Genomic DNA, 110,589 nt, shown 5'->3' on the forward strand with positions numbered 1-110,589 from the left:
TACCTCCTGTTGTATGTGAAGTTTTGATGCTGTAGAGTTCTGGGAGGGGGGGCGAGGACTGGAATTGAGAACCACTGCTGTAGGCCAAACCACCAGCTCCCTCTGTGTTTTGAGCTCTCCTGCTCTGATTGCATCATTCCCCGCACTTTTTTCTCTCTTTTACGCTGCCTCATGCATGATTTGTTTAACTGTTTACTCCCTGACACAGCGTGACTCAGCACAGGCTGGTCTGTGATCACCACGTTGTATTTGAGTCGTAATGAATGTGTTTTTTAATAAGACTGACGGGAACACACAGACCTCAGTTTAAACATGTCAGAGAAAGGTAGAGGGACGACATTGGTCACCTGTAGTACAAACTAAATGTGCTTTCAACTCTGTCGCAATGCAGCTGCTGCATGGATGCTGTTGCTTAGCAACCAGCGATTCACCAGAAGCTGCTCATGGTTATGCAACTCTCTCTCTCTTTCCCTCTGTCTCGCTTTCTATTGATGTTCATTTGTCTCACACAGGCTCCTATCAGTGGGTTTTCTTCTTTATAAGTCCAGATCTCTCATAAAGATCCAGAAACACTTGAGATTCATGAATTTTTGATGGGTGGATAGGACGATGGGTGTGACCATTAGTATCTCCAAATGAGGATTAATCTTTATCTTCATATCGTTGTTCGTGTGTATGCAGACTTATGATTAAGCCTTTAAGCTGTTTATGTATGTGCATGTGTGTATGTACACTCACCTAAAGGATTATTAGGAACACCATACTAATACTGTGTTGGACCCCCTTTCACCTTCAGCACTGCCTTAATTCTACGTGGCATTGATTCAACAAGGTGCTGAAAGCATTCTTTAGAAATGTTGGCCCATATTGATAGGATAGCATCTGCAGTTGATAGCGATTTGTGGGATGCACATCCAGGGCACGAAGCTCCCGTTCCACCACATCCCAAAAATGCTCTATTGGGTTGAGATCTGGTGACTGTGGGGGCCATTTTAGTACAGTGAACTCATTGTCATGTTCAAGAAACCAATTTGAAATTATTCGAGCTTTGTTACATGGTGCATTATTCTGCTGGACGTAGCCATCAGAGGATGGGTACATGGTGGTCTTAAAGGGATGGACATGGTCAGAAACAATGCTCAGGTAGGCCGTGGCATTTAAACAATGCTCAATCGGCACTAAGGGGCCTAAAGTGTGCCAAGAAAACATCACCCACACCATTACACCACCAGCCTCCACAGTGGTAACAAGGCATGATGGATCCATGTTCTCATTCTGTTTACGCCAAATTCTGACTCTACCATCTGAATGGCTCAACAGAAATCAAGACTCATCAGACCAGGCAACATTTTTCCAGTCTTCAACTGTCCAATTTTGGTGAGCTCATGCAAATTGTAGCCTCTTTTTCCTATTTGTAGTGGAGATGAGTGGTACCCGGTGGAGTCTTCCTCTGTTGTAGCCCATCCGCCTTCCATCCGTGCATGTTGTAGCTTCAAAAATGCTTTGCTGCATACCTTGGTTGTAACGAGTGGTTATTTCAGTCAAAGTTGCTGTTCTATCAGCTTGAATCAGTCGGCCCATTCTCCTCTGACCTCAAGCATCAACAAGGCATTTTCGCCCACAGGACTGCCGCATACTGGATGTTTTTCCCTTTTCACACCATTCTTTGTAAACCCTAGAAATGGTTGTGCTTGAAAATCCCAGTAACTGAGCAGATTGTGGAATACTGAGACCGGCCTGTCTGGCACCAACAACCATGCCACGCTCAAAATTGCTTAAATCACCTTTCCTTCCCATTCTGACATTCAGTTTGGGGTTCAGGAGATTGTCTTGACCAGGACCACACCACTAAATGCATTGAAGCAACTGCCATGTGATTGGTTGATTAGAAAATTGCATTAATAAGAAATTGAACAGGTGTTCCTAATAATCCTTTAGGTGAGTGTATGTCTTTAAATTAATTTGATTATACTTGTTATGGCAAATCTTTACAAATGACAGTGGAATTTTGTGTGGTTTAACTTTAATCTTGTCACAGGTTTGAGGGTCCAAGGTTTTTTACATTTTACAAGATTATTACATTAAAATAATAGATTTTGGCCTCACCAGTTTACCACTACAATTTTCTCACTACAGCCATGGACTCGAAATCTGTCTGATCAGTTGGAGGATCAGACTACAGGTGTCCAGACTAATCTGATGCTTAGTTGCTGAGCAACCACTCGTGATGTAATCATGTCTGTGTGTTCATGAAACTGAACATTAGTCACAGAGAAAATAATAATAACTAGGTTATGGTAACTCAATATAGTAGCTCAATCTAAAAGACCTGGTCACCAAGTTTTGGCATTCATGGCACTGTGATATCTATAGCTGAAATTTAGCTCCTTAAATATGGCTTAGGTATATATGTAAATCTATAGGATCTTTAGTTATAGTTAAGTCATAATTATGCATTTCATGCTTTAATATCAATGTCTCACTGCAGTGATCAAACAGATTCCAGCACGTCCTGCTGATCTGTCTGCAACACGTAAGACCAAGCGTATCATCTCCCTCTTAACATTATGCTGTGAGCTCTCTCTCACCCTCCACCTCCCAATCCTCTCCACGCCCAGTGATGGTGAATCAGGCCACCCACTTGGGTGCTCTGAACTAGAACATCAGCCTACTTCTTAGTATAATTAGAGCTAAAACCACAGAGGTGTGTGTGTGTGTTGAGGAGAAGAATTATAACATTGAATGTGTCGCTTTGTCATACATTTTGCAAAGGGTAAGGAAGGGGTGAGAGCCGTGAACAGTGGCAAGTGAACGCATCTATCGTTGTGTCTTTCCAGGAGTGATTATAAAGATGGCAGTAAGAGGTAGATTATGACCCCTTGACATGGGCCTATGGGCCCTGGAGATTGTGTGCACAGTTGGTGATGGTGGGTGGAAGGAGAAGATTGATATAAAGCTCTGGATGGATGAGAATGTCCTTAGAAAGTGCTTGTCTTTACACAATTTTAGTTATCTAACGGGGGTCAGCGAGTGCAGAAGCATTGCATTAGCGCAGCATTATGGGCCAGGCGTTTGCAGCACGCATACAAATAGGACATGGTCAATTACACAATGAAGAGAAATGATTGTACGAATAGATGAACAGCAAAATGTTTTTGTATGATAAAATATAACAGGTTGCGACGGTGAGATCACTATGAGCATTTGGGCACATCCAGTTGGGTATTAGTGTCAATATTACAGTTGATGGAATGATGTAGCAAAAATAGTAACAAAGCACAGAACATGCTGAATAGATGATTGGACTTTTTTAATTTATGCTTTTTTTAAACTAATCCTGCCTTTTCATTTGATGAAATGTACAAAATGCAGGTGGTTCACATGTATGCATTTGTGTGATTTTCAGAAAATCCAGATTTAGACGGTGTCCAGCATCAGAATTTTTAAAAAGCGCTTGAAGCCAATTTTTTTCACATATAAGATTAAGGTCTGAACTTACTATAACCATTATTTTTAGAGGATTTAAAAAATATTTCCTATAGAATTATTTACATTTTTTAGATTATTATGATCAACAATTATCATTACCGCAACATGATATTACATTAAATGCATTTACACACTCATGTTTCTTTAATGAGAACTAAAAAGTTGTCTAGGCACTGTGAAAAACAAATTTTCAACTTTTATCTGGAGAGAAAAAATAAGAAATGCTTACCTGGTAGCCATATTGTGTGTCACAGTCAATTTCATGTATTTATTTATTTATTTATTTTTTGAAAAATGTTAGTTACTTGAGGGCTTAAACAATGAGGAGGATGAGAAAATTGGTCTTGTCCACATTTATTTCCCTTATTATTGTCAATGATCACCAAATACCACATGTTTCTTAACTGTATATGTTAATAGTATAACATGCACTAAAGCTTTTTATATTTTATATTTTTTAATTATACATTTTCCATGTCAAAGAACCCAAATCCAGTCATGGACACGTTGCGGTAATAAAAATTGTCCCCTTAAATGTGGAAAAAACAACAAAATTGGTTTGTATGATGTAATTTGAAATCATGTGCAAAATAGTACATGAAGAGATGTTTGTATCCGTATGCTTCTTATTTTGATACTCTTACTTTACCTTTTTTATCAAAATGTTTCATGACACATCATAAGTCTAATTTCGCGAGAATCACCCATTTGGCAGACGCCTTTATCCAAAGTGACTTACAGTGCATACATTTACTGTGTGTCACCTAGGTTTAAACTTATGACCTTTTTGTACAGCTAATGCAACTGATCTATACTGGAGCACTCACACATTTATACAAATACACAAACCCACTAATATCTGCCTGTTGCCATCCCTGCAGTTGCTGTGAGTTCTTTAATTAAATTTGCCTCCATCAAACTGTAATTTTAATCTCTTAGAACCCAGAATCTAATTCCCATTAACCCCTTCATTGGATTTAGGGAGGTCTGAGTCCAGAGGAAAGCTCACTTTGCATTGTAAATAACTTTGGATTAAAGAGTCTGCCAAATACATAAATGTATTATATGTGTGTGACCCTATCTGTGTAAACCAGGCTAATGTCTCCTAATTGAATTATGAGATTAAGTGCATCAAAGTTTGATTTCACCCATTGATTTCATTCTTTGCCATGACCTTACTCATCATATATATTCTTAACATTATGTAGAAAACCGTAAATCACAAAAATAACTTTCACAGACAGGGTTAACATATGATGATGTTTGCCTCTCAACCAGCAGAGGACACTCAAGAGCTCTGTGACAGCGAAAGACCTCCTTAGGGAACCAGCGTGAAATATCTTTGTGTGTCACTCTTATGTATTGTGTGTGTGCATGATTCCTGTCTCAGGGGTTGTGTTGATCAAAGTGCATCCTTATTAACTCGCATAGACTCCGAAAAACCTTGTCTTTCACTCTCCTCATCTTTACCCTGTGTGAGCAGTTCAGTCTGTCTATCCCACCCCCACCACCTGCTTCCCTGCCATTCACAGTCAGAGGGTGAGAAAGAGGGAATGAGATGAGAAGGAATTATGATCGGCACACAGCACATCCTGAGATGCTGAAGAGGATGAGGGCAGATACTGGAGCCAAAGAGGACAGGTTCATAGGCTAATGAATAAAAAGAGAACCGAAATAGTAAAGGATTTGGAGTCTGCCTAATATAGCACAATTATATCTATTTATTTCAGATGTGTAAACACAATATGCATAACTGTAAACAATCTGAGCATTCAGAGATGTTGCCATGAAGCTTTACTTAAGGACCCATTTGTAGCGTTACAGTACACTGGGTGTTTTTTATTGCTGTCTGTATTCAGCAAATCTCTTTTTCATCTTCTGATGCTGGATTGTCCTTCTCATCCCACTGTGCATGCATTTCGAATCACAAGACGGACGTTCCTCGCCATCTCCTTTCTTTCCCTCTGACCTATTTTTGATCTTCTGTGTTTTCCCACTCCGTGCCAGATTAACATTTCACTAAGCAAGACAAGGAGACAGCATCATCTAAGACGAAATGACAGCTCTATACGCCCACACTCTCCTCGCTTTTCAACTCTGCTCTCCAGCGCTCCCCTGCTTTCCTCCATTGCTCTCATCTCATCTGCTCTTCTTCCATAATCCAGTCTTGTTTGGTCTCTCATCTTCTGATAGCCAAAGAGACCTCATCAAACATTGAAGGACTATTTTGGCAATTGATTTGTTGATATCTTCATTAACATTTTAGCTTGAGTAAGTGCGAGAGAGAAAAGGACCACCTTAAATGGACCACCACACCAGAAAGGAGCATGGAGGAGTTCCATCACCTTGCTTTTCTGTTCTTCTCTATTGTCTGACGTGCAAAACATTTGTGCAACACATTGATTGCATTGTTTAAAAACATGCAATGTTTAATGCTCTTTACATTTTTAAATATTAATTCCAGAGCATGCCGGATTATTTTTAACATAGGTGATACAGTTAAACTAAAAATGCATCTGCCTCTGTGATTTTCCATCTCTGTAACTTCCCGTGTGCCTGCGCTAATGAATGCATGCATGCATTAAACACTTGCACAGCAGCTGTACTGTTAAGGGAGAGGAACTGCATTTTACAACCTTACGACCAAGCACCCCCCTTCCCACCCATCTGTTTCAGTGACCTCACAGTTGCCAGGGTAACGGGGATTCCTAGCTCATGGCTGGATCTGATTGGTTCTAATTGGGTCAAAAGCACAACAAACCGAATAAACAAGATGCAAGTGTGTACATGTGAACGTGTATTGACATTGTTCACATTGATTTATTGTTACTTTCTCACTATTATTCCTGCGGTGTTGTTTGATTTATGGTTCGCCTTCCGATCAGAACATTTGTGCAAAAATGGTGATGCTGCAGACTGTGAAGTCAAGGAAAAGCAAACAACAAATGACTGGGGGCCACAGCTGTTTTGTGTCAACCCTTCACAAGCCTCATTTCGAGAGCGGATTCATTCTCTTCGGACTCGCTGTTCCTTGTCGAAATCTCTTGTGGATCACTTCTAACAGCTTGGCGTTAACAAGGCCACTGCATAAAGGAGGCACACAGATGAGATAGAAAATAATATGAGATATAAAGAATCATAAGATGGTAGTTCAGTACTCTGATCTTACTGGACGAGCAGCATTCCCGTAGTGCTAATATTTAGTATAACAGCACCACAGCTGTCAGTCCCAAAGCAGTTAATCCTGCTTTGGCTTTTTTGTTAATGGAGCAAAATCAGGTACAATAACTCCAAGTCCCTCAAGTGTAGATAAGTTAACATATTGTGTAAAATTAATTTACAGTGATAGCTACAGATTTGGGCAGCCAAACCTCTCTTTATATAGCAGTAATTCATGCTCGCCATATCTCCTTGTCTTAGAAACCAAAACATTTTCATTTTCAGCAAGATATTTGTTCCAGAAATCAGTTTAGCCACTAGCCTGGGGTAGGTTTCCCAAACAACGACGTAACTCGCTGCTGAACCACCATAGTACGATGCATAGTTGGAGAAACTAACTACCTAGGGTGCGTTCCACTCCAGTTTTAGACACGCACTCACGAACTTCCCTAAACACTTTCCCTCAGGGGAATCCCTGTCGCCATTTTGAAGTCCGTTCCACTTCGTCAAGTGGACGATGGAAGTTTATATGGAAGCCCGGCGCTCCCTTGAATTTGACCGAGGGAGCAAGTCTATTTCATATGTACACTTCAGGCAGATTTATATACCACAATGCAACACCATTGTGACGTCACTTCAGCAGCTCGCGCTTTGCACAGTTCAAATGATGGAGGGGGCGGTCTCCACTTTCCATGTGATCAAGGGCTTAGGACATTTCATTTGAACCCACTTCAAGTGTTCCGCCAGTAGTGATCACTCGTACAACGTAAGCAATGACTTACATCCGAGAGACTGAGGGAAGTTAGCGAGAGAAGGTGATTAAAAAACCCGAAGTGGAACGCAGGGCTAGTCAAGACTCGCTAGTGAAAACATAGGCTGTTTCTCAATTCTAAGAATGCAAAGAATGGACTTGCGTTCTCGTGGGGACTGCTCTTGCCAGGCGACCTTGGAAGAATGACTCAGAAGGTCACGAGAACACTGAACGCACTTGTGAGAACTGAGATGTGTGCGATCTTCCTGCTGGTCACATGACCTCCCCAGATTTTAAAGCGCAAGTCTGCACTCGATGCATCCTCGATATCAAGAACTCATCCGGGTATTTTCACGCGTCCTCTGTACTTGCGTTCTTGAGAGTTGAAATTGAACTTCGACTGTTAATGATGACGTAGAGCGAGGACACAAGAATGCAAGATCGATGAAGAACGCATATTGAGAAACAGCCATAGTTACTTTGTGGCACATTGATGATGTCACGTGGGAGGTGGAGTACTAATCTGTTTAAATCGATTTAATGTCAGATTATTGCTGTAAATAACGTACAGTGCATTGGAAGATGCTATGATTTTGTTACCGTGATTTAGTTTAATTTAGTTTAGTTTAGTTTACTTTGTTTCATTTCAAGATATTTAATTCATGTGCAGGTTCCCCCTTATATCACTTCTCCCAGGGATTTCCCCAGGGTCTTTAAGCTTGTAGACCTGCGCACATGCGCAGTATTCAAATACTGCGCTTTAATTCTGTTTACAAACTTAAAGACGTAAAATAAAATTTGTATATATTTAGAATGAAGAATATAGAATCCACTACATGTTTTTTAATTCTTTTGTTGAAAAGCATGATCAACGAAAGTCTACATATTATAATAACAAGGAACTATGCTTCTAATCACTGGTCGTTTAAACCACACAAGTTTGCCATGCAGTTTGCGAATGTTCGTTTGAACTATTGTTTCGGGAAACACCAAATTGTTCAACTTCGTCAGGAATGACAAAACTTACGACAGTAGTTAGTGGTGCATCGATATATCGGCCGATGATGCCTGATATGCTTCTCAATGAATTACGGTGAAATGCCGCTACATCCAAAAACCAGAGGGAGCTCTTGTGTAGAAACTCAATATGTGCTGCAGACGAAGAACCATACACACGCAGCTATGACACGCAGCTCCAGGAAATGGCTTAAGAATATATTTATATTGCTGTTCTTCAAACCTTTTCAGGTATTTTCATGATAATAAAGAATATCTATAATGATTATGTTTGACAAGTGTTGCTTTTTCAAATGCATGTTATAAATGAGTCAAACTAACAGTGATTTCAAATCGATAAGGAGTTACTGATAAAAAGCCGTAGTACATGAAATCGCCGTGAATAATATCGGCTGTGAGATTTAGAAGAGTTATCGGCAACATATTATTAATGTATATCGGCATTTATTAGTGCACCCCTAACTAGGGCTGTGCAAAAAATCGACTGCGATTATTATGCGCGTGTCATTAGTAAAGCCGGTTACGTGATTAGAAGTAAATCGCCATCAGCTGCTTTCAGATGTAGCGGCATTTATTACACAGACCCATAGTTCACGACTCACGAGAAGCTAGGCAATAAATGCCGCTCCATCTGAAAGCAGCTGATGTCGAATTAATACTAATTGCCGAACCGGCTTTACTGATGACACATGCATGATAATCGCAGTAGATTTTTTGCACAGCCCTAACCCTAACAGTAGTCGGCTAATGATACTTTTGGTAAATGCACCCCAGATTGATAAACAAACACGGTAATTAACAATGCCTTTACTATAGAAACCATGTTTTTTGGTTTTAACTGTAGTAAAACCATGGTCAATTTTTATAAGGGAATGTTCTCTGTGTATGACACAACTGCGTGAGCCATTGTTAGGATGCCTTTAAATAACAAGACACATGATTATATAGCAACTGTACGCCTGTCTCTGAAGGCACCTTACTCCAGTTGCTCCCGGTCACTGCAGTGATAGCTGCCAATCGCTCTGGGTATGTGTGTGTGTTCACTACTCACTGGAAATACAGAGGCCAAATTTTGTATGTCACACTTTGTATTCAAAGGAGCCTAATGACCACATAGAGGCAACCTAGTCCTTTTATCACTTAAAGTAAAAGTGATAGTTACAAAGTCCTTAGGACTCCTTCTTTACACTGTCAGATAAAGAGTCAATAAAATGGTCCGGAGCTGTTACTGGGGTGGTGCCTATTCTTAAAGGACACCTTTGCACATAAAGTGTTCATATTTGTAACCCCGAAGAACATGTTGGTATTAAATGTATTCATCTGTACCTTTTTAAAGGGGTAGAATATCCATTGACGGTTAGGGACCATATTTGGACCATTTTTCTGACACTGAGAGAATATATCAACACTTGCACATAGGTTTGATACCAAACATACTAATCATAAAGAACTCAGGTTGAATAATCTGTTGAGTGTGTGTGCGTGTGCGTGTGCGCGTGCGCGTGTGCGTGTGTGTGTGTGTGTGTGTTTTGTTTTTGTTTTCTGAGAAAATGTTCATGAGGCATCGTAAATTTTGAGGTTTGTGATGTCACTAACCCAGGAAGTAGCTCCCTGTAGTCCATCCAATGGTTCATTTGTAGTTTATGTTAAAGAAATAGCTCCTTTTGTGTTGAACTTTGAGCGTTGTAACTTTTCAGATGACGTTTATGCTCAAACAGCAACATTATACATCTGAAGTTAAAGAAATTAAATCTCCTCTTTAATTATGAAATTGTTACTTCACTGTAAGGTGAATGTCTCACTCCAACTTTGCTGTGGTTCAGTCTTGTAGTATAGGAAGTAAGCTTGTCCACAGGAGCCTGTGGAATGTAAAATAGATTCTCCTGCTAGCCTGAACTCATTGAAACCCTCATCTGCAGCAACCAGTAAGGTCATACGAGGAAAGTGTACAGTTCTGGAGGGAGGAAGGAGGGTGCTGAGACAGATGGATACGTATTTAGGGCTCAGGGTTAAACCTGACCCTCTTCCTTACTTGGTTAGTAGTAGAAAGTAACTGTGTGTATGGTGTGCTTTGCTAGGCCAAAGTGCTTACTGCTTGATGTTGGTCTTTGATAAATGTTTGACTGTAGGATTGCAGGCACAGTGAGTCATATTCACACTTGTCTGTGCTTCACTTGGATTGAAGCGGATGAGTCAGCCGAATGTTCTTTAAGTAGCACATGAAGGCTCTCTCTCCCTCTCTCTCTCTCTGTGGGTATAAACTAGAGAAAACATACTGCACTCCAAAGAGTCACAGCTTAATCAGTTGTTTTTTTTCTGTTTTTTTGTTAATCGTGCTGTTTTGATTCAGAATGACAAAAGTCTCAAAGGTTCAGTAGTTCAGTAGCAAATCAGACATTTCACCTTGTGACAACTGTTTTTCTATGCTTTCATCTAGAACACCTTATTAGTCTCCTAAAACATGAACATCAACCCTCCTGAACAGTTTATATCTTGTGCTATCAAAGAACTTGTACAGGATATAAACTTCATACACTATTTAATGCATATTAAAATTGACAGGGTTTGTTCAATTATATTTTTGGCTTCTGTGCAGTAATATTCTGGCTTCTGTGCAGTAATATTCTGGCTTCTGTGCCATAATATTCCAGCTTGTCTGCCAAATATTCTGGATGTTTAATAATATTCTAACTTTTGTGCCAAAATATTCTGGCTTTTTTTGCAATAACATTCTGGTTGTGCAATAATACTGTGGCTTCTGTGCAATAATACTCTGGTTATGCAATAATATTGTGGCTTCTGTGAAATAACATTATGGCTTGTCTGCCAAATATTCTGAATGTTAAATAATATTCTGACTGTTGTGTAATAATATTCTGTCTCTTTTGCAATAACATTCTGGTTGTGCAATTATACAATGGCTTCTGGGCAATAATATTGTGGCTTCTCTTTTTTAATCTTTTTTTGTTGTTGTTGTTGCAATAATATTCTGTTTTATGTGCAATAATGTTGTGGCTTATGTGCAATAATATTCTGTTTTTTGTGCAAAAAAATCTGGGCTTTTGTGCAGTAATATTGTGTCTTATGTGCAATAATATTCAGATTTTTGTGCAATAATATTCTGGTTGTGCAATAATATTCTGACTTTTTTTCCAAAAATATTTTGGTTGTGATAATATTCTGGCTTCTGTGCAATAGTATTGTGGCATGTTTGAATAAAATTCTGGTTGTGCAATATTATTCTGCCCTCTGTGCAATAATATTCTGACTTGTCTGCCAAATATTCTGAATGTTTACTAATATTCTGACTGTTGTGTAATAATATTTTTACTTTTTTGCAATAACATTTTGTTTTTGCAATAATACAGTGACTTCTGTGTAATTATATTGTGGCTTCTCTGCAATAATCTCGTTTTGTGCAGTAATATTCTGGCTTTTGTGCAGTAATATTCTGGCTTTTGTGCAGTAATATTGTGGCTTATGTGCAGTAATATTGTGGCTTATCTGGTTGTGCAATAATATTTTGGCTTTTGTGCAATAACATTCTGGCTTCTGTGCAATAATATTCTGGCTTTTCTGCCATAATATTCTGGGTTTTCTGCAATAATATTCTGGCTTTTCTGCCATAATATTCTGACTTTTGAGCAAAAGTATTCTTATTTATGTGTGATAATATTCTGACTGTGCTGTAAAATTCTGTCTTATGTGCAATAATATTCTTACTTTTGTGCAATAATATTCTGGCTTTTGTGCAATAATGTTCTGACTTTTGTGCAATAATGTTCTGGGCTTTTGTGCAATAATGTTCTGGGCTTTTGTGCAATAATATTGTGGCTTATATGCAATAATTTTCAGGCTTTCGTGCAATAATATTAAGGCTTTTACAATTTATATTGGGAATGTTACGCTTTGCGCTGAACTATAGAACACTGCATGGACACCAATCTGTAAGTGCATTTTCAGATGGATTCTGGTACATGCTGACTCCCTCCAATGCACTACCGGCTTCCAGGAAGAATCACTAACTTCATCTAAACACAGCCTAAGGTTATTTCCATATTGTAAATCCATGTGGTAGATTTGCATTGTCCCAAATACAAAAGGAGACATCATAGACATTCTGAAAGGGGTGTTGAAATGAAGCCAGTTGATTTTGCATGAGGCACTCATTTTCTTTTAGTAAACAAGTGCATGCTGCCACAGTACATGTACATCCATGTGCCTGCTTAGTATAGCAGCAGAGTGCAGGAGCTCTGTGCTGAGTAAAATGAATATGAGGGGGTTGAATGATTCACCACAGCCTGATCCTGGGGGCTGAAGAAGAGTGGGGGGGGGGTTGTTTTTGGAGGAGTACTTACGCAATTAATTTTGTCCTGCTTATTTCTGTAATTCTTCTGGTGGAGACACCAAATTAAATTATCTTGGTTCTCTCCCCGTCATATCGGTTCTGTTTACCGCACTCGGCTGAGATATGCTGGAAGACGCATTTATTTGGCAATGGGGATTTTGAGATGGCTGCATTTAGGTGCTTTTGCATGTACATTTTCGAGCGTGTTTGTGCATGCATGTGCGTAATCTGTGGTTTGTGGGGGTTTGCAGTGTTGAGCTAAGAGCCACGTCTCATCTCATTGTGTTTGTATGTGGTTAAGGTGCGGACGGACAGGCCTCATTAATGGATGTATGTCCAAAAACCCACTAACTGGCTGAGTGTAAATCATCAGTAATGCACTACAGCATCGATCCACTGGTTTCTCACATTACCATTCTCCACCCCTCTCAGACATATTTTCTCTGCCAGGCTTTTTCCCCAATCTCTCCATCTGCTCCAGGAAATGACTGAAGTGAGTCTATGTCATGATGGGTTTAGTGAACGCATTAAAGTATGCATGTGCTTGTGACAATATGATAAATAATGAAAATGAGCGTGCTTGTGCCTTTTCATGTGATAAATGCGGTAATGAATATCCAGATTGCATATTAACTGACACATTTTTACATTTTCTGAAGAAAATGTGACATTTCCCCAGTAAAACTCAAAGTCAGGATGCTGAATGTTGTGACAGGTTGCTTGCCAGAGCTTTCCAGTTGCAGGTTTTCTGAAGGGTTTGCAGTGCATTGCTAAATCTTTGCTAGTGGGTTGTTGCTTACCTACACCAAGTCTCTCCATAGAAATTGTCATGATTTAAATTGATGCTATAATGGTCTTTAAAGTGTTTGGTTCTTTAAGTCTGATGTTATCTGGCAGATGGTAACCAATTAAACACCATTACATCCTACTGGATAAGGCCCAAGAATTTTGTTATGAAATCTTTTGGGCAATAATTATAAGATTATTTTAAAATAATAAATGTCTTTATTTTGTTTTGCAGCCGTACGTCTGTTTTGTTTTCTAGATCACGATTTGTAACTGATTAAATGGTGCCAATGTACTTTTACACTTTATATTCCCAACACTTGTACCATGGACCTCACGAGTGCTCTGGAAGCAAAAAATAATTAATTCCAGTGAGAGGGAGGGAAAGAGGTTAAGAGAGCAATATCTGTAATGGCTGAAATATCTGGCGGGGTGGAGATGTATCACAATGTAATAAAATCTCTGTCTTACTCAACACTTCACTGGGAAGGTAGTGTAAACACACAGAGCCCCGCTGACCCAAATTGTTCGATGAAATACATTTTGGCAGGAAGAGTGCTCAGTGCCCTTTCTGTGCTGCCAGGCAATTGTAGCTGGCATTTGTTGATCCAACCAAACACCCAGTGACTTCCTAAATACTGGCAGGCATGAGAGGCACCTCATGTTTTTTTTTATAGTAACCATGGTTTTTTAAATATCATTGGCAAAACCACGGTTCAACCGTGGTTTTTGTGGTACGACGATGGTAATCATGGTTTAACTATAGTAGTCATGTTTTTTTAACTGTAGTAAAACCATGGTTAATTTTCATAAGGGCCCCACCAATTAACTACGATTCTTAGTAAGTAAGCCATTTTATTTGACCGAATACTGTAGTTGTTGAAAAGACTGGTTTAGGAAATGTGGAAATATGGCCTTACTGGTGAAATTGATTTAACAAGAAACACTTGGTCAGTTCTAATTCTTATATGACCTTTGTTTAACATTGGTTTCTGTGTAATATAGTAAACACTGTAGATTGTCTCTTTGGCTCCTCCTTTTTCTCCATGATGAGGTTGTGACCCTCAGGGCTTTGACTGGTGCGAGTGTCATCTCCTGTCCAATTAAGTCAATGGTGCAGTATGATGAGATGAGGGAGAGCTGGGTGTAGATGTAGATGAGGTCAGAGCACTTCTGACCTCTCTTTAGACCTGCACATGCATGTGCCATCAGTTTCTGCTCACAAATAGAACACAAAACACATTTGTGTGATTTCATTTTAAGGTAATACAGTCTAGAGATAAACAAAATATTTCACTTTCATTCAAAAGCAAAGCATTTATGCAGTTGGCAAAGTTTCTGATTCTGTAAATGATACATTGGATGCATTCTTGAGCATTTACATAGATAGACAGACAGACAGACAGACAGACAGACAGACAGACAGACAGACAGACAGACAGACAGATAGATAAAAAGGAAAAGTAATACATATCAAACAAAGAGTTACCCATAAATTACCCCTCAAAGCAGTTGTTCTGAAGGTCCAATGTAGCAAAAAAATTTATCTTGTTCTCATTTCAGTGGGTTGCATCATCCCTCTGTATGTATCTGTGAGTTTGTGTGAAAGAGAGAGAGAGAGAGAGAGAGGGCGAGAAAGGTAGGGAATCTGAAGGGCAGCCGGAATTGTTCACAATTTTACCTAACATTTTTATTCTAAGGTTATTTGTCTGACATCTTATATGTGCTTTTCACTTCTATTTTCTGGATTTCCTTTCAAAAGGGCTAGACTGCAATGTAGTTTTAATGTTTGATTTGTGTTAACACATAGCCATCAGCTTATGAGGTCAATTCTTAATTTTCTTCTCTTGCTCCCACCCTTAACACATGAACACACAAACACATCTGATCTTAATTATCTTTTATTAAACATTAATAGGAGCAATGAGGAGGTGTGGAGCAATGACATTTATGTTAAAATTGCTTTGCACTTTGTTGAAAATATTTATTATGTAATTGATAGATGATAGAATAGGGTTTACAGCGGCTGAACAATTTAGCCACCCTTTAAACACAAAATTGTTTTTGCATTATGTATTAAATGTCAAAACAAATGGCATTTAAAAGAAAAATGCTTTTCACACAAAACAATTTAGTTTGTTTTAATTATAGCCTACCAATGTTTGTTTCAGTTATACCGAAGTGAATTTAATGTTAAAAATCTTAAATTTGAACAGTTTCTTGTTCTCAAACTGAATACTTCCATATTAAGTGACCCTTAAAGAGCACCTATTGTCCGATTCACGTTTTTAAATTTCCTTTGGTGTGTAAGTGTGTATTAGTACACTGTAAAACCTAACAGTTAACTTAACTCAAACCATTTAAGTAAACCGGTTGCATTAGACCATTTAAGTTGATTTAAATTTAAGTAGTGTGAACTTAAATATAAGTGCATAACTGCATATGACTCAATTTGTTTAAGTTCACAGTACTCAAATGTATGTGTTTTAAAACTAATGCAACAGGTTTACTTAAATGGTTTGAGTTGAGTTAACTTTAGGTTTTACAGTGTACATGTTAATGGTATGCAATAGGTGCATACTCCAAAGTAAACGATGACGCAAGTTATCGTCTCCAACGTAAATCTCTTTTCTGGACTACAACAAACACGGATTGTAGGCAACAGTTTACTTCCTTGGATTGGTGATGTAGACAAGACCGACATTATCATAATTCCTCCCACTACGGACTCAGCCTGTAAGTTAACTCCTGTTAGCAACCGAATCTTTCAAACATGGTAAGGAGCGTCTCATTTCCTGCTGATGTTAGAGGTATTCAGGCCAATCACATTGTACAGATTAGCTGGCCAATCAGGAGAACAGAGCTTTCAAATCCGTGCGTTTCAGGAAGAGAGTGAAATCTTGAGCTACAAAAATTTACGGTATGTAGAAAATAATGTGTTTTTTAACCTTAAACCACGCGAACACATTGTATTAAACCAAATACACAAAATAGCAATGAAATAGGTGCACTTTAAACTATCATATCCCAACTATCAATTTTTTTATATTTATTGATTTATTTGAAAAAGAAATCAAAATAACGCAAAATGCAGGACATGTCAATGAAAAATGTAATGAGCAGGTAGTCAAGTTGAAGTTGTTTTTGCTGTTCTGCGCATGCGTATGGTAGCCTTTTGTGGAGCACAAGCGGAGGCAGCGGCAACTCAAAATCACAGTTTCATGAAATATTCAACGTAGATGCTCATTGGAGGTATTTTCTCTGATGTTTTGATTGAATCTAAGAAATTTTGCCATCTTATATTATCTAACGGCTCATAATAAGTTTATAATTAAAGATTGCTTGCCCATAGTATAGCTGAAGAAATGCGTGTTTGGTTGACCACCATAAATAATACATTTTGGAATACAAGGTCTATTTGTTTGCCTTTACCGTGTCTAGCTAACAGTAATGGTTATGAATGATATTAGGGCTACCAATAATATAATGTTTTTATTTGTGCCATTGTGCTGGCAGTGTCATTCATAATATCCGAGTATAACCCACTCAAATAAAATGTCTAACTTTTGTCTGGCTTGTGTGCTAAATGTGGCAAACGTCTCCAAACATCTCCAAAATCATTTGTGATTACTATTGTATATAAAATAGATATATCCAAAGTATTAAAAAAGAGTAACAGAGTATCTTGCTGTTGACCAAAAAGCAATCTTATTGGACTTCAGGAAGCCAGTTTGACCCAAATGTTTACAGCATTAAAAAGAGAAAAGGTACTCCAGTCTGTCAAAGCTGTGTAAATTTGAGATCCGGTAATTGAAGTGTCTCATTTGTGCTTCAGACAGACCTTTCGTGTGCTATTTCCTCTCTGGGTCAATCAGTCACCACATAGAAAAGAACAGAAAACAAAATTGATCAATACACAGAGTTTTAATGAGGAACTCTAGACAGGAAGAGATATTAAGTCGGAAACCAAGATGAATTTGAAGCTGGGAGGTAGAGGCTGTCGGTCATCCGTTTCTACTATACAAGCAGCCTGGCATCTCCATTAGTGGGATGCAGACCTGAAGGCATAGCTACACAATTGCAGTGTGAATAATTGAATATTTATTTGACTGGAATAGCATTCTAACTGAGAATGCACATAAAGAAATGTATGGTGGAAGAAAAGGGGAGTGAGGCAGGATGGGGGAGTTGGGTAGGCGGTCAGTCAGAAAAGATCAGAACTGAGATCTTCATTGTGTGAAGATTTATGTAACCACCTTGGTATAAAAATAGATGCCACAGTTTTCCAGCACATTTATGCCAAACATTTGACAAAGCGGAATACTTTTAATTAGATGGAAAGGAAGGAAAACCACAATGTGTATGTGACAGTAACATTTAAGAGGTTAAGCCTTACGATTTATATAACCAGTCCTCAACATAATGACTGTGTCCTTAATGGCACAGATATAAACAGGCGCACAAATGTTTTTGAAGTTACAGATCTTAAATGTATCAATAAACATTTAAACTCCATTGAGTTTTTTAGCTAACTTGAACTAACAATAATACTTCTGCAGCATTTATTAATCTTAGTTCATGTTCATTTCGTCATTTACTAATACATTGATAACAACAAGTGTTGTAAGTGTTAACATAATTAATGCATCGTGAACTAAAATGATTAACTTATTTGACATTCACTGTAAAAGATTTGCTGTAGTTACACAGCTGTTTGCCAGTAACTTACTGTAGATTTAAATTTATATTATTTTCTGGCAAATACTGTCATTTCTACAGAATTGTATTTACAGTGTAACTAACATTAACAAGAATTGATTAATACATGCTGAAAACTATACAAACTAAACTATATTGTTTGTTCATGCAAGTTAATGCATTTACTAATGTTTACTAATAAAACCTTACAGTAAAGTGTTTTCCCTTATTTGTATATTTAGTTATTAACATACAGTTTATAGTATATAAGCCTGACATTTAGCGTGGAAGGAGAAATAAACAACTGTTTTCCAACCAGGTGTAACTTAAAGGAAAACTTCATCAAAATATGAAACATTTCTCATAATTTACTCCCCCAATGTCATCCCAGATGCCTTTTTGTTTTTTACAAAAACAAATATTTTTTAAATAAAATGCTATCATTTTATCTTCCAACATATGTCCTCTGCCTATGTTAATGCATAACCTAAAGTACATTTAATACATTAAATAAATACAGCCAACTCTAAAAAGCAAATAAATCCATCAATAAATTCATCCAAGTGAGTCTAATAGGCTAAAGTATGCCGTCTTAGGAAAAACAATATGTTTTGTGAGAGAAAACGGTTAATATTTTGAGCTTATTTAGCAATGGATATGTCGCATATCCATAGTGACATACAGATCACCACGATAAGTTTAAAGGCAGGGCCGTGCACAGGGGGGTGGCCCGGTGGCTAGAGCAACTGCCCCTCTGCCCTAATCAGCTGAGGTGCCCCTTTCACCAACCCGGGTCAAAGTGTTCTGTTACCGCTCGTCTAAAGATCCACCTTTTCTGGTAATCCACTTCGTGATTTCCCGCCCGCTACGCAGCATCTCTCACAATCTGTGTCCACTCTTTGAAGGGCGGAGACGACAGTTTGTTGTATTAACAGGTAGATTCATTACATTACCTCAGTTGTTGAGCTGCTCATTTAGTAATTTGGTAGTTTGAAGCCGAGAGAAGTTGTGTACTATATTAATTTTTGCTTGGTTGTTTTCTCGTGATCACGACTTAATTTTCTCCTTATCTCGAGATAACAGTTGTATTCTTGTGATGTGATTAAAGCTTACAAAAGAACATAATTTTTAGACAGCAAAAGCATATTTAGCTAAATTAGCATGAATGAACAAATGAGATTTTACTTGGATCAGGGATTCGCTCAAGATGAAACAGATTTGCCAATAATTGACCATTTGATAGCGCGGTGAATTTAGGGACCGTCTATAAAGTATCTCCATATACGTTTCTACTTAAACAGCATTAAAATGGAGTTACTTAAAGTCAACAAACAGTCACAAAACCAACTGTAAAGTGTTCATGTGCCAACTACGCACACTTTTTTAGATTTTTTATTTTTATTCAAATAAACTGTTAAATACTATTGAAGATAGAAACGTGTACATTGTTCCTTTAGAGATGGTCCCTAAATTCACGAACATCAAACTTTATTTATTAAGTCTATCGACAATGAGCTACGCGTGGTAACCCATCAGCAGTCCACTTCAAAATAAACTAATATTATGGACAGGAAATGACATTATGGCATTTGGATTATCATGTCAGGATAACATGAAAACAACTTTTGTTATCTCGAGATCATGAGAAAACAAGCAGCTAAAATAAAAATGTGGATGACCTTTCTTGAATTTCGTATGTTTTTTGTATTTCTGTGGGTAATGATTTGCTCTTGGTCTTCTAAAAGTGCTAACAACTTAGTTGTAAACATTCTTAGAATTACAGTGATTGTCTAATATAAATTACACCAAATTTGCTGTTGTTGGCACACTTTGTAGACAAAAAAATAAAAAACAATGTTTTCACAAAAAAAAAGAAGACTGCAAAGGAAGGCTGCAAAAGCTCTTCAAAATTGTAAACATGGATTCAAAGCTTCAGCACGTAAATCATATTATTAAGCAGTTTTGTCACACTTTAATTCTTGTTATTAAGTATATTTTCCATTATAATCACTTCTCTTTTTCTGATACTAATCTATAACACATCATATTGTTAAAACCATATAAATTGTGCCCTTCCCCAGTGCCCCCTTTTTGGTTTGGGCCACTGCCCCTCAAAATGTCTGTGCACGGCCCTGTTTAAAGGGGTCATATTATGAGACTTTTTTAAGATGTTAAGTCTTTGGTGTCCCCAGAGTGCCTATGTGAAGTTTTAACTCAAAATACCACACATTTAGTTTATTATAGCATGTTAATATTGCCATTTTATAGGTTCCAGCTAAAAGGTGCCACTTTTTGGGTGTGGCCTTTAAAATGCAAATAAGCTGATGAAATGCAAACAGTCATCGCAATGTTTTTCCCTCTCTTTCTCTCTATTAAGGGGCGGTATTGTTGTAATTGGACTTGCTACCTACGTCACAAAACAGGCAAAGTCTGACCACCTAATTTTTTACATGCTTGCAGAGAATGATTGATCAAAAGGAAGTTACTGGGTTGTTCTTTTTCCCATTTTCTAGGTTGATAGGAAAAGTCAGATTTTCATACTATGACCCCTTTAAATATGGCGGCACAGTCATAACGTTTAAAGTCGCAATGAAAGTAAAATAAAAAACTGTAATTTGTTTTGTAATATTGTGTTTTTTTTTATAAAGGATTTAAATGTGAGCTTCAATAATTTTTTTAAATTCATGTGCCCTCATAATCTTTAATCAAAAATGCAAATCTCCTCCCCTCCTAAAAACGATTCTCTCTTTACTTCCGGTTATAATGTATGGCAGGTGGGCGGGGTTCGGGAGAATATCGCTGCGATAAGCATTAGCAACACGACCCAACTTCAAATGATCCAATCAGATCTCGATGGACAAATTCAAATCCAGCCCTGCCTTATTTCATTTCAGAGGCCGGTTTTTCTCGGATACACGTCACCACGGGGGAAATTAGGCAATTGATACTTCCTTTTCATGGCGACTTTAATCTCATTGGTTCTTGCATGTCTTATGACTAGTTGTCATATGCATATTTTATGAACGAATTTATATATATATTTATTTATAATAAATATTTTATATCGTGTTCCTTGAAAGATTTTGGTTTGGTTTTGTTAAACCTATACAAAAAGAAATGTTGCCTTCATATAAAACACAAGGGCTTTTACTTGATTGGAATACGTAAGCCTGCATTTGTCTCTATTTCTCTGCAGTACAATATAAAGAGACATGGTGAATGTCTTTGTCAAGCATTTAAAAGCAAATAAATATATGCTTGATTTTAAGGCACAGGCTTGTTTATATGAAACCCACCTCTTATTGCGTAACAATTTCCGTTTCCTAATTTTTCAATTACCCGTCAACAGTCTTTCACTCTCTGTGAGGCTTGTAATTAAATACCATCTGTAGGGTCAATTACACAATGACAGTATTGAACTCTTGGCCGTTGCTCGACAGGACAAATAGGTTCCAGCAGAGACGCCTGCTTTCCAGGGGAACAGCGTGAAAGTAGCACGAACGGTATAAAAGTTTCTCTCACACGGGGCATATAAGGTAAGCACTCCCAGAGGCAATGTCAATGTCTAATCCACTTATCCTGTTCTGCCGTATCCCACAACATAGATCCCAGCAGAACCCTTAAGATCCCTGGGAGAGGATTGCTTAAGATGTAGAATGTGATCGTGTTCTGTTATGGTGGTAATGTGAGTAATCTATAGTATGTGATGTAAAGGCTATCTTGTTTACCTCACCTCTAAATGTTGGAGCTTCATTTATTGCATCGGTCTGTGAATTCATGTCAGACTCTTAAGTGAATATATTCACCTCCCCCATTTCTGCTTCTTTGTAATCAAACCACCTTACTTTCTCATGAGGATAAGTACGGGTGTGCAGTGGCTTGGATTGTAGTACGGTTAGTTCCGTTTTAAATCTGATTGGACGAGAGGTGTTTCAATAGTGATGATATATGACCGGAGCAGAATAGCAAAATACCTTAGCTATTATACCTAAAGCTATTTCAGCTCGCTTTTTATTACAGTGATTGGTGGTGGCAGTAATATGATCCTGATTTTGTGTCAGAGCCAGTCTAAAGTCTCATAATCACAGGCAGGGTCACAATTTTAAGAGACTTTGGTGTTTATCAAATCATATGATATAATGGGTTATTTGAAGCATCGAGCTTTTCAAGTGTGTGTCTCTTCATAAAATGCTTTGTTGTGAAGCTGTTATTGGTCCTTTGCCAGGAATTTCTGTCTGGGTTCAAGATGGGTTATCTAATATTTGGAACTTGTGTAACTGTGCTCCACCAAACATATTCTTGTTACGCAGATTCATAAACATTTATGAAGGGCTCAATATTGTACTGTAATTCATACCACTGAAACTTATATGTAAGTGGATTGACAGCCTATTAAAAATCTAAATAGCTTGTATTAATAATCATCTTTATTTTTGATACACATTTGCTTTAGCACCTACATGTTGCCCTCAAAATTTTTAGTTTAATCAACTTGAATTTACACTTCAGGAGAAGCTAGAAAGTATAAAAATAAAGTTTAATTTCAAATGTGTTTTATAATTTATCACTTAAAAAAGTTAGTTACCTGATTGCCTTAAAAATTTGAGTTAATTTAACTTAAAAACATATTAGTTGAAACCACTATTTTACACTTTTTTTAGATTACTAATGTTTTTTAAGTTAAATTAACTTAACATTTTAAGGCAATCAGGTAACTAACTTTTTTAAGTTGAACCAACAAATCTTTTTATACAGTGTAAAACTAGTCAAAAAGAAATTCATTTTAAATTTCAAATTGATTGAACTTAAAGGGACACTTTTTTTGAAAATACATTTTTTTCCAGCTCCCCTAGAGTTAAACAATTGATTTTTACCATTTTGGAATCCATTCAGCTGATCTCCGGGTCTGGCGGTACTACTTAGCTTAGCATAATCCATTGAATCTGATTAGACCATAAGCATTGCACAAAAAAATAGCCAAAGAGTTTCAATATTTTTCCTATTTAAAACATGACTCTTCTGTAGTGACATTGTGTACTAAGACCGAAGAAAATGTTTTATTTGCTGCTGTAACATGCCTGCAGCAGGGGTAGTGATATTAGGCACTGCCCAAAAATAGTCACCATGGTTACTTTCAATAGCAGGGCACTTTTTTCAGGCACTGCATAATATCATTGCACCTTTGGCACCCATGTTACGGCAGCAAATTCCTTGATTATTATGCCAGAATGAGAGTATAGTCCTAACCATATCTGCCTAGAAAATCACAACTTTTAATTTTCTGTCAGTCTTAGTACACGATGTAACTACAGTAGAGTCAAGTTTTAAATATGAAAAATGTTGAAACCCTTTGGTTATTTTTTTTAGCGCGATGCTAATGGTCTAATCAGATTCAATGAATTATGCTAAGCTATGCTAAAAATGATACCAGACCCGGAGATCAGCCGAATGGATTGCAAAACCTAAAAATCAAATGTTTAACTCTGGGGGAGCTGGAAAAAATATATTTTCAAAATAAGTGGAGTGTCCCTTTAAAAAAGGAATTTTTACACTGTATGATTCCATTTTTATTAATTTATTTAAATAATGTTGCAGCTTGATTGATTGTATTAGGTGAATTCGTGGTTGACCCTGTTTACAGGCCTAATCAATCTACTTGCATTTTGGCATAAACCACCGGTTTCCAATCAACCTCTGGTTTCATGGAGATACGAATTCTGGATTGGCTTCAAATAACAGGTTTTATCTACGTCCCATGGCTGACCCAACATCTCCTTAGTAGCACTGTTGGACAAACAACACTCCCTCTTTGTTTTTGGAGCACCGGCCCATTCGAGCTCATCAAAGTTTTAAGAGTCATTCAATCGAGCGATGCAGCCCATCCAGGAGAGACCGTGTTGGTAGAAGAAATGGATACCGGGGCACATGGGTCCGACTCCATTACTGTCAGAGCCATTTCATCTGGGGAGTCACTGGAAAAAAGGACAGGTGGGGTTTTAGGCCATCGATAATTCAAATGTGATGCCATACCCCAGTTTTATTATGCCGACACTGAATGATTGCTAAAATCTCTCTGTTTATCTCTGAATTGAATTTCTAGTGTAGCCTTGTCAAATATGCTTATTGGGTTTAAGATCAAAGAGATTGCTCAATTGTATTAGCACGCGTCTGCATGCAGTTATGGGCAGATAAATGAGATTGTCTTGGTGGCACAGTCGAACTTGTCTAACGGATGTGGTAGCCTACTTGAAAGAATATGTTAGACATCAGATAACTATCAGTGCAGACTCATTGTATAAGAAAATTAGCCAATGTATAGACACACGCACAAGAGATTGCTGATTAGGCTTTGTTGTTATCTTTACTTAGTTTCAAGTATTAAACCTATTGTTTTGTAAACAGCTCTCACTTTCGAAAGATTTCCAGATCTTTCCCAGAACTGGTCTAACACCATCCTTGGGTTATGGATGTCTGCTCTGGGATCACAAACAGAGATTATAGGGATTACTGCTTGAGCACAAGCTATTAGCACATTTACTTTTGGCTTAATGACTTAATAAAGTTGCCTTAAAATTCAACTTAAAGGGAAACACCACCATTTTTGAATATTTTACTATGTTCTTACCTCAACTTAGATAAATTAATACATTCCTATCTTTTTCAATGTGTGCACTTTTAAACTTTGTACAGCTTTCGTGAATGTGTTAGCATTTAGCCTAGCCCCATTCATTCCTATGGCTCCAAACAAAAGTTTTATTTTGTGACACCATACTTACGTAACTACTCGTGTAACAGTCTATAAATAGGGAAAACATGGAAGTGTTTGGTGGATTCTTTGGAGGCGCCGTGCAAAGATTAAAAGTGCACGCATTGAAAAAAGATAGGTATTAATTTGTCTAAGATGAGGTAAGAACATAGTAAAAGATTGAAAAACAGTGGTGTTTTCCTTTAAAACTAGTTGACACAACAACTTTTTTTGGGTCAACAAATTATTTAAAGTTGAATGAACTCAGAATGTTCAGGCAAAGTTGTTACTTACTTTTTTAAGTTGAACCAACAGATCTTTTTTACAGTGCACCCTGTTTAAAAAAAAAATACAAATATAAATTTTTGAGATGATTATTTTTTTATTGGTTGCCCCAAGATTGTTTGATGATGTTGTTGGATAATGTTTGATGTCCTAGTGGTATCACAAACAAAAGATTCCCAATTCAAGCATTTTTTCCTATCTTCACTGTACTTTATTTCACTGTTTCTGATGCGCACAGCCGCACACCAAGAAACCGAATGACATCTTTGGAATTGAGCTTTAAAAATTGAGTTATCCTTACATGATTAACATTTAAGTATAATTACAGAAGAACAATAACAGTACAGCACGTGGTTTCCTCATCGATCGGGGTGTCTCACTGCTGTTATGGATCAATTAGAGAAGTCAAGGCCATCGGAGAGAGGAGACGGAGTGGCTTCCCTGCCGAGCATTCAGAGAATGACTTTAAATGGATTACTGTGTGCATGATTGCATTAGATGACCACAGCACTGCGAAGAAACATTAAAACTCAATTTCAAACCTTTGTAGATCACTGACTAATGCTAATAAATCTCTATTGTTGTACAGTAATGAAAGCTATTCTCTTTCCTAATGATGATATTCGGATTAGTGCTGACCATGTCTTGGTCCCCATAGGTGAATGCTCTAAATGTGCAAGTGGTGGATCTTCACCTATGCCAAAATGTCAAAGAGCTGGCATTTGAATGTTTTTAATGCCAGTCTCTGCATGCATAGCCATCTAGGGATCAGTAGAAAGCACATGACAAATAAGCACACATCGTAAAACAACAGAGATTATTCTCGTGGCTCTCGTTTTGCGCTCAAGAACAATATAGAAAATATTGTTTGTAATAAATGTGATATTGCTTTGATCTAAATTTATGTCGGCCATTATGTCTGGGTGGTTTAGGGACACCCCATCGACTCTTATAAACATCTTTAATTTCTCAAGACAGAATATTGTTCTAATACTGTGTATTGTGTTGCTCTGGCTATAAGGGATATAATGATATTAGGTTTAGTTGTCATTTAACACAAACATTTTACAGTAGGTTAACCATGGCCTCTAAAGCAACCTGATAATATGTGCATAGATTAAAAGCATAATTTAAATGGTGCAGTAAGTCACTGAATAAGCGGACCGGTATTTATAACCTTGTCCTAATGGCTGACATCCAAGATTTGGCTGGAAGTGTTTATTGGACATGAATTAACAACCTTGGCATTGTGCTTATAGGAAAAAAGCCTTTTGAAGCCATGCACACGCCACCATGCACTGACCAAGTCTTAAGGTAAATAGGCGTTTAAATTAGAACCTGACATTTTGAATGGCAAATTTTTGGCCTGCACTGACTTTTAAATCACTCTTGCATTGGGTGACAAACAATGCCGTCATGCACCTGTTTTGGCAATACTGGCTCACTTGGTTTTCCATGTGCTTTAAACATTTTAGTGTAGAGGTAATGAGTTCAAATCTTAATGCAAAATGTAACATTTAACAGCTTTGACATTTTAGTGGCTCATTTTGTGTTCCAGGGCTACATCAAAAATATTTTTGCACTACTTTCTTTTTTATTTAGTATCCATTTATTTCCTTTTTGCTTTTCTGTTTTAAATTTTGAGATTTAAAACAAAGAGAAAACTCATTGCACATTTCCTTGAACTGTGTTAAAAAATCAAATACAGGTGTAACTGGGGGAGGACTGTCATGCATCTGTAACACCCAAATTTATATTTGCACCTTAGAAACAAGCCACTATTCCATTGTCACTATAGCTTGTTCATTGTTTATAAAAAGAGTGCTGTTAATATTTATTCTTTTGGTGACCATAATCCAGTTACTGGATATTAACATAACATCATTTTTATTATTATTTTAATCTTTCATTTCTCACTTTTACTTTTTGAGTGTGTGTGTGTACGCATTGATTGCAATATTAAAGCCAATATGTGATAGCAAAGCAATATCAGACTGATCTCACGGAAAGTCGCATTATAGTCACGAAAAATGTGATTAATGTATTCGTGTCCATGTCACAAAATTCAGCTTTTTTCGTGTCACTCGCACAAATTTCTATGAATCGTTTTTCATGTCCGTAGCACAACTTTCTTTTTCATGTCATTTTATGTATTGTTTTTTTCCTATTTTCTTACCATTGTCGCTTGGGGTTAGAATTACTTTCTGTTATTTTAGACATCCTAACCCAAACCCCAACCCCAGGCGAGAATAGTTTTAAAAGCGCAAGAAAAACATGTAGAAACCAATACATATTACATACAAATAATATATATTAATATAATAAATATTAAATTATTATTAAATTAATATTAAATATTAGATTATTTAAATAATTTTACATAATAAAATAATATTACATACATATAATACATCTTACATATATTACATACAAATTACATCCTAACCTAAATCTAACCCCAACCCCAAGCGACAATGATTTTAAAAAAAAAGGGAAAAAAAGAAAAAACGACATGAAATGACACGAAAAACTATTTATAGAAATTCCAAGTGAACATGGACACAAATAAATGAATAATTTTATACTATAACACGACTTTCCGTGCGATCATGTTGCGCAATATACATGACTCTTCTGGTTCCACTTCAGCAGACAGTTTAAAGTATGGTTTGGGACATTTTTATTCATTCCCCTCAGCAGTCAAAAGCACATGAGAATTAGACAAATGTAGCACAGGTTTTTAGCACAGTACTGTTGTTTTAACCCTTGTGTTGTCTCGTAAAGGTGATTACAAAGACAAACCGCAACCCAACAAAACCACAGTATATCTGAAACCTCTCTACAATTTATTTATTCAATATATTTAATGTATAATCATATATCTTGGCTATATAATAATATATCTCCAAGCTGTTTTCAGCACTCTTGGTTTCACCCATGCAATTATACAGAGTGCCTTCTGACATAATCCTGGTCTTTTACTTCCTGAAAAGAGATCTTGGTGGCATCGTGCCAGACATGAAGCACTCCTTCTACAGTAGCTTCAGAGTTACATTGCTCTAATATTGCATTCCCCTTCCCCCATTTAAACCTCTGTCTCTTTTATTTCTCTGCCTCTCCGTTTCTCGCCAGCTCCATGTGCTCATCTGAACACAGAGCTTTTGTTTAAAAAAGAAAAAACTCACCGCTTTTTCCCCCTGGGGTTGAACTATGTGATATTCTAATTGCTTTCCACTATTTTCAGCAACTTCCACTTCCCACCCTCGATCTCTCTCTTTCTCTCTCACCACCCCCTTCCTGGCCTTTGCAAGAAGGTGGGCAGAAATAGCGCATGTTGCTTCTATCCACAGTGTGCTTTTTTAGGCAGAAAAATGAGCCACCATAACTGAAAAGGGAGTTTTATGACATATCAGACCATCATCTGACAGGTTACCAGTAATCATTGTGTATGTTTTTTTTTTTAATAATAATGTGAATAAACAAAGATGCAACCAAAAAAGACATATTGAATGTGTGTTTGTACAGTTAAAATGCATTACACTGCTACTGGTAATCTGGTTAAACAGACATGTCACTGGATCTCCAGGCGGGAGTCATTCAATCCCTTTAGTGGCAAGAGGGCCGGGGAGACTCAGTAGGAGGTGTTAATTTTGGCGCATGCTGTCAAACCGTCCAGTCCAAACCTTGACTACGGAGACCTGTTGAGAATGGCTGCCAAGCACTGACCCCATTAAAATTTTTCTTTTATGAGCAGTTGCCAACCTGGCTGAGTTCTGCATTCGATTTGGCTTCCATACAAGGAGACTAATCAAACCCTTGACTTCTAGGCAACCGGATCTATCTTGTTGCTTTTTCATTAAAGCCCTTCTTTTTTCTCTAATGAAAAGGCTCAAGAACTACTCGATACGAAATAACTGTTTGTTCTCATTTGTGTCCTCCTGTGAATTTTGTTTCTTGTTTTTGGTACATGCTAGCTGGGCCCATGGGGTGTCATGCTTCGAGTCATCCCTGAACCCATGTTTGAAAAATAACCACAAGAGTGCACATGAGCCCATTAAACACCCCTTCCCATTTCTCATGGCACAACAACAGGTTCAGCTGTGCGCTCACACTAGCAGACGTATCCATCAGCAACATGTGATAATGGCCACGTCCATTGCCAAACCACGCACGGAGAGGGTGGACAGCCAGGGGCAGGGGAGAAAGATGATCTTATTAAGTGTAAATGTGGTACGGGAGGCTGTACGTGTGCAGCTGACAGATTTTGGGAATGGCTGGCATTGTGTCCTTGCTGAGTGATAGCAATAATCATAAGGATGCCAACAACACGAGCAGCAGATGAGCAGTTCACAAGAAAACAACTCGAACAGCTGATGCAGGAAAATTAAACTGAGATTAACGTTAGTAAGTGAACACCTCGCTCAGCTGATCTTATCGTGAAGCGCTTTTAATTCCTTATGACAGTGAAAAAGTTAATCAAATGAGAATTAAAGGAGGAAGAGCTCTTGTTAGTCTGAGATGCAGTTATATCATATGGTCCCATGACTTTGTATTTAAGTGGATTTCATCTGCTGTATCTAACAATCTCTAACACACATAAAATCTTCAAGAAACCCATGGCTGAATAACAAAAAACATCTTTTGTATCTTCCTATTCTCCATAATGGTGCATCAGTGAGTCTTTTCGTAATCTACTTCCACAAAGCAAATCCCGTTTGTCCGTAGTTACATGACGTGAGCACTGTTGTTCAACTCCCAATGATCCTTCAGAGCCCACTGGAAATGGGAATGAGCAGCTACCCGTGAGACTGGAATTCACGGTTGCTAGGAAACGTGACAGAACATGAATATCGTACGTCAGAAAGCTCAGCACGGCAGTAAATAGTTCCCCGAGATGAGATGCACGCATATCTCCCTCGATACAGTGGGCCGCGCACGCCTCATTGGTCTAAATCTGAGTCGTTTCGCATTTGTTTGCATTGTGAATGAGCTTTGAGCTCGTTTCTCAAACTCGATGTTACCTACACTTGATTACTTCAAAAGCTTCAGCACCACAGTCTGTTAACAATAAAACACTCAGCATGTTTGTATTTCAGCCTTGCAGCTACAAAATCTGTTGTGTGTCCAGCACGAGGAACCCTGGCAACTTTTCAACAACCCCTTTTAAGGGAACTGCAGTGGTTTTAATTTTGTCAGGGTAACGCGACCTTTGTGGATTAATCTCGAAATCTTATACTATATTGAATAGTTGTGTATCATGCTATACAGTTGGCATTTTATATCGCAATATGTATAAAGATTATACTACAGAGTTTTCCTCAATTCTGTAAATAGCAGAGCCATGGTAAGGCAAACAGATTGGTCAGATAAATTAATTGCTATCTGGGAATCAATTTTCCAAAACAGAAACATTTTCCATAACCTCTACATCAAAAATTAATTCTAGGAAAGAATTAAGTCCTAAACAGTATCCGATTAATGTTATTTACACTAAAAACATGCATACTGCCAAGTTATGTGGGTAATACGCTACGGGAGGATAAAGTCGTCACGCAAATCTGATGAGATGAATGCAAATACTAGTTATAACCCTACTGACTTATTTAAAAGAAAAAAAGCAGGGAAAGTCAACTTTTGGGTAAATTGTTAATTTTATTGGAAAACAAATATACAACTTGGAATGGATTGAGGCATGGCTGTGCCATAAGCAGTTAAAAAAGAAAAGAAAGAGTGATTCATTTAAAAGCATAAGAACAGAACAAATACAAAAAGATTAGAGTGTATGAGTACCTGGCGATAAACCCGTTAGTATTTAATTCAATGACGTTGCAATAGTGCAATGCTGAAGACTTTCCCATTTCTATTCATACTCAGTCCATTGTCCATGCAGAGTTTTGCTCCTCCACATAAAATCAAAGAGAGAAAAAAAATTCATGCCATAATTGTTAAAATGATGCCTTTCTCAGTCAGCTGGACCCTTGATGTCATGGCATGTCAGATAGGCAGGCAGACAGAGCAACAGAGAGGGGAAAAGCGGTCTGTGCACAGTAGCCAGTATCCGTGCCTTATCACCTGGTCCCAAAACTGCTCCTTCCAACAGACTGTTTACAATGAATAGGAGTTGGGGAAGGCATGAGCACTCAAATCTTATAGTATACATGCAGATCCTTTGGACAGCAGGAAAGGATGGGGAAAATTAAAAATGAAACATTTTACAGAAATTACAAACGAGAAAAGGCAAATAAATTTATACAAGAAATTCTGTACAAGGCCTTCACTTCGCTGTCATCATTTGTACAAATTCTGCAAAGAAAAAGAAAATGGGGATTTTAAGTACCATTTTACCAAACTAACGTCAGGATCACACAGACAATGAGTAGAGCTCACCTTCATAATTGACCTGACCGTCTCCATCAATGTCTGCTTCTCTAATCATTTCATCCACCTCTTCGTCTGTTAGCTTCTCCCCCAAGTTTGTCATCACGTGGCGCAGCTCGGCAGCACTGATATATCCGTTTCCATCCTGACCAAGGACAGCAAACAACAATCCAAATTAAGTCTCAACGTTACCGGCAAAGCCTTAATGGAAGGTTAACCAAATTACAAACCACACAGCTCTTATGAGATACTGTAAAGAGCATTGCAGTCCTTACCTTATCAAAAACCCGGAAAGCTTCTCTGATCTCCTCCTCACTGTCAGTGTCCTTCATCTTTCTTGCCATCATTGTCAGAAACTCAGGGAAGTCTATTGTCCCATTACCTGATTAAGGGACAAAGTACACACAGTCAGATAAGGGACGATAACTGTAACAAAAGCATTACATGAGAATGGCTTAAAGTCATGCGCAATCTGTTTTCAAGAGTCAACAGCATGCTTGTGGCTAATGTAGCATATCAAAAATGTCTCCTCACCATCTGCATCCACCTCATTGATCATATCCTGCAGCTCCGCCTCTGTAGGGTTCTGGCCAAGGGAGCGCATGACTGTGCCCAGCTCTTTGGTTGTGATGGTACCGTCACCATCTTTGTCAAATAGTGAGAAAGCCTCTTTGAACTCTGGAAAAGTTTAGAGAAGAGATAAATCAGTATGTCTGCAAAACAAACTCATCAATTTTTTCACCTAGCCCTCTCTTGTACTAATGAAGAAAGTAAAAAGGCTATGTCTGTATAATATGTGATGATGTCAACTTGCTTGTGAGCATTATTTATGATTTTACATGCAAAGATCCTGTATTACAGAAACAAAATAAACATCCCAAGAGGTGGCCTTTAAAAACAACACATATGTACTCTAATTCACTGTTAGACAAAAGTAATAATGCCTTCCCAAATAATAAACATCCGTGGCAAAGGGTGCTGTGAAACACACATAAACAACCCAGAGGCATGGCAACACTGATCAATTGTATTTGTGCTGAAGTCTTTCTGTTGGGTTAATGCTTGTTAAATCAGATCTGGTGAGTAATGGTAGTTACGTAGTCACATGCCTTTTGCAAAGCAACAGCTTTCACTTTGTGTAGATGCTCCAATGACCTTCTAAAAAAACAATTACACGGGTAGCTTTAATAAGACGGTATGGGAAGAATGATGAGGCAAGGCCTCCATTCATCACCATGTAAATTAAGACAATCGATCCTCACAGGCCGAGTTAGGACAAACCCATAGTGACAAGTGAGACTGCATTTCACCAGCGCATGCCTTTGCCCAGTGGTCTGAATAGTGAAAGACAATAGATACAGTGACACCCAAGCTCCCCTGTGTGTCAACAATGGCCATTCAGCAAAGCGGTGTTGTCATTCAGATGAATCAATATGATATTACAAAAACACAACCGGCTTTGTTACAGGAACAGCTTAGCTCTCTCATTTTACTACAAACATACAGAGCATTAAATAATCAAACTGTCCAACTAAGTGAAACGGCTGAAGTTATTAAAGTCGCCTGTCACTTATATCAATGTAGCTTCACGTGGTGATCCAGTCACCCATCCATGCACACTCAGATTTGACCCACAGCCCACCTTAAAAGGCAAAAAAACGCCATAATATCCCACCAAGATACGAGCGGGCAGTACAGACAGGCTATTGTGTAATGCCATGTGCCAATGCGGAATCTGAGGGGGTGTGTAAACGAAAGCAAAAAAAGCATCTTACCAGCGATTTGCTCCTCTGTTAGTTGATCGGCCTGGAAATGAGAAGACATTATAAGAAATTTGTATTACTAAACCAAGCCTATTGAAAGCGATGTAGAAAGTGCATATCATACGTTAACTTAAAATGATATCAATGACTAAAGCGTTTGAGATCGCGCCAAACAAAGACCTTAGATTCCCTAACGTTACCTTCAAATGTTACGAGAGCAACGCGAGAAAATAAAGTCCCTTCATAGCGACGACAGACACTCCTAACAACAGCAGGTCATCGAGTCACTGATCCACAGTAACGTTATCTGGTGAACTATCCTCTAGTGGTACTTTAGTCGTTTCAGATATTAATGAGGTTACAGTAATAAACCTGACTGTTATAACCTTGTACTGTAAAGATCGGGTAACCCAGTAAGCATGTACTGCAATAAACAAGCCTATACACAACATTTCACAATATAACGTTAGACTTCAAAATAAGCAGACATACAGTAAGTGCTAAACGGGCGCGATGCTGAACATCAACATCCTTGACGTCGACGAAGGGAAAATGAGAATAAATATATCCTTTATGCAAATACACAAGCCTTTTATGCTTTAACCGGATATTTTCCCTAACGAAGCCCGTTGTGGTAACGTAATGGCCAGCTCACGTGTTGATGTGAAACTGTTGCCTGTGTCAAACCACCCACGATAGTTGAAATCATTTTTGGTTGTTGAACTATAAACTAAACTAAAGTTTTGCACGTCCTTTTGCAGAAATACACAATAGCAAGACGTCTGTGGGTAATGCGATGCTGCGGGTAACATTAACGTTATCTTCTCTCATTCAAAATATCCATATTTTGGCGGCACATTACAGTAATAAATAAGGAAGAGTCTGATGCGTTTCTTGCTCACCGTATTCATACAAATGTATGAATACATCCGACTTACATAAATGCACGCCGATCGTTTATTATAAACGTATGAAAACATTGATTTGGACTCACCATTTTCTTCTGTTTCTCTGCCTGTCTCCCTCAGTCTCCGTGAGAGATTCACAAATGGTTGTCGGATATTGGTATAGACCCGCCTTAACGGTCGTACATAAACACCTCCCATCTGCTTGTATCCATCCGCCAACCGCACTGCATACTGACAAAATAATAGCGTCAGAAATACAGCAACATTTGTCCACCAAATCAAACCGATATGTTGTAAACATGACGCATGTCAATCACCAAAAACAGATAGTGTTTAATTTTTCCAGCAGCTTGTCGACAGGAAAAAATTCAGGCGAACTATTTGACGTCGGATGAGTAACAGTTGGAGTTTGCGTTGTGCGGAACACTCTGATTGGTTCGTTTGTACCTGCAATGCGTCACTCCCTGGTCACACACTGTAGAATTTGGCCGGTCATAAATGCAATGCAACTGAGCAGAAATAGGGAAACACCTGAGCCTATGCGAATGCCACTTTAAAGGGGGCAAGATTATTGTGACAATTTTCTGGTTAAATATTTAGGTTTACTGCTTGTGATTATTACATATTCACAGACTTCAGCCCCCCATGTTTGTTGTATAGTGTGTACCTATTCTACTTTTTTTGTAAATTGCACCAAACTCACTATACTCTAATCTCTAAATATCTTCGTGCATCTTCAGCATAGCTGTTTTCCTTTAAAGCTTTTCTAAATGGTGCTTAATATAGTTTTTTAATATACAATACAATGTATAGGCTACAGTATACAATTCAATCCACCAAAAAGACTAATATTTAACATTTTAAAAGTGTAAACCAATGATTGAAATGCAATACCGAACTATCTTAACAGTTTTTGTGCCATTCACTGCAACACCAAAGTAACTTTTGATGACCCACAGTTTTAAAACCCTTGATGTAGGCACATGTCTGCTCTTATCATATAAAAAAAAATTGATGTAGGCACATGTCTGCTCTTATCATATATATAAAAAAACAAATAATAAAACAACAGCAGAAGCTTATGTGTACTTGAAAAACTAAATCATATGATAAAGAAAAGTTGTAATGATAAGGTTTGAACAAAACATAAGTTTCAATGACACAGAAAGTAGTGATCCAGTTAACCAGATCCTGGCTTATTTATCATGGCTTACTGAAGCTTCTGCTCAGGTTCTCAATGCCTGACTGCTTCGGCTCCCCCTCGCAGGCCACCTGCCTCTGGCCATGTACCAGGTCTGTTGGATATTGAAGGGCTGTAAAAAAGACAGACTGTTGCTGTGGGTGTTTGTGGATGTTCATATCACCTAGACATTAGGAGTAACTGGGCATATCCTTAGAGTCAACCTTAGAATTGTGAATGTGATAAATATAACATCCTTTCTCGTCTTAGTTGCTGTTGGGTCATGAGGTGCATTATTTAGCCCAGATGTTTTTTCATGCCTGTATACTCCCCTCACCCCTAACCACCATACTTAAAGAAGTGATGACCGAATCAAGCTTCCGTTAAGAAATCGTTTTGTCTGGATAAGTATAGCATTAACTTGGGTGGTTCCTGCAGACTTGCCTTCCAGAGCTTGTAAAACCAGGGGAAAGAGTGAATCATACACCGGTTATTCCCACAAAACATGCAACATATGTGCTTACTCCCTCTTTCAGGTTAACTAAGATTTTCCGCACTGTCTGGAAGCAGAAAAAAAGTGTCTGGTCTATCACAGAAATCCTGTAGGATTTTATTAGATTTTATCCAACTTTCCAGTCCTACAGAGCATACAAATACACATTATTATTTGTTTTAAAGAGTTTAAATTTGTTTTAATTGATAAAAAGTGGTATTTTTGTAAAATATTAAATTTTTCAAATAATAAAATAGTTATAGTAAATAATAATACATTTGAAACAAATCTCTTTAACTATACACTCCTTATATATTTAAATTTATTGTTGTTATGTGAATTTTTATGTTTATGTGAATTACAAAGAAATTATCATGAGCTAGCCTACGACCAAGGGGCGTGGTCTAAACTAAAAATAAATTTTGTATAAGAGTTTTAATGTCTTTTTAGAGTTAAAATAAGGTCTGGCACTGAGAATGTTTTTGGTTCGAAAAACCACTGACATGACATTGTAATAACTATGCACCGATGTATCGGCCGCCGATATTTATCGGGCGATTTTTGATGAATTTGAAACCATCGGCATATCGGCAATAGCACGAGAAAGGCCGATACTGATTGTTTATTAATTAACTGCATAAAGAAATCCATTATATGTAAAACATTTGTTAATGTTGTTAATAAAATAAATGCTGAATTGCAAAAAACATTTTTGAAGGTTGTCATGCTCTCTTATTATATTTGTTTTAGCTTAATTTGTGCCTCTCTTATTATGTTGGTCAGTTGAATGTTAATTAGATCCAATCCATGTTCAGTAAAAATAATTTGATGCAGAAATAAACTAGCTAATAGACCAACTGTATAGTATTGTATACAAGTGTTTAATATCGGTATCGGCATCGGTATCGGGCAGAAGTTGTCTGTTTAAATCGGTATCGGCCCAAAAAATCCTATCTGTGCATCCCTAGTAATAACATCAAATATGATTATGGTACAGGCTCAGATATGAAAATGCTGAAGAAAATGGTCATTATCACAATCCTGGAAGTGAATTTATCTATTCTGGATTTATATGAGCGTGGCAAAACAAGATATTCAAGTATTGACTTTAACTATGACAAGAACGTAAGTAATAGGATGCCAGTGTCTGTGACCGGGTAATTGAGGACATTAAAAGCCATGTGAGACACAGATGGTTGATAATCGCTGGTATAAAGAGACCCTGACCACTCAGGTGTTTACTTAGAGAGAGCCATGAAACTAAAGACCTGTTCATTGTTAATGCACATCAAGGCTTTGTGCTACACGCTGGCAGACTTTGCAACACCAGGCTCTAATTTCCCAACATAGACCTGTTTGTGGTTGCGTGCATGTGCATGTCTGTGTATGTCTCTTCATGTTGACAAAGCAGTACATAAAGGACAAAAGCACGGCTGAGATTGTCTTTCTCTTTTTTAATCTCTATTTGTTTCCCTCTTTCTTTTGTGAATGACAGCCAGAAATCCTATATTCGAATATTGAAGGTCGTAGCTATTGCTGTTAGGCAAACAAAATGCAAATGGTACTCTGGACTAGCAAACAAACTGACATCGGCTCTGTCCTTCAGGAAAGGAGGAAGGATGCTTCAGATTAAGTTGATCAGATGGAATTATGGGTCAGATACTACTATTTTTTATACAGAAGTCACTATGACATTCACCGTGGCTTGACTAACAGACAAGCTTGGGATCTTTGGCTATTAATCCGGTTTAAAAAAGGGATTTGCATTCTCATAATCTAACAGCTCTGTTGGGTTTCTCAATAGAATAATAAATAAATCAGAATAAAAATGACTATTCTGCAGCAAATAGGCTTTTGCATTAACATCAAGAGCTTTTAGAGATCATTGATACAATCTTAATTACCAATGGTTTTGGTGCTTAGTGTTCTGAGAGATTTAACTGAATTCAATCTCCATAATTCAAATCAATATATGTAATGTATTAGATAATTTAATCTTTTCAGAGACACTAATTTAAATCAGCGCTGTTCCTCATATCTATAAAGGAAGTGAAAATAAATTGCCAAAATGCATACATGCACACTTTTACACATTTAGGTTATTTTTAACCAGCATTGTGTCCAAAACATATGAACCCAAACTACTGGGTTGTTATTTAACCTATTGGGTTGTTTTAACACAAAAATAATGGGTTTTATCACAGTGTAGTCTGTGTTAATTTAACCCAACAGCTGGGTTCATCCATTTTTAACCCAGTACTGAAACAACTTTTTTGTTGTAAACAAAATATGCATTTAAAAATATAACTATGTTTCAGCAGACGCAAATAGGTTTGATTGAGATGTAGGCCTACTGATTTTATATCTAATTGAATTTTATTACCATCGCACGATATGCAGTTAAGTATTGAGGTTAAAATAAACCATAAAGATAAAGGTTTTATTGCATCAGATAAAATGCACAAAAATGAAGGGTTAAAGTACAACCTCATTTTGCAAGAAGCAATAAAACTTTTCAAGATATTAATGTAATGTCTGCTGAGGGTTAGGTAAAAAGTAGCGACGTTATTTGATTAAGTGAAACAAATAAAAACTAATATATGAATGCAATATGACTCCTTAATTTACTCAAAACAGTCATTGTTGTGTATCTGAGACTTTGTAAAATGCTAACTGTAATTCAAGTACACCTAGGGTTTTGGTTTCATATACAGCACATCATTAATATTTAACCACACATTTAGTGAGACCAAACCCTCCAGATAGCGAACAACACCCATTAAAAAAAGAAATTGATACTTTATGTACTGTAAAGAACAAACTGTATGTTTAGTCTGCTGTCACTCATTATTAGAGATGTTTGTTTTTGTTTATTTACATAAGATATAGTCAAACATGTTATAGACATATGACATTGAACCCTCTACATGAGAAATGAATGATGTTCTCACAGACAGGATCTCTGTTCACTACTCACGGATGGCTAAGTTACTAAGATGCCATGTAACAGATAACAATGAGATGGTTAATTTTCTTTTAATTGTGCTGACTAGGCAATTACCAACAAATGACTGAATGACGTAACAACTGATAGCTGTAAGATATTTTGGGCTGGTCTAGATTTCAAGTGTTTATATCAGCCTCTTTTAAATTTGTTGTCCTTGGTGCCTTTTGCGTTGTATAATCATAAAGTATTATCAACACCATTAATGCTGCTTCACAAGTTTTTATGTTTGCATTGACAAAGTGTTTGAACTACAAGTAATTAAATGTCTCAGAATTCATAGGGGAAATTACTTTTATGTCTGTCTGAATTGTTTCTCTCCGATACCAATAATTTAATCCTCTGCAGTAGCTTAGTCCTGCCCCGTCACAGTGGTATCCGTCAGACCATTGCATCTGGCCACAGTCCAGAGCGCTGCAGCAGCCCCCCCCCCCCATAAAACAGGCCATCCCACTACGAAAGGCCACTGCGGAGAACAAACACATTAATTCGGACCATCTGCAATACATCACTGAACAATACCACCAACACAAGCAGTGACTGCAACAGATTCAAGCCTTGCCAGATATAAGGCCCGTATTTCTCTCAACTCTAGGATAGACCTGTTCGCAACTTTTTGGGAAGATTTGCTTAAAGTTCAGGCTGAGCTCTTCTCACCAGAACGTGCATACATACACTTCACACATACTTTGTGTCAGTTTCTTGGCATCCACTAGACAAATACATGTAAATATAGGCTACTTTAGGTTGAGCTAAACATAGTTTTATGCATAAGCCTGATAAAGTAATCATAAACTAATAAACAGATAAACTACGGTACACACCCTGCTGCCTATTTTCATCACCTATGAGATAAAGCTTTCTGAAGGATCATTTATATTGCAGAAGTTTGATAAGGGACAGATGTGAGGACTTCTTGGTGAACATATGTGCCTTTATATAGTGGGATTATTTTGTCTTGGCATATTTTATCTGTGCTTATATTCTCTAATTTGATAAAAACAATGAAACACCTGCTTGGTTTGTCATATGTTTGTGTGTAGACACGAAGGATGCATATATGCTCAGCACTTTCCAATATGTATGCTGATGTGCACATACAAAGTGCGCTTTGTGTGCTGATGGTGGGGTTACAATATAGTTCAAATGTTTACCACAGCCAGTTTCCAGGTCTCTTCATTCAGTGAATGAAGTGAAAGTGCTTTAAAGAGGCACACAGCTGAAGCAGCTGTTATGTAAGGAGCCTTTCATGTAGAATCCCTGCAGAGATGGATGACTTTTTATTCTAGCCTCACCAGCTCAGTTCTGACACCATGTGACGACAAGATGGTATTGCAACAACCTTTGCACTTCTGTTTGGGTTTCAAATCCCACTTTTTTTAAAAAACTGGAAGTGCTTTAAAGTTTTTAAGCAGAACCAAGACTTTATTTCAACCAAGTCATAAATGGACAAGTTCAACAGCTTATACTTGACCCACATATTTTATATTCATGTTATATGAGATTATTATTATAAAAAGAAAGTATAATAATGTTTACTTTGTGGAGGAAGGGCCCAAACAATTTTTATAAAATTGAAATTCTGATAGCAATTTAGCCATTGGGTTGTTGTATTTTTTCTGTAAATTACTTTTTCATTAAGCATACTTTTGATCAACTGCACCCCGCTATTACACCAGATGACCAGATCACTTCAAACATAAAACACCAGAACTGTAAAACCCGTTGTCAAATATTACAGCCACAATCATTAAATGCATTATTTAGGTCAATTGAAGTCTGTTATTTTAATGTAATGTAACATCTGTGTTATACACACAGCAACATACAGACACACATGTTGAAAAGCCTTGTTTAATATATAAATATATATCTGCTAAAACACTGGAATCAAGGTAAAACACCATTTTTTGTTTTGTTAGAAAGTTGCCATTGAATGAGTCCGTTTGTTTGCCTGAAACGTAGAGGCAAGGCCCTTTAATTACAGTTTCATACAGAATAGATGGTTATCTTGTACCAGGGAATGAGACAAATAACCATCATTAAATGTGATCCCACTGATCTGTGATTAACACTCAACATGCAAAACAACTATTTTCAATCAGGTTTCACTGTGATTTACACACATTTATAATTATCCCGTTGATTATGACAGCTAGCATGTGTTTTTAACCCCATCAATAAACCCTTACTCCAGTCACAATTGTTTTTATTCTAGTACAGGCCTACATGCTGTATAGGGAAATACTGCATTGAGTGCCTGGAATTCAGATGGACTTTTCACATACTACATATGAGATATTTTTTTTTAAATATGAATAAAACAAGAAAAGTATTATTATATTTAATATTAATGCTATATATAATAATAGCAATATTCGATTTAATATTTAATTAACTTTTTTTGTTTTTCTACATAACAGTACTGTTGATCCATATTTACCACCTCTAACCCGGAAATAACGTCTGCATTAAGTAACATTAAAAATATTACGTAACGAAAACATATTTTTTGTTACAAATGATTTAGTAACATTAATTAATTTAAAGTGTTAACGTTATTTCCGGTTGAAGTGGAGGATATCCTACATCCGAGTTTTCTGGAACGTAGCATTATGTGAAGTATTAATTAACAGTCTGACAGTCTGAAAATTATTATTACTATAGAAAGTCCTTTAAAAAACGTCCGACAGGCCTAAAATCCACATATCACTTTTAAAACAATTAAACTTTTAAATTAATTTATATACTTCTTACACGTTATTAAACAATAATTTATAAAAAAATCCTGCAGTGTACGACAAATCCATATCGGATTTGTCGTCACTTTGACTCCGCCCCTTTTGCCTTTGACCCTCCCAGCGCGCGTGTGCTGTCTGTGGCGGGAGATTGCAGCATGGCGGTGCAACCTAAACAAAATCTGTCCATGGACAGCGTTTCAGAAAAGGCATTTCTGAATTTTTATTTTTCTATGCCCGAGAAACCTGACACCACCGTGAGAATATTTGATCGAAACGATTACTACACGGTGCACGGAAAAGATGCGCTTTTTACAGCAAAGGAGGTTTTCAAGACGAATGGGGTCATCAAAAACCTGGGCGCAGGTTGGCAAATTAACTTAGAAAATCATTGACAGCCTATTGTAATAGTTGTGTTTTTCGACTGTGCAGATGTGTCTTATAGAGTTTAACTGCAAATTAAACTAAATGTAAATTAAAAATTAAAATCTGTTTATTAATTGTTTACATGTATCTGTTGGTGTAAACGTGTTGTTTTTAAAGTAAAACATTCCTCTTTGTCATGGTTGAAGAATCAACATGTATTTATATGATCATTTTATCACTCTCTTGCATCTCTTTTATAAACACAGGCGACAGAAAGCTGGAGAGCGTGGTCCTCAATAAGATGAATTTTGAATCATTTGTGAGAGACCTGCTTTTGGTCAGACAGTACCGAGTGGAAGTTTACAGAAATAATGCCAGTAAAAGCAGCAAAGATCATGACTGGCAATTATCTTTCAAAGTAACATTAATCTATTATTATCTTTATCTATTCATTTGGTGGCATCACTAAGTTGTTAAACATTTCTATGCCATCTTCCCTTGCATCCCAGGCATCTCCTGGTAACCTGACACAGTTTGAGGACATCTTATTTGGTAGTGGAGTAGGACCAGGGGAGGCAGCTGCGGGTGTCGTGGGGGTTCGTCTTGGCACTGGAAGTGATGGACAACGTGTGGTCGGCGTTGGGTACGTGGACATTACTCTCAGGAAACTTGGTGTGTGCGAGTTCCCGGATAATGATCAGTTCTCCAATCTGGAGGCTTTGCTCGTGCAGATCGGGCCTAAAGAGTGCGTGCTTCCTGGAGGAGATGCAGGTGGAGACCTTGGCAAACTCAGACAGGTAGCTTGCTTGCTTATAGTTAGTTGCACGCATTTCGTTGTCAGCTTGTATGTCATGGTGCAAGATTTTAAGACGAAAATCATCCTCTGATGACGTGCTGGTTGCTGTTCATAATTCAGGTGGTACAGCGTGGAGGTGTTCTGCTCACAGACAGAAAGAAATCGGAGTTCACAACCAAAGATATTGTGCAGGACCTGAATCGTTTACTTAAGGGGCGTAAGGGAGAGACTGTGTCCAGTGCTGCACTTCCAGAGATGGAGAAGCAGGTTTGTAGCTCTGGATGCCAGTTAATGTGTATGGTGTTTATAAGAAATTCAGAATAAAATTGAATTGTGAGTTGAGCTGTTTTATGATAAAATAGACCAGCGCTCTGAATTGAAGGTTTAATCTAAGGTTTTTTGCTTTTACAGATTGCCATGTCTTGCTTAGAAGCAGTCATCAAATACCTGGAGCTCCTCTCAGATGAGGGTAACTTCGGTACCTTCAAGATAACAACCTTTGATCTGAACCAGTACATGCGTTTGGATAATGCTGCTGTGCAAGCACTGAATCTCTTTCAGGTCAGGAATCATTCCAAAACAAAAATTTACGATCAGGAATTTTAAGATTTTAAATCCAGAATTTGTACAGAAAATGCTATTGTAAGTTGATTAGTTTTTTTTTCTCAGGGTTCATCTGATGATACCACAGGCACTCATTCTCTGGCAGGTCTTTTAAACAAATGCCGTACCCCACAAGGACAGCGGCTGGTCAACCAGTGGATCAAACAGCCTCTTAGAGACAAAAGCAAAATAGATGAACGGTGAGACCTTTGATTGCATCATATAAATGCGTTGACATATGTATTTGATCCAGCCTGTTTAAATCTGTCAGATAATTCATATAAGTAGTACATTTAAATTGTAATTATTTTGTATTTTACCTTAATGTCTCATTGTTGTCGTCTGTAACGTAATAACATAAAATCAGTGTTGTAAGAAGTTTGATTTTCAGTTGGTTTAAGCCTAGCAAATATAAATTGTTTGGTAGTCTTGTGGTCACAAACACATTTTAATATTACAGAAACATATAATAACTCTTTTTTTTTTTATACAGACTGGATCTTGTGGAGAGTTTTGTGGATGACTCTGAGCTGAGGAAGAGTTGTCAAGAAGATCTTCTCCGACGTTTTCCAGACCTAAACCGGATGGCCAAAAAGTTTCAGCGTCAGAGCTCTAATTTACAGGACTGTTATCGTGTCTACCAAGCTGTTGGGCAGCTACCGGGACTGGTATTGGCTTTGGAGAGATACAGTGGTAAGCTAAACGAGTTTGGCAGCAAAATGACTAGTTAGCGATGGGCACGAGTACATGATTGCTTGAACGTGGGATCGATCAATCACAAAAACGATGATCGTGTGGTTTTATTTATTTATTTATTTTTGTGGTTATAGAGGCATTTAGGGCTGTAACGATTAATCACGTGTCCCATTAAAAATGCCTGTCTGAAATCGATTTAGAATCGATTCTGTGTTTTATGCACAGCTTGTATGTGTACTACGGTGTTTTGGTCAGTACGAAGTCCTTATCAATCTAAAATCATTATGAGTCTGAGTTGTTTATAAAGTGCATTTAAAAAAGCAACACTCGCTAAACAAAATCATTCAAAATAATCTTTATTATCATGAAAATACCTGAAACAATTTGAAGAACAGCGATATAAATATCTGTATAGACATTTCTTGGGATAGCGTTTGTAATGCTACTTCTTTTGTTGCACAAAGGGAGTTTCTGCACAAGAGCGCCCCCTGGCTTTGGGATGTGCCAGGATTTCACCGTAATATAGTTAAAATTCATTCATTGAGAAAATAAGCATTTGCATGATTAATCGTGTCAGCCCTAATGGCATTTGAATGTGTGGTTAGTGTTACAAGCGCCTGTGGTTATAAAGATCGGATGCGTGTTTGACGCTGTGATGAGCTGCGCAGACCGGCGTATGACATCGGTACTATGCATGATTCAGAAACAAAGTTCTAGTTGTTTCCTATCCTAAAGGATGGAAAACCAATATGGGCATACATATTTAAAATGTGGATAAAAAACTTTGAGGAAGTAAAGCATTTGTGCTTTTCGACTTAATAGATGGAAACGGGGCTTTATTCATATTGTTTTATGCGCTATTCCAGTTTTGCGCATACGTTAAATTCACAACTTTGGGTGGAAACATAGCTAATGATACCTTAAAGATTGTGCCGGACACTGTGGGCATGCGTTAGAAATCAGGATCAATGAAGAACCATTGCCCTTGGTACGTCAAACATTAGATCAATAGGCGGAGAGTAGGCAGTCTTTTCTAGTCCATTTTGCTTGTTTGGAAGCCTGTTTCTATTGGTCGCGCGGGTAATCGTCACAGAGCGCAGTGCAAAAGTTAAACTATTTTGAACTTTGACCGCGGCGTGAGCGCAAGGTGCGCTCCGCTGCCCTCGCGCTTTGCTCGAATAAACAAAAACCGCCCTGACGCGGCAAAAGCCATTGAAATGAATAGGTTTCATAGCGCAGCGCACACTGCGTCCTATGTGAAAGCCACATTACTCATTTAATTTATTGTTTGGATGAAATGTAACTTTTAAATAAGTTCTCATGTATCCGTTTCAAGAAGCGGCCGTAACTTCTGACTGCAGGAAAGTGACTTTCATGTTTAATGTGGCTGTTTTACAGGAAAACATCAGGTCCTCTTGCATGCAGCATTCATCTCTCCCCTCAGTGACCTCATCAATGACTTTTCCAAATTTCAGGAGATGATTGAAACTACACTAGATATGAACCAGGTGAGCTTAAAGGTCTTCTCATGATCCACGTCCACAAAAGATAACGCGTACTGTAAGTTTCTTTTACTATAAGCTGCTATGTCCCTTAAAATGTCAATTTTAAAAGTATGGTGTCCCCTGTCCAGATTGACCATCATGAGTTTCTGGTAAAACCTTCATTTGATCCCACTTTAAGTGAGCTCAGGGAGAACATGGATCGTTTGGAGAAAGCTATGCAGGCAGCCTTAAGCAGTGCAGCTCGTGAACTTGGTAGATAAACATTGTATAAAATTCCATTTATTTTTATGCTCTTGTGTGTTTACTTTTGCAAAATGGAGTTTGTTAATGTGGTTTTTAGGGTTGGAAGGAGGCAAAACCGTCAAGCTGGAGTCCAATGCTCAGATCGGTTACTTCTTCCGAGTCACATGCAAAGAAGAGAAGAGCCTTCGCAACAATAAGAAATTTACAACTTTAGATGTTCAGAAAAATGGAGTGCGCTTTACTAACAGGTGAGAGTTAGACGCTTGTGTGGTGTTTAAATATCTGGGCAGATAATGGTTCCTAGCAAATGATGGGGGTTTGTTTATATCTTACAGTAAGCTGAGCTCTTTGAATGAGGAATACACTAAGAGCAAGGAAGAATATGAGGAGGCTCAGAACGCCATTGTCAAAGAAATCGTCAGCATCGCCGCTGGTAAGGGAGTCATTCGTATTACTTACACGTGTTATGTTGGTAAGAATATTTTATTATACCTTTTGTTTGTGTTGTAGGTTATGTGGATCCAGTGCAGACCTTAAATGAGGTGATCGCTCAGCTGGATGCAGTAGTGAGCTTTGCTGTAGTGGCACATGCTGCCCCGGTGCCTTACGTAAGGCCCAAAATACTAGAGAAAGGATCGGGCAGACTCATTCTAAAGGAGGCAAGACATCCTATTGTTGAAGCCCAGGACGATGTGGCTTTCATTCCCAATGATGTCACTTTTTCGAGGGGTGCAGAGATGTTTCATATCATCACAGGTAGGTTCCTGGTGAATTACAAAAACAAGCCGGTGGTTACTACACAGAGTGCCTAATCAGTGTATTAATTGTTTAGGTCCCAACATGGGCGGCAAGTCCACTTACATCCGTCAAGTAGGCGTGATTGTCTTGATGGCACAGATTGGGTGCTTTGTGCCATGTGAAGAGGCAGAATTAAGTGTGGTGGACTGTATACTCGCTCGAGTGGGCGCAGGGGACTGCCAGATCAAAGGAGTGTCCACTTTTATGGCTGAAATGCTGGAGACTGCCGCTATTCTCCGGTCAGGAATCAAATTTGTAAAAATGATTAATAATACAGTATGTTTTACAAAATCTGTTTATGTGGTCCAGCATGTTTTATGATAACTCTGATGCATTTCTAATGCAGTGCTGTGTATATTTATTTTGTAATATTATTGTCGGTATCCTTCTGTTCTTTAGATCAGCCACAGAGGATTCTCTCATTATTATTGATGAATTGGGCAGAGGCACATCCACATACGATGGCTTCGGTTTGGCCTGGGCAATCTCAGAGTACATAGCCACTCGCCTCAAGTCTTTCTGCCTGTTTGCCACACACTTCCACGAGCTGACGGCATTGGCGCAACAGGTGCCCACTGTCCGTAACCTCCACGTTACTGCCTTGACCACAGACAGCACACTCACGATGCTCTACAAAGTCAAAAAGGGTATGTTTCTTTTTGCCGCCTTTCTTCCTTCCTTTTGTCTTTGGCCAATCACATGCCTGATTCATAGTATATACTTTTCAGTATGTATGTTCCCTGATAATTGAACCTATAGCTTTTGCGCCGTTTATGCAATGCTCCATTAAATATTTCACTTTCATAAAAAAAAATATATATCATGATATCCAATATGTTTGTCTTTCTTTCTTCATTCGAGAATAAATATTTTTTTTTTTTTGTTTTTTTTGAGGAAAACATTCCAGGATTCCAAGTTGTTGGACCTCAACAGTTCACAGTTTCAATGCAGTTTAAAATTGCAGTTTTAACACCGCTTCAAATGGCTCTAAATTATTCCAACCGAGGCATAAGAGTCTTATCTAGCGAAATGCTTGTTTTTTTCGGCAAATTTTTTTTTTTAACTTTTAGACCACAATTTCTTGTCTTGCACTAGCTGTGTGCTGTGCCAGCGTGACCTGACGTATTATGGAATCATGTCGAAAGGTCACGTGTTACATATGTGAGACCATTTTAAACAATAAACTGACACAAAGACATTAATTAGTATTATTCCACATAAAACAACATCAAAATGCTCCTTTCTTCACATTTAAACACTAGAGCGGTAGATCTTTCGAAATTTTTATGTAATACTGCACTGAAACTGTGAACTGTCAAAAAAAGAAAAGTCTATTAAATTGAGAAAAATCCTGGAACCTTGTCCTCAAAAAAAAAATTCTTCTCAACTTAACAAAGAAAGACAAATCTGGATGACGTGGGATGAGTAAATTATCGGGATTAGTGAAACATTCCTTTAAAGGTGGGGTGCATGATTTTTTAAAAACTCTTTGGAAAAGGGAGTCGGGCTGAGAACCAAAACACACTTTTAGCCAATCAGCAATAAGGGCGCGTGCACCCCAAAGCTTTTATGCCCGCGGCCAGCGGTTGTTTCCAATGGAAGCACGGCGTTTTCAAAATGGCCAGCACCTGGCGAACTTTTTTCCGCACTGAAAGCCGGAGCTCTACGATTTTATTCGCGCTCAGCGCTGCGCATCGAGAGTTGAAAGAGATTCAACTTTGGGTGAATGTCAGTTTCACATGGCCGTCCAATCACAGTGGAGGAGGGGCGGGACAAGTATCAAAACAACCAATCGGCTCACAGCTCACGTATCACAGCTACCAAAGCGCTCGGCCGAAAAAAAACTGGCACTCAGCTGAAAAAACAGCAGCATTCGGCGTCCTCCAGGCGTTTTCAGCCGCGTAAAAAAGCTTTGGTGTGTCCCGCCCTTTAGGGCATGTCTACTAACCGACATCGTTGCCTGAGTTGTGTATATGTGGGGCACGTCTATCAAAAGGTGGTCCAGATTCTTTTGGGGTAGGGGCGTGTTTGGGTGATTTCAAAAATCAACATTGGCTTTTAGAGATCATGCACCCCACCTTTAATTGAGTTATAGGAATACATATCCATATACATATACATATTCACATTTAGGGAATTAAATTGTCTTAGGTGAGCCAATGTGTTTGTGTGTTTTTAAAGTATTGTTAATTATTATCACACTTTGATTTGTGTTTATTCTTTGTCATTTCAATCAGGTGTTTGTGATCAGAGCTTTGGGATTCATGTGGCAGAGCTCGCTAACTTCCCCAAGCATGTGATTGCTAACGCACAGGCTAAGGCTTTGGAGCTTGAGGAGTTCCAGGAATTCTCCAAAGCTGAGGAGGAGGGGTCAGATGCTGGACCTGAAGCCAAAAAACGCTGTCTTGACAGACAGGTGAAATATACGTTTCTGAAAGAGCTGCTATTAAAGATGAGGTTTCCAATTAATTAGCTTGTTTTTTATAATTTTACCCACAGGAGGGGGAGAAGATGATTGAGGCTTTTCTGGCTAAGGTTAAAGCACTTCCTGCTGATGACATGACTGATGATGCTGTCAAAGAGAAGCTGCGCAAGCTGCGGGCAGAAGTCCGCGCTAAGAACAATAGCTTTGTCAATGAAATACTGTCACACATTGCCAAAGTCAAACATACTTGAGCCCAAGTTTAGGCTTTGTTGGAAACAAAATTGTGTATGATGGAAATGCATATAATCTATAGTAGATTAGAAACTTCCATGCCTTTTTCTTTTCAAGTTTCTTTCTGCAAGACTTGTTTATATCACATGTTTGTGTGTAGTATGTCAATATAAAATCTATTTTTGTTTCTTTTTTATGTTTTTTTGTCTGTGATAAGTTGGTCACAATAAAAATTTCTGTTAATGACAATGTCGCCATCTAATGGATACACGCGAGAATGTGACAAACTTGTCAGTTTAACATGAACAGTTTGGGGTTCATAAATGAATATTTGATATATATTCAAATATATTCTTGACACTGGCATTCGTGAGGTTTATATATTTTCTGTTTTTTTTTTTTTAGTTTACATAACTGGTTAATAAGTCCAAGCATGACATATTTTTTTTTTGAGAAAGTTTCATATGACGACTTTTTAAACTAGACGGTTTTGTAATTACATTACTTTCATATGAACACTGTTTAAATAGCAATTAACAACTAATAAAACTCGTTTACCTTTCTATCGCCACCTCTGTTTGAAATACAAAATTGCAGGTTACTTTACCTACTTGTGATGAAGTCAAACGGTGATAAATCTAAATTTCTCTCAAAATCCGACCCGACGTCTCACCATTAGCTTACAGTTGCTAATAGGGATGAGGTACGGAAACCTTTTTAACCACTGTTTCTTTTAGTTTTGCTCAATAACTGATTCTTGCTCGAAATGTGTTTGCCACTTTCAGTAACCAACACATACCAGTGTTTTGTTGAATAACACCAGTGCCCCCTTGTGCATGTTTTCGTGTCCATGCCAATGGCTCCTCCTGCAAGAGAGAGAGATAGAGAGACACGGAGCTCAGCACAGGGGGGAGCTGTCCGAAAAAAACACACCAACAACACCCCGAATAAGAAAAACTACCCGGGTTGGTGTCCTTTTTTGTCTTAGACCAGTGATTTGATTTGTGTCAGACCAGATATCTGCGTAAATGGTAAGAACGAAGGAATAAAGTCCGAGGGAAGTGTATTTTTCTGGGTAAAGTCACCTCGCCAAATGAACTCCGTCAGAGCGAGCAGCAGGAGACCCAGGCGAGTGTCGAGGCCGCGCCCGGTGCAGCCGGAAAGAAACAACGCAGAAAGAGGTGAGACCGGGGACTTTAAACGTAACAACGTTTTAATGTTTAACTGTGTCATGTACGGTACATTATCTATTTGACACGAGACAGTCACTCGGTAGTTCCACGCCCTTATTAAAGTGGCTTGTATGGAAACCGTCGAGGCTCGTATATGCAGGCCAGGCCGCGCTTTGTTTGGGCTTCACGGGCCAGAATCATAAACGGTTAGCTTTTTACACACTTGTCACATTACGGCACAACACAAGGCTTGAAAACAAAGCGGTGGAGTAAGAAATAGAGTTTTCCTACATGAAAACAAAATCTCTTAGCTTGTAGTTTAAAGCGGGAGAGATGAGAATAGGATTTAAGTATGAAAATCTCCGCTGCGTAGCTGCCATTGATATCGTGTCACTGACATACATTTGTATACCCATGTATGTAAAACACTAACACAATAGTTAGTTAACCAGCAGCATAAACGTGTTCGTTAAACAAGTTTGCAATGTGTCGGTGATGATTTAGGTGGTTTTAGTGCTTCTGTTGTGAAGTTGTGCTGTGTTTACACTTTGCAAGTTAGCATGGCTAGCTAATGCAAGAGCTGCTGCGCAGTTGGGGTCGCAGCGTTCAAACAGGATTGAATAAGGAAGGATTTTGTGAGAAATACATGCGTCATGATAATTTGTCACATTTGCAAGTGGTGTTTGTGTGGTATTGTTACATTGCTCGTGTAAATGGTATGGACAAGAGCCTGGTTTGTGCTGCTGGTGGTGGTGCAACTGCGATGATCAATCAGAAACCTTTGTCTCCACGTTGAGTTGGGTTACAGACCCCCCACCAATAGGGTTTCAGCTGCTTTTGTGAAAATGTATTTATAATTTGGGAAAATACCTTGTGGTTTCAAGTACCCAGTTGTTTTTTTCTCACTATACATTTATTGAACCTTAATGAACAATAATTGACCAGTAAAGATCATACATGCAGTGAAATGGATTGCAAACCCACTGTTTGTGTATCAGACAAAACACCTGATGTGCTGTGTTTGCAGTTATAGAATAAATAGGAACGGCAGCCTTAAAAGTACACTTACCTGACAGTGTGTATCAAATTCATGATATCTCTTTTAATATGCAAGATTCGATTGGGATAAGAAAGTTTAGTGATACACCCTTTGCAAAATCATTACATTTCTGAATAAGCATTTTTAAATCAAATTAAATTAGTGTGTATTTGCATACATACAACTGTCAAAGGTGGAGCATTATGCCACAAGTTCTGTTACTCTTGATATGCACATGCTCTTCAAGTAAGATGACATTACTTTAGTGACGTTCTGCTTTGTTTTCGTACATCTTTTCAGTGGACACTTGTTATATGCACACGTATAGGCAGATCGACAGACAGAGAGAGCGAGTGAGCAGAGTCCTGGCTGTAGATGTGCAATAGCACCCATATGTCTTTTAGCCTTTTTATTATTTGTATTTGGCATTTGGTCGTCTATGGTGTGATTGTTGACCCAATGAGCCAGTTGACTGTGGGAGGGCAAACCACAAAATTTGTGACAGTTCAGAGTTGAGCTTTAGCTACATCACTCATCTTTCACTTTTGGATGTTGTCTCCAGGTACCAAATGTGCTGTAGAGAAGGACAGACTGTAAGCCTCTCAGGTACACCAAGTATTGACAGGTAGGTAGGGTACTCGCACACACAAACAGAGGTCAACCGGGAACTTTAAAACATTTGTAGTTATGAAGAAACTAAGAGCAGCATACAAAAATGGTTGCATCTCACCTGGTTTATTACTACTATTGATTTTTCTGGAATAGTGTTTTTTTTACGTGGTATAAGTGATATGATTGCTGCTTTTTGCTTATCAACATGATTATACCGAGAATGATATGTAGGATCTTTATTAAAATGGCTACATGTGTCACAAAGACAATACAGAAGCTGCGTGGAAGTCTTTTATCTTTGTGTGTGTTTTATCTTTGTATTTTTGCAAAATCTAACCTTTTTTTTGCAGGTTTGTGTTGCCAGGTGATGGGGTGAAAGTTTTGTCTAATGCTATGCTTTTTTTTTTTTTCAAGAATATGTGCCATGTACGTGACAACTTTTTCAACGCATATAGGAAGTTTTTTTGGCGGTTTGGCTTTTCGTTTATACGACAATTCCATTTTGGGGACCTGAAAACGCAAACTTTGACAGGTTTCAAAATGTGAGTTATTTAGTTCTAAACATAGGTTCGGGAGGAGCCTAAATATTCAGGCCTGGCAATCATCATTCAGTCCTCCGTGTCCAGCTGCAATTTTTTTCCCGCATCCCTCCTCCTCCCCATCTCCTCCTTCATTCTCTTTTTCTTCCCCTTTGCAGTTCTGTTGCAGGGGGTTGAACTTGGGGCTCGATCCCCAGCCTCAGGTTCGCTCTCTCTGAAGGTACAGAGCTCCCTTCGAGGACAGCAAGCCAAATTCGTTTACCATTAATAATTAAGACCTGAATGCGTGGGCGAACTAGTGAATTTGAAAACGACGCGTTGTTGTCTCTGTTATCACAGATTCACCTTAACGTAGTTTACACAGTGACATCATGCGCTTTGTCGCCAGAACTGAAGTAAACTTCCTGTCTGTATTTATTTATTGGTCTGGCTAGTGGCTGAACTGATCTATAAAACAAATGCCTTGTCGAAAATAAAATGTTTACTAAAGACGAGGGGAGATGACGAGCATGGATCACAGCTGTGCGGGGAGGTTTGGCAGGCAGGCAAGAATACAAGGACCTGTAGCTTACATTGTATACATAAATGATTTTAAACAGTAATGTTAGCTGTAGGGGTGTCACGATTCTCCAAAATCCTCAATACGTTTACAATTTCGATTCAAAGGTCACAGCTCGATTCTCGAGTTTTCCTTTTTTATTGAAAGCACAAAAAATTGCTATGCCATTTTTAGACTACACTTTTATGAAATATAATATCTGACCTTGCACCCAGAGATGCCCTGCCATGTTAGTCGTCTTGCCAGTGGAAAAATATACCTGATTTTTCACATACCTGATAAACGAAACATCTGGTCAGATGAACATCTGTCAGTACTTTGCACCTTCAAAACACACTTTTATTTCCATCCGACGAGATTGTGAGACTATACCCCAATAAGTCATGTTTAAATGCTGTTTTCATTAATCTTAAGCAACTGAAATAAGTTGTTGTGAAACTTGAGCATATCTCAGTTCAGATAAATGCCCGGTTGTGGCACAGACGCCGTTCTGCTGTGCACGCCTGCGTGCTCTGTTCTGATTGAGTTCAGCTGAAGGCGGGAGGTGCTTGCTGTTTTTTTTTTTTTGTTTCCCATGTAAAGAGCAGCTTGCGTAGTGTCTCCTGCATCTGCCATGCTATCTTTTGACTGGCTGTAGCTAGCTTAGTCAACACATGTTTTTTTTTCCCTGCTTGACAAGCCGACCGGATGTGACATGGGGGCATGGCAGAATCTGTGATTCTGATTAAAATCAAAAGTGACACCCTTAAGGGCCCGTTATAGTTATAGCATAGGTCCTACAGCGTTGGCGCGACGGCGTAGGTTCCGCGTCATTTTAATTTATACTTTTGCATCGTCGTCCGCGTCGACGTGCAAACACATGCAGAGACATTTGGTAGGCAGTATCAACTCGGGTAACCACAGTAGCAGCGCAACCGTCAAAGAAGAAGCAGCTTGGCAAGTTAACCCACAAACGAAGAAGAAACAGTAACTTCAAAAAAGTCATGTATGATTTGAGAAGACCAGCAATGATGGAAGTAAATAAACAGTGACTTTTGTTGCAGTTTGAGTTAAATCATTCCTCAACTTGGCTCATCTTTGTTTTCACTGTCGCAAACGGAAATTCCTATGACGCAGGTTTTTTACCTGACAGGAGGGGTTCTGGTGGACCAATCATAGCGCTTGTGGTCCGCATAGAACTGACGCGCATTAAAAAATTTTGCGAGGTGCACGTCAGGCTATGCAGAGCTACGCACAGGCTACGGATAAGCTACAGCGTAGCTATGGCGTAGAGCTTACGCACGACTATAAATCAGGCTTTAGTTAGCTCAGTGTAATAGTTGATTCACGCCACTAGATATGATGTATAAACAAAGGTAATTTACTTGTCATTTATTTCCCTTGTTATCAAAAAAATTAACTACTGTAAAAGGACTTGTTGTTATTGATTCTATGTGGAAGTCTTTCGGAAGTTTCGTTTAGTGCACAAAAGTCGTTTTGTTTATGTTGTTGCTGCTGAAACAGTCTATAGGCATACGTGAGTATAACCAAAACAACAATGACGACCTACAGGACTGAGTTTATTTATGCTTCTTCAACAAAGTATAAGTAGCAGAGTAGACATACTTCATCCTCCGTCTGAACAAAGTTACTTGATTCTTGATTGTATTTATTGATCTGTAATACGATGCATATGTGTGCAGGAATGTAGTGTTTCTTTACAAGGTAACATTGCCTTCTACTAGGCTGTCACATCATGTCAACATGTATCTTTTTGACGTTATTGTGTGTACATGAATTTTTAAAAAAACTTGAACCTTTTTTACTACATTGTTGTCGTGTAAACATAGCCTGGGTTTATTTGTGCATTCACGTCCTGCTTTATAACCTCCAATTCACTTAGTGTCTTGTCTGCGGGCATCCCTGTGGCTCATTGATCGACTGCTCTTGGTCCTCTTATACTTTCTGTCTTTGCTCCTACAGGCACAGTTCGGAACATGCGCACATATGAAAATCAGAAATCAGCGGTGCCACTTGGGGTCTGAGGGGTACAGGGCAGATTGTCTTGTTGAATTAAAAGTTTTATCTCTCTGTATTCTCTCTAGATGAGGATATCCCTGCAGATATGGTTGCAGAAGAATCCGGTCCAGGAGCTCAAAATAGTCCATACCAACTCCGCAGAAAGTCCCTGTTGCCTAAAAGAACCGTGTGCCCTGCAAAAAGCAGTATGGAGGTAAAGACGATCATTAAAGCCAGGCTTGCGTGAGAGATATGCTGATCATGGTCAGCAAAATGACAATTTTTGATCCCATTTATGCTTGCAGGGAGCCTCCACTTCAGCCACAGAAAATTTCGGTCACAGAGCTAAACGTGCAAGAGTGTCAGGGAAATCACAAGACCTTCCAGGTGAGTAAGCTTCATTCATTCAGTGTGACTCAGGTTTCAGTAAGGCAAAGCTATTTTAAAGCAATAAGCCCAGATAGGTGCATTTATTTGAGCTTCAAAATATTTGTTAGTTCATGGTGCATTAATTAATGGAAGCAAGTATTGTTAGTTCATGTTAGCTAATGCATTAAAGTGACACTCCACTTTTTTAAAAATAGGCTTAATTTCCAGCTCCCCTAGAGTTAAACAATTGAGTTTTACCGTTTTGGAATCCATTCAGCCGACATCCGGGTCTGGCAGTACCACTTTTAGCATAGCTTAGCATAATCCATTGAATCTGATTAGACCATTAGCATCACACTCAAAAATAACCAAAGAGTTTTGATATTTTTCCAATTTAAAACTTGACTCTTCTGTAGTTACATCGTGTACTAAGACCGACGGAAAATTAAAAGTTGTTATTTTCTAGGCAGATATGGCTAGGAACTATAATCTCTAGGAACTATACTCTCATTCTGGCGTAATAATCAAGGACTTTGCTGCCATACCATGGATGCAGCAGGCACAATGATATTACGCAGTGCCCGAAAATAGTGACCTTGCCAACTTTTCAGTAGCCTTCAAAAAACAGTGTCCCTTTAACTAATTGTTTACAAATTCAACCTTATTGTAAAGTGCTACCAAATAACTTGAGAATATACGTTCTGCAAGGTTTAATTTGACCTAATTTAAGGTTACACAGTAGTCTGTTTACATGGTGAATGTCAAAACTAATGTTAATGTAGAATCGTATTTGTACGTTTATCTGCATTTAATAATAGTTCTGTACATAACTCATCAGACTATCAGTCTTAAAAAAAACATTTTGGAGTTTTTCCTATCAAATGACTAATGTTCAGTGCAGATAAAATTCTTTCTCCTGTTGTCTTATCTTCAGCCGCCCCTGCAGAACAGTATCTTCAAGAGAAGCTTCCAGATGAAGTTGTCCTAAAGATCTTCTCATACCTGCTGGAGCAGGACCTGTGCCAGGCTGCCTGCGTATGCAAGCGATTCAGTGAGCTCGCAAATGACCCCATTCTCTGGTAAGAACCTTTAATTGTAAGCACAGTGTGTGATGGTCTAAGAAGGCTTGGATTCTTAATGATCCAGTGGACCAGGACAGATGCAGTGAAGACACACATGATCACATGACTCTTCTTAGCAGTGCAAAAGAGCAGTGTTTCCTAATCCTGGTCCTCGAGTACCCCCTTCCAGAAAGTTATATATGTCTCCTTATCTAATACTACCTGATTTTACTCAAAAGCTTGTTAGGGAGACATGTTATCCATTCTGGAAGGAGACTGATTGGTTGAATCAGGTGTTTTTAAATGAGACATCTAAAACTTTCTGGAAGGGGGTACTCAAGGACCAGTATTGGGAAACACTGCAACAGAGGATGACGGCTCCCCTCAGTGGAGTAATGCTGAAGTTTCATGTGTTGATACACAAATTTACAGCTTTATTTCTGTATGTAAACATTGTATAATAATTTGGTCTGCATGCATTGCGAACCGCAAAATTTTATTTCCTTTGTAGTTTAAGCTGTTCCTGGTCAGTATGTCTACCTTGAATTGTTATGTCAAGTTTTTAGTGTAAGTGTTGACATCGGATATAAGTCACTTTTAACTCTTTCCCCGCCAGCGTTTTTAAAAAGTTGCCAGCCACGGCAGCATATTTTTTATGATTTTCACAAAAATGTTATGCCTTCCAGAAAATGTTCTTCTTTAACCTCCTAAGACCCGAGCTTTGGTTGGTCATTTTTCCAGATTTCTTCCAGCTATTTTGGGGTTAGGAAGAACCAATAAATATAAAACCCAAATATATTTATAAGAACATGAAGCAGTGTCTTTGTCCATGTTTGTGTACAACAGGATCCAGTTACACAGAATTAAGTATTATGGTGCAAACATCAAAAAAAAGTTGATGTTTTGCAGTGTTTAACCAATCCTGGTCCTCGAGTACCCCCTTCCAGGTCTTAGGAGGTTAAATATATAAACATACAATATATCAAAAGAAAGAACAGACCCTCTGCTTTCAAACAAAATAGTTTCATCCTACATTAATTTGTTCTTTTTAGCACCTCTCAAATATGGGTAGGTTTTATGTGAAGGACTTTTGATAGAGATCAGATTCAGAGCGATCCTCAAAACATGCACAGAGTTTGAACTGTTTGCCCTAGGGGAAACTTTTATAAGTTGGGTAAGAGCGCCATCTGTTGTACAATAACGGAAATGCGGATTGCCAGAAATACTTGTCATTGGCAGGGAAGCGTTTTCTCTAGGGCTGTAACAATTAAGAGCGTGTCCCATTAAAAATGCCTGTCTGAAATCGATTTTGAATCGCAAGGCTCCGATTCATGCACAGCTTGTTCATGTACTTCAGCATTTGGTCACTTGGAAGTCCTTATCAACCTAAATCTGAGTCGTTTATAACATGCATTTAAAAAAACAGACACTCCTTAACTCTTTCCCCGCCATTGACGAGATATCTCGTCAATTAAGAGAAAACGCTTCCCCGCCAATGACGAGATTTTCCGTCTTTCCGCAATACCGCTATTATCCACCAGGTGGCGCCCTTCCGCAACTTTTTAAAACCGGAAGTATTGCCCTATGGCAAGCTGCTGCATGTCCGTGTCTGTTTTAAAGATCGCTGTGAATGGGATCTCTATGAAAAGTCTGTCATAAAAATGGAATTATCTCTGCTTTTTGCTCAAAATATGGTGTTTTTGCAAAAACCTACCCATAATCAAAAGCTGATTACAAAAGAACCACTGAAGGTAGGATGAAACGGTTTTTTTTGTTTGAAAGCAGAGGGTCTTTCATTTGGTATATTGTATGTTTATATATTTAAAGAAGAACATTTTCTGGAAGGCATTAAACTTTGGTGAAAATCATGAAAGGCGCTGGCTGGCAACTTTTTTTTAAAACGCTGGCGGTGAAAGAGTTAAACAAAATCATTCAAAATATCGAAATCTTTATTATCATTAGGGATGCTATGGTTGATTGGCCGATAATGCTTGCTTTGCTTCTCAATGAGTTACGGTGAAATGGCGCTACATCCAAAATCCAGGGGGCGATCTTGTGCAGAAACTCAATGTGCGCTGCAGACGAGTAACTATACACAAGCAGCTATGACACGCAAGGATATATTTATATTGCTGTTTTTCAAACCTTTTCAGGTATTTTCACAATAATAAAGAATATGTATAATGATTATGTTTGATGAATGTTGCTTTTTAAAATGCCTGTGATAAACGACTCAAACTAACAGTGATTTCGAATCAATAAGGACTTACTGATCAAAAGCCGTAGTACATGAAATAGCTGTGAATAAGATCGTCTGTCCGATTCAGAATAGTGATTGGCCATGTATTTTTAGTGGATATCGGCATTGATCAGAGCACCCCTAATTATCATGAAAATACCTGAAACAATTTAAAGAACCACGATATAAATATTCTTATTGACATTTCCTGGAACAGCTTTTGTAGTGCTGCTTCTTCTGTGGCACAAAAGGAGTTTCTGCACGAGAGCGCCCCCTGGCTTTGGGATGTCGGGATTTCACAGTAATTCATTAAAATTCGATTTATCGTTACAGCCCTAGTTTTTTCTTAATTGAGTTAACTCGTTAATGGCAGGAGAAGAGTTAAAAGAAGATGTAAGTGGGTTGTCAAACAAATTGGATACAGGCAATAAATCAAAATTGATCATCAAGATATGCAGTGTAAATCCAGCCATATGGTGTTTTTATAGGAAGAGAAGTAGTTTTTGATTAGTGATTGTTTTGCCTGTTTGTTTTACAGGAAGAGACTGTACATGGAGGTGTTTGAGTACACAAGACCCATGATGCATCCGGAGCCGGGGAAGTTTTACCAAATTAACCCAGAAGAGTATGAGCAGCCTAACCCGTGGAAGGAGAGCTTTCAGCAGTTGGTATGAAAGTTTATTTTATTTTTTAAAGCAATAGTTAACCTAAAAATTTTAATTCAGCCATCATCTGCTTACCCTCATGTTGTTCTGAATTCAGGCCTTTATCCACTTTAATGCTTAATAATGCACCCTTAAAAGATACGTGTGGAAAAAAAATACCTGAATTTGTTGTTGATTGAATTGTTATTTTCAAAAAATTTAGATGTTAAAATGTGACACTCCTTAATATGGAAAATGTTCATTAAGTAATTTTTTTATGTTTTTGTGTGTGTGTTTTTTTTAACAGTATAAAGGAGCACATGTAAAGCCTGGTTTTGCTGAGCACTTTTATAGCAATCCTGCCAGATACAAAGGCAGAGAGAATATGTTGGTATGGACCTTTATCTATTGAAAGGTTTTTCTGTTCTGACCAAAATTCAGTAAGCGTGTTAAAGCATTTCAGCTCCATTATAATGGCTGTGTTTTTATGGTTTGCAGTATTATGACACCATTGAGGATGCACTAGGAGGGGTGCAGGAAGCCCATTTCGATGGCCTGATATTTGTCCATTCTGGCATTTACACAGATGAATGGATCTACATTGAGTCCCCCATCACAATGATTGGTGCAGGTGAACCTGCCGACCCTGTTTTAGCATTTACCTTTATCTGAAACCTTTACCTTTTAACCTTACATTCTTAAGCTAATGTCACAAAACACCTGTTTTCTGTTTTTTTTTCAGCCTCGGGGAAGGTAGCTGACAAGGTTGTCATTGAAAACACTAGAGATTCAACGTTTGTGTTTATGGAGGGATCTGAAGATGCATATGTGGGCTACATGACCATCAGAGTAAGTTGAAGATTTATTTTCAGCTCATGTTGTTTCTGAAGATTAAATTACTTTTATCTTCAAATTATGTATTTCATCTGAATGATGCTTGTTCTTAGTAAATTTCTTAATAATATCTATAATAAGGACATATTTGTTGTTTTCTGAACATAACATGCACAGCTTGTTGTCATTTGTGTTAAATACTTCTAAATCAATTTCACAAATAATTCAATTAATTATAAGAGACTTTCAATGTGAACTATTTAAGCTGTTTGTCAACATCACTACAAACAGTCTGCTTTTTACTATTAACGTTTTAAATAGGCGACTGAGCCATATGTTGGATTATACAGCTAGTGTTTTCTCCAATTCATTGTTGTCAGACATAACTTTAATATAATTTGTGGGTCTAGATCAGTGGTCTCAAACATGTTGCCCTGCACGTTGTATGTGATTTGCCAGCCAAAGCACATTTTACTAATAGGCTTAATTTTAATATTTATTTATTACATATTTTTTTATATAAGCTTGGCTTCTTTTATGTATGTAAACATTTTAACTAGGGAGGCTCCAATCAGGATTTTTGCTGCCAGTACGATTACCGATTTGTTATCTTCGTGATCGGCCGATACCGTTGTTGTGTTTTTTTTTTAAAGCTGATATAAAAGCTCTTTGATTGTAACTGTTAACATTTTTTCTAGCTAAAGTAATACCACAGATGTTGCCTTTGTTATATTACCTACAGTAATTAGGTATAATATTGTTTTTATAGAGAATGATGCAGCTGTGTGGAAAAGTTTGAATGCTTAAAACGCATGCAAATAATAAACTTTTGCAATGAGGATGCGATTGTCCACAAAAAATATGTGTTGTATACATTGTTTGATGGGGATGTGAAGACCTGTCGCGCTGTTAGGTCCGGAGCGCGTCCTCATAGAAAATATGCATATCTCTGTAAAGGCAAAGAGAGAAATCCAAATCTGCATGTCGCACAAGGGCAACAGGTTGTAAAAAAGCTCTCTAATTGCTGAAGCATTCAGGAGCCCTATGATGACAAAAGTAGAAAGAAAGATCGGTTCATGAGATTTTAGCAAGGGCAAATTTAGCAAGTAATTTAATGCCATTATCAGCCAATACAGATTGGTGGCTGATCGATCGGAGCATCCCTAATTTTTAACCAATGATAAAACAATAAAATAAAATCAATAAAACAAGAAAATAAAATCAAGTAAAAGAAAAACTTTTGAGTAGGCTATATCAATTTCCATTGTGGTAGCCCTGGCTCACAAAAAGGTTGGAGACCCCTGGTATAAATGCTAGTAAATGGGCATAATATAAAATAATATAATCAAATGTTAGTTAATCGATAATACGTGACACTTACTTTTGGCTACATGGTTTGCCTAGTTAACATCTGACCTTTTTGTTTCACATATAGTTCAACCCTGATGACAAATCAGCTCAGCATCACAATGCTCATCACTGTTTGGAGATCACGGTTAACTGCAGTCCCAACATTGACTACTGTGTTATCCGCAGCACCTGCACAGGTACCTTTTCATTTAAATTTAGAAGTCGTCCTTATTTAAATGTATTTATTTGCCAACATTTGTAAAGTGAACTTAAAGGAATAGTCTACTCATTTTCAATATTAAACTATGTTATTACCTTAACTAAGAAGAGTTGATACATACCTCTATCATCTTAGTGCGTGCACGTAAGCGCTGGGGCGCGCTGCGACACTTCGATAGCATTTAGCTTAGCCCCATTCATTCAATGGTACCACTCAGAGATAAAGTTAGAAGTGACCAAACACATCAACGTTTTTCCTATTTAAGAAGAGTAGTTATACGAGCGAGTTTGGTGGTACAAAATATAACGTAGCGCTTTTCTAAGCGGATTTAAAAGAGGAACTCTATTGTATGGCGGAACAGCACTTTTGGGAGTACTTCAACTCGCCTGAAAAATCCGCTCCCCTTCTCCCTCTCATAATGGGAGAGGGAGAGTGTTACTGCGCCGAGTCGAAGTACTCCCAAAAGTGCTGTTCCGCCATACAATATAGTTCCTCTATTAAATCCGCTTAGAAAAGCGCTCATTATATTTTGTACCACCAAACTTGCTCGTATAACTACTCGTCTTAAATAGGAAAAACGTTGATGTGTTTGGTTACTTCGAAACTTAATCTCTGAATGGTACCATTGAATGAATGGGGCTAAGCTAAATGCTATCGAAGTGTCGCAGCGCGCTCCAGCGCTTACGTGCATGCACAAAGATGATAGAGGGATGTATCAACTCTTCTTAGTTAAGGTAATAACATATTTTAATATTGAAAATGAGTAGACTATTCCTTTAAGGTGCAGATTTTAATAGTATTTAGGTTTCCTGGGTTGACTCTTGTGATAGTGTTGTACCATTTAAAGCACAGAAATTGTATTTAGTGGGTTTTCTTAGCATCCCTCTGTCTGTTACAGTGGGATCGGCTGTATGCGTAAGCGGTCAGGGTGCTGGTCCTACCATCAAACACTGCAACATCAGCGATTGTGAAAACGTTGGGTTGTACATTACTGATCACGCACAGGTAGGAACCTCCATTCTTTATTTTAAAGCCATAAATAATTCTGCACAAATAAATTTAAAGTTCATATGCCCTTTTACTGCCTCTGACAAATAAAAATGTCATGTTGCAGGGTATTTATGAAGATAATGAAATCTCAAACAATGCGCTTGCGGGTATCTGGGTAAAAAACCACGGTAATCCTATAATCAGACGTAATCATATCCACCACGGCAGAGACGTGGGAGTGTTTACCTTTGACCATGGCATGGTAAATATTCCAAGCATCCCTACATTCACTGACATTATCCTCTGTTCTGGTCGGTATTTAGTGAGTTGTCGCTCTGTCTCCCTCTGCAGGGCTACTTTGAGAGCTGTAATATTCACAGAAACAGAATTGCAGGGTTTGAGGTGAAAGCATACGCTAACCCCACTGTGGTACGCTGTGAGATCCACCACGGCCAAACGGGGGGCATCTACGTGCATGAAAAGGGCAGAGGGCAGTTCATAGAAAATAAAATATATGCCAATAATTTTGCCGGTGTGTGGATCACCTCAAACAGTGATCCGACTATAAGGTCAGTATTTTTGTCCACGCGAACAGTTATTGATATGAATCAGTAATGCTTTTGAAAAATAAATAAATAAATAATGCCATAAATAATAAATATGCAATATAATTTCCATATTTTAGATATCAAATCAATTGCGCTTGAAATACAGTTAGCAATGTTTTACGAATTATTAATTTGCAGCCACTTTTTATTGATTACCTATAAAATACGCTTTCTTTGCTTAATCTAGGGGAAATGCCATCTTCAATGGAAACCAAGGAGGCGTTTACATATTTGGTGATGGGAGGGGCCTCATTGAGGGAAATGATATTTATGGAAATGCCCTGGCTGGCATTCAGATCAGAACGAACAGCTGTCCTATCGTGAGACACAACAAGATCCATGATGGGCAGCATGGAGGGATTTATGTGGTGAGCATCCATGATAATTTGCTCATTTGTTCAGCACTCGAGCCAAGGTGAATTGCAAAAATGTCTAGCCAAATCTTAATTTGGTTTGTTCTGTCTTTGTTCAATGTCTGTAGCATGAAAAGGGCCAGGGTGTAATAGAGGAGAATGAGGTGTACAGCAATACTCTGGCAGGTGTTTGGGTCACAACAGGAAGCACGCCAGTGCTCAGAAGGAACCGGATACACAGCGGCAAACAGGTTCGGAGCTTTAATATTTACTTTGATGATCTCCTCTAGGCTTCATTTCTTTCTAGCTCTGTGGTTTATGTGGTATTTCTCTGTAAAGGTTGGGGTGTATTTCTACGACAATGGACATGGAGTACTGGAGGATAATGATATTTACAATCACATGTACTCTGGAGTCCAGATCAGGTAGGGAACGTGAATTTCTCCCTTAATACATTTTGGAGGAAAAAATAATTTTTCAGTGTCAATTTTAATGTGTTTTTATATTAAACATATATTGACTTTTTTTCTTGTTTTTAACAAAGAACTGGAAGCAATCCAAAAATCAGAAGAAATAAAATTTGGGGTGGGCAAAATGGAGGCATCCTTGTTTACAACTCTGGTATGTTTTTTATCTGATTCTTCTCTTTTGTGTCTGTTGGTTTTGTCACACACAGAGCTTTCACTTGAGTTATTTCTCTCTATTTTTTAAATTAGATTAAACTTTATTGTCATTGTGCAGAGTACAAGTGCAGAGACAACAAAGGCAGTTAGCATCTAAACAGAAGTGCAAATAGCAATATGTACACAAGTGAATATCAATATCTGTATAGACTCTTTTACAGTTGGTAAACATTGTGACGTATTTGTGTGGGCGGGGCTTAGCTGGAGGCAGAAAGAGCCACGGAGGCAACGTTGACAAGCTTAAACTAGCACGTATTAGGAGGGATTTATTAAACATGGATGCAGAAGAAGTTTCGGATCTGTCCGAATATGTACAGTCACTGATTCTGCGGGACAGTGACAGCTATTTTTGTAAATTAACTCGCGATTTTAACCAGGTTTTGGATATTTCCAAGACAACATATAAATTACTTTCGGGTGGTGTTGGGAATTTTGTCCAGGCTTACTGTCTAATGTAACCTTTCGCTGGGCTACCTATGATTATGTGGATTATTTTAAGAGACCATTCAAAGGATGGCACACACATCTATAGCTGTATGTTTGTTTAACATTTAAGCTAAACAAAAGCACGGTTGGTGACTTTTCACCTATAAAACAGGAACTTGCTGATTTGTACTAGATAAACACAACACACCAGTACATATGCATAGATTATTTTAACTGATATGATGTGTGGACTGCAAACACAAGCATTATTTATAATCGTATCCATCCAGTCTGTACGCCGTATTGCATTCAACCACAATTGTCATCTTGATTGCTGTGAAGGATCCTGTAAAACTTTATTTTTTGAACCAAAAGTGCTGTTCCTCCTATTCTGGCAGCCAAAAACACAAGAAGATGACATTTTAAAGTCAAAACCTCAAACGTTTAGCGTGCCGGCTATGAGCTCCTACTCATTTTTTGCCTCCAGCTAGAGCGGTGACGTCACAGTGATGTGGGCGATAAAGGGGTCTATACATACAATAATAGCCTTTATGGAGCCTCCTCTTAGGAGCAGAAACCAGCTAGGTGAGTACAAGGTACAATGAGGTAGTATAAACAGACCAGCTCATTGCAGAGGTGCGATTGAGAAAATGCAAACAGGCTAGCACAATGCAATGACTAAGGGCGCACTCACACTATCCAAACCAAACCGCGCTCGGGCGCGTTTGACCCCCAAAGCCTGGTTTGTTTGACTAGTGTGATCGCTCTGTTCCGCGCCCGAGCACGGATTGGTTATTCGCGCCGCGGCCGGGTTGAAGAGGTGGGCCGGAGCGCGGTTCACTTGGGCTCAGGCGCGGAAGGCTGTGGTGTGAGCGCATTCGCGCCTGAGCGCGATTCAAAAGGTGAAGACGTCAGTTGCGCGACCACTACCTTCATCTGCCTCCGTAAAAACCTTTTGATACGCGCCGCGGGGTTACGTGAATGTCCGAGCTGCGCACGTGACAGATGAACTAAGCAATATGATGACATGTGAGAGGGCTGCCTGTAATCGCGCACCAAACGACTCCGAAAAAAAAAACACAGACTTATCAATATGGTGGGTTCCAGTGTTAAGAGAGTGCTTTACTTCCTGCTTTTTTCAAAACAATCGCATCTTAATGACGAAAGCGCGCCCGGACTCGGATCTATACAAGTACAGTGTGAGTGCGTGCATCTGGGGGAGTAGGGAGGGGTGACAATCGCGCTGGGGCATGGTTTGGTTTGGTTTGGATAATGTGAGTGCGCCCTAAGAGTACAATAAAGTGCAATGAGGAAGTATAAACAAGCCAGCTCAAATACAGGTGTCCATGAAAGCGGTGCAAGTCACAACTGAGGAAGTATAAATACAAGAGGTACATATATTTATGGCCAATGACCAAATGCAAATGCCAGTAGAGGTAGAATGGGCAAGGAATGGCAAAAATATCCGACAAAAGGAGCATTGTAAACGTTCAGCAGGCTGACGACTGAAGCAAAGAAACTTTGCAAAGACTTATAACAGTTTTCAGATAAGAGAGGAGTGAACGAGTTTGGGTGGGAGATGTCCTTGATTATGCGTGTCACTCTCTGTAGGCAGTGTTTGTGGTAAATTTTTTTTGGAGGCTGTTTTTGGCAGTTTTTACCACATGTTTAAGGGCCTTTGGGTTGCCATACCACACTACGATGAAGTTTGTTAAGCTGAATAAGAAATGAGATTCACAATGGTTTGGATTGGGGCATTTTGTGCTGTATTACTGCTGTAATGTGTTCTCAGCAAATTTCTGCTTCTGTTAACGCTAAACTGACCAGATTTGAGAAAAACAATGTCTTGGGTGATCTGTTTTAGGGCTGGGTTTCATTGAAGACAATGAGATCTTTGATAATGCCATGGCGGGGGTATGGATTAAGACGGACAGCAACCCCACGCTACGCAGAAATAAGATCCATGACGGTCGAGATGGAGGCATTTGCATTTTCAACGGTGGAAGGGGTAAGAATGGAGAGGAAGATCTCTCTCTGCTTATGGGTAACACAGGAAATCCTACAAAAGCTGAAGGTGACAAAGTAAAACGATTATACACAGTGCAGATTTCCTGACAAAGGTCAAAGATTATCTGGAACTAAATTAATGATTAATTAAAAAAAAAGCCCCTTATGGTTTAAAACTAAGATTAATCTGTGGGCTATATATTTTTAATGTTCAATCATTGTTGCAGTGTTTGTGAAATATAAAACTCATAGCAATATTTATATATATGTATGTCGTTCAGGGTTATTGGAAGAGAATGACATCTTCAGGAATGCACAGGCTGGTGTTCTCATCAGCACAAACAGTCACCCGGTGCTGCGAAAGAACCGGATATTTGATGGCTTTGCTGCAGGTCAGTAGCTCTGTTGCTCTTAAATGCAGAATATGATGAAATTAAATACTATACTACTTCTTTTCAGTCCATTGAACTAAACAACCTTTTCTATCCCTCCGGCCTACTTTAAGGCATTGAAATCACAAACCATGCCACTGCAACCCTGGAAGGCAATCAAATATTCAACAATAGATTTGGAGGTTTATTTCTAGCCTCTGGTGTCAACGTTACGATGAAAGGTAAACATCAAAGAAGAATCTTTCTCAATTATAGTATCTTTCTTGATCGTTCTCTAAAATAAATGTTTTTCCTAACTCTCTAGATAATAAAATTATGAACAATCAGGATGCCATAGAAAAGGCTGTAAGCAGAGGTCAGTGCCTGTACAAGATTTCCAGTTACACCAGCTATCCCATGCACGATTTCTACAGGTAATCAGAAGGCAGGCAACTTAAAATAGTCTGCTTTGCAAACCATGTAAAATTGTTTTAGTATTTCACCTTTTTTTTTCCTCTTCTCTTGCATTAGATGTCACACCTGTAACACAACAGACCGAAATGCAATTTGTGTGAATTGTATTAAGAAGTGCCACCAAGGGCATGATGTGGAGTTTATACGGCATGATAGGTTAGTGTGCATTACCTTCAAACTGTGTTCAGGTGTGAAGGGAAAAGCATGACGCACAGGTAGTTGACTATTAATTATGCAGTTATTCCTTGTTTAGGTGGGTAAAGCAGGAGAACAAACATATGGGTCAATATTGTGATTTATACATCATCTGAAAGTTGAATAAATAAATCTGAGGGTGCAAAAAAGCAAAATGTTAAAAAAATTGCCTTTAAAGGCAGAGTGCATGTTTTTTGAAAAGTACCAAAACACACTTGTAGCCAATCAGCAGTAAGGGGCTTGTCTACTAACTGATATCGTTGCCTGGGTTGTGTATGTGTGGGACGGGTCTATCAAAAGAAAGTCCAGATTCTATTGGGGTAGGGGTGTGTTTGTTTAGGTGATTTTAAATGTCAACATTGGCTTTCAGAGATCATGGACCCGCCTTTAAGTTATCCAAATGAATTCCTTGGCAAGGCAACACATATTACTAATGATAAATAATTTTTTAAATATTTACGATAGGAAATTAACAAAATCTATAATTTTGACCCATACAATGTATTGTTGGCTTTTGCTACAAATATACATGTGCGACTTGTGACACGTTTTGTGTGCTGGCAAAGTAAGTTTGTGCACCATCTAATTTTGAGCTAGAGGCAAAACGGAGAATTAATTTTGATTTTGGTCAAAATTTAGGTTTTCATAAAACTTAAGTGCATTAAGCTCTCGTCTATCAATCTCAATGCTCATTAAACATCTAAAATATTTTTTTTTTACATTTTCCTGAAATGCTTATTTCAGGAAATTGTGTAATCTAATACAAAGATGTGTGTCCATCCACATATGCGTATGACATTTTCAATTCAGTTTCAAAACATGCAGGGATTAGAAAATTGAGTGTAGGACTTGCTTAATATTAACTCTTTCCCCGCCAGCATTTTTTTTGATTTTCACAAAAGTTTAATATCTTTCAGAAATGTTTTTCTTAAAATATATAAACACACAATATATCAAATGAAGGAAAAGACCCTCTGCTTTCGAAAAAAAGTTTCATCCTAAATTAATTTTTTAATTTTTATCAAATCTGATTAGGTTTCTTAAAAAATACAAAATTTTGAGCAAAAAGCTGAGAGAATTTAATTTTTGTAAAGGACTTTTGATAGAGATCAGGTTCAGAGCAATATTTGCCCTAAGGGAATACTTCCAGGTTTTATAAGTTGGGTAAGAGTGCCACCTGGTGGATAATGGCGAAAAAAGCGGATTGCCAGAAAAACTCATCATTGGCAAGTGTTTTCTCTTAATTGATGAGCTAACTCAATTAAGTTAACTCATAAACTGTGGGGAAGAAGTTCAAATGGTTATTAAGAGCGATAAGACATGAAACGATCTTCCTCGTGCTGACTGACAGATTCGAAGCATGCACAGACATCTACACAGAATTACAGTTTTAAAAATATCTGTTTTGACAAGAATTCACGCAGATATAATCTGTTATGTCTTAAGTAAATGTTTGGTTAATTATTTGGTGAAAAGTATCTGAGACAACATTTATATTAGATCCTTGTATTACAGTAGATCTTAAAAGCTGTCTGTACAGTGTCAATCAAACAATAAAAGAACAGAATTTTTTTTACACATTTTTCCTATAGTATTGTTTTTGACTTCGTGTGTGCCAAATTATTAGTTTTACCAGTGATATTAAGGTATGGATGCAGTAATTTAGCTTTTAAACCCTGAAAAATCTTTAACTCGATTTTTCTCAAAATTGACTTCTGGGGTCCAAAGAAATTTACCTGACACGAAATGATCCGAACCACTTTATACCTGAACCCGACGTGCATGAATACTTTTTTTTTAAAGAAAGACCCGACCCGAAAGAATTGGACTCGAGTCCGACCCGAACCAGTGGCAATTTTTTTTTATTTTGTTTGGCGAGCTGCTTCATTTATTTTACTCTGATATCTGACAACGACACCAAGGTAACTGCTAAAATGTACATTTTAAATTGACTGACATGTCTGTCTCAACGAAAATTAACCTACCACCAGACACACAATGTCGCAAGCGCTCTTGGCAAACAGAGGAGAGGTCTGAAAAGGACATTGATGCACACACACGAGAGAGTTCGGGTCTTCGGGTCCGTTCTGCAAAAACAAATTCATTTTAAATTACCCGAGACCCGATGCTGCTATTTTTATACCCGACCCGTGTCCAAGGCACACGTGAAACTTTTAGACATGAACACGATCGGGTCTTGGGTCGGACCTCGGGTTTTCGGATCTAAGTGGACCCGTGAACAACTCTGCTTTGCTTTCTACATTAAATTCAAACACATGTAGCTCTGTCATTAAAGCTTTTTTTAACAGAGAATGTCAAAATTTTCTGACTTATTTTGCCAGCACAGGTCACACATGTTCACAAATTATCTAATTTTCTTTAATTTCTTTCATTTTTGATGTGATAAATGCATAGGCATTACCATAGTTGCAGTCTGTAGTTGAGATGCACATATTTACCAGATCTTCTAATCTTTCCCATCTAGGTTTTTTTGTGACTGTGGCGCAGGTACATTGTCCAATCCTTGCACATTGGCCGGAGAGCCGACCCACGACACGGACACTCTTTATGACTCTGCACCTCCCATAGAATCCAATACGTTACAGCACAACTGAGACTGAGCTCATCCTCCATCACAGCCTCCTGGTCTTTATTTTACCTGCCCATGGATCCAGAGCGCCTGCCATTTCTGGGCCAGTGAGACCTAGTGTGCACAGTGTGTGTGGATAACAAATACGTCAGACTTTGAATTTTAATAATTTTAAGAGAACTGTCTTGGGAAAGGTGAATCACAGAACTCTGTAACCGTGTAAAGCTGCCTCAGTACTGGATGCGGACTCCTGTATATTGCTAACCGAAACGGTGTCCTGGATGCAAGGTGTTCCATTTACGTCGCTCTCAACGTACAGAAAAAGGATGCTTGGGAGATTTGGAAGAGTAAAATATTGTGAAGCAATATGTTGACTCAGGATTAAGGAGAATACGGAGGTGATACCACAGTGGTATTGAGTTTGGGAAGGAAGTAAAAACTTGCTCCGTTCCGTCTCACGCTGCGCGCCTGCCCGTTGGAGATTCAAGAAGAGTTCGGCTGCGGTATATGTACAGACCTGACCACGGCCGGAGCCACTAGGAGCTATAGAAAGCCGTTTCTGGGATTAGAGGCAGAGCCGTACCACTATGGCTTCCTCCACGACTGTTTTTTGACAGCTGATGTGCTGAAATATATGTATGATATAAAAAATTAACAAAAAACAATGTGATTAGCACTTGCTTTTTTTAAAAATGTTAATATGTTATTCTGATCTACAAATATGATTTTAATGCTTTCTCATGTAGTTTTGTATTTTCAGGCAAAAAAAATCTTACTGTATTTGAATGTCTTTTATTTTATTATATATTATTATTATTATTATTATTATTATTGTTATTAATATTTTTGTTAGCACACGTTAGGCTTGCTGTAATCGTACTCATGTCTCAGCATATAAGTTCTTTCTGTGAAAGAGGAATATCGAAGAAAAGATCAGAAAACACTAAATTGTCCTCCAGGCTTTATTTTGTTTTTATGAGGCGACATCTTTTAAGTTAAGTTAACTTCTTTAAAGTGACTGATTGATGTGTGCAACTTGTGTTTGGCGTGTTACCGCCGCTATAAGAAGGGTTATTTTGCCTGTTGCATTTTCATTCTCAGTAATTCACTTTCGAAATGTTTGGAGCGTTCATTTCCAAGCTGTTTGAAGTGTTAACCAAGGATCCAAAGAACTCTAAAACATTTGTGCACACAGAATGTAAAAAAAACATCCCAGAGCATTTTCATTTAGTCCATAAGTGATTTAAAATGCAAACAACATTTTTATTTATTTTATTTTTTGCATTTATTGCATTACTTGTGCCTGTTTCAAGTACGATAAAGACATTTTTTTTTTTAAAGCCTCGCTGGAGTTATATTGGGGACTTCTGGTCCCTTTAAAGCTGAGACGAGTATCTCTACAGCCCCATTGTCTTTTTTGCCCCTCAAACTCCATCTATGTGTAATGTGGTGACCGTGGCTTCTCATGCAGCCTGAATTTTATGCATGTGTACCATAACATCTAGACTTAATATATTGTGAAGTCTTCAATAACCATTATGTAGATGCTAGTATGAATTTAAAAAGGGTTTAATTTCCTAGAAAAGAACAGAAACTGGTCATTTTTAAGAAAATAAACTTTATTAGATCAAAGCTTGCTGTGCTCGAGTTTGTTGATGTTTGATATGTAAAAAGGGAAGTTTCCTCGTATAACCTGATCAACTGTAGCATGTTTTCCTGTCCATAAAGCCCTAAGACCTCTAACATCTGTCAAAGGTTTTATCAGTACAGTATACAGCTTTCAAGAGCTTGTTAAACAAGACCTCCCTGATTGCAGGTGTCACCCTTCTGTAACGCTCAAATACACAGAGTACTCTACATAAAGCAAATATGAAAGGCCTGTGCAACGTTCCTACAGCAGTGCCATGTGCTGTTGGAGATATTTACAGCTGTTTGCTTCAGTGGCTTTTATACAGTTTGATAAGAATAGATAATTATTTACCCAAATTATAAAGCATTGATGTACCGTGATTGCTGGGTAAATACGTGCCTTATAAATGGACAAACAACTTAAAAAAGTCAATGTAAATGGGCAGGAACCTTTCGAACCGTATTGTCCTTAGTCCTTGTTCTATGTTTCTTACTGATGTACTGTCTTTACATACTTCGATTTTTATACTAATACAAGTTAGTTTCACAAGCATATGATATAGTACAAATCTAATTGTATTTGTCTATATTCAAGTTTGACCGTTTTGCAATGCAGGCTTACCACTATAAAAAGTGTCACTGTAGTTTTTGTTTGTTTTGCTATCTTGGACTTGATACTGACACCCAGTGGTGAGGATGTGATATCATCAGAAAGCAAAGACCACTGTAGAAATGCTCTATACACATTATTTTTGTACTATAATGGAGGCAGAAAAGACAAAATATAGCATTCAGCTGGTCATGTGATGTCAACCGTAGCCCTAGTGAGACAACCTGCTCCATATAAAATACAATAGTCTTTATTAGGCAACTTATAATGTTTTGTGATGGCCTATTGATTTAAACTTAAAAAATTACTATTAAACTTAGAGCTAAAACTTTTTAATGAAGACAATTATACAAAAAGGAATATAATTTCTAGGGTTGTGCTTCATGAACTGTTTATTAACCATGTTTTAAGATTATAGGTGTCATAAAAAATAATATTTTAAACCTGGCAGCTTTCCATTGCTATAGTTACAGTTAAGGTGTATTAACGCTATCAGTACACCTTAAACAAGTATGCTTATTGGAGAAAACTGGACTACACACTCATGAGGCAGACCTTGGGGGCCAAATAAATGGAAATGTGCAATGTTTGCACATACTTTTGTCCTTGAGCGACTTATCTATGGGAGCGAGCAGACTGGAGTAGATTGGATATTAAAGCGATTGGATGTTTGTAGTCTGACTGAAATAGTCCATATCTAAATAATATGATTTGAGTGATCATTAAAAGTAAATATCCATGTGGATGACCAATGATTCTGAGATTAACCTGAAGTCATGACATATCTATAAGCATACAGTCTTACGTTTGATATGAAGAGCTGTGGCTACAATATGGGAAAGCGTAGGGCAGTAGCTTCATTTAAAAGACATTAAATAAAAAAAAGATATGAGACTTAGTGTAGTAGGCCTATCTGTGAATGTTTCATGTGTGTGAGACCCTTGAGAATGAAGTAACCATGCTATATCTCCTCCCAACTATGTCCTCACTGCCCTCTGTAGAACACGTTTACAGACCCCTCCTCCAGCCCACCTCAATGCCATAAATCAATCATGTGACTGGGAAGCAACATACATACATGGGGTATGCATAAACAGTAGCTTCTATAACGTGGATATGGGTTAAGGCTGTACTTGACTCTCTTTTATTTTTGAATTAAAAATGACTTTATTGCATTTTCACATTTTGGAAAGGAACATGTAAAAATGACAATATATCAAACTTCCGGTATTTCTGACATTCTGTTTGCTTTCTCTTGAGCATAGTAGTTATGTAAGCTGTCTGGTAAGTTTGAATACCATTGTGTAATAGCCTGCGATTGGACCGCGACCCTCCAGGAATCCTTTACTAAATGACGCAACAGCATCTGACCTCATTTCCAACATAAACTGGTTGGTGGTCAAGCCACAGTTTAAGTTGCGGACAAATTCTCAATGAAATATGACGTCAAAACCCAAATTGTGCCTACATTTATTGTCACGCTGTGATTAAAATCATGCATCCACAAGCGTTGCGCTTTTTCATCACAAACCCCTTATTAAGACCGAATGAATAACGTGGTGCAACGCGGAGCGCATGCTGAACGCAATTGCTTAGCTTTGCTAAAAAAGTGCTACTGCGATGCGGCAGTTGTCAGGGGGATATCGGAGAGGAGGGGGTGTGATTGGCTGAAGTGGCCCAGTTGCCTTGGCGACGGTAGGGGGGGTACGGAAGCGTTGCCGTGCGGCGTGATCTCCGCGCTGCGTGGATGGAGGAAGCAGCTGCTGATCTTTTGACACAGCGCGAGCGAAAGGCTACTGCATGAACGCACGGGAGCTTTTGTCGTCGGACTGGACACTATAATGCACGAATGTAAGTGAACGGGTTTCGATTAAATTTGTTATGTTGGTTATTTAAGGGGAAACATTTGTTTTAATCAGATGACAAGTACGAAACGTATCTCGCGAACTGAAATCTAGCCAATAACAATCATTTGACCTCCCTCATATTGTTGTTTACGTTGAACGAAGCATCGTTTTACCTCACTTCTGCTTTAAAATAGTCGTGTGTTAAAAAATAATAAACATTTTAGACCATGTGATCTCGCTAGCCAACTTAGTTGAGTGAAATGCACGCGTTTCGCTGTCGAGCTGACACGAAACCAACCACATAACAGATATTCGTACAGCTTTACGAAATAAACTTGTATCAACAAGAAAAATATTAAAGGAATTTGTTCCGTTTGTATTCCCTGAACGTCAGTAGATGGACAGAGGCTCGCGTGAAGCTCTGGTTTAAAGCCACGTTTTAGCTTGTCGCTAACTGAAGATCCTCGTTCTCGTGAAGACTAACGTTAGTCATCAACATTCTTTTGACATTATCTGCGGAAGTTTTACAAAACGACATACGACACAATATAGCCGTAAGTAACACAGTCTTTAAAACTAGTCTTGGCGCGAAATATTGTCTTCTCTTTTAAATTCAAAACTTAAATTCGAAAATGTAAAAACATTCGAATGGAAGGTGAATCAAACGCCCGTTATTGTATTCATATCATATCAGTTTTAAAGGTTATGGCTGAAGGTTACAATGATACTCAGTTTGTGGCGACTAGTGAGAATCTAGGGCAACTATGTAACAGGAGATCTAAGGGTGGGGGGTGTTATTTTTTGCCCATTATACGCGGTGCATATCCACGGGCATTTATGAGATCGAAACCGAAGGTCTTGGGAGATTAGCTCGTGACTTGTTGATGAAATTGGGTGTTCTGACGCTTACGTGCACTCATTATTTCCGGCGGTAGATATGTCTGAGTGACACTGACACGTGGTCAGGGAGCGAGCATTGCTGGGAACGAGCACAGAACTTCTGCCCAGTTTGTCACATGAGCACATCGTTTAGTTCTGCTGTCTACTTTTGCACTTTAGACTGTAGACTCATTGAGGCCATCTCCAATAGGCAGTTGTAATGTATTTGTGTGAAAGTTCAGTTGGTAACATAGTGGTTGTCATTTGCCAGTTTATTTGCTTTATATTTATTTGTCACATACCTGTGATTATCTGTATGATGTACAGAATTCAGATACTGTATTGGCAGCTATATGTGAAAGAGTAGAATTGCTCAGAGACTTCATTAGTACAGTCCTGTGGTAATGTACTGAATGGCAATAGTGTCTGAGCAGTGGCGTTCTCTGGAGGGCTTTTGTAGGGCGCAGCAAATGATCCCTTGCTTATTGCTTCTCTCCTGGCATTAAACGGTAAATTAATTAGTCTCATTATACTCTCATGATATGATAGATAAGATCTGGCTGCTGGTTGTACAGAGTATATATGCTCAAAAGGTGAGGAAAGGCAGAGTACAGAGTTCGGCCATATTTTAATTTCTTTGAAGAGATGTATCATGTATACTTAAAGGATTAGTCAATTTTCTTAAAAAAAAAAAAAAAAATCCAGATAATTTACTCACCACCATGTCATCCAAAATGTTGATGTCTTTCCTTGTTCAGTCTAGAAGAAATTATGTTTTTTGAGGAAAACATTCCAGGATTTTTCTCATTTTAATGGACTGTAATGGACACCAACGTAACAGTTTTAATGCAGTTTAAAATTGCAGTTTCAACTGAGTTTCGAAGGACTCTAAACAATCCCAAACCAGGCATAAGGGTCTTATCTAGTGACACGATTGTCATTTTTTATAAGAAAAAAAATATGCACTTGTAAACCACAACTTCTCGTCTATCTCCGGTCCTGTGACGTGCCAGCGCGACCTCACGTAAATGCGTAATGTTGTGGAAAGGTCACGTGTAACATATATGAAACGCACATTTGGGGACCATTTTAAACATTAAACTGACAAAAAGACGTTAATTAGTATCATTCGACATGCAACAATGTTGGAACGGTCCTCTTTCTCCACACTTGTAAACACTGGGTCGTAGTTTCGCATACATCATCCGTGACCTCTTGACGTGATGACGTATTGCGTGAGGTCGCGCTGGCGCGTCACAGGATCGAAGATAGACGAGAAGTTGTGGTTTAAAAGTTCATATTTTTTATTTTTCTTGTCAAAAAATGATAATCGTTTCGCTAGACCCTTATGCCTCGTGTGGGATCGTTTAGAGTCCTTTGAAACCCGTTAAAACGGCAATTTTAAACTGCATTAAAACTGTTACTTGTGGGGGCCAATAAAGTCCATTAAAATTAGTAAAATCTAGGATTGTTTTCCTCAAAAAACATAATTTCTTCTCGACTGAACAAAGAAAGACATCAACATCTTGCATCACATGGTGGTGAGTAAATTATCTGGATTTTTTAAAGAAAATGGACTAATCCTTTAACATTTTTGGGATGTTTTTAAAAAACGATTAATTGATTAAAGGTTTGTCCATTAACACGTCAATGTTTCACCATATACGCTAAAGGCAACCACAGGGCTCAACGCAAATATTTTTTTATACTGGCCCAGTCGGGCCAGCGGTTCAGATTTTCACTTGCCCTGCCAAAATGTTCACTGGCCCCAATAAAAAATGTCAGTGTCACATATTTAAAAATAATAATTCAAAAGTCAAATATAATTGTATACATATACAACAGACATGAAAAAAGGCTCCCAACTTTTCTGCTTTACCTGTAAACTGACAGCAGTCTGTGCAAAATATTGCATCGTTTATTTCGTTGTGTTTTACCCGAGTAAATATCTGCTTCCAAAATGTTAAATAATATACATTGATGAAAATATATTTTAGTGACTGAGGGTGAAACCATCAGAAATTTGCTTATAGAAACCTTTTTTTCATGTCAATAAACCGGCTAAATCAATAAACCGGCTATGCATGGGATTTGGAGATTTGTCAGGTTTCTCGCTGGCAGTGACATCACTGTCTAGTCATTCAAAAAGCCGGTGGGACATCTTTCTAAAGTTATACTGTTGTATCTCTTCTCATGTCTGCAGAACCTGTAACATGAGCTTTTAATTTCGCAGTTTGAGTCGAGAGCAGACTTTTATGTATTACATTATGCTTACTTCCGTTTGTAACATTTATCTATTAGGCTAAAGGCAGAGACATTGACACATGAACAAAACTGCGAAAAAGCAGGATAAGACATTTACATGCAACGCATAATCAGGGTAATAAGCATTTATGAGCCATTTATGGGTGTTTTACAAGTTTACATGACCCTACACGTTATCCTTTTATTAACCATAATCGGCATAAGGCGTAAGATGTGCATGTAAACGCACTTAGTGTCATGATAAATGTTTCAAATATAACAGTACATTACTACAAGCAAACGTGGCACATACGAATCACAGACTGGATAGTTTTTTATTTTTCTTCTGCAGTACAACTTTTAGAATTGGATTTTGGTAAGATGTTTAGGCTTATCCAGTCTCAAAAGCAAACAGATCAAACTTATGTCCAAGCTTTTATTGCCCCTTTAACGACAACGGCTTTGTTTAGTGACCCCTCCTCTCATTATACCTCCAGCTGCACATATTTCTCATCTGCTGTTAGCCTTTTTTTGTTCTTCATGCCCTCAGTGATAGACCAGGAGGCTCACATCCCCAGGAGGCTATAACGCTGCGGTTGCCATGGCTACGTTGTGACACTGGGGCGTGGTAATCAAATATAGGCGACTGCTCTGGATTTCAGTTGCAAATGCGAGCTTTTTTCCCCTCATTTGCCTGGGCCGTGTCACACCTCGTGCCCACCCCAACCCCCAGCCTTGTGCTCTTAGACTTGGTCTGTCACGCTTCTTCTCGCTTAGCTTTCCTTTGCTTCTTTCTTGAAAGATTTAAGCCGGAGGAGCAGCCGGCAGGCCATTAGGGCCCCTGTGTCCATTGACAGTGATGCTAATGTCAGGCCCTGCCTTGATGAGGAGAGCTTGCCCCAGTACCACAGCCTGTGTGTCATTGTGGTTACAATGGGCTCTATTGTGTGGGTCACTCCTGTGTGAATAAACAGGGTGTGTTTAATTGAGACCGTAGGGTGTGACAATAGCACAGGACGAATGCCAGACAGCATGCAGTGGAGACTCTGTGAGGCCCGTGTGTATGAATGCATATATGCCACCAGCATTTAAACATTGATCCTACAGTAAACTATGCTTGTATGTGTTGCATTTTTATGTGGATCGTGACGCAAAACAAACTAGTGCATTGTGTATTTACTACTCTGGATTAAAGCTTTTGAGATTCCAGAACCCTTGCATATGAATGTATTTAAGTAGCTTAGCTTTGAAATGTGGTGCAGAATTGGGGCAAAAAGGAGCCCCAAACAAACTAACAACAACAACAGGGCCTTTGTACTGTACTTTGTACTGAGTCCTTTGAAAGTTCCTGAAGTTAGTCTGATATTCTCTGTCGAATACCTTTTAGCAAGTAGAATACCTGATTCAGGTATATAAAGAGAAAAATAAGAAAAAGTTGTTAATCTCCAGCCGTTTTCTAAAAGGTTACTTAGGTGACCTTCCTGCTGGGCTTTTAGATCAGCCTTCACACAGGAATGGAGATGCGCTGGGAGCCCTTGAGTTAGAACTGATGCTTGACAGACCAAAATCAGAAGCAACAGGATAGAAAAGCTCTCTGCTTGTTTTTTTTAGCAGAGACCTGTAATTCAAATGGGCTTTTTAAGCATGCTTGAACACGTAGCAGACTTCTTGATCTCCATCTCCAACTGTTTTATTACAGGTCCACATGCTCTTTGCGCCACTCTGCTCTTTACTCGCTAATGCAAACATAAGCGATTCAATGGTGAATAAATCCTTCTGCAAACTTTGATGGAAATTACTTACTGAATGCTGAAAAATTCAATAGAATTGGTTATTTTTTATACTTGCGTCTAATAAACTATAAACTATGATATCGTTTATTTTTTACAATGTTACCCTGCGGTTGTTAGGGTTGTCAGTAAGTTTGCTAGAAGCTTGCTTTTTAGTTTAAAGATACTATCCCAAAGACTCTGGTCTCTCCTTAGTGCAAACCCCGGAATATAGTCTGTTTTTTTATTTCGTGTACACGTTTAGTCAAACGCACAGCCTAGCAAAGTATTGTTTATTTGACTCGTATGTGAACATTCAACATTCACACATTCAACGTATATTCTCCTGTATGTGCATGCACATCCTACGTGTACAATGTACACTGGGTTTCAAAAATCCAGCGGTGCGCGTACAGTACAAACACACACTTTTGTTGACGAAAATTGTGTTATGCACACTGTACACGGACCCTTGCGTATAGGGCTGTCACAATGATTAAATAGTCGTCTCATCATGATTGTTTGATCTCATCGTGATAATTTCAGATCAGCGCAATGATTGCACATCTCTCTAAAAAACCCGATTGTAATTTTTGACAAGAAAAAAATATGCACTTTTAAACCACAACTTCTCGTCTATCTCCGGTCCTGTGATGCGCCAGTGCGACCTCACGCAATACATCATCACGTCAATAGGTCACGGATGATGTATGCGAAACTACGCCCCAGTGTTTACAAGTGGGGAGAAAGAGGACCATTCCGACGTTGTTGCAGGGCTCCAAACTGCCACCAAAATTTGAGAGTGCGCCACTGAATTTTACTTTCAGTCGTACATGTGCGACCAGTAAATTTGACCTTTTTTTCTGATGTGACACTAAATTTGAACTAGCACTATGTACTTTCTGCATCTATCATCAAAGCATTTATCAGTAATACAGTGGACATTTTTAGAATTGTGATTATTTGGTTAGCATGTTGATTTACGGTGTGTGCCCCAAATTTTTTTGGTTGCACCCCTAAAATTTTAGTTAGTCTGGATCCCTGTGTTGTACGTCGAATGATACTAATTAATGTCTTTGTGTCAGTTTATTGTTTAAAATGGTCCGCAAATGTGCGTTTCATATATATAACACGTGAACTTTCTACGTCACTATACATTTCCGTTAGGTCGCGCTGGCGAGTCACAGGACCAGATTTGGGATCGTTTAGAGTCCTTTGAAACTTTGAAAACTTTGACGTTGAAAAAAACTGTTAAGTGTTGGGGTCCATTAAAGTCCATTAAAATGAGACGAATCCGGGAATGTTTTCCTCAAAAAACATAATTTTTTCTCGATTGAAAAAAGAAAGACATCAACATCAACATTTTGGATGACATGGTGGTGAGTTAATTATCTGGATTTTTTTTTTAAGAAAATTGACTAATCCTTTAATATTTACTGCCAGGTAAACCTTGCAAAAGATTTGATTTAAATAATCACAACAATGTATAAAAATTATTTCATGTACAAACAAAAAATATATGAGAATTACATGTCAAAAGCAATAAAACAGGCAATTAATCATCACAATCGTCCCAATTTATAAGACAATTAATCGTCAGCCAAATTTCATAATCCTGACAGCACTACTTGCGTACACATAAAATATTGATTATACTTTGTTTTTAAGTCAATAGTGTTGTTTGTTTATTTGATCATTATTTTTAGAATCAAACAATAAAAGGCAACAGTACACTTATCTTCAACAAGCGTCATTTTTTTAAGTTACATTCAAGTCAACAAACAAAGTTATTACTTGAGTTTATGTGTCTACTCATATGTCACCCTGCACACAAGCAATAATTATGGCCTCTTAGATCATTTAGCTCATATTTATGTTTTATACATTCAATAATACAACATTAAACAATTCCCCTGCTTTTCAGAGAGCCCAGTTGTGATATTGTATTCCCCCCAGTTGTTTTTGTAAACTGCCCCTCCCTTAAACAGAAGTTGATTGTGGGTTTGTTTGTCTCTCTTTGTGTTTTAATTGGCTAAAAGCAGTAAAGTGACATCATTAGCATTTTCTGCCTGTGTGGCTGGAGTGTTTGGAGATGGGCTGATAAGTTTGTTTTGGGGGGAGTTATATTTGTCTTGCTAATGAGTGCCACATTGAGTGTGGCGATCAGGTCTCCGGTCAGGACGGGAAGCAGACGTGCATATGCTATAAATGACATCCTTGTTTTTCAGTGGCTATATGGAAAGAGACAACCAGAGTTACAGAAGAGAAGAACAGCATGCAGTGTAATGTTGTGGGGAGTTTGTTATAGGTGTGGACGTTTTCTGCACCTTTTAATACAGTGAGATTTGTAGAAGGTTTGTATTTGTGTCGGGGGTGTTTTTGAACGATTTTTGAAGAAGGCGAACCCTCTCTTTGCTACCTCCAGTCTGTTCTTCAGAGTGAGAAAGAGAGTGATTCAGAGCAGCACTTTATGTGATTATTTATTTATTGATGTGCTGTATGGTTTCCATGGTAGTGGGTATAATAGTGGGCAGAGAAACATTCACTCTTCTAGGCACTCAGCCTCTTTTACTTGAGCTGATTATTTATTTATCAATATTCGGTGTGCTTTCCATGCCTGTCCATTAGAGAAAGTCACTTAGTCTGTGTCAGTGTAGGTTTCTGATTGGTTTCTGCAAGCTATTAGGCTTCCTGTTTCTTTAGGCGTTGTGGGGCGCCAGGTTGGGCCCCAGCAATCAAATGAACAGACTTGAACTGAGCATCACTTATGCTCTCTTTCCAGGTCTGTCCTATTGCCTTGCACTAGCATTGCTTTAATGCATGTAAAGGCTTGTTTTAGTTGTGTGTAGGTCCTGCGGCGTAGCCTTGATGCCGAAGGCTACGCGTCAGTTTTTATTTATGCTTCTGCGTTGTCATTTGCATCGACTTGTATTTACACATTCAGACACACTTGTATTTACACATTCAGATTCGGTAGTATCTACGCGTTTAACCCACAGCAGCAGTACAACAGACAAAGAAGAATCAGATTGGCCAGTAAACCCATAAATGAAGAAGAAGAAGCATCTCGTGTGAATGTTATGTTAAAAAGACCATTGGTGATGCAGGTAAATGGACAGGGACTATTGTTGCAGTTTGTGTTTATCACAACCTTAACTTGACCTTTTATGTTTTTAACGTCGTAAGCAGAAATCTATGAGTTTTTTTTACCTGACGGGAGGGATTCTAGTAGACCAATCACAGCACTTTTGGTCTGCGTAGAACAGATGCGTCGTCACATTTTTGCAGAGGTGTCCGTCAAGCTACGCACAGCCTATGCACAGCCTAATTCGTAGAACCCTACGCACAACTATAAAGCCAGCTTGAATCAGACAGTTCATTACGATACGATACATTATCGTTTTTTTCCGCCAGTGATGCAATATTTGCGGATACATCAAACAATTATTTGATGCAATTACAATTCAATTTGATTAATTTATTAATGTTTTTAAATTATGTGCCTAGTTTGCGGTTACATTTTTATAAAAATTACAAATGCAACCAAAGAATATATCATTAAAGGCGGGGGGCATGATTTTTGAAAAACACTTTGGTAAAGGGAGTTAGGCTGAGTACCAAAACACACCTGTAGCCAAATAGCAGTAAGGGGCGTGTCTGCAAACCGATAATGTTGCCTGGGTTGCATATGTGTCTATGAAAAGAAGGTCCAGATTCTATTGGGGTATGGGCGTGTTTGTTTAGGTGATTTCAAATATCAACATTGGCTTTCAGAGATCATGCACCCCGCCTCTCTGAAAATGGCATAATCTCTGTCTTAATTGGAACATTTAGAACAACAAACTTCTAACAAAAAATACACTATTTTAAATAAAGAAAAATAAATAATGAGGGGCAAAATGTCACACAAAATCAAGCTTGGCAACGGTCAAAGTCTTTCATTATTTTGTGCCAAAATGTGCAATAAAATGTGCAATATTTATTTAACTTAGGATATAATTTGATATTAAAAAATAAAGTTGTAATACTTTGATCTGTCACACCTAGATCTAACAGTCAAACAAGTGCTGCAGTGGTCTCTTTTGAGAGATTTGTTTTTTCTTAAAAAAAAAAATCAACTGATCAACATGTTCAGGAGAGGAGGACACTCTTTCTTTTTGCATGGACAATATCACCTGCAGTGTAAACACACGCTTGTCTTCTTTTGCTGTTTTCACCTCTACAACTGCTTTACTGTTGCATTGCATTCACTTGCTGACGCTAGCAGATTAAAAAAAGAAAATGCACACTTTGGCGGAAATGCGTAGATGGACGTTGCGTCAAGGAATGAGGATGTATAGAGTATTCAAATAAATGTATCTCAAATTGATATTTTATGTGTGGCATTGAAGCGTCGTATCGTTAGAAATGTAATCGATGTATTGTTACACCCCTACTAGGTTATCTAGTGTAGTTGGGCTGGTGTGTTATTATATTGAAGATAAGAGGCATGGTTCTCTTAAACACTTAAGTAAGGGGCCCTTAACTGTGTTCTCAAGGACTCTTTAAGGGCCTCTTAATTCCCACAAGAGAAAGGGGAATGGATGAAGCGGAGAGGAAAGAATAGTTGTACTGTAGAAGAAAGTATGCATGTATGCAAAGACCGACAATTAGAAAATAACAAGAATGTGTGGATAGAATAGAACTTGATTTAATGCATTGAAGATTTTTTCTGGACTGTAGTGACTGTAACTTACATTGAACAGTTTAAAAATTAAAACTGATTTTTTAAAGACACTGACTATTTACTATCAAATATATACGTCAGTGTCTGCTATAAAGACTCAACTTTTATTGTATTACATTTATGATCGTACATTTGGTAGACTTTTCCAGAGGGTCTTAAGTTTGGTTATTATCCGCAATTTCCTCTTCATGAAACCACGCGTGTGCATTTTATTCCTGATTTGATCATAAACTATCTCATGACGTGCTGTCCTATTATGCTGGTGAATGATTACACTGTCAGTGTGTATAACTTCTTGTTCCAATGACGTGCGTCCTTACTACGACACACCCTTTATTTTTCATGTTTTGGATTTGTTCTCTAACACTTTCCATCATTCTCCCTTTACCTAGACCCTCCTGGTTTGATGGGTCCGATAATTGGGATGTCTCCAGATAAGAAAGCTGAATCCCCTGGAGCGCAGGCCGTGTGCGGAGCAGGGACTCTCCCTGAGGCAGAGAGCGCTTCTAGTCCAATGGCCACCAGTCTGGACCAGATCAGTCGAGCTGGGGCACTGAGCGTCGTTGGAGGTGAATCTGAAGACGATGAGCTAACCAACCTAAACTGGCTTCACGAGAACTTGCTACAGAACTTCACTCTCGGAGGACCCGAGGCACAACCCAACAACAGCCCGCTGTTTGACATCGAGGGAGGCGGCGGATCGCCAAACGGCAACACAACTTCGCCCGCCTCTTCCGTTTCGACGGGGGGAGATCCTTACAAGTCAAAGCCTCCCTTCTCTTTCTCCTTACTGATATACATGGCAATCGAGCAGTCGCCCAGCAAATCTCTCCCCGTGAAGGACATCTACGGCTGGATCCTCAAGCATTTTCCGTATTTCTCTAGCGCCCCTACTGGCTGGAAAAACTCAGTGCGCCACAACCTGTCCCTCAACAAGTGCTTCTGCAAAGTAGAGCGAAGCATAGGAAAGGTAAGGGGAATTCCCTTGTGGTGTACATTGGAACATCATCTTTTTCTCAAGAATGATTCACACGGCATTGCTGCAGATGTTTCACTAACTGGGTCAGTGTATATAGTCGTTGACTGCAGTGTGCTAACATGGTAGTCAAGAGGAATATGGGTTTAGGGCTTTTTGAAAGCCATTGAATTCCAAGCAGAACACAATGGAGTGAGGCAGGTGTTTTCATTATTTGTATGTAAACGGTAGATGACAATGATTTATGGAATGGTGAGGCTGATATGTTTCATTAACGTGTGACATTGTGTGAATCTGTGGGTTTCATGCGTCTCAGCCTGGTGTCTGTTGCCATGGCGATGTTTCCTCTTTCCTGTTTATGAACACGGCTAGTCAAGTGAGTCAAGGTCATATTCCCCCTGCAGGACCGCACCTTAGACAAAGGGTGATGAGTTGTGTATTCATACACACACAAAAACCCAATGCGAACACTATGCTAAAATTCCACACCCCTCCCACAAGGTCGCCATAGTTTAGTTTACTAATGATTATTAAGCAATGGATGGTTTTTGTGGTTGTATCGCACAGACAGATGGTGTGGCCTTTGCTCATTTAACCTCATAACAGTGGTTTTAATAGCATGCTTGTTTTTGCACTTCTGACTCCTCCCCTTTCTGTTTCCTCTAGACCAATGGGAAAGGCTCTCTATGGTGCGTTCACCCGGAGTTCCGGCCCATGCTGATGCAAGCTCTGAGGAAGCAGCACTTCCCGAATGCACATGCCTTCTGCACCCCTCCTGCCTCCCCTCCGAGGTATTAACACTGGGTTTTGTTCATGTCCCATACATTTTTACTGAAAGCACAGAATTTGATCAAAACTACAGTAAACTTCATATTAAAAATGTTGGTTTACTGCTGATATTTTGTGTTGTTACCCAAATTAAATCATAATTTATGTAGTTATGTAGTAATCTCCCTATCTTCTCTATAGTGCCTCTTCTCCTCCTCATCACCTTTTCTTGTCCGAGCAGGGCTGTGCCCTTAAAGGTTAGTAGTACATTTCATTGGTTCACATACTTCACAATTCGCTCGCATTCCTTATTTATTATTAGCAGACATATCATCACACATTGAAAATGATCACTCATCTCAACTGCTTTTGTTCTGATCACCCCCTACTGGCCAAGTATACATACTGCACAGTGATGCCATCTCTTTCCTGTATCCGTAACCTTGACAACCAAGGCAGTGATACTTTTAAATGAGAGAGAGACTGTTTCGCCACTGGGTGGAAGTGACTCATTCACTTAAACGCACACATACACAGGCAGAAACGCACACCAGTCGTCAGTACCTGTGTGTGTGTGCGCATCAAACATTTCTTTCTTTTTCCAGAATGTGATTTTGATGCTGCCTCCGCCATGATGCTGTTAAAGTCTGCCTCCGAGCAGAACATTGACTCATGTAAGACCGCTATCATACATCCACATGTTTTTTTTATTATTCATGTATCACATCAAAAAACACTTCTTCGTATTTGTTCATTTATGCACATAATCTAATCATCAGTTGTGACTCTGTATATGGTTTATTTGACCCAGATGATCAAGACGGACCCATAGATCTGTCGCGAAGGGATGTAGTGGTTGTGATTCGCGATCCAAAGCAGGATCACAATTACAGCAGCACCCCCGCCACTCCCTGCCAGAAGCCTTCACAACCGCTCGACTTTAGTCTGGGTTCGCACCACGAGCGGGAAAAAGAAGATCGAGGCAGATGGGTTCAGGGCCCGTTATCAGGGAAGAGGAGCAGGAGAGATTCTCGGCCTGAGGTGGACGAGGAGCTTAAGGAGGCAGCCGGTTCGCTTTTGCACCTGGCCGGCATTCGCACGAGTTTAGTCGCCTCGAGACGCAAGAGCAGGAAGCTCAGTCGGAATTGATCCCCGACCCTGCAAACTTTCTTACCCCATCCCTATTCTGTGACTCCATCCTGTGGCCTGCCCGACCTCTTTGTTCTGGTTTGGTGTATCTTCCTTCGTGTTTTGTTTTTTTCTTTAGTTGTTTTAACCGGGATAACGTCCTGGTCTACTCATCAAACATGGCAATACGAACACAGGAGAGAAAAGCCATACGGACACGAACATCCCACATCATTTAAGTTTGTCAATGACATGAATTGAAGATGTTAATTGTCAAAAAGCTTCAGACTTTTACAGAAGATTTGCATGCTTCCACCTCTAAATCAACGAAAAACATATTTATACAGAAAATGAATGCATGGATTTTAAGAGCCCCTCTCCTGTTTCTGCATAATAGAGGGGAAATTTTTTGTAAGTGCCATTGATTTAGGATCATAAGACATTGGTTCATAAACACGAGACAAAGAGAAATGCAATAATTAGTTGACCTAAATACCTGTAGTTATTTTATTTTTGTACTGCTGGTTTATATCCTGTGTGGTGGTGATGGCATGCCAGTGGGAGCCTTTTGCTGACGCACTTATGATGTCAAAACCGTGTGACTTCGCTCCAGCGTCCTCATTGGATCAGTTTGCATCCCCAACCTGACCACTATGACATTGAGAACCTGGGGGACAGATTGAAAGCTTTTCGTTGCATGCACAAGAACCTAAGTGTTACTCCAGCTGATCTGCATCACCAGGTGTTTTATCATCCCACCCTGCACTGACATGAATAAATGCTTTTCATTAAAGGCCAATCACAACAAGAACTTCTTTACATCTACTGCAAGAAATGTAAACCACTTATCCCTCACTGCTCCTTGACATTTTGTTGGTGCAAAGTGTCACAGAATCAGGCTGTTGTCATGTTTTGTATTGCTTCAACCTGTGGGACAGTACCTCCAGTAATGGGTTTTTACGCTTCTTCAAACTTCCAGAGTTCCCAAAGCTTGAGAGGAAACCAGAGACAATGTGAACTGCACAATAAACTGGCCTGCAAAGAAGCGAAAACATTTTGCGTAGCTCACTCGAGGAGCTGACCGAGAAAAGTCATAGGAACCGAAATTATATTTGTGTAGCAAGGAGCGGAAAGGCGATTGGAGAGCCAGAAACACTCTACAGGAATATGACTGAAGCATCACTGGGTGAGGAGTAAAAACTTTTTGGACTACAGTTACAGATCGCCAAAGTTGATGCTCACAAAATTTGCTTGGCTGTGTGTACGCTGTGACCCTGAACCATTGTTTGTTTGATTTGATTGAGGTTTTAATTGTTTGTTTGAGGCTACGTGATAATTTTATATACCCGAGCATGTGAAATTGTGAAATATAACTGCCATCTGCCCCCTCACGCTGGCATATCAGAACCTAGAACTTATTATTTGAGTTCAATAATATTATGTCAAAACTGCCTATCCTTGTAAAGTTATTTTCCTGTCACTTTAACCATGGCTGCCAATTTCTGGACACCCCCCTCCCTCTTTGGCTGTGCATTGTGCTGATATTGAATGCAAGTATTAATGGAAGGGGGTAAGAAGTAGTTTTAGAACCTGATGCCAATTTTGAAAGAAGCTGCCTATTAATTATTATTATTATTAAAATATGAGCCACTTATAGTTGCCACTTCCCCATCAATTTTGTCGTGTTCATTTGCCATGTGTTTGTGGCAGACTGAACCTGATTTTTTATTTTGTAAGCTAACCTCTGTTAATAAAAGGTTTATAAAGTTTATTTTTGCCAAAGATATGCAATTGTTGCATTATATATGGTATTAAAGAATAAAGAGTTCTTTCTTTTACCTATTTATTGTTTATTTTTGTTATTTATTATAAAACAACTTTGAAGTAATAAAGTGATACATTTAGAAATAGAATACGTAAGGAATAATTGTCAATAGGCCGTTAAATTATAAAAAAAATTAATTTCGATTAATTTAATGGACCGGATCAATAATTCTGCTTATACCACAGTTACCAAATATATTGCTCTGGTGCCTATTTTTAAGGTTAGGTGTGCGCCCTGTGTTATAATAGTTTACTAATTGAATACTGATGATACGGATAATGTGTAAAAATCTAGATAATTTTTAAAAGATAACTTTTTTATTTTTTATTTAAAGGATAAGCAGTGTACAAAACACAATTATATTGATTCAGATGAATAATATTGTTGGGATCACAGTCAGAGGGATTATTTGTCACAGTCAATCAAAATCTATTGCAATTTAAGCACACAAACTACAATAAACATAATGCTGTTGTCTGGGTTTTCATTATTGGTAGTGCAAACAGGCCTTTATTGTTACTTTTCAAATGTAAGTACTCTACTCACGTACATTAGTATGCTCTTACACCCGTGACGTCACATGATTTCACCACATAGTATGTTTACGCAATTGAGTGGCACCCATAAACAAGCAGTTTGGATGCTTTTGATTTTACATGTTTGATTGAATTTTGTGTAAAAATGTGTTTTGGTAGTCTGACCAAATAATGGGTCAACAAAAAGATTACATTGTTCATTGCCAGCTGTTTCTGTTTTGACAAACCTTTTTTATGCATGTTACACATACAGACAATGCATACCGGGAATATTGTAAATAGAAATTGTTTGTTATGGGTGATATAACTGTAGGAACATGGTTTCCTAAGTTTATTTTTTCAAATGGGTTGATTTTTTTATAATTTGTCATGGCCTTAACAATATAATATTTTCTGTAAAAATTGTGTTACAGATGGGTTTTAGCGGCAACGACACAAACGGCTTTTACTTCCGAATAGGTATAGAATCAATAACCGAAGGCGGCATCCGATGAGTCTATCCGCGTCTGGATCGAAGTTTACATCCGGTCTCTGCTTGTTTATCAGTCTTGCTTTTGACTAACTGACCTCTGAAACAAATACTTTGTGGAAAATAAAAAATGTTTCGGTTTCCTAAACACGATGGAGACCAACGGACCAACGTGTGCTAAGAAATTTGGCAACAGGTAAGATTTTAAGGATTTGTGGTTAACATTGTGTACATTAATTTTACACACTACGTTAGTTCATTTACAGTATAGTAGTTGATACGTTTTAGCTACGAATTGAACTAAGGTAATTTACTGGTTATTTATTTTCTTTATTATCAGAAAAATCTACCCTAGAAGAACTCTGTTGTTTGATTCTTTGATATAGGCTAGTCTACCGGAAGTTATGTTGGTCCACAAAAGCCGTTAGTTTATATTGCTATAGGTGAAACCGTTTATAGCTAAAATTATGAAATCCTGTTGTCCAAATTGTGTCAATTCTGTTACTGTCAAACTCCGATAACAATGTAGAGTATCAGTGTTGACAGTCGTGTCGTGTGTGTGTGTGTGTGTGTATAATAAAATATTATTAAATAATACAAAATATAAGCATTTAAAAGTAGAAAAATGACTTTAGGCACCAAATTTACATGCAATTGTAATAACCCACATATCAGATATGTTCGTTTTCAGAACCTCTGCTTTAGGTGTATTACAGCGCCATCTTGTGATGAAATGTGTTCATAGACAATATTTGCTGGCACAAACTAATAATTTTATTGTACACAGAAATAACTACAGAACTAAATGTATATAATCATCATTTATTTAAAAATCATGGTACTTTTTGTAGAACCCTGGTCTCAGTCAGGGACATAGGAAATAACTTCGAGTTTTTAAACAGTAATGATTATCTTCTAAAAGTTAGAGAATGTAGTCATTCATTGGAATCAGTTTTAAGGGATGCTCTCTGCCTTCTCCGTGTGTGGCTTCTCTGCCATTTACTATCCCTTGACCTGTATCATTGAACCTGTGGCCTTGATTCATGAGCCATATCTTTATAACAGATTCCACATCTCTGTGGACTTCCTTAGCCTGTTTGAGGTGCGAGTTCAGGGTGGCGTGTATAACAGCTGCTTTAACTGGCACACAGTCTCCACTCCCACCTCATCCCTAAAAACACTGAGGCAAACACTCTGTGTCTCACTGCTTAAACATTACTGCAGGTGCAAAGATAAGATTGAAAAGAACAGACTTGGGCGGAGGGAATCGTTTTTTATATTAGGCCTCTGTGTATGATTTTGTGAAGCGCAAGCCTTGTGTTTGCTATTTTTATGTGGATGTCCATTGAAGGATGCATTGGATGTGCTATAACTCCAGTTAAAACCTTCTCTGGACGTTCTCATAACCTCTCCCATACTGCGAGTTGGACAGCGAGGTTATTGTGACCTTGAACAAACCATTCCAGTTCTAAAGGACTGGAATATTTGTGATAAGAGGGGGGTGAAGACAGGGGCTATAATGTGTACTAAGTTAAAACAGATGAGAACTCAATGTAACTCAATTTTCCTTTTTAAAACACTATTACTATTTTATATTGTAATTAATTTTTTATATGACTTAATTATATCTAAATATTCTTATAAATAATATCTAGATAATGTTATGAATAAATGAATTATTTCATGTGTTATCCTTCTGCATTTATTTATATGCCTTAAAGTCATGAGTTTAACATAAACTTTACCACACTTGGGCCTGGTTTCACAGTCAAACATACCAGTGTGTAAAGACAAATCAATGGCACTGGCATATTTTAGTATCTGTCAGTGCAAGTTATTTTAATTTGAGACAGCTCACACGTGTTTAAGTCTAGGACTTTCCTTAAGCCTTGTATGTGAAACCGGGGGTAATTGTGTTAACTTAGGAAGACATTTTATAAATCATCTACAGTAGTGGCCAAAAGTAATGTCCAACTTTGAATGATTGTCATCTTTGCTTTTTTTATTTTTTATTAAAGATGCATAAAAATGTTGTATGCATGTTGCATTAGTGCGTTTGCATTGGTGTCTGATTAGAATTAATAGAGGCTTGGCAAAAAGTTTATAAAGACATGGCCAATGACTACAAAATATAACCACAAAACAGGTTTAACAAGTATTAATTAACAGTGTAGTCAATGTATCCATATATCCGACGAGCTTTTAATTTTTCTATACATTATTTGTATACTTAGTCACAATGAAATTGAATTTTTTGGAATATTGTGGCTTTTTTAAGAATGACTTATCTGTGAGCTTTATTATTTATAAAAATTAACGTGCCCTCATAATCTTTAATCAGAAATGCAAATCTCCTTGACACAATCTCTCTTCCCTACTGAAAAATCCAGCTAAGACCAGCATAAGCTGGTAGCTGTTTTTTTACTGGTTTAAGGTGGCAGTAGCTGGTTTAAGCTCCCAGGTTCCTCCCAACCTGGCATAGCTGGTCATGCTGGTGGGTCAGCTGGGCTTCCAGCCTGACCAGCTAAGTCCAGGTAGATCAGCTTAAATAGTGACCAAAACACAGCTAGACCAGCTTGCCTAACCAGCAACACCAGCTAAAACCAAGCTGGGAGACTAGCTAACCAGCTTATGTTGGTCTTAGCTGGATTTTTCAGTTGGGTTTACTTCCGGTCGTACGGTATGGCAGGTGGGCGTTGCCTGGGAAAAGATTGCAGCGATAAACAAGTAGCAACATGACACAACTTTCAACGATCCAGCCCTACATTTTTTTAATTTTAAAAGCTGATTCACTCGGATATAGGCCTACACCATGGGGGAAAATAAGACTACTATCACCATTGTGACTAAACGAAATCCAGATTACCAAATATTCTGTGGTTGTTTTTTTGGCATTTTATTTTGTCCAAGAAATACCTTAAGGTTTAGTGTTTTGTCCATTTTGTACCACACACTTCATGTATTAAAAAAGCAAATATTGAACAATTTGACCACTATGCAACCATATGTGTATCATATCATAATCATAAAAAATCTAAATGCTACAGGTTGAAAAATTAGATGATGTACAGAATTTGTAGTAAAATAAAGTATTTTTTACAGTAATACATATAGACCCTGTTAAAAGTCAATCAAGCAGCATCTTGTGAATGGTGTAATCACTTTAAGATCTGAATCTGTTAAAAGTCAAGCAGGATAATTTCACAATATTATTTACATCAGGCCAAGATGCATTTACCCCAATTCACCTATAGGACAATCCTTTCAGAATTTCATGTCAACCAAACTTTGTCCAAAGCATGATTTACTATATTTCTTATTTTTCCTCATTTTCGCACATCAGCGTATATTTTCAGTTGACTTATGGTGGACAGATCCAATATTAATGCACTTGGGCGATCTGCACCAGAGAGTACAGCGTACCATCACTAGTCTTCGGCGAAGGCACAGCAGCTCCGTTTTGACCCGAAGAGATCTCTGTGCGGTAGATGTGGGCGCGGGTTTTAAAGCATCCGAACCTGCTGGTAAGAATGAAGAAATCCCTCTTGAAGGTTTTTGTGAAGAATGCGTACAGAAAGGGATTAGAGCAGGAATTGATGGGGTAAAATAGCACCAGCAAGACTTTGGCATGAGAGACAGTTATTAGTGGTAGTTTTAAAGCTGCAGAGATGGCGAAAAAGGAGATGGGTGCCATGCACAGGAAATCTGTGAAGATGAGCACAGCCATCCGCTTGGCTATGCGCATGTCCGCGTTGGCCGGAACGAAAGCCGGATTGCGTACCGTCAGGTAGATTCGCAGGTAACATACGCACACTATCAGAAAAGCGGCCACGTTGAGGATGAGCAACAGCACCACGAAACCTTGGGAAAGACCCGTCTCCACATCCATAGGCAGGCAGATGCTGGTCTTCCTGTAGCTGCTTACTCCCAACATGGGCATCAGAGCGGTCAGCAGGGCGAAAAGCCAGCCCGCTGCCATTATTGCGCATGCGTGACGCAGATGCAGTTGGCGCTCCAGCTGCATGGCATAAGTGATGGTGTGCCAGCGCTCCAGAGTGATGGCCGTCAGCGTGTAAACGGACAGCTCGCTGGAGAACACCGTGAGGAATCCTGCCACGTGGCACCCTGCTCCCATCTGCCAGTCAATACCGTAGTTGTAATAGCGAGACTCTGTGTGAATGTCCACAGCAGCGATAAGCAACAGGTAAGCGCCCATGCAGAGGTCTGCGAAAGCCAGGTGGCACATTAGAAACCTGGGAACGGTCAGTTTGTAGCGGCTGGTGAGGAGCACCACAAGAACGGCGCAATTGCCCAAGATGGCCAGCACGCTGATCAACCAGATCAGAACACGTAGGAAGGTAAATCCCATGATGTCCTCGCAGGGGTTGAAGGCATCCGGTTTGGGGTAGCACGTCACCTCTACGACATCTTTACAGTAGTCTTCGTAAAAATACGGCTCCAGTCGGAGGGCACCTGGATCGTTGCACATCTGATTCTTTACAGACCTGCGTGAGCACAGAAAGGTTATCTGTGTGCCTCATCGCCCAACTTAGTTTTTAATGTGACTTGTGTGTAACTGACTTGTGCTTTTTGAAGTTTTTGAAGGCACAGCAGTGGCTGGGGTAGGTCAGGTTGGCCTGTGTGAGCTCAGAAAACAGCTCCAGACTGGGGAGCTTCCTCAGAGAGTAGACAGAGACGGCCGTCAGGAGCTTAAGGGTCCTCAGCATGCTCTCTGGCAGGGTATGGACGGAAGTACGAGAGATGTCCCTGCAGAGACAATAGCCACTGTGATGTTAAATGCAAGATGTCAGGTACTTTTTAAGGTCCCAAAAAAGGGTACCACCCCATGATAGCTTTTGTTGACTTATCTCTTTTTTCTCTGAGAACGTGCAGACAGCTACTGTATTTTTACACTTAGTACTGCACAATATACATGTTAATAAAACAATGGACACGTCTACTTACTTATTCTTACTTATTCATTTAGCTGACGCTTTTATCCAAAGCGACTTACAATTGCTATATATGTTAGAGGTCGCACGCCTCTGGAGCAACTTGGGTTTAAGTGTCTTGCTCAGGGACACAATGGTGTGTCACAGTGGATTCCAACTCGGGTCTCTCACACCAAAGCTACTATATATTTCATAAGCATTTTAATTTACCAGTGGCGGCCAGTGATTTCATTTTTCGAGGGTTCGTCACAACATGTATGTAGCCCGTCTTGTGTGTGGTTCGTAATTTCAAAATATGTGTTCAGCACGTCGAGTGAACCTATGTGCTTCACGTGTCATGTCAAAATAAGTGCCTGCTGCAGATGCGTCTAAAGGGTTTATGATAAAAGAGACATTTGCCAGACACTCGCATAATCTCATGCATTATCAGAGTTTAATGTTAAGGAAGTGTCTTGCGTGTATTTTATCAGTAACGGTTTTGACACATGCGCAGCAGGCACTTATTTTGACAAAACACGCGATGCACATGGTTCACATGACGCAAAAAACACATATTTTGAAAACACGAGCAAAACACATGAGACTCTGAACACATATTTTGAATTTGAGCTGCCATTGGTATTTACTGTAAACCTGCTTTGGTACAATGCAAAATTGTTAAAAAAGCTGTGCTACAGAAATAAATTTGAATTGGAGATTTCACAAGATGATCTTTGGAATATTCTCAATCCATGCTGGGAGAACCTGGACCATCTTGTGGAGTCCATATAGTCATTTGCAATTATAAAAAATTGTTAAACGCAAAGCAGGTGCATTTTCCCTCGTGGTCTCAGACTTTTGCCTCCTATAAATGTTCAACGAACAACTGAGATGCTAGTTTTAAAGCAGATAAGTGAAAGGGTTAAAGGACGCAGTGTGGGTGTGTAATGCAGCAGCTGGTGAGTTGAATTGTTGTTGAGAGTCAGAGTTGTTCATGCTTACAGAACGATGGGGCCTTCAGCTCCTATAAAAGCGTAACTGTGGATACGACTCAGCTGCTGGTTTCCCATGAGAAAGCTGTGTGTGTGTGAGAAAGAGGATGAAAGATTAGAGGCTTTATGACAACTAAAAAATGTATAGAGGAGATATGTCAAAGATGTAACTGAACTTACAGTTTTTCTATTCTGGTACCATTGAATGCATAGCGGTCTATCTCGCGTATCCCATTCTTTGTTAATCTCCTGAGGGAATGCATTAAGTTACACCAAAAAAGAGAAAACTTCATACTGCATACAACCCTATGTCTAACTTTATTCAATTTAAATTAAGTACTGCTGAAAACCTTTAATTCTAGAGCTTTAAAACTCTTATACATATTTATGTTCACGCATATAATACTTACAGTTCGGTTATGGTAGCGTTGGTTAGTCCTAGGAAGGCATTACTGGGGATCCTCTCAATGTGCATGTTATCTTGTAGATCACTATAACATATGTTTGGTAAATGTAAACATGGTAAAACAGTGTCATATAACTATAAAGCTCATATTTTTTTAGTGAACCTAATATGTTAATTTTTACAAAATGTTGAGTTTGTGCAGCATCATGTAACCAGTGTGCAAACAAAGATACATTTAGATTTTCAGTGATAAGACATGAGTGAAAACTCACAACAGAAATTCAGGAGCAGCAGAGTTGATTTTTGAGAAATCAGGTAGGGTTTTAAGCCCAGTGTTTGATATAGTCCTGGAGAAACATGTGTGCACGGATGAGATTAATGAACGCAATACGTCAAAGAGACATTCGTATTTTGTCTTTGTGTGTACAGACTTTGTTTCCTGTGAGAAACATTTGATATGGATATTGACCTGTGTTAGGTCATTCAGGACTCTTAACATTAATGGTGGTCTGAAGCACATGTGGGAATATCCCCTCCCTACACGTCGCTTGACCACAGCATGAGATCAGAGTGATCCTGTTTCACTATACAGCAATGAAGGCAAGACAACCATTCAAAAAAATAACAACTTACAGATAACGTAGTTTTGGAAGGCTCCAAAAAGCATCTTCGTGAATGACGAGATTTTTCGATTTTGTGATAGTTCTGTGCCATAAATAAACCACAAGTCATTATATACTTTCTCATAACATTTATATAATGGAATGGTTTTAGATTTTTATTAGCCTAAATGTATATGCTTATGTAATAAAAAAAATGTTTAATATAAATTAGCTTTCACCAAATGTAGTAACTTACATTTCCTGTAGCTCTATGAGGTTAGAAAAGGCATAGGCTTCAATTAGTTCAAGGGCACCATTTTCTGACACAACTCTAAAGAGAAAAAAAAATCACATTATAGCAGATATTATTATATATAGTTACTACAAATGTCTAAAATGTTCCGTTTAAATCTGTTCAATGATTACACTCTTAAAGGAGAACACCACTGTTTTTCAATATTTTACTATGTTCTTACCTCAACTTTTGAGTTTTTTTTCCAATGTGTGCACTTAATCTTTGTACAGCGCGTCGTGAATGTGTTGGCATTTAGCCTAGCCCCATTCATTCCTTAGGATCCAAACAGGCAGGAATTTAGAAACCACCAAACACTTCCAAGTTTTCCCTATTTAAAGACTGTTATGGCGCTTTTCCATTGCATAGTACCCCACGGTTTAGTTTAGTTTGGGTCGGGTCAGCTTACTTTTTGGAGCTTTTCCATTGGGTGCAGTACGTAGTACCCGATACTTTTTTTCGTACCACCTCGGTTGGGGTTCCAAGATACCCGAGCTGATACCAAACGTGACGCGAAAACACTGTAGATCACTGATTGGTCTGAGAGAATCGTCACGTCATCGCTATAATGTAAATATTAGCTTTAGCTTACTGCTATCTTGCGCTGTCTCAAGCAAACATGTTGTTATCTGTGTTCTGCTATAAGTTTCCATACACCCTTTTAGCGATGAAAAACATCCGCAAGTTGAGAATCCGGGACACCATAACAGTTTTTTCCAGACTTGCAGTTTGTGGCGGCACATTCGCGACGTGCACGTCCGCATTATATATGCTTAAATGCAACTTGAATGAGGCTCACCGGAGCGCCGTCGACTGACGCCACGGGTCGGGTGTTTGAACAGAAACTGTCATGTGAGACATAGGTAGTTATAAACGCGATGTGCAAACATCTATTTGTGGTGGCCAATTTTAATTTTGTGGCGGACTGAGAAATAAATGAATGTATGGGAATGTACAACAACGCTCTCACGTGTATGATGTCACAGCAGTAGGCAGCGTAAATATAACGACACGCCTATAATCCCTCCCACTCCGAAGTGATACTAAACTCGATGGAAAAGCTAACCACGCCAAAGTGAGGTGAGCTGACCCGACCCAAACTAAACTAAACCGTGGAGTACTATGCAATGGAAAAGCGCCATTACATAGTTACACGAGTAAGTATGGTGGCACAAAATAAACAGTGGCGATTTTAAAAGCAGATAAAAATGCGAACTATATTGTATGGCGGAAGAGCACTTAGTTTGCAGCACTTCGACCTTTGGGGCAGTATTATTGCTGGAAGTTTGAGCAAGAGGGGGAGTATTCAGGAATGATTGACTGCGCATTAAAGTCGAAGTGCTGCAAATTTTAAGTGCTCCTCCGCCATACAATATAGTTCTCATTTTTTTTTTTTTTTTTTTGAGATAAGAACATCGTAAAATATTGAATAACGGTGGTGTTTTCCTTTAAAAGTAAAGATGCTCACTGTAAAAAAAAATGTTGGTTCAACTTAAAAAAGTAAGTTACCTGGCTGCTTTAAAATTTTGAGCCAATTCACACAACATTTTTGAGTCAACTAAAATTTTTTAGTTGAATAAACTCAAAATTTTACCGAAACTTTCTTTATAGCCATGTACCATTTAAATGTTGTGTATTTTGTCTTAGATCAAATTGCTAAACATTCAAATGTGATTTTATCTCAGAGCTCTCACAATACAGAATTCTAGTAAAGGATTTCAGTACACTGTAAAAAGTGAAAACTGCTCTAATTAACTCTTTCACCGCCATTGACGAGATATCTCGTCAATTAAGAGAAAACGCGAAAACGAGATTTTCCGTCTTTCCGCAATACCGCTATTATCCACCAGGTGGCACCCTTCCGCAACTTTTTAAACCCGGAAGTATTGCCCTATGGCAAGCGGCTGCATGTCCGTGTCTGTTTTAAAGATCGCTCTGAATGGGATCTCTATGAAAAGTCTGTCACAAAAATGGAATTATCTCTGCTGTCACAAAAATGGAATTATCTCTGCTTTTTGCTCAAAATGTGGTGTTTTTGCAGAAACCTACCCATATTCAAATGCTGATTACAAAAGAACCACTGAAGGTAGGATGAAAAGTTTTTTTTTTGTTTGAAAGCAGAGGGTCTGTTCTTTCATTTGGTATATAAGAACATTTTCTGGAAGGCATTTAACTTTGGTGAAAATCATGAAAAACGCTGGCGCTGGCTGGCAACTTTTTTTAAAAACGCTGGCGGTGAAAGAGTTAAAAGACTTACTTCAAAAATAAAGTTTTATAAACTTTCATTTTTTCACTTTAAATGGATATTTCACTTTAAAATGAAAATTCTGTTATCATTTACTCATCCTCATGTTGTTCTAAACCTGTATAAATTTCTTTTTTCTGATGAACACAAAAGAAGATATTTTGAGAAATGATGGTAAACACACAGCAGTAAGTGACCATAGACTTCCATAGTAGGAATAAAAAAAATGATTGAATTTAACAGGCATTTCTCAAAATATTTTCTTAGTCATTTATCACAATACTTCCAAAATATTTTTCCTACTATGGAAGTCAATGGTCACTCATTGTGTTCATCAGAAAAAAGAAATTCATTCAGGTTTAGAACAACATGAGGATAAGTAAATGATGACAGAAATTTTATTTTAAATTGAACTATCCCTAAGTAAAAAATTCAAGGTTAAAAACTTTAAAAATCACTTCAATTGATTACACCTTAATTATTTTCAACTTAAAATTTTTATTTTAAGGTGTTGACAATTGAAATTTTTTAGTTATTTCAACTTTTACTTTTTACAGTGTTTTCTTGGGATACATATCTCCGGTGTTTTGGGTCAGTTTTTAAACATCATGTTCTATATCAAAGTCTAAACATTTTCAATCAAGACTAAATATAATTTGTTTATATGTGATTTTGCATTCAGCCAAAACTAAGCAAAAATCTATTATGAGCATAAAACATTTCCTTGGTTTTGTTTGTCTTTATCGTTTTTTTATAGGGATTTGTTTATCATTACACCACTCATGTTTTTTCAATTTCCATGTGGATTCTTGCTGATTATACACATTCACCATAGTAAACAACTCGGTGACCTTCATCGTACTCACATTCTCTTCAGCTCGTGTAGTTGAGAAAGGGCTTCTCGTTGAAACCTTCTGATCTGAGTAAGCTTGATCTCCCTGCTCAAAATTGGATAGAAAAGATGTGTTTTACCATCACATTTGTCAACTGCAGCTAAAAATATCACAGCCTGGCGAATGTGAAATTATAAACCATCACACATAAAAGCTGGCAAAGCTGTTTCAAATATTGTTCAGAGCAAGGTACTAGCGATGCCAAGATCGTGGGTTTGATTTCCATGCAGGAAACAGACAAAGTGTGAAAAAGTATACCACTGCAAATCGCTTTTGAACGGGACATCTGTCACATGCATAAATATAGATTTGGATGTTTTATTTAGTCATGTTTGTCAACAGATCACCTATTTTTATCTTGTAATTTAATCTCCACATCGTAAAACCAAGCAGATAAAATTGGAATCAAATTCAACAACTTATCTTTCCAATAATCTTTATGAAATGACACATGGATCTGCCTATCTTCTATCTAAGAGGTATTAAAGTTTGCTTAAACAGAATGAGACACATGAAGTAATGCTTCAATGTGGTATCCTGTTATGGAAACACAAATTACTTACTGTAGGCTATTTACTGTCTAGCTTTCTGTGGATTTCTCATTGCGCACTGCTATTAGTGTCTGTGTGTCTTTCTGTGGATATACATTTCTGTAATGCCTTAGACACTCAGACAGCACATTTATCTCAAACACATGAAGCTTTCTGGGCATAAGTGCCTTGTAAAATTTACAGTAAAGTAAATGGGAAACAAAAGACATTGATATTAAAGATAATCTAGATAAGTCGTTCTCAATATCTTTAGTCTCCCTTTCTCTTTCCACCTCTGTCCCTTGTTCAGCAGATTTATTGAATTTGCCTTGCGAATTATTGAAGAATTTCTTTTTTTGTACTTGTTACAAATTGTTTTAGGCCAAGGGTTTCAACCTTGAATTTTAAAGCAATATGAGAATAATCTGAGAAAAGAAGTCTAATATATCATCTTAATATGCAGAGACAAATACACTCCTAAAAATAAAGGTGTTAAAAAGTGTTCTTCGTAGCAATGCCATAGAAAACCATTTTTGGTTCCATTTATTTCGTAGCTTTTTGTAGTCTGGATAACTTCTGTGCAACAGAAAGGTTCTTTACAGAACCGTGCAGGCCGAACAAATAACCTTTTGGGAGTGTAAACAAGCACATTTTGTAAAATATTACCCTTAAAAAGTGAAACCTTTCTTTACTCCCCAGTGGCTTTACCAATGACTTTACTTTGGACAAGGACTATCTGTTTGTATGACCAATGGCAGATGGAAAGTGTTTATCACCTTCTGGTGACACTAATGTTGCAGAAATGAGAAACTTCAGCTTTTATGGCTTATCAAACATAAAAGAGAACAATTTGTCTTAATGAAATGTGCAGTGACAATAAACACAGAAAACATTTAAAGCCTGACAAAATCCTGATACTGGACTCTTCTTTCCTGTTAAACTGTTATACTTAAGTACTATTCAGACAGGATTAGTTTTACGTAGGGAGATGAGGGGTAAAGCAATTTTTATCAGAGCTTCTCAGTGATTTTAGTCCTGTCTGAATGCTCCATGTCAGGAATAATTACGGACAATGTCAGTAAAGATTACACCGACTTTTACCTTCTGTAAAATGGTCTGGAGAATTTGGTAATACTAATCCAGTGCGAATAGACCAGCTGTGAATATACACGTAAATTCTGCCAGTTCCTTTTTACGGAAGAGGATTAGGGCCACTGGTGAAAAAAATATTTGACTTCTGACTTTATTCTCAGAATTCTGACTTTAATCTCAGAATTCTGAGATTAAAGTCAGAATTCTGGGAATAAAGTCAGAATTCAAATTTTGAGTTTAAAGTCAGAATTCTGAGATTAAAGTTAGAATTCTAAGAATAAAGTCAGAATTCAAAAAAAAAATTCACCAGTGGCCCTAATCCTCTTCCGTACCTTTTCATTTCCGGGTTTCTTTGAAATATAAAAGCACTTGAAGAAGCATTTACTTGCGTTCTAGGCGGAAAAACAAGTCAGTTCCTGAATAACACGACACAAACTTTTTTTTAAAAATGTCAAATTTACTTCTCAGTGGCACGGAACTGTTTCTGAAACTGACGTTCTCCCCAAACTGAAATTAAATGCAGTGTTTCGTGTTTTCCTCGTCTGTGTCATGTTGTTTGCACATCTGATATCAGGAAGCAAGGTAATGTGCACGTGACGATGAGAGGTGAGGCGCTGCGCATTCGAGTTACCCCTCCCACTTCTGAATGTTTTACTGATATTCATGATATATACTGATATTTCTAATACAGTCCGAATTGACCATAAATATTACAGACGTCCTGTGGTAAATTAACATTACGCCATGTACCCCTGTAAAACTAATCCCGTCCGAATAGGGCTTTAGTTGATATTCTGGTTTTAGAGTAGCTATAGAGGCGAGTTAAAGGTGCAGTGTGGCTTGTCAAGCGGTAAGATTGCGAATTGCAACCAACATCTCAGTCCACAGCTCACCCCTCAATTTCAAAACGCATGGAGCAGCTACGGTGGCTGCCATAGGACAAACATGTCGTTGTCTGAGATAATGTAGGGACGATGAGAGTTCTGTAGAACAGTTTTTCTGTTTAAGGTTACTAGTTTTTTTTTGTGATTGTTGCAGGCAAAAATCCTTGATCTTGAGGCACGTTTTCATAAATAATGCGATGGAATATGCGGGATATTTATGCAATTTTATGCGATGAAATTGCGGGAACTTGCAAAAACTGCGGTTGGATGAAAAGAGATATTGATTCCCTAAAACTAGTGATGGGCGATACCAGTTATTTTCTTGTCGATCCGATACCAAGTATTTTAAGCCAAATATCACCGATACCAATACCGATTCCGATACTTCTATGAAATATTTTTATGTATATATTAAAGTTTATTAAAGTGATTTTATGGGGTCTTTTGATAGCCATCATTATTAATATCAAATAAAATAGACATGACAACTTTTTGCACTGAACACTATTACAAGATTTCTTCCCTTTACAGTATACGTTTTGATAATAAAACAAGTGAATGCTGACATTAACATTTTCCTCTTGAGCCTATTTTTTTTTTTTTTGACTGATAAACTCTACTGCTTTTAAAAATAAATTAAAACCCTGATAAAAGGGATGCACTGAAAATCAAACCAGGGATGACTGTCACTGTGAGGCTGATGACTGTGAGGCTGCACTTGCTTTGTCATATTTGTGGTATTACCACAGTTGTGTTTTTTGTTGTTGACAAATGTCACACGAGGCTTCGCATTATTAACTGACCGCAACAATGCACTTAAACCCCTTTTTTTTTTATCTGCCTGCGCTTACTGAGTGTGCTGCTGGTAGTGACTGAGCGAATGAACGCTGTAATACTGATACAGCGGAAGGAGCTGGGACTGAATGAGCGAACGCGTGATACAGCGGAAGAAGATATAGTTTCCACTGACGTTACAATTTAAGTGTATTTATAGCTTCCAACTATTACTTAAAAATCTAAAATCACTTGTTAAAAAAACAAACAAACATATAGAATCGATACTTGTACTTGAGAATCGATCCTTTTGATACAAAGGCAGGATCGGAAATATCGATACTTTAGGATCGATCCGCCCATCACTACCTAAAACCCTGTTCTCATTCAGTGATGTTCACGTTGCCTAATTACGTCACTTCATAAAGTTCCCATGGCAACAGGGGGCAAGGCTGCGCTTGTGTGAAGTAAATGCAAAATTTTCAACTTTTTGAAAATGCGGGAATTGTGAAATCATCCAAGCCCTGCATATTTTGCATGCAAAAATCTGCAATTTATGCAGCGAAAGTTCGGCTTATTTGAAAAAATACGGCCCCCCGCATAAATATGCGGACTTTGGCTGATTATGCATGGAATCATGTGATCGCATAATCACGTTTTTCTGGAGGGACTGGCTACTGTAGACTCAAAGTGTATATAGAAAAATGCCTCATTCTAAGGTAATAAAAACAATAAAAACAAATACTTTAAACACCACTGATAATGTAATAATATATTGCATTTCTATCAAGAGATCCTTCTAAAAGTCCCACGTTGCATCTTTAAAACAAGATAAACTGCATCTAAAGTGTGGAAAGACATGTAGGTCAGGACAAAGCAATGCTATCTCACGAGAATGCGTACATATTTTCATTCATACGACCACATTCGTAAGTTTTTGTATGATTTGCCTTGACCCCTGCAACGTTGCGGTTAGCGGTTAGGTTTCGTTGTTGTTTTTTCATGAGAATCATACGTTTTTGCACGTTTAACTTCGTATGAATTCATTCAAATTAGCCAACTCGTAAAATATGTACGGATTCTGGTGAGAATCAGGCTGGACAGAGAGGCCCTGTTAGGGTACACATGGGCATCTTCAGATAGACCCAGCTGCGCAACTTTATCCAAACTGACTGGCAGCTGGTTCACAACAGAAATACAATCCAAGATTAGATGAGCTTCATGTTATCCCCCCCCCCCCCCTTTCTGTCTCTCTCTCACTGACTGGTTGAGCGAACCAAAAATAATGCATTACTTCATGCAATACATAAAAACATTTGATTAAAAATAAAACACTCCTTCATCTGAAGATTGAAAGTTTGCATGCGGCACCATAACCTTGAGATTACAAAAATATATTGTGGAACTCACAAAAGAAACAAAGAGTCCCCGTCAGTTGAATTTTCTGCTTCTTCAAAACCACAAAAACAATTTCTAGAGCAACAACAATGTTACTGACAACCTCGGATTTACAATTCGTTTATTAGACAATCGCACAATTAAACCTTTTCAAAATATTTTAAAATAAAAACAGGCATTAATTCTGCCACACATATACATCCCCCAAACAATAAATCCGCATAAAAATATTTAAAACAATATTTGTGATGTAACTTTTTAACGTTTATATATGTGTGTATTTATACTCACACAAATGTTGTATTTTTCGATATATTAGCTGGCATCTCATGGACCTTGTTGCCCAGGCATATGTAATAACGAGTCGTTCCATTAAACAAGCAGTAATTGGATCCAGTATTCGTGCCCTCTGTGAATGCCATGGACCAGCCGATGCTTAAGCACAGCATCATCAACATCGCCATCCTCTTTATCAACTTCTTTTCAGTATTCCTATCTCTCTTGTCAGGTGGATATTTTTCTCACAGCCTTTGTGAATGTACATGCGCACACTTGACACCCTGGCTGGGCCCTTAGTGTAGTTTTCATAAGCGGAGCTCCATGCAGCCGTGATCCCGTTGATGCTCAGGTGAGTACAGGTGGGTCTCTGTGCGCGGGTCTGTCTGCGTGGTGTCTTCTGGTTGTAGTGGTCTGCTCTTGTGAAGAAGCGAGGAGGCGTGCTGGGTCAGACGCTCTACAAGGAGACCTTGGATGAGCGGTTCTCTGATAACAAACAAATGTTTCGTTCATTCCTCCCCTTGAATCTTTATTTCTCTCCTCCTCTCATCCTTTACCGAATGAGACACTGAATGAGACACTGAATGCAGGCCTCCACAACATGTTCCAGGAAAGCTACATCTTCATTGTGATGATACTATTGTAACTATTCTTGGGAATACAACAACAAACTGCTCGGTAAACAGATCTCTTTTCATTTCACATTTGTGCCTGTGTACAAAAGAATTCGGTAGCACTTTAAAAAAAAAGTCGTAATATAGACATGTAGGGCAAAGGGCTATGTGTTTCATTAGAGTATTTCTGAACAGACTGTCCATGTGAGCACTGGTTTGTGCTTCTGTGGTTTGTGAAGGGAATGGGCCGAGCTGTTTAGTCTTAAAGGCTTTGTTTGAGTCTGACATGTGTATAGTAGTGGACTGTGTGTTCCCTCTCTCTTTACCAACTTTACTACGCATACAGATACATTCAATCTCATTGACCCTCCATAAAGAAACTTTTGCCTAAAATATTCTTTTGTAGGTCCAAAAAAATGCTGTCACTGTAGCAGTACATTTCCAAAAAGTACACCTTTTCACATAAAGAAAATATTAGTACCTCAGAAGTACCTGATATCTGTACTTAAATGCTACGTATTAGGACCTTTTTAAAGGGTACCACACTAATGACAGATTTTTTTGTGTGACAAAAAACCTTAATATTTTTAGAGGATATGCATTGGAAATTTCATAATTCACTTTTTTTAAAGCATCCATAACACATGCTGTTTCTGCGTATATCTGATGTTAATCTGGAGCAGTGTTGGTGGGAAACGTATTACAAGTAACATGCATTACGTAATAATAGTACTTTTCTGAAGTAACAAGTAAAGTAATGCATTACTTTTTAAATGTACACATTAATATTTAAGTTACTTTTTAAAAAAAGTAACCCAAGTTACTTTCAGTGTAATTAATTTGATTAAAAAAATCATGTACTGAATTAAACCGAACATAGTCACACAGAATAATGCACGCCTGTGTGGGAACAGTTTGAGTCAGAAACTGAGATGGCAGACCAGAGCTCGACATTTTTGTGATGAAATATGCAATTTCTGAATGCAGAACGTTTTAGCCAAGAAAAAGTAACGCAAAAGTAACTAAAAAGTAACGTAAGCATTACTTTCCATGAATAGTAACTAAGTAACGCAATTTGTTACTTTTTGGGTTGTAACTTAAAATTGTAATGGATTACTTTTAAAAGTAACTTTCCCCAACACTGATCTGGAGTACCTATAGACGGTTTCATCGGACACATGTGATACACGTCTGGATCCGAACCTTACTTCCGGTTTCGTTTTTTTAATGGTCTGACTAGTTGCTAAACTTATCTCTTGAACAAATGCCTTGTCGAAAATAACAAATGTTTTGGTTTCCTAGGTAATCTATGTGTTGTTTTGTTTGCTTGTTATATAAATAAACTATGTTTAAATAACTTTGTTGTTATTTATTATTAGCGGAGTTTACCGGAAGTTACGTGCGGACCGCGACAGCGGCTTGTTTAGGTTGTTACTGCTGAAACGGTCTATAGAGTAGTATTACATCCTTCATATCTCTGGAAAGTTTTTAGTTTTATCCGATTTATAAAAGACAGATCAGATCAGCTTTACCAATTCTTTTCGATTACATACAAAAAAATTCGGAAGGAGGAGTTACGAACTGCAGGAGGAGCGAGTCACGAGTCAACACTTTATACAACACTGACTGGATAACTTGAGATTCACTACATCAGGGGTTCCCAAACTTTTTTTCCTGCGCACCCCCTTCTATGACCCAACCGAGTTGGCGCACCCCCAATCCCCATTTCAAAAAAAAAAAAAACGCTAAAAAGATTTGTTTTTAAAGACTCATGTTTAATCATGCTAAATAACCAGGGGGCGGTTGCAACAGCCGGACGTTAAGAAGTTGGGTGTAAGTCCTACATCGAGCTTAGCTACGTCTGACATTGTAAAAATATTTACGCGTGTTGCACCATCTGAAACTACGACCAGACGCAGCTACGCTCAGCGTAGATTAATGCGCGCCCCCGTGTATGCGTTTAACCACTGTGGTATTTAGATGCCATTCGAGTTTACTATGGTAAAAAACGTACACTTACTGCCGTCAGCTAATAGATGATATATGAGAGTTTCCTCATGTTTACCAGTGCGCTCTCCTTCTAGATGCGTGCGTAACGTGCAGACCCATCATTCACGAAAGCCTTTACTGTTCGCACAAAAGGTGTATAATAGTTTGCTGATTCATTATAACAGCTTAAGTTTCAAACAAAATTAAATGAAAGCCTTTAATTAGTTCCCTACAGTGTCTTTTTAAGTATGTATGTATTTTATTATATAATTCATTGGCAGTCTCTTTACCATGCATGAAAACACATTCCTCGCGTATCCTGTGCATTAGACGTGCCCATGTCTCGTCACATTTCATTGTTTCTATTTGTGCCATAAAAAGTCTCTCTCTCTTGGTCCCTCTCCTCTTTTGTGACTAACAACTTTATCATAAGACGTCCCACACTTGACAGTTTCCCTGATTTCAGCCAGTTAAGCATATTTATAATATATATGGAATGAATGAAACGAGTTGGCACGCATATAGCGGCTGCAGTGGATAACAGAAGAGCAGTGCGTAGAAAAAGACAGCAGCTGTCTTCTACGTTTCTATCAAAAACTAATTAAGTATAGTTTTTTATTTAAAATAAAAGCGATTACAAAGGAAATGTTTACTGTTCATTTTTTTATTTATTTATTGTATGGAAAAATCCCACTTAAAGAAACAGACCGCCATTACATTTTTCCTCTCGCGCACCCCCTGGTGGCAGATCGCGTATCCCTGGGGGTGCGCGAACACTTTGGGAATCCCTGCACTAAAATCAATAAAATCCAGCTTTAAACAAACACACACACAAAACTTCACTGCTACCCCAGATAAACAAACTATACCCATTGTTTCCATAAGGCTTGCTTTCTTCTCCTTACATCCAAAAACACACTTATTCTTCTGTGCCATTGTTGAGTCTTGATATAAAACAAAGCTGTTGCATGAAGTAATGCCTGTTACTTAGCGTCCTCGGCTCTCGCTCTCCCACTGATTGACGTGTGGCCTTGGTTTTTCGATGGAAGTGCCCGTAAAAAAAATGATACGTATGGCTTACAGTACCCCTGAAATGTCAGCTGGACCCGTATAGACCTTTTGCTTGTTTGCAAACAGAGATGACGTTTTCTGTGGGCGGAGCCCAAGTGGTTGCAGAAAGTGACGGCTCTGCAATAGACCCTTTAACTGTTTGTAAACAATGATGACGAGGCAACGTATGCGCACGCAGTTTGGCAACGGAAGTATGGCAAGAATCAGCAGTGAAGCAACACAGACAGAGAAAGTTATTTAAAAAAGTTAACTTTATCAACTTTTTCACCACAGCTACCAGATCCATGTAATATAGTGGAGTGGATAGAAGACGTTAGCAGATGGCCAAATATAAAGTGGCCAGATACATATATACGTAGGTATATTAGTACATGTTAGAACCACTGAGGAACAACACCACTTCCGTTGCCAAATTGTGCGCAAAGGCTATTTGATCACATGTCCTGTAAAAGGGTCTATATAGCGGTGTGAAGTGTTTTAGCGTGAAACTTTGATTTTTATGGATTTGATGTTCTGTCGAAATCTGTTTTCCCTATGCTTCTCTTTAGTGTAAAGTTTCTTATAGCGTTTTCACCACGTTACGTTTATTTTTTAGATAAATTAAAAGTTTAAATGGCTTATGTGTGAATGTATGTAATGTATATTTATTGTTTTTATTGGTAAATCAATTATTTTTACAGTATGAATCGCTAAAGTACATATAAGAGCAATACTATCATGTATTCAATATAATATCATTTATTAAAGGTGTCATTATTTTCCTGTTTTCTATTATTTCTTCTGTATATTTATAGCCTACGTGTTTGCTTTAAAACTATTATAAAACTATTATGTTTACATACAAATTAATTTATATAGGCTTGTTTATATATTAATAACACTTTACATCATGTGTGTGTGTGTGTGTGTGCTAGGGATGCTAAACAATTAATCGCGATTAATCGTTAGCAGAATAAAAGTTTTTGTTTACATCATATATGTGTGTAAACTGTGTATAATAAATTTGTATAAATAAATGTACACACATGCATGTATATGTTTTAGAAATGTTTACATGTGTATATACATTTGTATATTTATGTATAATTTATATTATATATAAATATAAATACTTAATATATAATTTTTTTTTCTTAAAATTATACATGAATGTGTTCATATTTATATATATACATATTTACTATACACAGTTTACACACATATGTGATGTAAACAAAAACTTTTATTCTGCTAACGATTAATCACGATTAATTGTTTAGCATCCCTTGTGTGTGCTATATTTATATATTAATTAAGTATGTAAACATCATAATTTTAGAACAAACAGGAAGAAGACATAGGCTAAGATATAAAAAAGGTTAAAAGAAGTAATAGAAAACGGAAAAAATTATGAAATATTTAATAAAATTGTCATATTATTGATATCATGAACTCATTCAAATTAAATTTAATGTAA

At 38.2% G+C, this 110,589-nt stretch overlaps 5 protein-coding genes across 10 annotated transcripts; 3 read left to right on the plus strand and 2 right to left on the minus strand.

The window, feature by feature from the left end:
• Nucleotides 1-30,910: 30,910 nt before the first annotated feature.
• calm2b (calmodulin 2b, (phosphorylase kinase, delta)) lies at nt 30,911-34,535 on the minus strand. 2 transcript variants are annotated; one of them, XM_065270408.2, is made up of 6 exons: nt 34,414-34,535; nt 33,432-33,462; nt 32,191-32,334; nt 31,932-32,038; nt 31,666-31,801; nt 30,911-31,581 (listed from the first exon to the last, which is right to left on the minus strand). In XM_065270408.2, the coding sequence occupies exons 1-6, from the start codon at nt 34,414-34,416 to the stop codon at nt 31,553-31,555; spliced, it is 450 nt and encodes a 149-aa protein (XP_065126480.1). In that variant the 5' UTR covers nt 34,417-34,535; the 3' UTR covers nt 30,911-31,552. The 2 variants fall into 2 exon arrangements, with proteins under 2 accessions (XP_065126480.1, XP_065126479.1); XM_065270407.2 differs by lacking the exon at nt 34,414-34,535 and having other exon boundaries at nt 33,432-33,495.
• A 7,334-nt stretch (nt 34,536-41,869) lies between these two features.
• On the plus strand, nt 41,870-49,953 carry msh2 (mutS homolog 2 (E. coli)). 2 transcript variants are annotated; one of them, XM_065270486.2, is made up of 16 exons: nt 41,870-42,108; nt 42,375-42,526; nt 42,618-42,905; nt 43,025-43,171; nt 43,316-43,465; nt 43,574-43,707; nt 44,001-44,200; nt 45,602-45,711; nt 45,837-45,960; nt 46,049-46,199; nt 46,287-46,384; nt 46,462-46,707; nt 46,784-46,988; nt 47,149-47,396; nt 48,987-49,165; nt 49,249-49,953. In XM_065270486.2, the coding sequence occupies exons 1-16, from the start codon at nt 41,901-41,903 to the stop codon at nt 49,423-49,425; spliced, it is 2,817 nt and encodes a 938-aa protein (XP_065126558.2). In that variant the 5' UTR covers nt 41,870-41,900; the 3' UTR covers nt 49,426-49,953. The 2 variants fall into 2 exon arrangements, 1 of the variants encoding a protein (XP_065126558.2); XR_012337197.1 differs by lacking the exons at nt 46,287-46,384; nt 46,462-46,707; nt 46,784-46,988; ... (1 more) ...; nt 48,987-49,165; nt 49,249-49,953 and having other exon boundaries at nt 45,887-45,960; nt 46,049-46,097.
• A 341-nt stretch (nt 49,954-50,294) lies between these two features.
• fbxo11b (F-box protein 11b) lies at nt 50,295-72,370 on the plus strand. 3 transcript variants are annotated; one of them, XM_065242281.1, is made up of 23 exons: nt 50,512-50,586; nt 52,179-52,241; nt 55,411-55,538; nt 55,630-55,711; nt 56,628-56,772; nt 59,532-59,661; nt 59,945-60,028; nt 60,136-60,268; nt 60,380-60,486; nt 61,907-62,018; nt 62,940-63,046; nt 63,156-63,293; nt 63,383-63,600; nt 63,827-64,007; nt 64,121-64,243; nt 64,332-64,417; nt 64,537-64,613; nt 66,966-67,175; nt 67,390-67,500; nt 67,614-67,721; nt 67,805-67,913; nt 68,011-68,109; nt 70,634-72,370. In XM_065242281.1, exons 3-23 carry the CDS (start codon nt 55,431-55,433, stop codon nt 70,761-70,763), a joined length of 2,598 nt encoding a protein of 865 aa, XP_065098353.1. In that variant the 5' UTR covers nt 50,512-50,586; nt 52,179-52,241; nt 55,411-55,430; the 3' UTR covers nt 70,764-72,370. The 3 variants fall into 3 exon arrangements, with proteins under 3 accessions (XP_065098351.1, XP_065098352.1, XP_065098353.1); XM_065242279.2 differs by lacking the exon at nt 52,179-52,241 and having other exon boundaries at nt 50,295-50,586; XM_065242280.2 differs by lacking the exon at nt 52,179-52,241 and having other exon boundaries at nt 50,295-50,586; nt 66,966-67,109.
• Nucleotides 72,371-74,668: 2,298 nt separating this feature from the next.
• Nucleotides 74,669-89,156, plus strand: foxn2b (forkhead box N2b). Of its 2 annotated transcripts, XM_065242282.1 has the most exons (6): nt 74,669-74,828; nt 84,835-85,412; nt 86,085-86,209; nt 86,388-86,443; nt 86,792-86,860; nt 86,998-89,156. In XM_065242282.1, exons 1-6 carry the CDS (start codon nt 74,819-74,821, stop codon nt 87,333-87,335), a joined length of 1,176 nt encoding a protein of 391 aa, XP_065098354.1. In that variant the 5' UTR covers nt 74,669-74,818; the 3' UTR covers nt 87,336-89,156. The 2 variants fall into 2 exon arrangements, with proteins under 2 accessions (XP_065098354.1, XP_065098355.1); XM_065242283.1 differs by lacking the exon at nt 86,792-86,860.
• Nucleotides 89,157-92,508: 3,352 nt separating this feature from the next.
• fshr (follicle stimulating hormone receptor) lies at nt 92,509-105,673 on the minus strand. The gene is made up of 10 exons (XM_065270439.2): nt 105,475-105,673; nt 100,479-100,550; nt 97,332-97,406; nt 97,107-97,178; nt 96,746-96,820; nt 96,478-96,558; nt 96,248-96,316; nt 96,078-96,152; nt 94,726-94,911; nt 92,509-94,649 (listed from the first exon to the last, which is right to left on the minus strand). The coding sequence occupies exons 1-10, from the start codon at nt 105,645-105,647 to the stop codon at nt 93,527-93,529; spliced, it is 2,001 nt and encodes a 666-aa protein (XP_065126511.2). The 5' UTR covers nt 105,648-105,673; the 3' UTR covers nt 92,509-93,526.
• Nucleotides 105,674-110,589: the final 4,916 nt, after the last annotated feature.

This window comes from Paramisgurnus dabryanus, chromosome 1 (genome assembly GCF_030506205.2).
Source record: "Paramisgurnus dabryanus chromosome 1, PD_genome_1.1, whole genome shotgun sequence".
Lineage (NCBI taxonomy): Eukaryota > Metazoa > Chordata > Actinopteri > Cypriniformes > Cobitidae > Paramisgurnus > Paramisgurnus dabryanus.

Excerpts from the sequence above, each read along its gene's own strand:
- calm2b (XM_065270407.2), bottom strand. The coding sequence starts at position 33,480 with ATGTCTTCTCATTTCCAGGCCGATCAACTAACAGAGGAGCAAATCGCT. Across the intron at positions 31,802-31,931 it reads CTTTCCGGGTTTTTGATAAG|GATGGAAACGGATATATCAG; the intron begins GTAAGGACTGCA and ends GTCCTTGGTCAG. Across the intron at positions 31,582-31,665 it reads CGGTCAGGTCAATTATGAAG|AATTTGTACAAATGATGACA; the intron begins GTGAGCTCTACT and ends TTTTCTTTGCAG.
- msh2 (XM_065270486.2), top strand. The coding sequence starts at position 41,901 with ATGGCGGTGCAACCTAAACAAAATCTGTCCATGGACAGCGTTTCAGAA. Across the intron at positions 46,200-46,286 it reads GGAGTGCGCTTTACTAACAG|TAAGCTGAGCTCTTTGAATG; the intron begins GTGAGAGTTAGA and ends TATATCTTACAG. Across the intron at positions 46,989-47,148 it reads GAGACTGCCGCTATTCTCCG|ATCAGCCACAGAGGATTCTC; the intron begins GTCAGGAATCAA and ends TCTGTTCTTTAG.
- fbxo11b (XM_065242279.2), top strand. The coding sequence starts at position 50,499 with ATGAACTCCGTCAGAGCGAGCAGCAGGAGACCCAGGCGAGTGTCGAGG. Across the intron at positions 50,587-55,410 it reads AAGAAACAACGCAGAAAGAG|ATGAGGATATCCCTGCAGAT; the intron begins GTGAGACCGGGG and ends TATTCTCTCTAG. Across the intron at positions 55,712-56,627 it reads GAAATCACAAGACCTTCCAG|CCGCCCCTGCAGAACAGTAT; the intron begins GTGAGTAAGCTT and ends TCTTATCTTCAG.
- foxn2b (XM_065242282.1), top strand. Across the intron at positions 85,413-86,084 it reads TAGAGCGAAGCATAGGAAAG|ACCAATGGGAAAGGCTCTCT; the intron begins GTAAGGGGAATT and ends TGTTTCCTCTAG. Across the intron at positions 86,444-86,791 it reads GCAGGGCTGTGCCCTTAAAG|AATGTGATTTTGATGCTGCC; the intron begins GTTAGTAGTACA and ends TTCTTTTTCCAG.
- fshr (XM_065270439.2), bottom strand. The coding sequence starts at position 105,647 with ATGGCGATGTTGATGATGCTGTGCTTAAGCATCGGCTGGTCCATGGCA. Across the intron at positions 96,821-97,106 it reads CTTCCAAAACTACGTTATCT|GACTATATCAAACACTGGGC; the intron begins GTAAGTTGTTAT and ends ATGTTTCTCCAG. Across the intron at positions 94,650-94,725 it reads AAAAACTTCAAAAAGCACAA|GTCTGTAAAGAATCAGATGT; the intron begins GTCAGTTACACA and ends GTGCTCACGCAG.